Genomic DNA, 144,179 nt, shown 5'->3' with positions numbered 1-144,179 from the left:
GCCATGGGAAGTACTGATTTGGTTCTGTTGAGGTAACTCCTTCCAAAAATTGTCAGAGAGTAAAAAAATATTTGTTATTTTTTGGTGCTTGATGGAGAACAGGCCACTTGTTGAGTGCAGCTGGGGCAGCTGGGTTGGCCAAAAGACAAGGAGGGCTGATTTGTGGGGATTTATTGCCTTCAGGGAGAAAAAGAGTAACCCAGGTTTTCACCTTCTCATAGGCTTCAAGATGAACCAAAGCTATGACTTCTTTATCTTCAGATCATGCTTTTTCTGCAGTTTGAGACACACAGGATACAACAAAGTAAACTACAACGCACAATTCTAGCTTAAATTAAAAAAAAATAAAAGTAGAAAAAAGTCGTTTCATTGCAGGTTATCACCTAACACATGCTGAATTCTAGAGCTGGGGAATTCAACAGTCACATCAAAATCATATTTTCATAATCCTGGATTTAATGTTGTCCTTAAAATACTCTCTGTGAGCCAGTAGAGTATTGCTATCCCAAGTCGGGTGTGGGTTTATTTTGTTTTGTTTTTTAGTTTTGTTGTTTGCTTTTTTTTCAAATACAGAAACAATCTGCATGACTTGCAGCTTTATTAACTCTGGGCATTCTCAGTAGTCTCTTCTGGATATAGTGCTTGGGAAATGCAAAGTTATTTCCTGTCCCCTACTCACCCCTGGTCAGTCAGAACTGGAGGAGATAAGTCACCTTATAACTGCAAGGTGAATCTGGAACTGAAAACTGTTCTCCCTCACTTTTATTTAGCCTGCTGGCTGTTTTACTACTACCCACAGTGAACTGGTCTCCTTACAACATGCTCTTAAAAATTAACCAAGTTATCAATGATATCAACACTATGTGGACACACAAATTATTTGATTTTAAGCAACTTCTAGCATTTGGTTCATTGCTAACATTGATGACATTTGATAGTGAGATGGTCTGCTTCAACAAACCCATGAAAGGATATATTCCTTACTTTCTCCCTGTGCATGAGATAAAGTTATAATGTTCTGCCATGCTGTGAAGCTGGGGATTGTCCAACAGTGGAGGTCCTTAAGAAAAGGCTGAAGAAAGATTTGCTAGGAATTATACGGAGACAGAAAGACTCAGACTTACAGGAACATTTTGGATTTGATTTTGCTGGCTCTGGCCTATGAGATCAGTGTCATATAAACTGTAATTTCTTCCTTCTTTAACAGTTGTAATAATAATTAGAACAAAATCTAATTCACAAGCTGGAGTTTAAAGGAATTAGCTAATATTGTATGATTTAACAACAGTAACCAAGGTCACTGCATGACTAAATATTCGGCAATCAGTGATTAGCTTTTGTTGGTTGATCTTTTAAAGGACCTGATTGGAGATGACCTCTTCCTTTCAGATTAAATCTCTGTTCAAGCTGAGTTATTATTGATCAAGAAGCTGACCTTACTGCCCCAGCACTGGCATTCCACATTACTGATCTCTTTGCATATGGTGTGCACGTAGTTGCTGGAAAACTTCAAAGAGATTCTATCAGGTTGATCATTGCTTGGTTAATTAAGAAGGTGCCATATTTTGGTATTCCAGACAACAGAACTGGTTGTTCTCTGCATTCTTAGAGAAATCACTCCTAGCATTCAATTAAAAAAAATGAGGCAAAGAAAAAAGATCCATAAAGCTTGCATTCTACAGGATAAATCTTGTCCTGACAAGGGGAAAAAAAGACTTTTTTTCTCACTTATAAGTGGAGGACTGTTGTACCAAAAAAAGAGGAATTTTTCCCTGTCTGTGTCCTGCACAGTGGGCTTAAGACACAGAGTAGGAGAAGGTGCTCTGCAAAGCATCAAACACAAGAATGACACAGTGGAGGCTTTCAGCAATCTCAGAGCCCCAAATGCTTCTCTCCAGACAGTTCATATGATGAAGTGATAATAGGCAAGAATTTTTCATAAGGACATAAGGTTATATATCCGTCTCACATCTACTAATTATCTATCAGTTATACTCCTTTTTGGCTGCATGTTGCTGTAAAAGCAGTTAATATCAGTCTCCACCTTTACCCAAGAAAATGTTGTTTTAATTCTTTTTCTCAAAGTTAAACAAGCAATTCTTTCTTGGAGAAAACATCTGGTCATGCACCAGGAATATAGTCCTGAGATTGTATTATCTTCAGAAGAATGTGGTCTTGTCTTCATGTCAGATGTCATATGCTCAGGAACAAAATCTTGTCTTGGTCTAGTTTTGAGTGGTAGGAAATTCTTTTTGCAAAAGCCAGCAAGGTTATTAGTCAGGGTTTAAGGAACACTTGGGCAGTGGGGCCTTGCTTGGGGGTGGAAAACAACCAAAAGCTCCCCCACACCAAAAACATAGGACCATACAAAATCTCAACCAATTCTACAGATGCAGGCAGCTTCATGAAGAAATAACTAAACCCACACAGAAGCCCATTTAGTCTGAGAAATTTCACAAATCATGTATGAAGAGACTCCCAGATACTCTCTGCTGATAGGTAGAGAATTGTTAAGAGACCCCTCTGTAAGTTGTGCCTTCTGCAGTGCATGTTCCTTCTGGAAATGTGGGAAAATATCTGCAGAGCACCCCCTCTGTGTGCCTTCTGTGCACAGAAGACTTGGCTGTGCCCCTCCCAACTCTTGTCCTGAACCAGCACTGCTTCCCTGGGTCTCAGCTAGACAAAATAAGGAGGAGCACACCATGGCACAGGGTGTTTTTCCTCTGGACAATTCCAGACATGGTGATGATGTAATTAACTTTTGCCTCCCCATCATTAAGTTGCAATAATTCCTAAATCAAAGTATGCACCCCATTACGAATGAAGATGGAAACTGTGAAAGGAAGTTGCTGCTTTCCTGACCAAAGCAGCATGGTTTGCAAGCGAATGCACTCCATGCTGTGTCATCCTTGGAAGGAAATGATCATGAAAAATAATACAAACACTTGAGCATAGTCCAGGGAGGTATTCATCTGAATTCTATCACCACACAATAGGCTGTGTGTTTACATCTGTCTGTAAAAATATTTACTGTTGTTAAACAAAGGCTGAGTTTAAAAGCACAATAAACAAAGTTCTTCATTCAACAGACGGCTCTGAAAATCAAGACCTTAATTCTCCAGCACTTTTAATCCAGCACTCATCTAGTTACCTAGATGACACACTTATGCATTGGCCCTAATTGCAAATGACTCTACTAATAAATATTGTTTACCACTAGACTCTCCCTGTGCCTTAAAACAAATTAAAATTTTCTTTAATCAAAATTTGGAATCCCTCTACAATCTGCTGCTGCATTTGCTCTCATAAAATAAGGTAGGCTTAAATCAAATGGAAACAAATTTCCAAGTAAGTATCAATTTCAAATTCTTAATTAAATTTTCAAATGCATAATTTTACAAATAATATTTGAATTTGGTCTCAGGTGTAGACAATCACTCTACAGAAGCACTAGAAGGAATAAAAGTTGACTCCTCAACTTATAAGTTTGTTTTGTATTAAAAGAGTCACTGTAGGTAAATTCTTATAATTACAGAAATTTAGGTTTGAGAGGTTTTTTGTTCTGAAGTCCATTTTTAATTGCTAGAAAGAAAAGAGTAACATTTTTGGGAGTAACAGAAGTGTTTGATGTAACTCTAATATTTATAGATTGCTGTGTTTAAAAAATTTAGCAAATTCTCAAGAGAGGCATTGTTCAAAAAAAAAAAGCCATAGAACAAATGTTAAAATTAAATATTCACATAATCTTTGTTTTGTGGAACACAAACCAGAAACCCCTTCACTGAAATCTTTGATAAATGCAGACTTTTTCTTCAGTGAGAAAAACGTTTTGGCTTAAAAATATTATCTGAATCTTCAATTCTATATATACCATATCTGTCCTCTCTGCATAGCTGAGCACACAACAGAAGGGTAGAAATCTATATACTGTGCATAAAGTGGCTTTATCAGGTCTGCTCAGACACAGGAGGACCATGGGGAAGATGTTACAGAGGATTCCTATTGCTTGTTTTCTTTCAAATCCTGTGTTTGCAGTGGGGACTGGCTGCTGCCTCCTGCTCGTCCTGAAGCCACCAGACCTGGTGACACAGTGCATGAACCCTACAGCTCACAAGGGTCCCATGAGAGCTGGCACCTCAACTGCATGTCTCCTATCACTTTCATGTAGCACCACTGGAAGCCAGGAAAGACAGGGAATGGTTTTCACTCACAGCCAAAACCCGGAGAGCAGCTATTCAGAGCTAGCTTCACCTCAGAATAAGTCTGCCTCAAGCCTGCCTCCCTCCCATATGTCACTTTGTGGAGGCAAAAGTATATGGCAAACAGCAGGAAAGTCTTATTAAAAGACTATGTGTTCACATAGGAAGTCAAATCAGTTCTTCCCACCCCTCTCCCCCTCCCAAAAAAATCAGGACATAAAACTGTTGGTCAACTTGTTGTTGAACATTACTTTAACACCTAAGACATAGCTCTGGTTGGTAACTCCTGTCAGATACACATTTTTTTGAACAGCAAAAATCTGCTTAAAAGTAATAAAGTTGGCTTGGAGAGAAGTACTGATTTAAGTATTTGATTCCTGTAGGAACAACCTGGGTTTAATCTACCAATGCTATGGTATAGATATTTTAATGACTTTACTTAGATATCATAAGACAGAACATATTATTTTTAAAGTTATACTTCTGTGGGAAGTGCAAGATGTCTAACAGAAAAGAAAACAAGTACACAACATTCCCTTGAATAATTTTCAACCCTGTGAAGCAGAAATCTTTCTCCAAATTCAATGTCATAATCAGACTGCAGAGGACACTTAGTGAATTATCTCCAGACCAAGAAGCAAAGGTCTGCCCAAAGGAAGGGGTTAAATGTGAGAAGTCTGATGAGACAGATGCTGCTCTGAATAAGTCACTGAATAAATATGAGGCAAGCTGTAGCTTTTTATTGACCTCCTAAGGGGTAGGGATTGGGAAAGAAAACAACAGGAAGAAATTCAAACAAAATTAACTCCTATAAAATAGAAAAATTATTCAGAAGGTGTGGAAGAATGCTAATGCTTACAAATGCGTTCACCTTTCCATGTGCCTTTGAACAAGTAAGGAAAGGTAATGCACCACACAGACAAGTATCTGGAGCCTGCCTCTCTGAACAGCCCCTGTCTGCTTATCCCATTCTAGCTGGAATCAATTCTCATGATCTTCTTGTCTGCAGTAAAGCTCCAATACCAAAAGCACCAAATGACCTAAAAGACACAGTAGTCACACCTTTCGTATGACCTTGGGAATGACACAGAGTCCTGAAGACCTTCCAAAGACACAGACAACCCTAGAAAAAAAGGAGGAAAGCAACCCAAATGGTAAATTAGGAAAGTTCTGTAGATCAGAGCACTGGGAAATTCATCTGACTTTCTGTAATAACAAGACAAAAAAAACCATAAGGGCTCAGCCCTCCTGAGCTCTGGGGAATCAGCCCTATTTCAGTGAGATGTTCTAATTCCAGCTTTGAGACCCCTCTTGAGAGTCGTCCATGGCAGCTCAAGTTTTTAAGCTTGGACACCCTCAGCGGTTGTGTAAAAGGACGTTTTCAGTCCCATCTGGATTAAATGGCAGCTCAGGGCACCAAGCACTTAATATATAGGACCAGAGTTAGGTATTCACCTGCTGAGCAACAACACAACGGCTTTTGTGGCAAAGACAGCTGGTCAGAGGAAAGCATCCCACTTGATGGGACATGAGTCCTGATGGAACCTGAATCATGGAGCCAGCTGAGGCACATACAATGTGGGGTCAGGCACACAAGTGCCTGTAGGGACAGACAACATGGGGGGAAAGGGAACAAAAACTGATTTACAGCCACCTTCTCTGAAGTTGTATAACAAGCTCCACAACCATCTTCTCTGAAGGCATGGGTGGAGAAATTGGCTTTCACTGCCAGCTTAAGAGCTTCACAAAGATACCTGTAAGTGCTCTAGTTAACTCACAGCCATTCCAGTATTAATACCCCATGGGATATGAAGAAGACCAGGCTTACCTTCACTTCCCCTGTCATGTTTTCTTTCCTTACTCAAACATGCATTCACTACGGGAGGAGAGGCAGAGAAACCACAGGTGAACTGAAGACTGACTTATTTTCTTGGGGAGCTAGAAATTCATCACAGCCTGTCAGTAAAGGTGTTTTCTAGTCACATTATCTTCAGCTTTTTATATCATCCAAGACCCTATCAGCATCTTTAAGGGTGTTTTGTCTTCTCTCTTCTTTCATTTTACCTCAGCTTTTCTTTTGGTTCTGGAAGAAAGTGATGCTTCCATTGGTTTATGATAGAAAAAAAAAGATTTAACTCCTTTCTTTATGAATTCCTTTATCAATTCCCATTTAAATAAGCTAAGCAAGGCAGCAAAGTGGCCAAGTGTTGTTTAAGGTCAAGTGTGTTGTATGAGCAAGGAGTACAGGTAGGAAAGACCTATGTAAGAGGGTTTATAAAAACTAGGTTCCTCTACCAGAATAGAATCCCAGAAATAGACAGGCTTCTAGCAAAACAAGCAAATACAGAGAGGGGAAAGAGTGTGGGATAGCATAAAGATCATAGAACCATGGAATAACAGAATATTGTGGGTCTGAAGGGGCCTTTAATGATCACCTAGTCTGACTCCCACTTTGAGGTGCAGGGACATCTTCAACTAGATCAGGTTAGGCAGAACCCTGTCCAAAATGACCTTGAATGTTTTCAGGGAGGGACATCCACTTCTCTGGGAAACCTGTTCCAGCCCCATTGTAAAAAATTTCTTCCTCATATCTAATCTAAAGCAAACTCTCTTTGAAAGGTTTAAAACCATCACCTGTTGTCCTATCACAACAGCTAACACGTTTGCCCTCATCCTTCTTATAAGTCTTTTTTTGTACCTGAAATAATGTCTCCCTGGAGCCACCTCTTCTCCAGGCTAAACTCTCAGCCTTTGCTTATAGGAGAGATGCTCCGACTGTGTGACCAGCTCCATGCTCTCCTCTGGATAGGAGAGATGCTCCAGCTGTGTGTCTAGCTCCATGCTCTCCTCTGGATAGGAGAGATGCTCCAGCTGTGTGACCAGCTCCACTCTCTCCTCTGGATAGGAGAGATGCTCCAGCTGTGTGTCCAGCTCCATGCTCTCCTCTGGATAGGAGAGATGCTCCAGCTGTGTGACCAGCTCCATGCTCTCCTCTGGATAGGAGAGATGCTCCAGCTGTGTGACCAGCTCCATGCTCTCCTCTGGACCTGCTCCAGCAGCTCCATGTCACTCCTGTGCTGGGACCCCAGAGCCGGATGCTCCAGGTGAGGTCTCACCAGCGGGGAGCAGAGGGGCAGAATCTCCTCCCTGGCCCTGCTGGACGCGCTATTTTTGATGCAGCCCAGGGTACAATTGGCTTTCTGGGCCGTGAGCGCACACTGCTGGCTCATGGGCAGCTTTCCATCCACCAGCAGCACCCTCTCGGTCCTTCCCGGCAGGCCCGCGCTCGGTCCCGCTCTCGATCCCTTTACCCCGAGCCTGTGTTGGTACCGGGGGCTCTCCCGAGCCCCTGAAGGGCAGCACCTTGGCGGCTGCACGCCCTGGCTGCGGCCGGAGCCCAGCACCATTCCCAGCCCCATTCCCATTCCCAGCCCCATTCCCATTCCCATTCCCATTCCCATTCCCAGCCCGGGCCGGAGCCGCGCCCTGAGGGCCCCCGGAGCCCGCGGACAGCGCCCCCTGCCGGCCGCAACCTGAGCATGAAATTGAAATGAAATGAAATGAAATGAAATGAAATGAAATGAAATGAAATGAAATGAAATGAAATGAAATGAAATGAAATGAAATGAAATGAAATGAAATGAATACACAAAGAATAACACGCACGCACACACAGAGTGACCCTGGGCGCTTTGCTTTTATGCCAGACGCTACTCAATTTTCGCAGCTTTCAACTGCTAAATGCCTGCTGCATGCCGCTCCCGTTAGACTGATAACACCAGTGCCTTTCCCAAAGAGTGAGACTTAAATAAAATTAGGAGGGATTTCATTGTGTTCCGTTTTCTCTCTTTTTTTTCCTCTTTTTTTTTTTGTTTGTTTGTTTGTTTTTTTGTTTTGTTGGGGTTTTTTTGTGAAACTTCCCTGCTGTGCATGCATGTATATATCTATTTAAGTCCTTGACAAATTTGGACTCCACTGGAGCAGCAAGAAAGCTAAAGTCAAATTAATCAGAATAGATTACCTAGATGAGACAGTCATTGCTGCCGAGCAAACCTTTAGGGAGAAAATTTGTCCTTGAAAAATATTTTATGGAGCTGCTGCACTAAGAAAGAGGCTAAATCTATGAATAAAACAGCCACAGAGAGCTCCAGGGTCCCCATTGGCTCAGTCTTTTAAGCAGAGAGAGGCAAGGGCGAAAAGGGAGAAAGAAAGAAGCTGATAGGGAGAATTCCATTATATACAGCAACTCAAAACACCTCTAAACCCAGCAAAATCTAGAAGTCTGTCCCACCAAGTACAAGAATCAGAAACAATGCTTTGCCCCAAGGCATCCCTTGAGCTAGTCAAAGCATTTAGATCCCTTAGGAAGGTACCAAGGAAGAGGGAGGGAACTTTCTTCCCAATCATACTCTGAAACACTGGTTTATCTTGGGGCTCTGCCTCTATTCCGTAGCCAGAAATAGCAGTAGAGGTCAGAAGCCAGCCTGGGGACACTCACTCCTCCCATTCTGACTGCAACTTTTGCTCAAAGTAAGTTCAGGAGGACTCTTGTGCTATGCTTAATTCACATCAGATTCAGCTCACCAGCATTAAAGGCAGCACAAGGGACCATGATGAAGTTAGACCACGATATCAAGAATCCCGCATCTATCCTTGAGAGGATATCAAGAATCCCCCTGTAAAGTGTGCAAACAATTTTTTTCCCATTTACTTTTAACATTTCTAGAAAGCCTAAGTCATGCAATGCTTCATGCACCTGCAAATTTGACAGGCAGGAATGATTTGTCTGGACAAACATGGAGTTCAGTAAATGAAGAACAAGACACTTGGCCACACCAAAGATCCAGCTGGCTCACTAACTTGTCTCCAGCTGACCAGTGGCAAAGTCAAGGGAAGAGGACAAAAACACTAAAAGTTTGAAGTGACAACCCTTCAGACTGCACCCTCACACTCAATTTTTTGTAGCTCAGGGACCTCATGAAATGAATGAAACACACTCATGTATGGAGACACTTATTTTGTTTTCTTACTCCCATGTGCTTGCACATTTACTTTAAGCACACATAGGAATTTTCATTTTATGCAACACCCTATTGCAAAGTGTTCCATTATATTATTCTCTATTTTTCTGTATACCTGTTACAATTTTATAGACATCTATCTCCTCCCTTGTCTCCCTTTCCATAATGAAGTCTTCTCCTTTTAACTTTACTCATTTTCAAGCATCTAACCAAGTAACTGAAACAATACCACACAACTTAGTAACTTAAACTCACAGCTCTACTAAAAAAATATTTATTTAAAGTCAGGACTGGGGGAAAAAGTGCTTTTCAGATCTTTCTAAAGTGAAATAAGTGGTTTAAGTAAAACAGCGCTGAATAACAATCGGTTACAGGCATTTATTTTTCTTTGAGCAAATTAGTCACAAGAACTAAACACCTTATTACAAAGAGTACCATAGTACTGGTCATAGTAGTAACATATAAAATACTAGGAAAAAAAAAAGAAGGCACTTTATGATTGGAGGAAGGTTTGGTAACTTGTCATTTAAGCAGCCAGTTTCCTCTCAGACTGTTATTACAACATTTAGCACTCTAACAGTAACAGTGACAGCTTTATCAGGGGCATTTGTCAGCCCTTCTCTCATGTAAAACAAATTATGTCCTCAGGGGAATATTATTTTTGTATCATCACCATGGGTTTTAATGACTCGATAGTTCTCAGCAGAGTGCCATGACCAAGGTGGCAGCAATGAATCAGCCCTGATGGGGTGGCCCATCCCAGTACACCACTGGGAGTAGAGGGTGAGTATCACCAGCTTGTGCTAAGCTAGTCAGGCACTGTCACAGGTGTCCTTGAGGACTCAGAGATGGCTGAGATGTTAAAAAAGAGCTGTACTACTACTGGTTTCACTGAATGCTGTAGGGCACAAGCCTCCCTCTGATCCAAGCCATACACTAAACTCTGCCTGCCTCCTAATAGGAATTGTATGTCCAGTGATTAGGACAATGGCAAACTTAATGGCATACTTGGTAGGCCATACTAATCTCTAAATTCATTTCTTCTATGACTCAGTGAAAATAACACACACAAAAAAGAAAAAAAAAAAAGTTACCCTCATGCTCACCTTGAAAAGCACTGGGACAAGCTGACATCACAGAAAACCTTTCTGTCATTGTATCCTTTGCTCTTCACTGCTTTATCACTTCCAAAGGACAGTAACTTCTTTTTCAGTAACTGAAGTGATTAATTTAGTAATGAGAACCATGCACATTTTTATCTGATTAAGTCAAACCCACTTAATTGAATTTTTTCCGTTTATTGTATATCCTCTGGTAGATAACACTTTCATCTCAGTACCTACATCATTGCTCTCCAAGTAAGCAGAATGTGTATGAATATAAAAGTTTGGTTGTGCGGGGTTTTGGAGAAGGCACTGTTTAACCAAAAAAACTCCATGCTAATATTGTCAGACTGAAGCAGAGAGAGGTTCAGCTGATATTGAGACCATATATATTACCAAACATAGTTTGCTAGGAAGCTTCTAACCCAAATACATACACTGACTGAGGACAGTGTGAACAGTGAAATATATGGATATGTTCACCCTGAGCCAAAACAATAATGTCTTGTACTGTCGGAGGTATCATCCTACAGCAGCAGCAGCAGAACAAAGCCCTGATGACCAGTGATCATGAAATTTCATCACAATTCTTTCTGTGGGGATAATGTCCTCTCAAAGTGTATTCAAGACAAATTTTCTCCTTGCAATTTAACTCTGTTTTCCCTTTGTCTAGCAGCACTGTGTAGTGAGAAACAGCACTTTCCCAATGCTTTCCTTTATGGGCTGTGTAGCAGTGCTGGACTTTATGCTGCCCCTCAGCTATCCCCCAGGCTGCAGGACTTCAAGGAGGATTTTCAACTGTTATTTCAGTGAAGTTATTCCCACATATAGTTTATAAAGCACTGTGAGGTCCTAAGGGATGAAAGGTGCTATATAAATGCAAATTGTTGCTGTTGTTATGCATGAACCACAGCCAGGTTTTAAACTAGACTGACTACAAAAAATGTCATTTATTCTGACCTTTCCTGATGAGAACTACTGCGAATAGAAAATCTCTAAACTCTTTGGACATAAAGACAAACTCCAGTTTAAATTCTCTGGGAGGCAACAGCAATACTCAAAGTGATCAAATGAGTTAAGGGAATAAAAAAAAATGCTCCCAGACTTAAGCAATACTGATAAGAAACCAGCCTTCAGGCCAAGGAATTTGGGCTCTAATTTTGACCCTGTACTAGACTCTAGGGCAACTGGGAGGAAATATGTTCACTGTTCTGTGCTTCTGTTCCTAATTCTCCTCCTCCCTCACTCACCATCTGTTTTGTCTATCCATATGGTACATGTCTATCTACATTGCAAATTATCTCTAAGCTCACTGTGTGTACAGTGCTTATCCAAAACCTCCTCCTCACAATTTCCAAGTGAACAAAGCCAGCTAAGTAATTGCAACCCTGTTAGGTGTCCAGGCAAATGCAAGTAATTGCATGGTACTAATGGGAAAAGTGGAAAGAGGGGCCAAGGCCCTCCAACGTACCAGCTTCTTCCTCATAAGTAAATATTTAGATGTTTTACAGCAATATTTTGAGAAGCGTGAGCTAGCTCAGAGTTAATTAGCTGGGGCAGAGCATTGTATTAATACAGTTATAGTGCCTCAGGTATAAGCTAGATTGTGCAGAACCAGACTGGGAATCACAGCATGGCTGCGCTGGGCTTTGAAGAGATATTTTCAGTACTCAATGAGATTAAAAAAAAAAAAACAAAACAAAAAATATTATACAGAACAAAGGAACTGAGGAAGAAGTTCAAGATCTTCTTTCACTAATGATCTTGAGAGGATCTTCCATCAATACTAAAAGTTGACAGCCTTTAACGTGTCCTCTCCACTAGATATTTACTGTTCTCCTACTCTATTATCCAGACACACATGGAATAGCCTGTTGATCCATCTGCTGATGGAGGAAGTTGAATATGGTTGTCAAGAGACACCAGAGTAATTGCATCACACCTGGTTGGCAACTATTGCTTGACCTCTCTCTCTGATCTCCTGATAGAAGTCACCTCTTTAGCCAGATGTGATAGCTGTAAAAAACAGGGCAAAGTGCTGACAGTCACAGCTGGTAAGAGGAGCAGAGATGTATTTCATGTAGTTTTACCACTGAAAGTACATTTTCCTCTATTAAGATACTACTATGGTTTTTTGTTGACATTTCATTTCAAAATACAGTGATGACTGAGCAGTTAATGCCGGGACTTAAGACAATGGATTTTCACCCATTTTTTTAAAATATGGGAAGGTGCAAAACCTTTACATTTTCTAAGGGCTAGCTTCAGCCCAACCTAATTTCATGGGGAGTTACACACACCATTGTAAAACTCAGCATGACTACATCAAAGCAGTTGTTGGTTCATTTTGGTCTAGAATAAGAATAGAGTTCCTATTCAACCAAACAGCCTATCTCACTGCATTGATTCAGCCTTTTCTGGATAACCTGTCCACAAGAAATTATGAGGTGTGAAATTAATCTTGGGAAGACTCTAGAAACTTGTCACTCCATACTGGGCATAAATCCCTCTCATTCACAGATCTGCTCTTGATATTGACACAAACTGTCTCTTAGTGTCCCAGACTTGCACAAAAATAGCAAGGAGACCAAATGTATTGCAATCTTGTAAAACACCCACTTTAAAATTAGGCTTGGGGTTTGTTTGGGGGGATTTTGCTTGTTTGCTTGTTTCTTCCACTAACAAAATAATTCACATCTCTGGGCAGTTTGTAAGTGCTACCTCAAGTACAGTGGTGAGTACTGTTTGACTAAAGAATTATCTACAATCACAGACCGCTGTGTAGTATTTCCAGTTTTCACTGGAAGCTCAGAGGGATTAAGAAAAATACTATGAGAACATGCACATTATTTTAATCAGAAACCATATCTTTCTGCAAAGTAACATAGTAAAGATACTAATTCTGCTCTCCAATCCTAAAGATAGCCAACTACTCAGTCTAAAATGGAAAGCAATTGGGCTCCAGAACCTATCTCTATAAACCACATCCACCTTTATATGATTACAAGTTAAATGAAAACCTCATGTAATTAAAAGGAAAAAAAAGGTTTGAATCAGAAAAGTTAGAGGTAAGATAAGCAAAACAGAGAATTTTGAGGAAACTTGCATTTCAGCCTGTCAGCCCATCTGTAGGCCCTTAGTTTTCAAAGTGAAGAATTAGTCTTGACTTCCTGTGTGTTACACTAAAGGTGTACTGCAGCTTATCGCCATCAGGATTCTGAGGACATAAGCACAGTTTATATTGCCTTGAGTGTGATGTGCAGAAGCCATTGTCAGAAGTAAACCAATGAATACCTCATGTTTCCCCTTCTACTTCCATAAGAGTATTCTTTTTCTTTAGGTTTATATTAGAAAAAGAAGTGTTCATCTAGTCTAGGACAAAACTGCTTTTTGTATTATTCTACAGAACATGTATTCTTCATTTCCTTTACTGTCATGATACAGAAGACAAATGCATAAATTATTTGATGCATAAATATATAAACAATGCTTCCATGTGCTGACTGCATACACCAAAATCTAGAGTTTAGCAAAACTTTCCCAACAGTTGTTAATTTAAAACAGAGTCACTGTTTTTGAGTCTCCAGTTCTGAATTCTAAAGCCTAAGAAAAAGGAGGGTATTTCTATACCTACTTGTTGCATCAAATTTTATTAATCTAAATTTTGCTACTTTTTTTCCTTTTAATTGGTTTGGTGGTCCAGGATCAAATGTAATTCTGTTGTATTGTTAGAGATAATCCCAGGAACCAAAAGAAGGATTTACCTCTTCAGGGCAAAGAGCCAACTGCATACAAGTGACCAGCTACTAAAATTCAGCTAGTGCTTGGATACTGGGTAAGAATGACTCCTATGCCTGTGCCTTCAAGCTCCTGCTTTCTTTATTCACTCTCCTATATCTTCCTCATCTTTCACACGTAACTGCTTAATTATTCTCACATACGCAGAAGAACTTTCTCCCATTCTTATATGCATGAAGCTTACCATGTGTCCCTTAAGCCAATGCCTGTCCTTTCAGCAAAGACAGATCCAGAAACCATACTGCATGGATAATGGTTACTGTAGCATGTACGGGACCCAAACAGAATCAGGAGCATACTGTGCTAGATCTTCCCCAAACAGCAGAAGATGGCCTCAGGTTTGAATTACATTAAGGGGAGACCAAACACCATGTCTTTAGACTTCTGAACACGAAGGAATAAAAATGACTTGCTGACAAATTAAGGACTAAGGTACAGAATCAAGGATAAAAACAGGTCTACAGAACCCTAATCCTAATGCTTAAGGATGACCTATTTTCCACAGTGGAAAGGCTCATGACAAATAGGATTTGTACTTCTGTTATATAGGGTACAGACTGTGCTCTTAGCCCTCCAGTGATATGCTGCTTCACAATTCAGAAGGTGGGCAGGTTGAAAATATGTAATTTCTTCTTTATGAGGAGCATTCTGACATCCTATGAAAATATCCTTCAATCCATGCTATAAAGGTCATGGGAACATATGCTGCAGAAATATGTAGTTATTTAACATCTGAAACAACTAAGAAATGTGTTGGCATTTTCCTTCAACTGAGTATCTTTCCCTTTTTCACTCATGGTTAGTGAACAGTTTTGGGAGCTGAAGAAACTGATTGCATGAGCACTATGTAATTTCTTAAACTAACTAGCTAACTATTTGTAAAAGCCTGGTTTATGACATAATGTAAATTACTTACATTTTACTCCCCTTTCTCTAAATAACCTTTATATTGCCATCCCCTTTACCATCCCATAATCTCTTCTAATAAAATGCCTTTACAGAGAATGAAGATTTTGCAGCTCAGAACCCTGGATCTTTTTGCTCCAGTTCTGAGAAGACTTGTCATCTCTTTAAAATTGCTAGCAACAGCATCCATTCATGTGTTAAGAGAAAAATAACAGGTTTTTTTTCCTCTCTAGATATCATACTTTACAAGTTACTCCATACATCAGGTTGTGGAAATGCGTTGGTGTCCTTAAAAGATTTATGTGTTTGTGGCAAGAAGTGTAAAAAATAAGTATTTGTATATTTTATTATTCTTGCTGCATAATCCTAACTGAAAGATGCTGGCTGTTAACCATGGTCTGTAACACTCTCTATGACTGATACACCCCAGTATGGTAAGGATTGATTGCAGATATTTAACTGCATGACCTAAGGACTTGCCTTACATGCTTTATTTAGGATATGGAACACATGGAGCCACAGCTGGGGCTGCTGAAGCACCACAGTACATTATGTTGTTTGACCTATAAAAGAATCCTTGTGCAGAGGAAGCAGGGAAGAGCAAAAAGAGATAAGCGAATGCTGGCTGAAAAAATATAATATTCAAGAGGTAAGGAACACAAAAAAGAAAGGAGCTGCAATGAAGAATCAAGCTTCAACATCTAGTATATGATATGGGTAAGGATGTTGATGTCAGTCAGCAGCTCCAGCCCAAATGAAGGAGGTAGCAGTGTTTGTATTCTCAAAATCTTCTCCTTCCCCCAAGAATTTTGGTTGGGTTTTTTGAGCCAGAAGTCAAAGTTCTTTTATAGTACACAGTTTGTATTTCATAGCTGAAAAAGTCCTGCTTCCTAACTTGGACTGCTCTTGGCTACATCACCCCCTAAGTACTTGTACATTTTATCTTTAAGCATGATGAGCCCACCTATGCCATACTAGTAATAAGCTTTGGGATGGCAGCATAATTCATACACCTTATTTTACTGATTTTGGCAAATCTGGCTTCCTATTCTTTTTTTTATATGAGTCCTTAGCAGGCAGAAGAAATAGTCAGAGGAAGAGTTGAGTTCTACATGTGCTCCTTGTCATCACTTTATATCTGCTACAGAATTACCCAGAATAGTTTAAGTGCCACATAACAGCCTTATTGTCACAGACCTCCTTCCCTCCCATTAAATCTTACATATAAATCTACATAGATATTTCATGGCACAAAGGCATTACTATCTAGAAAGCATCCCAGAAATCAATTTAATTTCATTCATGTTCATAAACACCAGAGAGAAGCAGGTGGCTTTGTTTTAAATCACTGTTTCTGTTTGCACTCAGCTAACAAAAAAAATATATCTTTCAAAAATTCATTTTACGTAGTATTAAAATTATTCATAAATTAAAATTATGAAGACTGTTTTCATGTGAAGAGGAGTGCAAGTGTATATGGTCTAATACACAGTAACCTTTTCTACTGCTTATTTGAAAGTCAACAAATCTGTCTACAAATCTATCAAAACCCAAGTTTATGGAGGAAGCTGTGTGTCTGGGCCAAATTTCAGAGCAAATTAGGGCAGACATGCAGGATGCACTGAAGAATGAATCTGCACTGCACAGCAAGAGCAGCCATGGAAAGCTCTTTTCCAGAATATCTAAATGGAAACTTCCTTGTAGACATGCACCTTCGCCATAGTCCAGCTTCCCCAAAGTCAACAATAAAACCTTCTAAGAGTTGTTTAGCCAATAAATATTTTTCAGATAATAAAAATCTTACTTTCTTTTACTTGCATGTTATAACTATGACTTTGCCTTAATTTTATATAATCTCCTTGTTATAGACCCTAAAGTCTAGGACACAATTTTTCTCCCACAGGGCTAAAACTGCACCTGACAAGACCTCAATCTGATCCTGTAAACTACAACTACAGCACTGTGCAAGATCAAGTGCTGTCACTTGCTTACCATCCTTATCTCCTTACAGAGATGAAACTGGTCCAAATGTTTACACAGAGAATCACAGTGTAAGGCACAAACACTCTGTCATGCATCTTATCCAAGTGCTGGAGGCTTTCCTGCTGATGGGAACAGTAGGGATAAGAAATGGGAAATTAAGGCAGCTGCACAGTTCTGTTGCTTTCCTATGACTTTTCACATGGGAATGAGCTGGAGACAATTTATGGGGCAGCATTAGAAATGCAGGAATTGTTACCTTCAGAGCAAGAAAGTCTGATTTCAGGTGTACAGAGCAAGAAATGTAAGTGAAAATCCCCTTACTTGCCTCCTGATGAAGACTGCTCCTGATCATCACTGAGAGAGCTTGTCAGTATAAATTTATAAAAACCTGTGTAACTATTTAGAAGTTAATATTCTCAGGTCACCTTTAGTGAGGGGAAAAGGAGAACCAAACAAAACCTAGGCTGCCTAACTTGGTTTTAAGACACAGTTTCTTTTGTTACATTTAAACAGAAAAGGTGCAAATTTCATCCTCTTTTCACAAGTGTCTTGCTTGACATTTTATATCACTCATGTCAGTCACACTGTATTTTCTAATGCAAAGTGACATGGGCAGCACTAAGTCAGAGTCACCTGTCACACTGTTGTGTCTGCAAGAATTTCTATGAGCTAGAATTTGCTTAAATTCAGAAGTGGAGTAAGGGTGCCTTACAATGGACTTTTCCTTTCCTTTCCAGAAAGCAGATGATAGATATAGTGGAGAACCAGTTTCTGATTCCCTGAAGTTTTATTCCCTGGTATAGGAAATGAATTATTCCTATAAATGGCAAAGGGTATACTGACTCTTCCCTCCATTTAATAGTTTTGGTTTTAGTGAGCATCCTAATCATTAATAATCTACTCTATTAAGATTAAACTAAAGTATGCCAGATGTTAAAACAAAATATTAAAAAGCCAACAGCTGAAATAGGACTGGAGCAGTATAAATTATCCTTCTAGTACCTAAGAAAGGTCATAGAGAGGATGTAAGCACTGTCTCCCAAAGTAAGGAAAGCGATAGGCCAAAAGCAACATGCAGAATCTGAAATATTACATTAAATTTATTTACTGTGAGAACAGTTAAACATTGGAAGAGGTTTCCAGAGAAGTGGTGGGATGTCCTTTGCTGGAGATAATTAAGACTTGCCTGGACAGGGCAAGTTTAACAGGGCCCTGTTTAACCCAGTCCAGTGACCTGCTTTCAGCTGGAGCTTGTACAGATGACCTCCAGAGAGCCTTTCCAACCTAAAGGCTTTCCGTCATTCCAAGATTCTAAACAATTATTTGGGGGAGAAAATGTTTAAAAACAAATTTAAAAAAAAAAAATCACTGTTTACTATCTTCATGTGTTATTTTTTCAAATATATTATAGCAATGTATACTTTAAAATTAAAAATGAAGCTCAAAAGTCACAGTTTGTTGTGAGCTGAGGCAAAAACTATCATTCACTAATTGTCTGTATGGCACTTACACATTGCTGTTCAAATGTGTGCAGCTATGGGCACCGTAACTAAACATTTTGTAAATCCTCCAAATTACTTAATGCACTTGGTGAGAGCACAACTATTTTTGCCCAAATACCTTGCACATTAGCCCTTAACCTTATCTACATACAAAACCTAGTAATGAACCAAAGCCCAAAGGACTACTTAGAAACATAGCAAAGAGAAAGAGATCGAAGTCTGTATTTAATTCTTCTGGCCTTTCCTGATGCTTTCTGAAAAAGCCAAAACACTTGGTCTTTAGTTGTAGATCCACATAACAAGAAGCTTAAAAATATTTCTTTGTCATAAAAATTAATCAATTAATTAGTAGAAACCAGGGACATCAGATGAGATTGCAGCAATAAAACTCCTTAAGATTTTCTGGAAAAGAAATTTTATAGAATGGGACCAGTTTACTGACAAGGCTGTCAGCAAACTTGACTGGTTTGTATACCTAAATAACTGGATTTTTTAGTAACTAATTTATTTCCCCAAAGTGCTTTTTCAGTTGATCTGACATTATTGATGGAAATGCTTAGAAACTGGCAAATGCTTCCATTTAAGTTAAAAAAATATATTTAAATAGAAAATATATCTATCCATTTCTATCCCCTTCCTCTTGCCTTTTTACTTTCTGAGAGATGCTGTAATTCAGTTTTCTGAATAACTATTTCTTGAGAGATGAAATGAAATTCTCTTTTTCCAGCTGCCCAAATCATTTCAGGTATATTAATCAAGACACTCGTATTTACCACTGGAGCGCCCTAATTACCAGAACATTAGAACAGTCTTTCCCAGGATATCCATTCTCTCCTGTTGTGTTACACTTAATATTACTTGAAATCTTATGCAAATGGGACAGCAATTCTCCTCTCTTCACTGAAATATTATACTTCCCATCATCCCCACCCTGCCTGATACTTCTAGTTCTCCATTATTTATGTCCCAAAGAAGTTTAAGACTCAATCCCAAGTGACACACATAACCAGTTCTTTCTTTCTCTCTTTTGTGAATCTTTAATTTATTTCTGTGCGTATTTCAACAAAAGTAAGACCATCTAAATGCAGAGCAGAAGATTAAGAAAAGCGCCATAAGATAATTTTATTCCTAAACAGACCAGTTCAAGATCTGCATATTTTTGTGTTGACCAAATTTACATCAAATGATCTACTGTGATTTTAACATTGTTTCTGGTGGAAACCTGGTATTTGCTAGTTCCTAACCTGTAAGAAAGACCACAGGCAGACTGTGGATAAATGCCAAATTGTGTTCCCTCTGGATCAAAGTCCCACATGGCTGTTTAGAAGTTCAAGGGCCTTTCTTAAGGAAACACCAGATCAGACAACCATATCTATTTGGTTTCAGGTTTTAGGAAAACTCTTTGTTTCACTAAAACAAAAGTAAAAATTTGAAAAAGTCAAGGGCATTCCTTGCTGGAATGGCACACATATCTGCACCAGACCTGCAAGATAGAATAATCTCAGGTATAAAGAAGGAGGGTTTTTTGAGTAATCAGTAGTTCCTAAAAGGCAAAATTGGTTTACTTCAACAATCTTGGTTCAAACAATTTCTTACAAGATGTTTAATTTTAAAGGTATTGAAGAAGTTACGATCATAGGATCCAAGCCTGCTAATGAAATCTAGCAGGATTTCTGTAGGTTGTCCAGGAGAATTTTTCATCATTTTCTTAAACATTTATTTTTCTTTCAGGAAAAAAATAATATAGCACTTTTGCTTGTTGAAGTTTTTCAGGTAGGACGGATATATCTTTCATTCCTTTAATATTCTTTCAGGTTCCTCTTGATTATTGTTACCCATCTCTATTCAATAGAGTCTCATTACTGAATGGTTTTATCTTTTTTTTTTATCATAGATTTTTGTGGTTATATTGAAGATAATTCTCTGAACAAAAAAATATTTCTGTAAGCAAACATTACTACACCAGTTAAAGTTAGGGGGGAATTGGTGGGGATTTTTTTGGGGTGAGGTGATTCAGCCATAAGTCTCAAGAAATAAGTAAGAATCCCATTCAGTATGTTCGATTAGTCATTGGTGATTTCCCTGACCATAAGTTTTTCTTTGAACAACTGAACTACAAAATTAACAGGCTGAATAACCATGCTGTTGTTAATTAATGTGTTACATTTGTTAAACATATTGTTACAAATGGGTATAAATACAGCAATTCAAGTGTTCAAGGAGCATTAAAAGAAAGGAAATTTGAATTAGTTCCAGAAGTCACAGGAGAAAAAACATACCTATTTCCATATCGAGATCACATTATCCTTTCTATAAGATGAATAGACACATAACATAATTTAAAGAACAGCTGAGATTTAAGGACACCACAGTAAATGTCTTCAATAGTCTTGCAAAGAAGATATTATGAGGAAGGAGGCAGGTGCACCCTCAGCAAGTTTCTAGATTACAGCAAGTTGAGTGGGGCAGCTGGAACAGCTGAAGCCATCCAGAGGGGCTTAGACAAGATCAAGAAGTGGACCCATGGGAATCTCCTGAGGTTTAACATGACCAAATGCAAGTGATGTGCCTGGGTCAGAATAACTCATGGTATCAACACAGGCTGGGAGATGAACAGATCAAAAGCAGCCCTGGAGAGAAGGACTTGAGGATGCTGGTGGGCTGGACATGACCCAGCCAAGGGGACTCACAGCCCAGAAAGCCAAACTTGTCCTGGGATGCCTCAAAAGGAGTGTGGCCAGCAGGGCAAGGGAGGAATTCTGCCCCTCTGCTCTGCTCTGGTGAGACCCCACCTGCAGTGCTGCATCCAACTCTGGTGTCCCCAGCACAGGAAGTACAGGAACCTGTTGGAGCAAGTCCAGAAGAGGGCCACCAAAAATTATTAGAGGGCTGGAGACCCTCTTCTACAAGGGAACTCTGACAGAATTGGGATTGTTCAGCCTGGAGGAGAGAAGGTTCCAGGGAGGCCTGATTGCAGCCTTCCAATACCTAAAGGAAGCCACAAGAAATATGGAGAAGAACTCTTTACAAGGAACCTGTAGTGACAGGAAAATAGGGAATGGTTTCAAACTGAAATTGAAGAGGTTTAGATTTGATATTTGGAAGAAATTCTTTACCATGAGAGTGGTGAGGCACTGGAATAGGTTGTCCAGAGAAGCTCTGGATGCATGATGCCTGGAAGTGTTCAAGGACAGTCCTGTTTAAAGACAGTGCTTCAAACCACTGGAAACTCAGGAAAGTTGTAAACCAGACTCTGTGGCAGTATAACAGATTTCTCATGATAGAAATACCAAATACCATGGTTTGCTTTAACCTTGCACAATACAAACACATTATAGGTCCTTCCACAAAGATCACTGTGGTTGGTTAGTGCAATGGCCTTTAAATTTTATTCAGATAAAGCTAAGCCAGAATAGCACCTGAGCTCTCCAAACCTTTAAATTCTCCACTGGAATTATGGTTGTCTGTCACTCAGCAAAAGCATTTGCATTAATCAATCCTAGGCACCACTTTTAATCAATGGATATCACAGACTTTCTGTGAGTCAATGGAGACAGAAAGCTCTGACAAGGAAAGAAACCCACAACATCCAAAATGAACTCACAATTTCAATTGCCCTTTTGTACAATGCTGTGATCACCCCTTTTTCCAGATGCAGAGAGCACACAGGAAGAGCAGTGTGGTATCTGTCCTGGATGCCAATCTCTGGCAGAGGCAGTGGCTTCCCATCCCAGTCCCAAGTCATGCCTTACTAGTCCAGCAGATCCAGACTTGCTTCAATTTATCATAGAGTCATTTTGGCCTCTGCTGCATGCCCTTAGCTTCTTATTGCTGTCAGAAAGATGTGCAGAACTTTTTATATCCCTGAAAGATATAAGAATGTCATTAAAATGAACATAACAGTAGTAGAATAGCAGAAGGGGGGAAAGAGCTCTTACTGTTTAATCAGCCCACTTAACAGTTTGGATTTGTTTTATTATTCTAATTTTACGAACATTTACCCTAACTTTCGTCTTGTTCAGATTCCTCCTCAAGGAGGAATGACTGTTTGCTTAATACTTGAGGGATTAAGCCAGGGAAATTTAAACAATTTACCACAGGTCCTTAAAAGGTTTCTTTTCAGTTTTACTAGTGGCTTACTCACTTGATAGATCAGCCCACTTCTAAAGTTTGCCTCTGGTCCTGACACATTACTGCAGTGGGCAAGTGGATTTATCCAAAAGAGATCTAATGGAATTCAAGTCTCAGGCTGCAGTGTTTGTAGGCTCAAGCTTGAAGGTATGCTACACTCAGTTGTGATTTTCAGGTTGTGAAAGATCCTCCATTACAGAGGACAAGAGTGGAACATTTGAAATACGTGAGAATGAAATTGTAAATTGAGGCTGTGCAAACTGAAGAGAAGTAAGTTCGGGCATCCTTCTTTAAAGTTCCCCTGATCTGCTGGAGAGTTTGAGCTGGAGCAAAAGGGTGATGGAGCAGAATGTAGAAGGCTGTAACACACAGCCACTTGGGCCAAACTGCAAATATATTGAAAATATAAACTGCAAATATATTGCAAATATATTGATACCCATGAAGTGGAAGCAAAAAATAATACTGATAAAATAGTGTCTTTGTGCATACTGTGCTTTGATAGAGGTAGCAAAGAGGTATAAATTAGCTGAGAACATGAAATTCTGCATGATCACATACAACTCACTTACCAGCGCTTGGCTGTCTGAAGGTAAATGGAACTCAATCAGGTTTTCTCCTGCCCTGCATTCTCCCAAGCTGTCAGTCATATAAACAGACAGAATGCAAATGTGTTAAGCTGACGTGAACTGAAATGAAAAAAAGCCAATAATGACACCAGAATATTTTGAACAAAACCTCAAACTTGCATTCATTTGATTTTTTTCATTCTCCTGCATTTAAAAATTATGTTTTGCTTCATGTTATGGGAAATGTAATAAAAGCAGTTAACAACATGATGTTAAGCTTCATTTGTGAACTGTTTGAGAAAAATCGGAATCTGCCCAGCCCATTAGTGAAGTGAAAATTGTACAGGCAGAATTCCAGCACTTCTGAATAATTGAATCTAGATTTGCTCATTAGAATAACCTTCAGGGAACTATAATGCAGATCCATGACATCAGCAGCTTTAATAGGAACAAAAATGTGAAATTGTCCAGAAGAGCACCATAAGGCTGATCAGGGGGCTGGAGCAACTGTCCTGTAAAGACAGATGGAGAGAATTTGAGTTGTTCAGCCTGCAGAAGAAACTACTCCTGGGAGACCTTAGAGCACCTCCCAAATGCCTAAGGGGGGCTTACAAAAGAACTGGGGAGGGACCTTTTACAAGGACATGCAGTGACAGGACAAGGGATGATGGCTTCAAACTGAAAGTGGGTGGGTTTAGATTAGATACTAGGAAAAAATTCTTCACTGTGAGGGTGATGAGGCACTGGAACAAGCTGCTCAGAGAAGTTGTGGACTCATGATACCTGGAAGTGTTTCAGGAAAGTTGAATGGGGCTTTGAGCAATGTGTTCTAGTGGAAGGTGTCCCTGCCCATATGGCAGGGAGGGTTGGAACTCAATGATCTTTAAGCTATCTCCAACCCAAACCACTCTAGGATTCTATGGTGACAGATACTCTCAAAATTTTTCAATGGTTAATTTTGTTTTGCCTTCACACAAGTATACACTCTTCATACTCCTTTAAACAGAAAGTTATTAACTTTGTCTCATGCCACATGTCAGCCAGAGAAAGTGACAAATACAAATATATATACAAAAATGGTTTTTCAGGCATGAGTGCAGAAGCTGGGGTGCAAGACTCCTCTGCCATCTCCCATTACAACGTTCTCAAGAGGTAACAACCATGACAGTGTCTCAGTCTCAGTTATCTGTACCTACTATCAGTCACACTTCCCCACAGATCTCTCCTCTGCCTGAGACTATCTTCACTTTTTGACCAATCCTATGGCCTATCAGAAATCTCTATTTTCTAGGCCTGTGTATCTGCAACAGACTTCTAATATCTTGTTCTCAACTTCCAAGTCTCACCTACTTCAGCTGATTATAAAAATTTGGCACTAAATTGGATGGAAAAAAGTTTCCAAGTAGAAGTATATGGATCTCTTACTGTATTACACATTATCCTAATGACCGTATATCTTAATCCTCCTCTATCTTGACTTCTTCCTGGCTGAAATCAGACCTCTTTGAAAGGGATACTAACATTTCCTTTAATGTGGGAGCAGGATGGCAGGGAAAGAGCAAAACTGATATCACATCTCCTAAACCCTCTCTTGCTTTTCTAGTCCATCAGTCAGGAGGAAAGAAACATGAGAGAAATGGTTGTGGGAATACTTTCTGTGGATAGCTGAAGCTGACCTGGGAAAAAGACAAAATACCATCCTACTTTTGTAAGCAACTGACACTACATTTACAGAGAAATCAGGTATTTTACTAAATTTGGTGGTCCATGCAATATTCCCCAATGACAAAACTGAGTTTCTATACTTTGGAAATGACAGGGCAATGAAAATACAAACAGTTTTTACTGGTTATGGCTTTCTATATTTATAGCTTCATGTCCCTTTTGGGAAATGCCATCCCAAAATTAAACTTAATTTTAGTCTCCAAAATTAGGCAAGTCCTATGACTCAGTGGAGGAGAGAATGTTACACATGCATGCTCCTAAATGGAGTGGGCAGTTTAGTCTATTAGAATTCATTAGAGACTGAGTCATAATTGTGAAACTGAATTTACTTAGGACAATAACCTTCAAGGGAAAATAAGTATGACAGTGAGCCAGTTGTCATTTCAACAAGAAGTCAGGCGGCCTCCAAGCTTCCTTAAGTGTGGTAATCCCTTCAAGTTCCTGCCTTGCAGGATTTAGGCTGCCTCCTCTACTTTCATATATAAGAACTTTACCACATATGACACCTGCAAAAAATGTCACATGAAACTGGCATTTGGCTGCCTGGAGTGTTTAGTCTGTGTAACATCATTATCAAGACACTAAGAATTCATTCCCAGTCTAGTTAAGGAGTAAAATTAGAAAGGGACCACATACAAAAATAACATGAATAAGTGGAAACAGCTGAAATAATTCCCTCTGCACACAGCAAATGAAGTCTAATAATAATTTATTAAAACAAAATCTTAAATGTCAGCTGAAGATCCAAGGTTAAAATTAAATATTGGGAGTAGTATTCCAAGAATGAGAAGGCTTGAGTACATTACACTTGATCACAGAATATTGACTGCTGCTGACTTAAAAATCAGCGCTTAAAGAATCAACTCATTGTCTGTCAACAGCTTCTCAGTTTGGCAGGAGAGAGCTGCACCCCATTATATGAGGGTATATTTCAGTACTTAATTCTCCCAGGCTGAGCACAGCAGATTCTTCAGAGTCAGATTCTTTCTCCATTCTGACTTTGGAAAATACTTGGGGAAAGGATAACTTTAACAGTAGAGAATTTTGACCTATTTGTCCTGTTATGGTGTCATAGATGCAGCACTGGCAAAGACAGGTTAGCTCAGTTACAAACTTTCACAGTGATTGCAGAACAGCAAGCACTCGATTTTCATTCATTCCTGGTTGAGTGGCTGCACAGTGTGTGATATTCATGTACACTCAGGTGGTTCCAAATTTAATTTTGTCCCTAAAGTACATCATTAACAATTAATACTGGTGCTTCACAATTCATTTAAGCATAGAGCAGTCTTCTGTTTTTCACAGTGGCAGTTGCGTTCCAACTCAATTGGGACCCTCCCTAAATCTATCCTCTAATAGCTTGCTTAATTTTATTTTTGTATTCCACAGTCCTTGATAACAGCAAGCTAATTTCTGAAACTCCGTTTGATGAAAATGTGCTGATGGAACTCATATTTCACTTCATTGACTGTAATGAGCTATTTCATCAAACTGTCCATGTGACACTATTATAGAGAAAATGATAAATTTACTAATTTATTCACTAGAAATTTCATTGGAAATTTAAAAAGGAAAAGAAAAGAGCCATGAAGTGAGTTACATTAGACTTCCACCAAATGATATGTCAGGGTCTACATGAAACAAAAGCACTGACTACTGCTACACTTAATGAGGTGTAAACATTAAGTATGTGTTGATTAATCAGTAGGTTGCTTGAAATTAAGACTAAAATCCCACACCACGATACAGGTTTTCTCTTGCAAATATGTACAAGCTTTACCTTTTCATCACATGAGGTGCTGCTACCATTAGAAATCAGTTTCATTCACACACCTCCTCTCTGCCTTGTGAGACCTCTTACACATGTTAGGCACATGGATTTCGATGAATTCAGCAGCTGACAACCAAGATGTAATAGCAAAGTAGTAATTCCTCCAAAGATAATTTTTACAAAGATTATTTGCATTTACTTATTTTAAAGAGGAGGGACTTGCAACTGCAATGTTGTGTGGGATGAAACACTATTTTGGAAGAACATTAGGAAGTATGTAATTATATGAGACGATTCATCTCATGCTAATATTAGGCCTGGAAATAGAGACAAGTATCACATGGTTTGCCTGGCTTATTTTAATTAGATGTCTTCCACCTGCTATTACAGTTATGATCCACATCTTTGATTGCTCTGCCACAGACCATCCAGAAACATAGGAACTAGCCTGGAGAGCATGCCACTGGAAAACCACAAAACCAACTAGGACAAATACTCATAATTCTCCCTGCATCCCATTTTGTACCTATTCAGCGGCTTTCTTCATCTGTACTCAAACCTGCAGCACACTCCTCCTGCAATACTAACTTCCTGCACTTGTTTATTGCAGAAAGGGATTTTGTAGGAGGCTAAAAAATAATTTTAAAATGCACACAATTTTAATTACCTTCAAGAAATTATAAAAGCAATAACAAGGTTAAAATAAAATATTATTTCATTAATGGTCAAATAATTATTTCAGAAACTGCTTTCTTTTCTAGTCTAAGCTATTCTTTGCTTGAGTCTTTGTCTGGAACACTAAAATCCAACACTAAAATAGTTGCATAAAAAGCCCAAGCAACTATTTGCAAGACATATCTTGTGTTCACTTAAAGATATGCCATTCAACATAAATAGAAAACTACCATGAGGACACAGCAAGAGGGCTTGTCTTTTCCCTCAGAACCTGAACACCTTAAGAGAGCCCACTCCCTACTCAAAGCTGAAGATAGCCACCTGAAGACAGTGACTGAGGTGCAATAAACTTGCTGCTGCACATGGGATATCTTCTTAGGGTACATTACGGGGGGAAACTGCTCAATTCACTGCTTTAAATCAAACAATGAAAAAAAAAAACAAAAAAAACCAGTGATTTAATAACTACGTGATTAGCTGGCATTTGTTAAACCATATATTCAGGATCAGTATCGCAACACATAAACCACAATATTAGAATGAAATGTTAACTAATACCCATAAATTTCTAAGCACACTATAACTAATCCCAGCAGTTACAGCATCCCCTACATTCACAGTTACACGCACACCACTCTCTCACAGGACTTGAGGGCAATAAGCCCTCACCATTCTCATCTGGGAGTTCAGTTTCTCCTACTTGCACCCCCATCTTGATGGAAATGTGGATCCTCTTACTTTGTTTGTATCCATGCTGCCCTCTACAATTCCTATGTGGCTAAGAAATCACACCACTAGTTAACACACACAGATCCTTATTTTTTTCCTCCTTGTCCTGTGACCGCAGTGGTTGAATCATTTGGATGTGAAGGATGATCTGTTAGGTCTAGACAGAATTGTCATGCCAGGGGATGACTTTTGGAAGTATCAAGATAGGTTTTGACTGCTTTCTTCCCGCTTCCCTCCCCCATCCTGTCACAAATTTACATAGTGCATTCATACTTCAAACTGACTCATTCATTTATTATAAAAAAATATTGGTTAGATGGAGGGCCATATGAGTACCCCACTGAGGTTATACCAACTGGCCCAATAGGGAAAGCAGCCAGTGAAGAAGCTCTTCTGGAGAAGAATTTATCAGTTTCAAGATATTTCTACCCTCATCCGTTTGAATAGCAACTGGTCAGTAGGCACTCACACTCCGTCAGGGCAACATTTTGGGGCAAACTCACCACAGGGTTAGCAGACCTAGAACACAGTGCATTATCTTGCTACCAGACTCCTGCTGGATTGCACTCTCCCTGCTTGGATCAGGCACTGAGGAAGCGCCATTTAACCACCTGCTCTGGCTGCAGCTTTAATCAGTCCTCAAATTGGCACAACATTTAGACATATGAGTGATCAGCACCTTGTTCTGCTAAGGTATCCAGTCCTTAGGAACGTAGAAGGTATTACAGAAGGTATTTTAGAAGTACAAACTTGGCTTTGAAACTAGGTAAACATTGAGGAATGAAAGCTGGTCCTTTTTTATAACAGCAAGTTCACCACTATATAATTAAGATATATAATTATATAAGTCCTGAGTGCATCAAGTAGCAAGAGTCATCCTAAGAGATTTGTGTGTAATGGGCCATTTAGTCCCTAGATCCCTATCCTGGATTTTGAAAACAGTGAGAAGAGCCAAGAAAGACTGATATTTTTTTGCTATTCTTAATACATACCACGTAACTATCTTCATGCATGGTCATCAGTAACCACAATGCTGACAATACTTGTTCAATATCTGAGGATAAAAGTTCTCTTTCAGCAGGCTTTTCATAAAGCATAATTAGATGAATTAAACTATCCCTGCTCAATCTGCAGTCTCCAGAATGCCACTGTATGGTTAATTTATTTGTCTTTGTTCCAGCCGTATTGTGCTGGTTTTTGTATTCCATGGATTGATGTAGCAACCATCTACAAACATGAATACAGTCCTGTCATAATAGGAAAAACATGCAAACAAACAAACAACAGTTTCCTTCGCCATGTAATGGAACACCTTTAGCTCAGGCCAGACAGTTTATATGCAGAGCATGGAGGTAACTAGGAGAAGCAAGTGGCATTTGAAAATCATTTTTGTTCTCTATGCTATATCAGGGAAGCAGAAGACACAAAATAAAAGAGACATTAAAGATATTTTGGTCCTCTTCACCAAAGAACTGAGGCTGTTACTATTGGGGTTTAGGCTGCTGCTTTAAGGGGTTTTCCTAGTGGAGTAACAGTCTGTTAACAGTAAACAGAATGGGAACACAGCAGAAATTTCATAAGCCTCCCAGATCAATGCAATCAATATTAAATACTTAATCCAGTCTATTAAAATGGATAGCAATGCAAGTCTTCAAGGGAAACAAGAACAAAATTAATTTAACAGAAAAGACTTATAAAAATAGTTTTCAGAAGCTCATGCTGTAATCAGAGTAACCAAGCATCAAAGACTACAGATTAGATAAGTCTTTCCCCTTTACCGGTCTCCTTACAAATGTTCCAATTCATATTCAGCTTTACATCAAGACAGGTAGCACTTACCTATATGAATATGAAATAACCCATTTGCAACACTCTTGCACTATGCTCTGCCCACAATGCCTCAAGCATCAACCATATACATCATCTCAATGCTTCTAATTTATGTCGTGTTTCTTAACAGCAGTGAGGAGAGTGATCCTAGAATCACTTTGCAGAGCAATAGACTACTAATATGAGTAAAAACTGATCAAAAACTCACATTAAAAAGTCAATTACCCAGCTTCAATCAAGCATCTAAAACATACATTCTTTTAATGGTGGTAAATGTAAGAGGCTTGAAATTGAAGGGCTATTCAAGTAGTTCTATATAAGTAGAGGCATACAGATGTAAAAAAAACTATTAACAAATCTCAGAATGAAAACTACATACAAATTTTGACTTGTCAAGCTGTCAGCAGTAGAACTGAAATAGCCATTTCTTGACTGAAGTGTCCTTATACCATGAATATCATATTCAATAAATACAAAGTAAACTTAGCAAAGGAGAGACCAGTCAGAACAGAATGAGGTTTGACAATCACCAGGGTGACCTTTCAACCACAGAGAAATTGCCAGCATTCAATTCTAACACTGAAATATCTTGTTTCACGACAATTAGAACACAATTTACATAGCACAGAAATTATTTCAAGTTACAAGTCATCATAAAACACATTATTTCTATGAGGTGGTGCATTCTACCAACACTAAGGTCTGTCTATATTTTGGAGCATGCAATTCAGCTGAAATTTCAAATTTAAGGTCCAGTTACTGGCATGGTGCCAAAACACTCTTGGTCAGCAGCTGTGGGACTAAATCATGCCTTTGCACTGATTTGATTGCACTCTTCTTTTGAGTTGGCACAAACCATTTGTTGGGCAGTTCAGACAAAGCTGGGAAGCCTAACCAAACAAGCTTTTTCATCAGCTCAGAAGAAACTCTTGTTGACATGGCTGTCCATGTGGCAGTATAATTTGTTTCTGTCCTGTTTGCACAGACAAGATCAAAACACTGGTCACAGTACGTGAAAGCCAACTACAACTTTCATGTTTTATATCAGTAGGGAAAAATATGAACAAAAGAAAGTTTTAAGAATGCTCAAAAAAATGCCAGGTTTTCTTTCAGAAGACAGAAATAAATTTTTAAGCACTGTTTTGGACATCTAATCTGAGTCATTAAACGCTTGGACAACTTTGAGGGCTCAGAAAGAATAAAAATTAATGGCATTTAATAAAAGCACAATATCTTTGGCAATTTCTATCTTGCTAACTTTAAAACACTAGCTCCAAACTGGATTCAGGGGATACTTTATTGGTACAGAAGGCAATTTCTTGCACTCTGTCACTGTTTGGTGATGGATGCTTAACAACCTGGCTGATAAAGTGTATTAATGAGGCACTAAAATGTTTTAAGGCATAAAGTAGGTATTAAAATTTCTTTGATACATTGTATGCATTTAAAGGCAACTCATTTAGAAGTTGCAGGTCTTTTTGATGAGCATATAAAAAGGTTTGTTATCCAGAGATTTTTCTCATTATTGGCTTTCAGACTTCATTTACCCTTGATTCACTTATTAATTCCAGCAGGTTTCACTGTTCTCAGACAAAGAAAAAACACCATTTCATATACTTTGGCACAGTTATGGTGGATTAGAAAAGAAAAAGACAGGAAACAGAAGAATCCCTAACCCCAAAATGAAAATAAACTTCACCTATATTGCTCATTTCTCCTCTAATTTATCTATCCTATAACAATAATATAGCTAAGGGCTGAATTCAGAAGGCTTCAGAAGAGAGACACACTACTCTTTTCAGGGGCAAGGTGAACTGGCCCTAACTATTCCAGGCATAACTATGTTTCACTAGCTAGTAAAGAGTTTCAATGAACCTGTTCATGAATTGAAATTCAGGGAGATGATTTGCAGTGCAAACCAGCAAGAGTTTTGCTTTATTTCCTGTACAAACAAGTAGAAGGTATGAAACTGAATTAACTGCTTTTCAGGAAGAAAGGAAAGAACTAAGCAAGGCTCTGAATAGTTATCAGCTAGGGAAAAGCTGTAGGGAATAGCAAGCAAGACAATTGTCTGAATTACAGTTGGTTGCCTTACCTACTCTTAGAGAAACATGACAAAAATTTAGGGAGGTTTTTTGGGCTCTATCCTTATAGTTTAGATGCTTAAACTCACAAACAGCACCATAAACTTTTTTTTTAGATCTAAGGAGATCCACTTCAAGGCACCAACTGTAGGTTTTTTTTCTCTACTATCATAAGCACTCTTTTCTAAAACCAGCTTGTAACAATAGTTAAAAGCCTTTGTAAAGTCTAAGCCTATTTTTCCTTATGGTCAGGTTTTACTTATTTCCCTTTATACAAAGGCCACCACTTACCATTCTTTTCATTTTGGTTTTTTTTTTTTTTCTTTTTCCTATCCCCTCTGTGGTGTATCTGAACTCAGAAGCTTTGTTTCCACCTCCTGTTTGTTTTACTAAACAAGAACACCAGGTTCTCCAAAATCATTACCTTGGCAAGAGCTGCACATGAACATGTAAGTGCATCAAGGTGGTTTCACAGCTGAAGCAAATAGCCCTGATGAGAAACACCTCTTAGCCCAGGGATTCAGTTTACACACTCATGTTCCCCCAGACAGGCTAATATAATTGGACACTGCTTTTGGTCAGGGCCACTCTTGGTGATGGATCATTTGTTCTGGATGTTTCCGGGATCTGCCAGCAAGTCCCTACTTTTCTTTTGTATGATATAATTTCCATAGAGCTTGGCAAAAGTCTCATTTGGCTAACCAATCCATCAGGAAAAGCAACACATCTCTGTGAAACTGTACAAAGCACAGAACAGGAACAGATACTAAGCACAGATAAGCCAAGACACCTTTTACCACTTGAGGTACTGAAGATTGAACTGGTCACAGCTTCAAGGTAGAGTTGCACCACTGAGTTCTGTCCAGAAATGAAATTCCCAAGGTTTTACTTGCTTTAGTTTTACTAGTTATAATTTTCTGTTTGTAGTTTGCTAGAAGTTTGGACAAAAGGCAAAAGAGAATATGAGCAGTGGTTCATTTTTCATAATTGTTATTTTTTAAGGGATTGACAGAGACTTTGTTCCCCCAATTACAATTGCTGCTTTGAGAAGACAGTCAAATAATGATCCCCATATCCATGGCATAAATCTTTTTTTGTTAGGCTATGTTTTACCATTAGCATTTGGCCTTCCTATGCAATTACAGTTCATCAAGCACAAAAAGTATTTGTCAGTCTATTAATTTTCTGCTGGAATCCTCCATTATTGCTCACTTGAGTGTGCAGCTCAAGCTTCTTCAGGATCCATCTGGTAGTGACCCCGGTCATTAAAGAGGAATTCCATCCACTGCTCAGCCCTCCCCTGCATCAGTGGCTCCTAACTTTCTCATGCAAATTCTGTCAAGCCAAAAATGTCTGTGCCTGTTCTCAGTCCAATGATGAATTATTTTGGATAGCATGAGTAAAATCAATTCAGTCACTTGAGTTAAGCCAGCATGAAAAATAAGCTGAGCTTTCACCATATGTGCTGATTGAAATTTTCAAGCATGGAAATCTTAAAAATGGCTAATTCTCCACACGTCATTCCATGTTGTTTTATAAATCCTCACAGAGGAAGGGAAAATTATTCATGACTAATGAAAAATGGTTCAGAAATTGTAAACTTATGAGCATTTAAAGTCATACACTTGTTTAAATCTTCCCTGAAATAAGCGATGTGTTAATGCTGCTCACCTTCAAAGCTAATCAATTAACAATAATGCTTTCAAGTCTCCATTACATATACAATAAGTGTGACTGTATAACATTTTTAAGTATTCTTTTCTTTAAAAAAAACACCATAAATAACAGTCACATGACATTCATGTATCAAGATCTAGGATTCTCATATATTCCCAGAAATACGCAATTCCTCCAGTATCAACTCTGTCACATTCAAAACACTCAGTACTTACAGTGATGGTTCTGCACTGCGTGAATCTTGCTAACCTGGTTTTTTTCTGTTATTTAAACTGTTGTCCTTCATACAATATACAGAAAGAATACAGTGGCTAAAACAACAAAATCATGCTAGTGGTCATGTATCAGGGGTTGGGATAGGGATAGCTCCAGGCTGTAGGGACTGAGGAAGAATGGGATGTGCAGTTAACACAACCACATTACCTACAAGTCGAGGTAGACCCAGCTTGTGAGTCACTGCTTATAGAGAAAAGGAAAAGAAGATTTGAGCTTTTGGACCACACCCCACTAAATTGGCATTTGGTCATACAACACAGGAGCCAAAATTTCCTTGGGACTCCATAGACTCAAATGGAGGGAGACAAATCCCACTTTAAGAGCTTTCAGCTTTGAAGATAATTGAGGGCAAGGGAAAGTGAGATATTATCTCAGTGTATCATTAACAGCTTTGACAGTAACTGTCATCTTGGATTTATTTTATTTGATGGCCATGGAGCTAAAGTCCAGAATTATGGCAGATATAGGGTTAAAACAGTCAAAGAAGTATGAAAGAAGAAAGTAGGGTAAAAATAGTGAATGAAGTAAATGAAAAGAGCTATAGAGCAGAGCATATGAGAAGATTAAACGACCTACAATCCTTTAAGGAAATACCACTACCTAAAATATACATCAGTGAAGACTATTGAGCTACAGACTATTTTTCTCTCCCAATTTCCTAACTGATCTCTCTGTCAAAGTTTGATCCACCTAGAATTAAAGGGATAAAAGAGTGCATAAAAATGAAATAAGGATTTCAGAATCAGGCCTCTAGTATTTTCACCTGACCCATTTTTCACATCATCACTAACAAGCTACAGCTTTATATTAGAAAGGTAAAGCATCTGTATAATCATAGTGAATAGCATTCTCATTAGGAGTAACTAATGTTCTTACAATTGTTTGAAACATTTTATTTGCTATAGGAGCAAGGTCAAAGTCTTGCAGAAGTAAATTAATTGCAGAAGTGTTTGTGCTAGTTGAGAACACCTGAGACCCAATTCCTGAGACCCAATGGTCAATGTCACTAACCTAACCTGGGAAGCAATGATATGAAAGTAATGATATTGTCAGGTAAATAATCTTGCTGTTTTTAAATATGAGAATTTTTTAAAAAAACACCTCCCCACCCTACAATAATATTTTAGCATAACTAATGAATTTAAAATAACTATAAAGCTGTAAAATCAGCATCACGGGATCTTCCATGGTGCCTTTTCACCTACATTTATCCCTCTATATTTTATTTTAGTGGAGTTGCATGTGTTCAACTGCACCAAATATACAAGTGTATGCTGTTCCATGTTCACATTGCAGGCAGCATTCATACAGGTTTGTTTACAGGTCTGCTCGATCTGATCAGAGCACAGGCTCTCTCCTCAGACACTGTCCAAATGCTTTTGAAAAGATCCATGTAATAGTTGATCTCAGTCTAAATTGAGTCTGTGCACTGCAGAGCTAATATCTTGATGCTAGTCAATAATCAAATGTTCTCAGTGAGAAAATGCCTTCTGCCTCAGGCTATGCTGCAGATTAAAGTCAGATCTAGTGTTAGGTTTTTTGCGTATTATATATTTGCATTGCGTTTTTAAACTCTTCTTTAAAGTTTTAAACACTAATATAAACACATAATCAAGGGATTCATATATTTTAACAATTTTGATTATCTCTTAATATTTCATAATTGTGAAGTCCTTGTGTAACCACAAAAACCTGTGGAAAACAATTTAAAAAAAAATCTTTCATTTTGTAAATAGTGTGAACAGATGCCAGTAACAGTGGATCCTTCTACCTCTAACAGAGGAGACATTATTGGACAGATGATCCATCCATATGAGAAACTAGGAGTAGACACCTGATATGTATCTGCCCCATGCTAAGACAGCAGGGATTCTCTGATTTGCACAGGATTTTGAACCAATCTGCAGCAGCTGCATCTTTTCAGTGTAAGTGCTTTTGTTATGGCTCTTCCATCAGTAATTGCTTAGTGGCTAGTATGTTTAAACAGCGTGGAAAGGAGTAGAACTCATTTTTCTTTTACCTCAAGGGTTTAAAACTTATTTTGACAGGAAACTTAATCACTTGACTACAAGTTAAGGGGGCAGGAGATGCTCTGCACTCTTCTTGGTGTGGTTATGCCACCGCATAGCCAAGAGAAAAAAGATTCCACGAAAGGCAATGTTTCAGCAAGACTAGCTGAGGGTTAGCTACTCAGTTCCCATACTGGGAATAAAGTAACTTTTTTTTTTAATCAACTGTACTTCCCTATTGTGACTTTTACAGGTTGGCAGCCAGCAGACTTCCAGAATGGGCAAAAGGACTTAGTCATCATGTGGGCATGTTGCACATATGCCTGATAACCTGGTGTATCAAACCTCCTGGAATAGGACAGGACCATTATAGCTGAAATGCAGTTCATGGATATAAATCAGGATTTTAATTTGTGGATCTTTAAATATTGGGTGAATATCTAGATCTTCACTCAAGACAAGGACAGGCTGAGGCATCTTTTGCAAGTGCACCAATGAAAATAAAATACATAGGGCCCTAAAGACCCTCAGTTAAACAAACACTGTTGCCATCTATTATCCTTTCAGTTAATACATTCTCTAACTCCAACAACTACAACTCAGTGCCAAATACATGAAGCTGTGCTGCCATCTGAAAAACATACAAGTATATCCTAAGAATAGAGCATATACTGTGCACTACCTTATATTTAGTAAATAACTTCTGTTTAACATTAAACCTCCTTGTACTTCTCATGCAGTTGCCTAGCTGCAAATGCAATGTCAGGTATTTTTATCTTGTGCAAGACTATGCTTCCACAGGCAATTATAATCTAATTAAAGTCATTAATGTTTATACCCTAGGGAAACATTCAGTTATTTGTAGGTGTCTGAGTTTTTCCCGTCTTCCGATCCTTGTTGTAATTTATGCTTTGTTGAGCACTTCTAAATATCCACAAGTTACTTCACTTGCCGCCTTAAAGCTGTGCCACCCTGTAGCCTATGGCACTCTTTTCAGTGCTTTTATTTAAAATTATACTGAATAAAAATGGGCAATATATCTATTAAAGTTTCAGAACTGGAGCAGCTTTTGAAGCTAGGGTTTGTTTTTTTCCTTTTACCAAAAGATGTTCAAGTTTTTCATACTATAAATCATGTCTTAATCAGAGTTCAGAACTGTCTGTGCCTTTCAAATGCAAGCAGATAGCTAGGAGTATCTGAAAGAATACACCAGTGATTTCAGAACCTAGAGCACTATCATAATCCTCTATAAAAACTATTTTGGAGCTAGTAAGTGTCAGTGAGGTAAAGATTTTAAGATTGGGTTAGAAGATTTCTTATTATTTATCAATTATATAATAAATCTTTTCACCACTAAATAAGTAATATTTTGTAAAGTGCTAGAGTTTTATTTTCAGAGTTCTGCTGGGACTTGATCCATAGACACTAAAGCCAATCCAAAAGATCCTACTGATTTAAGTAAGTTCTGGAGCTAACTTCAATGTCTCTCAGTGTCAGTACACAGGCCACAAGGCAAAAGAAGAAATGGTGGTATCATTTTCACAGGGTGTCTCTAATACCTTCTCAGGTTTCCAGGTTAGGGCTTTTTCTGCTTGGAACTGGAAATGTTTGGGTGCAAGGTGAAACAGCCAGCCAAAGAGAACATGATTTCATTTCAAGCAATCCAACTCAGTTACTGCAGAGGGTGTGGGAAGTGATCTGTCTGTATCACTGCTGTATCACAGCCCAAGGGATGATCACTGCCGACGGCCTGTGACAAGCAAAACTTTTTCACAGCTGTGCCTACTAGTCTATCACCAAAAAATGTTCCCCATCACTTCAGAGAAAAAAAGGAATTTTAACTGCAGCTGTGAAAAAAAGTATTTTCTCATGTATTTCCACATTTCAAACATTTTTCACTCCATGTGAGTACGAAACTAAAGCTTCTTGAAGGTTTTCACCAAGAGAAAGCATGCTCTTTCCCAGACACTTCCAGATCAGGTTCAACATGTTGTACAACCTGGTCTAAACAAGGGGTGCAAGTTTAAGCCCTTTTCTAACACAGCATGAGCACCAGGTTGTCTGGGGGTGGAACTGTTGCATATATGTTATCTGTAAACACTCAAACATTTTACTGCAGCCAGGACTTGATCCCAGTAGAGTTTGTGAACTTGATCATTCTAGTTTGGGACAACTGCTTGTCCATCTTTATCCCTTTGCAGCACAGGGTCAAGATAGCTATCCCAAACCAAGCTAAATATACTTCAGTTTGACAAGCAGTCACTTAATGACAAAAGTAATTTCAGTAAAATATTTGTTCCCAACCAGTGGCAGTAATGGTCCTTTTGGAACACATTCTAAATAGCAATCAGCATAGGCAGCCTGACCTTGTCTGAAATCTGTTCAGAAGACATTTTATTAATGAGACTAGAAAGCTAGAATAGAGTCTGATGTGCCCTGTATTTTCCACAGGCTGGGGTGCTTTTTAGCTAGAGTGCCCTTTATTAGGGATCTGCTGGCTATAAAGTACAGTCCCATGGTCAAGGCAGTATGGGTCATTAATGTGGAGTCAGCAGGATTTAAGCACATATTGTTACATACAAGTTGCTCTAAATATGGATTATTAAATCATTGAGCCTTAGGAATTATTCTTAATATCTGCACTGTTAAGAAATGCAGGCATTCTGTCTCAATAACATAAGCATAACTTTATTTACAATGTTTCTAAGTTGACTTAAGAACTTGTATAGAAATAGACTTCTTTCTACAAACTGGTGCATCCACAATCCTAGGGAAAAAAGTAAAAACTAAAATATTTTTCACTATTTTCAAACTAGAAAGATGTCAAGTAGTTCTGAACATCTGAGTTGCTTGTATTACTCAGGAGAAGTATTCATCAATCTTTAGGCATGTAAACTCCATATATCTTAGGTTCCTTTAGCATACCTTGTTTAACGTGTATATGAGGACATCATAAGTTTAAACATTATGCTGAGAAGGTTTAATTATCTACTACTTGAATCACATATCTCCAGCCCACACTTTATTGTCCAAGCTATTAACAGAAAGTTTGGTATATGACTACAGGTTAAAATGGATTTATTTGATTAATGTGTGTGTACAAGTGTGGGTTCTCTTGTGAACTATTCAAGTGTTGAGTTTAATTGAGCTACAGCTGGTGCTGACTCTTTTCAGAGAGTAGGGATTTACTGACTGATTGACTGTCTCTCCCTTTTAACCTGGATGAAGATGCATTCAGGAAGAAGTGAAATTTCCTGATGATACAAAACCACAGGGAGAATAAAAAAAGAAAATAAAAGAGCAGTAAACTGAATGAAAATAAGAGCACATAAAATCAAGTAGTTTATATAAAAGGAACGAAAGTAGATATGCCAGTTAGAATATGCATGAAATCAGGGATTTTGTTTGTAAATCTCCAATTCAACTGGGGAGGAAGGAAGAGAGGAAAAAAAATAGATAAGAGCTCCTATTCCAATGACAATGCAAATGTCCTTTGGAGAGGCAGAATAAATTAAATTAATGAACTTTTAAAACCCTTCAGCTGAGAACCTCTCTCCCTTGTTGGCAGAGCTAGATACAGCTGTTCAAATGATATCATGGAAGGAAAGCAGAAAATCAGAAAGAAATTTCAAAATTTTTCTTCCTTGCTCAAGGATGTCAAACATCCTGCATGACTTATAATAAGTACTTCTTATCCTAAGAAAAGGCAGTGAAGCCAAATGCAAATTGCCAGGGTGTAACCAAAAGTATAAGAGAGAAATAGAGCTATCCAGTTAGAAACAAAACAGAAACAAATAAAATCTCCTAAACCTCCAAAGACTTCATCATCTGGAAAAGCACTGCAAAATTTAACATTTGTCATCATTTTGCCTGAATAGAAGTTTTGGACAATGACCCAGAAAGATACACAAGGGGCTTTTTCCAGCTATTCCGGACGTGTAAAACCAACACTCCACATTTATCCTGCCCCGTTCCATTTTCCAACATTAACGGAGCACATCCTACCCTTCTGTAGGTGGGAAAGTCACTTCTGTATTTCAAGTTTTTCTTATGTTTGACCTTTCCTCTTTTTCACCAGTATTTGCTGGACTTTCCATAAAATGTGATCTGTTCTTTACACGAAGGTTTAATACACCTTTTATTTCCCCTCCTCCCTTGCAGGGGAGAAATACAGTAATTTTTAATTCTCCTTAACATATATCTTGTTGCTGCCAACAGTTATAAATTAAGATGTTCTAGAAATGTGGTTTGTTTTCATAATGCATATTTTTATTCTCTGAGAAAGAACATGTTATATGCAAAAATAATTGAGGAAATCTAATTAGTTAGAAAATCTTAGTGATTGTGAATAATGTCCCTAGTATGATTTTGTATGTACAGTCTAGGAAGATGTAACCTCAGATTTTCAAGAAGTTTTTAGCTTTTTTATACTAGGACAGGAGAAGTTATAAGAACACTCAGTGCCAGGTTTGCCAGTATCTCGAAGGCTTGAAAATCTCAACTGTCATCTGACTCGACAGGTCACAGAAGCAGATGTACTGCTAAAAACACACACGGGAGATGGGAGCGAAGACATCCAATGTGTGGGACTGTGATGCCATGATGTCACTGAGAATTTTGTCTTTTAACTTGGATTTCAGAGCATGAACCCCTCTAGCTGGCCAATCTTAAGCTCCTCTCCCCAGTGTTATGGCTTCTCTCCTGTTCTATAACTCTGGTTGCTGGATATATCTGTCAACAGATGGCTGATGGGAAGAACTGGCTCTTTTTGGCACAGGGGGTCACCAACCAGGAAAGAGGCATGTGCTCAATATATTATGCAATAAAATATGAAGCTTGAGCTCAAATGACAGAGTCTATTCCTGGTAAATGAGATCTGACAAGTCTAAAGAATATATGGAAAGTGTAAGATTTTATTCACACGGTAGTCAGAACAACTCAAAAATACCGATCCTTATCCATCTCAGAGGAATTCAATGCACACAAACACAAAAAAATAGAATAAACAAAAAAATAAACAAAAAAAACCACCCACAAAACCACAAGAAAATACACACACTCCCTGTAGTAGCCTCTGATCGCTGAGTATCACAATGGCAGAGAGAGCCCCTAAATTCCCCAAGATCTTTGTTACAGTGCGCACAGTACATACAGTGCAGAATAAGAATGAATAGGTGCTTCTACTGTTGACACTTCTTAAAATAGTGTCCCATTCATATGGATAGAAAAGAAACAAATTGTGAGGAAAAGTCACTGAGAGTTTTTCATACTTAGCGGATTATAGAGGAGGTGCTTACAGTGTGGTACCCCCTCCTTTTTCCCTCCAGATGTAATCCATTCTCTACACAATAAAAAATATAGGTGTCTTTCCAGATTTATGAAGAATCTTTAGAAGAGAGATACAAGTATGGCATAAATTTAAAATATTTGTGGGAAAATAATGTAAAAACATATATAAACATTAATACACTGAATTTTTTTAAATTGCACCAAGATTGATGGCTATGGCTTCATCCTTGCAGGTTTGCATATACATTGTCAAATGTACCAACATGGTATTCCTATCTTATTCCAGCAAAAGGAGATAGCCTTTGCTTTGGCCAGCAAGTCTGATACATCTTCTGTGCTAGAGTAATTAAAAGCAAAGCCGTAAAGCTTCTAATTCCTAAAAGGATGTATTAAAATCCCATATTTTTTTATAATCTTCCTCCAAAGTACTCTTTATAAATCCTCTCTTTGATAGCTTTTCTGCAAATTATTTGTAAAGCACATTCACTTGCAGAGTAATCTGGCTCCACCAAGTGACGATTGCTGTGATTGCTAGTCTACACCTGGACATAAGAAAACTCACAAATATGAACCTAATTTTGAAATATGAGATTTTGCTGGATAGCTTTGAACTTCACTATATCAGACACTTAAATAGATTACCTTGTAGTGTGGATGGTAAGTGAAAAATACCAAAGCAATGCAATGAACTTAATTGTCCCACTGGATGATGATGAAATTTTGTCTTACAGAAGTACCCATTGGATTAATATTAGTAACTCCACTAATAACACCTGTGAGAATATTTGTAGGAGGGAGGCAGGAGAATAAATTATTTTCCTGAAATTTATTCCACACCTTCAACAGAGAGAGAGAGAGAGAGAGAGAAAGTCTGCTGGAATATCAAGAATGTGCATGAATGAACTTGCTACTCAGTCCTTAATGCAAGGTCTAAGAGAACATGCTCTGGACAGCTAAAAACAAAGTGTATGAAAATCACAAGTGTAAAGAAGATCATTATTAAATGTATTCTGCAAAACTATTTTTGAACAATGGCACATTTTTAAAGGGAAGTTATTAAAGTCCTTGAGGTGGCCAGAGAAATACCATGAAAAGTCTGACAGTGAAACTGGTAATGCTTTGGATGCTGCCTGCATTGACTTTGTGAACCCACCCAAAGACCTGGGCTTGGATTTTGCAAGCTCACGGGGGCAAGAAAATGTAGCTCTGCTGAAATTTGAAACTAACATGTAGCAGTTGGTAAGTTTTAAATATCACTGTTGATGAATTATAAATTTTACCATAAACAGCAGGATTTTCATTATCATCATTGTTGCTTGTTGTTACTTTTGGTGAGGAAGACTACGGAAAGGCTGAGCAAACAGCCTTTTGTTACCTCAGAATTTTACCTTGATTAAATCTTAACAGAAAAACAGAAGACTACAAGGGGTCTGCAGCTATTGGAAAGAATCATAAACCAATGCCCATGGATATGCACATATGTGCACATATATGGGACATACAAACTATCAGAAATTAATTTAGTATATTAATATCTTTGGATTATCATCCTCGCTGCCATTGTCCCTAGCTATACAATAATGCAGTGTTTGTCTTAATTTGTGTGTTCTCAGTTACGTGTTCTGTTCCTTTAAAAAGACTGGTTAAAGAGGAAGCCCGCTCCACATAACAGGAGATAACTCAGCATGCTCAAGGGAGAGAAAGCCATAGGGGAACACAAAAACGAATAGACAGGACATTCACAAGAAAGACTGGCCTGGCTCTAGAAAGACAGGAAAGAACTTGCAAACAAGACTACACAGAAATTGTGGGTACCCAGCAGCTCAAACCTAGGGTCTGTTTGCAGGCATAGTGGACAAGAAGAGAACAATGCATTAATCTTCTTTTTTTGTGGTGTCACCTCAAGTTGCCTCAAGTTTTCTTTATATAAAAAAGTAGAAATGCACCTATTAATTTAAATGAAGTTTAGCTTTTTTAGCCTAGAATTTTTTTTTTTTATCTTCTGGGGGAGTTCATTATAAGATAAAAGCCTGAGCTGTTTCACATCAAAGCAGTATTCCACTCTGCATCTTGTCACAGGAGGGAACAAACAACTTTGCAGACCAATAGGAGCTCCTAGTGTCCCAGATCCTGGTGTTATTCTGAGAAAGGGTAGGGGGGTGTAAATAAAATAGCAAGGAAAATCACCCCTGGATCTGAACTGACTGCTTTTGAACACATTGAGATGTTTCAAAAAGCCAGATTTTTGTTTAGATTCCTTGTTAGTCAGACACTGCACCTAAGGGGGCAGGGGGTAATAACACATACTCTCCATGCTGAAGATCAGGGCAAATAAAAATCTTGGGGAATTTTTTTCCAGATTTTCACCAAGATTTTGTCCTTAGCATTCTAGGACTTTAGTCCTTTGAAACTGCTGACTTTTTATGACTTACAGACTTCAGTATCAATTAGTGAGACGTGCAATCCTTGGAAACCTGAACAATTACTATTATTGTCTCTAACAAAAACTAATAACACCAAATTCCACTGGCTCAGAAGAAGACACCCACTCCAGGGTTAAAAATCACAGTTATCCCAAACTGCAAACTGACTGTCCAGCAAACAACAGCTTGATCAGGAAGTAGAGAGCAACAAGCTGGCAGGATACAATACAAATTAAATGAAGAAAGTGTCGATCTTAGTAAAATCTGCACTGAAGGCTGCACTGAAGAAAATAAATACTTCGTTGAAATATCTGGTAATTCTGCATTTAAATTGTACTCCGGTGTAAGATTTCAAGATTAAAAAAAAAGCCAAAGCGAGTTTTCATGAAGCAGCAGATAAACTACAATAAGCCAGTACTAAGGCAGACACATGAAAACATTATTTTTAGGAAAAGAATTATGGCAACTCCAGGCTCCCTCATTCCTTGCTCACTAGTAAGTACTCCAATTGACTACAGAAGAGCATGTACTAAGACCTAAACCACTTTACTATCAAATAATGCACAGTCTGACAAATTATATAAAAACAACAGCATTTAAATGGGTTTGCAGCTCGGTAATATGTGGTTATTCAGCCTACACGCGATCAGATAAAATATGGCGTGCATTGAGCTCCTGATTTATGCACAGCAGTATCTTCCTCCTACTTCTAGAACTTCTGTGTTCCTAGACCTATTTTAAAAAGAGGAAGAACAGAGCCTAGGTTTAGCCATCATTTCTTAGCTGGCCTAAGCTGACCAGGAGTATCTGTATGTGTGTGTGCATTTCCTTTGCTGTCTGGGGCAGCAGCCAGGGTATCTGATGCAGGTGTAACAGTACCTCTCAGAATTAAACTAGGAAAGCCAGAAATAAGTAGCTTTATCTCAATGTATATAACAGCAACCCAAAGACTCTTCTGCAACAGTCTACATCTACTTTCCAACACAAAAATGGTAGGAGAGATGTGTAGGAAGGCGAGTGCATGCTGAGTAGGCTCCATGTCTGCCATTTCATTTTCTCTATATCATCTGTACAGGAAACTGTCATTTGAGCAATTCTGTTCAGATTTGTGCTTACTTCTTGGCAAACACTTACTTCAGTCTAATTTATCTCATGAGTTTTCTATAAAACTTCTTTTTAAAAACCAAAAAACCAAAGCATTTTGAAGGTTTTCTATTAGGTCTCCTCCCAGTCTTTTATTTTAGAAATTGTTGGCTTAACTACAGTGAAAAACTGTCTGCAAATATACTGATTACATTAAAATTTGTGGCATAATAGTTTAATTACTTTTTTCCAGCAATATTCCAGCATTTTACAATTATTTTATCATGATGAATGCTGTGCTCTGTTTCTATTGATTTAAATAGTTCAGATTGAAGGAAATTTGGTCACAGTATCTAATTTTTTTAATGTTCTTAAATGTTTAAATATCTGAATTACAAAACTAAAAGAACCATGGAACATTCATTAAAACATAATCTTTTCCAACATAATGGTTTTTTGCTTCCTCTTTCTTAGTACAATCTCTAGTTCTTACCATACCTATTGTATCTGCCTATAAATATAAAACAACAATATCGTATCTTTTTATTCTGATTTCTCCAATAACACTGTGAGAAAATATTCTGAAAACCAGATGAAATTGTGGGAATGAAAATCTGTAACATTGGACACTATGGTTGCAAAGCACAGTAATAGAATGATAAAAGGTACCGAGATACAGAGGAACACAAAAAGGGAGAAGTGCAAAGATAACAGACCTTGCAGAATTCTGCCTCTGTTCCACTTTTCTGTCAGTCAAAAATATTGTCATGTTTGAAGTTCACATCTGCAGCAGTTCAGCTGTCTTTCCATATCTCTTTACCATTGTCATGACACTTAGAGCTTTTGCTGGTGACAGATCTGTTTCAACTGTTCAAGTAAACATCAGGATGTTAGTGGCAAGCTAAGCTACAGAAACAAAACATCCTCAAACCTTAGAAGACATTTTATTGTCAAAGGTTATAATGTCATTTTGGCAATACAGTTATGATTTCACTTGATCCTCATGAGTATTCGTCATTCAAACCCCTTATTTCTTCCAAAGAAACTGCAGCCTCAGTGTGAGCAGATCTGAGTTATCAAAAGAAACACCAAATTATGGTTGCAGGGTATTGCTTTATTCTGGAACTGACCAGTTTTCGTTGGGTATTTTTTTTTGCCTGTCTTAGTTTGAAAGACAGGTATCTGCTAGGGAGGGCAGAGCCTCCCTTTGGAGGCTCCCTCTGGAATGGAGAATTTGAATCCCCTCCCTCCAAATTATTATAATTTAGAAAATTAAAGGGGCTTTCAGGAAGAAGTCTGGGATTAGGAATAACAGTTCTTTACTAATACATATAGCAAGACAAACAACAACAATAATAATTACAGCATTAAAAGTACACAGAACTAGGGACCTTGAGGGGCTTTGTTTTACAAAACCTGGGGCAGTCTGATTCCGGTGCACCGAGATCCGAGAGCACCAAGCTGGAGCGGTGGAAAATCCTGGGCTGGTGGTAGCAGTCGAGATGAAGCAGTCTAGTTGAAGCAGTGATCTCATTGAGAAGGTCTAGTAGCCTTTGTCCTCTGCAGAAGATCTAATGGGTAAGGGCCCAAATCCCACATTATATCCAGGTGATAATCCTTGGCTCCTCCCTCTGGGCGGAGCATATCACGATGGGATGCAGTAGGTCCTTAATTGCCCCTTAACAGAGATATCTCCTGGCCGGAGTTATCTATGAGTCATGGCAAGGCATTGATGGGCCCATTAACAGTTCATGAAGGTGGTGATAGAATAGATTTTGGGCACCTCCTGGATTGTAACCTAGGACATGCCTTTGTTTTCTGTCTGGTATTACCCACAAAGTGTTTAAGTAATAAAACAATCCTGCTTATTTTAATATGAGCAACATACCTAGAACAGAACCAAATGGAGTATTATGGGGTAATGGTGTTTTCTTCTTTGTCTATCTTTGGCTATTATAGTTACATAATTTATTAAAACCTATCTTCCCCTGTCTACCTTGTCTTGTTCTCTGTGGTGTGGACTAAAGTCAGTAAAAAGTGTTTGCGCAGCATCTCTTGTGAGAGAACAAAGTATCAATCTGTATCTCTGTCTCCTACATATGAACAATTATTAGCTCTTTGAAAGTCATTCACCCATGACCCAAACCTCTGAGAGCTGACTGCAGCAATACAACCCCTGCAGGAAGGAAAATTGCTTTTCCACACTTCATAAAAATCCTCCTTAGCTGAATATTCTGATCTAGAGGAAGTGCTGTCAAGACACTTTTTTCCCTACTCAGTACCAGTGTGCCCCAGCCAATGTGCATGCCAAATGCTGCTGTTAATTTCTTCCGTCCTCTGTCTTTCAATGTTTTGTCAGTGGCTTTAGAAGCCAGTAAGGATTGTACAAATTACTACAAGGCCTCAAATAAATACTTGTATGTAATGTGTACATACAAGAGTAGTTGTGCTTAAAGAGAAAGGTCAGCTTCAACCCCAGGTTTACCCATATAAACCAAGACTGTCTCCACTGACACCACAGCACCTAGAGAGAGAAGGCATGTAAGAGACGGAAGCTGGTAGCACTCTGTTCCATCACGATCCAGGATTTCTGCACTTATTATCATATGATTAATATTCACCTCTCAGATTATGGCAGGTGTATTAGCATTAAGAAAAGCTACACTAAATATATTCTTGTATCCATGAATGAGTTTTGTTCCATTATGCCTGACACTATCATCATCATCATCATCATCACCTTTATCATCAAGATCCACTATGCAGGTAATTTTTGCCTTTGTCTATTTATGCTACAGTTCTACCAGTGGCGTATTCTACTAGTGACCTATTTATTAATATGGAAAAACTGGGTAATAACTGGTGGAAAGCGACATATTTGTACAAACAGTAGAAAGAAAATAAATAGTTTTGTCAGTAAATGTTCCATTCAATGGCTATTTAAAAAAAAACCTCCCCCCCGCCCCAAGAAAAATCAAACAAACAAAAAAAACCTTCAAAGTTTACAAAGAAAATATTCACTTCCTGGTAACCCAGAACCAGTACTAAGCTTCACTGCAGTGATGTGAGGCAGAGGTTAGGAGGAGACTTAGGGGTAGAAAATTTGAAGGGGAGGAGGCTGCTTATGACTGCATGCCGTATAATTGCTGTGTACTGGAGAAAGTCAGGGCTCTGGTCTGCTGAGAGGTGGTACAATGAGAAATTAAAATATGTACTCAATGGAAATGCTGAGAAAATGTTAAATGTTTAACATACACTTTTGACGCATTATTCCTCTTTGCTCATTAGACCATGTAGTTTCAAGATTTCAAATTGTCACTTACATTGATGCATACTGCTATGGATTAAGACACTCTTTTGGGATTCTGGATTTTCCCTGTGTACTGGTTTGAAAAGCAAAACCAGTGAGACTTCAAGTCAGTAATACAATTTTTAATACAGAAGAGAACAAAAAGGAAAAACAAAACACATGCAATAATAAAAATAAAACCACTGACAGAGTCAGAATACAACCTGATACTCTGTCAGTCAGGGTGCTGGTGCAGTTTTCCTCCAAAGGGTCCAGCAATGATGTGGATAAAAGCCTGGTTCTTCCTCTGGAATCCAGTGGAAAAAGGCTTCCTTTGCCGTTCTAAACCTCAGTTTTTATCTAGGTAGGAAAGGCTTGGCTCGTCCCCCTGGCTGGACCATCTCCCAATGGGATGATGTAATCTTCTCAGTTATACAGTAGGACTCAATGGCCCATTAACAGAAGATACTTCCCACAGAGATAAGGATGATCACCCTTCTCAGATGGTAATAGAATATGTATGTTGTATTGTAAACCAGGACACCCTGGCACTGAAAGATTTAGGGGCAACTCAGACATGTATAATTCAGAGTGCCTAAGTGGAAGTCACAAATGTATCTGACCTGTGTTAATAATCACTGCATATATTCTTGTCTCTGGGATATCTCTCACAAAAAGATCAAGATAATCTTACTAATCTTTCACATCCTTACTTACACTAAACTGATTAATAATTGAAAACATTTTAGAATTAATTAGAATGCAAAGATTTGTATCTATATATATGCATTTAGAACAATTAAGAATACATATTTATATCAAAAAGACACTGATACAACTAATGTAGGGATGCTGATTTATAGCAAATTAATTTTAGTTTAATGAAGCCCATATTGCCTCACGCAATTAACTCAGGCTTCTTTTCCTCTTACATTCATGGTTTTGCTTGTAAGTAGAACAAAGTTATTTCTGCAAAAGAAAAATATTAGCATTGTAATTAGAAAGTGGTTATTGATAACTTAGAATAGAGAATGTAATACTATTAACATATTCCAAACCAGAAATGATCTGAACTTTAGCAATTTATGGCTATAATTTGATAAATCTTTCTGAAATGTGAAAGAAACACAACATAGCAACATACATAAAAATAATGGCACCCAAAAAAATGCTCGTATTTCTTTTTAACCTTGCTGAAAGAAAAATATCAATTATCTGGTTGTCAAAATCTTTTCAGGTCATTATTTCAGCCAAATTTGCTCAAGTTAGTACATCTTTTTTGCTCAAATATGTCTGTGCCAGCTTTCTCAAAAAATGTTTGCTGCTTTTCTGCTTTCAGGGAAGAAGAGGGTGCATCAACATCTTGCAGTCCCCACAGTTCTCACACATTAAATATTCTTAGACTCCTGTCATGATACTTCCAAGATGATGATAGCTACAAACATCCTACTCCAAGCAGATCAGAGCTTAACAGTTTGAAGGCAGCTCACAAATGAGCCATCCAATGGCCAAGCAGAAAAGCACTGCAAGGCAGCATCAGTGTGTATGTCACAGCAAATGAGATCAGAGCTGACTCAGCCAGACACAAGTGATCTTCCCAAACCACAAAGGCAATGGAAAGCAAGACAGTCTCTCCCCCTCTGCTAAATGAAATACTGATGGTCAGAGCCACTTCTAAGGATGTCCTCTAATAGAGAAAACTTTGCAGTATTAATTAATTTGGTACTACACATGACAGTATATTGTATACTCTTTTGCTCTTGTCCTCACAGCATGCACTGCATTCCAGTGTCCTGGTTTACAATACAACATACATATTCTATTACCATCTGAGAAGGGTGATCATCCTTATCTCTGTGGGAAATGTCTTCTGTTGATGGGCCATAACTGATAAGGGTGATCATCCTTATCTCTGTGGGAAGTATCTTCTATTAATGGGCCATTGAGTCCTACTGTATAACTGAGAAGATTACATCATCCCATTGGGAGATGCTCCAGCCTGGAGGACGAGCCAAGCCTTTCCTACCTAGATAAAAACTGAGGTTTAGAACGCCAAAGGCAGCCTTTTTCCACTGGATTCCAGAAGAAGAACCAGGCTTTTATCCACATCATCACTGGACCCTTTGGAAGAAAACTGCACCAGCACCCTGACTGACAGAGTATCAGGTTGTATTCTGACTCTGTCAGTGGTTTTATTTTTATTATTGCATGTATTTTGGTTTTTTCTTTTTTTTTCCTCTTCTGTATTAAAAATTGTATTACTGACTTGAAGTCTCACTGGTTTTGCTTTTCAAACCACTACATCCAGACATTGTGATTTCCAGCTCTGTACTTCTTTGTGGTAGAGGTAGTAAAATATGAGTCATAGCCACCACCCTAACTGAGCTACTCTGATGATATCTTGGTTTGAAAGAGGGTGTCTGCTAAGGAAGGCAGGAGCATCTCTTGAAATGGAAAATTAAACCCCCTTCCTCCAAATTATTATAATTTTGAAATTAAGGACCTCTCAGGTAAAGATATGTAATAGGAATAACAGTTCTTTACTAGTAAAATTAAAATAAAAACACAGTAATACAAAAACCAAAACACTGACAGAGTCAGAATACAACCTGACACTCCGTCTGTCAGAGTGTTGGCAGCAGTCTGATTAAACTGAGGCTGTAATCCTCCTGGAGTGACACGTGTGGTTCAGTTGAAGCAGTGATCCTGTAGAAGGGTGTAGTTTCCCTCTGAAGGTTCAGTGGTGATGAATGTTATAAATGAGAAACAAAAAGTCTCAATATTTAGCAAAATATAGATTGCATTATTTTATATAGACGGAGCAAGCAGCACTGGGGAACATGAGTGGTCACCGCCCACTCCACGCTCCGTCAAAACTTGGTTTGCAGCCTCTTCTTATAGTATGGTCTCTCGTTGTAATTTTTAATTTTGCCAGGTAAGCAGTGGCGGTCGAATAAACATCCACAAAGTCTTTGGGCGATAGTCAGTCTCAGAGATAACCAGCAAAAGTTGGGAAGTCTGGTCTTTGTAGATAGGCAGCAATGATCAAATGAAGGCAGGAAGTCTGATTTTGCAAAATCTATCAGACTATCGTAAAGTCTGATTTTGCAGACTGGTAGTAAATACAACTTATTTAGTATAACAGGGGGATTTAAAGCAGAATTATTTAATCATACATTTTCCTCTATCTAATGTCCATGCTCCACTTCAGACCTTAGTATTCTGCTTTATACAAACCCCAATACTTTTATGATTAACGAATCTTTTATCAATTATCATATTGTCCTAGTTTGAAAGACAGGTATTTGTTAAGAAAGGCAGAAGCCTTCCTTTGAAAAGTGTGATCCCTCCTCCCTACAAATTATTATAATTTTGGAATTAAGGGAGCTCTCAGGCAAAGATATGGGCATAGGAATAACAGTTCTTTACTAGTATAACTAACAAGACAAACAAGAACAACAACAGCTATGAAATTAGCCACAAACAGAACAGTAACTCAGTCCCAGTGTTTTTTGGCTGCAGGCACCTTTTCCCTGAGCTGCAGTTCCCGGTGCTGGGGGCGGGCAGGTCCCGCAGAGCTGTCCCAGGGGGAGAGAGAGATGGAGAGAGCCCTCCGCTCACGGTGTGGGTCCCAGTGCTCAGCAGAGTGCTGGATGGTGGCAGGTTACAGCGAGAAGGCAGCAGGGCAGGGTCCAACAGCAGTGAGGATGGCTCCTGGCACTGGGATGGCAGGGATGGAGCTGAGGCAGCGTTCGTCCTTCTCGTCCGAACTCCGCAGGGGAAAGTGGGGCCGAGCCAGAGCCTTCTGTATGCTCTTCTGGATGTTTGGATATCGAGGGGTTTCCCTCTTCCCTCCCCTTTTCCCCCTGCCACGTGGGCCTAATCAACCAGTATCTTAGCATGACAATGGGGAAAATTCCACAGAGAGAAAAGGGAAAAAACCAACCCCCAACACACATGAAGATGGGCCAGGTCCTCCTCTAGGAATCCAGTGGAAAAAGGCTGACTGTGGTGCTCCAAATCTCAGATTATACCCAGGTAGGAAATGCTTGGCTCCTCCCCCTGGGTAGGACATCTCAGAATGGGATGACGTAATTTTAACAGTCATGCAGTGGGACTCAATGGCCCATTAACAGAAGATACCTTCCTGGAGGGAGTATGGGTGTGGAAAAAGATAACGATCATTGCCCCGCCTGGTTTCAACAGATGGTGAAAGAATACATACTTTTGGTTACATCCTGCATTGCAACCCAACACAGATGGTCAGCACCAGACAGTACAAACATCACCACTGTGGTTTTCTAATGTAGAGTTGGGTGTGGAGCGGTGAAAAGATAGGTGGGGTATTGAGGTTGGGTATCTGGAGGTTATCAAGATGCCTGCATCAACAACAGCTTGTCATCGGCCACCACATCATGGCTGCTCTTCTCTGCCCTACTGTAATCACCAAAAAGGAGTGAAAAAGTAGATACAGCAAGTCTAAACATCTGTTCTTATAGAGTCATACACTTCATCTTGTTATGGAAACCAGCGGAAGTTATAAAAATATCTTCCATCAAGTACTGGATTATCAATGCCTCTCAGAAGCATTCACTCAAAAAGTTAAAATACCATTTCTTTGAAGACATTGGTGTTGGTAGCATTTAAAATTTCAGAGGATATTTCATACCTGATTGTTTGCTCAGTTGGAAAAAACAACTTTCCAACTTTGAGCCCTAACAGAATGTACTGGACACCACTGTGTAACATCACACTCAGGCAGCTCTGATAAGAAGTATCCAAAATGCTCCCAGAAACACTGCTCTGATTCCTCTAATTTGCTGTCATTACATGAAGCAACCCTTGCCTTGTAATGCAAGACAATAAATCTAAGATGAGAGCAAATCTTTCCACACTGCAATTCCAGTCGCAGCAGCAGCTGTTTTGCCACATGAGCACACCTGCTAGAAATAAACTAATAATCCACAGCAACTCTGGCATCAATGACAGCATCAATCTTTATAGAGGAAAACGTGAAATTGCTTACAGCAAAGATTCAGTTGGGCTAGAAAAATTCACTACTTGGAATCCTCTGCTACAAATAAATAAAATTATAGAGAAGGTGTAACCTGCAAATAATTTAATAGAAACACAACTGTCTACAGATAAGACTAATGCACAAAGGAGCACACCTCAGTAACAGCGAAAATGTGATTATCAGGATATAGAAATTCAAATACAGGAAATCAAAGATAATCGGCAGAAAGATTCCAAAGTGTTTCTGAAAGAGCTGTAACAAAACTGATGGAAACAATAGAATGGAAAAAGGCGGAGAGAATTTTTAATCTTGATATAAGTATACTCAGGACAAAAAAAATAATTAACAGTAGCACTTAGTACTTAGTTACATAGTAATGAGGAAAGCATTGCTTTTTTTAATCAAAACAGGGCTCACTTAATCACAGTCGGTGTATTTGTGTCAAGCTAATAAATGACCAATGAATAACAGACCTTACCAGCATTTCTAGGAATTATCAGTTACTACTTGGCCAAATGCAAAACACCTGCTGCCTTTAAGCAAGACAATCTGTAGGGAAAGGTAATGCTTTGGGTTAGAATAGCTGTGCTATTCTGAAGAAAAAAAAAAAAAAAGCTGAAAAACAACCCTCCAAGCCCCCAGAAGCTGAGTTCAACAAGATAGTTTCATCTATATTTAGAGACAGAGAGATTTGCAAGGCTCCATGTGACACTGTTTGCTGTGGCTGAGTGGAGGAGTGTGCCCAATTATTGCCTTTAAAACAGTAAGAGGTTTGAGAGAAGGGGATGCAAAATTAATCATACCAGAAAAATCAGCATTTCTACAGACTATGTAATTTTTAATGTCCAGTATGCCCCTATTTTTCTTCTGGTTTGGGGGTGCAAGGGGGGGGGGGGGGAAGGGAAATTGGGGTGAGTTTCAGGTTTTTTTGGTTGCCTTCCCACAAGTCTGTGATTTTGTTTTGGGAGAGTTGTTTGGGGCCGGAAGGATGGGTTGGTAGATGTTACTTAGGCTCATCAAGAAGACAAGAAAAAAGCAAAAATAATGTAATGAGAAACTAAGATTGCAGGTTGCTGTGGTTTTGTGTGTTGCTAGTAAGTGGGTCTAATGTGTCTAGATAGCTCTTAATTTTTCATGCTGAATTCTAAAGAAAATATGGGGTTTTCTTCATTATCTCATATCTTCAAAGGGATTGTCACACTTCATCAAAGGCTGGGTTTGCAGGGCAACTTCTCTGCTAACAGGAATGCAACATCAACTTGAATGGTATCTTTTGATGAAGTAGGAGAGTTAGCCAAATATTCGTTTATACTACTTTAAAAACTACACAGCCAAGGCATTCAAGGCTGAATTGGAAAAACAAAAATTACATTACCTTGCAAGGAGCAGGAAAGGACAAAAGGTTTCTGTCATGATGCGTGAGAATTTTTTAAGTTTGTGTCCTGGTTTACAATACAAGATATATATTCTATTACCATCTGAGAAGGGTGATCATCCTTATCTCTGTGGGAAGTATCTTCTGTTAATGGGCCATTGAGTCCTACTGTATAACTGAGAAGATTACATCATCCCATTGGGAGATGCTCCAGCCAGGGGGACGAGCCAAGCCTTTCCTACCTAGATAAAAACTGAGGTTTAGAACGCCAAAGGCAGCCTTTTTCCACTGGATTCCAGAGGAAGAACCAGGCTTTTTTTCCACATCATTGCTTGACTCTTTGGAGGAAAATTGCACCAACACCCTGACTGACAGAGTATCAGGTTGTATTCTGACTCTGTCAGTGGTTATATTTTTTATTATTGCATGTGTTTTGTTTTTCCTTTTTGTTCTCTTCTGTATTAAAAATTGTATTACTGACTTGAAGTCTCACTGGTTTTGCTTTTCAAACCAGTATAGTTTGAAATCAGATTGCCCAACACATCCAAGCTGTAATGAATAAAATCAACTGGGAATAGTTGTAAGGGAAAAAAAAAAAAGTGTAGCCACTATGAAAAGCTGATTTAACTGACTCGAGAATACCATTTATTCCATTAGTAAGACATTGTTTAGCCGATTTTTTTTCTTCCTGAAATAGATAAACCTCGGGCTGTGGTATGTGTCTGGTTGGGTATTATGTGTAGCGTTGTTGGAGTGTTGCATTGTTGGAGTGTTGCTTTGTTACTTACCATTTGTTTTAGGCTGTTCTTGTTGAACCTGTACTCCCCAGTTTCAGCCTCTCGGACTCTGAGTTGTACCCTCCCCCGCAATTCCTGTATCCTCAGTTTGCCCCTTACCTTCTGTCAAGTAAGGCCTCCACTGCTTCCCACTTGCCCATCAAACCACTGGCATATCCCGATAATAAACAAATTGAGAGACTCCCTTAATGCTTTGCTCTAAGGTGGAAGTTTGATTAACATCAAAAACTCCTAAAAGCGACGAGCCGGCATGAGAACTAAATCTACAAGGGACACCATTCGGTGTGCAGATCACCAGGCTACACGTGGATAGTTTCCATCTTCCCACAATCACCTCATCACCACCTAGAAAGCACCATGACAGGATGACTCCCCCTAGACGATGAAATCCAAAGCAAGTTCCTGGGAATCCCCACGACGATGGGACCACCCGAATCTATGGCGGGAGAAGCAGTTTCGACTTGCACCTCCTCTTCAATGGTATCTAGTGGGAGCAGCAGTGGGGTGTGCAACCCCTCGAGTTCCCCCACCCATAGCTGTCCTAATAAAGTCATTTGAAAAAAGGAGATTTGTCTCCTGCCCCTGTTCATAACATTCCCATTTCTCTCAGGGGTTAATTAAGCACGCTGCGGTCAAGATAGTTAAAAGCACATAGACGTAAGCTCCCTGACGCTTGTCAGGAAAGTCCACAAGCGCCAGAGAGGTTATATCCAAAAAAGGGAGACAAACGAGTCCTGCAGCTTTATTCCAATAAAGGGAGAGAGTCCCCTGGGGCACATGCTCGCTGCGTTTTCCCTCTGGAGGTTCAGGAGGGTGCTCTCCTTTTATCCTGAACTCCCGCCCCCATAATGCCCTCGTCCTTTCCTCATTTCCCGAGGCACCAGGCCGAACCACCTACCACATACTCCCCTCTAAAACCTACTACTTTACTTTAGAAACTCAGGCTGTGCAGACCCTTGTCTGACAAACCCAAGCTGTCTGGGCTCTGCAGCAAAGCTGCTGCCCGAAGTTAGCAGAGACATCGAAACCCATTTCAGGGACATTAACAGCCACACCTTCACCCAACAAACTGTTTGTAAAGACATTAGCTTTTCTCTCACGCTCGTCCTACACTACAGGGCCTCGCCGTAGGCAACTCTCACAGCGCAACCACAGTATGAGAGCCTCATCCTACTACTGCTGCAGGAAGCGGCCACAGGGCACAAAGCACCCTGGGCGGAGCATTTCCCTCTCCCGGCCCATCCTCTGACCCGCACTCCTTCACTCCACCCCGCCCCGCCGCTGCCCCGCGGCCGCTGAGGCGCTGCCGGAGGTGGGCGGGGCGGGGCCAGGCGCGCGTGCGAGCGGCGCTCGCGGCGTGACGTAAGCTCTGGGCGCACCAATGGGAGGCGGCGGCGGCGGCGTTTGAACGGCGCGTGGCGGGGGCCGGCGTGGGTGGTGCCGCCTCGCGGGGGCTCCTGCGCTTTCCTGGCGCAGACGGGCCCAGCCGGGGAGACGAGGAGCACCGAGCTGCGGGAAAGAAGGAAAGGCCTTGCGGTCCTCCCGTCTCCGCCGGGGGCTCGGGTCGGCCGGGCCGGTCGAGGAGAGGTTCCTGGCTCTGCACTCGCCCTTCGGAGGAGGTATGGCCGGCCGGTGCGGGGTGCTGGGATGCTGTGCCCGGAGAGCTAGAGGAGCGGGGGGCCGGCTGCCGGCGCCTCGGCTGACCCCAGCCAAGCTCTCGGTGTTTGAAGCCCGGCCCGGGCCTGCCGCCGGGCACCGGGCGTTTTGTGGTGCGGCCGGGACAGCGGCCAGGCTGCCGCAGCTGCGGTGAGAATGGCCACAGCTGCCCGTCTTCTGCTCCGTGTGAGCCTCCCCTGGAAACCGCCCCGACCTTTGCTCGCCTATGCCTTTTGTTTTTGACGTTGGGGGAGAGTGGTGCAACCCAAGCTTCATGGATTCTTTCACCCTTTCTACTTTTAAAGGTAGAAGATGGCGGAATCCTCGAGGAAGTCCTTCAAAGATAGTCTGAGTGATATAAAACAACGTATGAGAGAGAAAAGAACTCAGAAACGGTCAAAGCTGTGTAAAACTACCCAGTTCTCCACCGTAAAGGCCAAAACAGCGAGTAATATGTTTAAATATATTGGGGTTTTAAATTTGTTTTCTTTTTAGTCCCATATGAAACACTCACTGTTTTCTTGCAGCCAAAATCTCCAACAAAATGAAGATCATTCAAGCAAACAACAGAGATCTGGCTCTGTCCTTGCAAGAACAAAAGCTCAAACTGAGGGAAGCTGAAGCTACCATTCTTCAGCTGAGGAAAGATTATCATATTTTGAAGATTCAGATGTTTGACTTGCAAAGAAATCATAGGTTCCAGCAAGAACAAGGACATGTGGAGGTATTTTTAATAATAACTATATGAGCTGGTGAAACTGAACATCAGAATTTGTACCAATCCATTGATAAATACCTTTAAGATCTTAAGTGTTTTAAAAAAACAATAACTCAGTATGTTATGCTGGTTTGGATACCTTGACACCTGAATGAATTAATGAACTTTTTTTTTCCTGCTACTTTCTCATTTACTTAAAATGAGAGAGTAAACAAAATCTTAATTTAAAAGAATTAAAGTCTGTCTCCTGTGAATTTTATAGGGGGTTTATCACATGTGAAGGTACCTGACAGATGTCTTCAGATCTTAGTTCTCTCATTATGCTGATAAGTTTGCAGTTGATACTAGAGTATGATAATAAGTGTTGCTGTCCTTACTTTGTCCATTAGAATCGACTGTCAGCATTGAACGAGATTATTTCTAAAGTTTCTCAGAATTTACTGGATTCAGTCACTCTCCTTGGCCCAGCAAAGAATTTGTGTTCCATAGACATGGTAAGTGTCTTTTCCTCTTGAGGAACAGGACTTTAGTTACTGGTTGCCTTTACTCTTTCCACCAGAGATGCACATAGATTTTTAGATCTGAGCCCTAGTTCAGAGGAAGGAGAGGTCCCACAGCTCCCAGTACTCCAGGCGTGCATACTGTGGGTGTGTGTCAGTAGGTTGTAAGTGGGACTGAGGCTCTGCTAGGCGGTGCTTGCGGAACCCTGATTTTTCTGGGGTTTTGTGCACAGTTCCTTCCCCTGTCTGCTTGCTGTAAGATTGGGCTGGTGATGAATGTGCTGATGTGCAGAGGCTGAGAAGGTGGCTGGCTAGCACCCACAGCACTTGGTGTTAGCCAGACAGAGAGAGTCAAGGGCCTCTTTGGTCCTTCCTTGAGTTAACTTAGCTGTTGTCTAAAATTTGTGGATGGTACAAGCTTGTTTCAGCCATTTAATCACAGCAAGATTTGTTTTGTTGACAGAATGAAAGAGTGTTTCCTTCAGATCCTGGAAACAATTGTGGTGTCACAGGACCAATGCATCCAGTGTAAGTATCATTGATTAATGCCTGTTTATGTTTGGAAACTGTTACAGGAAGTTTAATTTTCTGACTAGAAAAAGGGAAGAAACCCAGTGTAATGAAACTGTTCCTTGTAATAAACTTTATTGCTGTTCAGTCAATTGTACCTTTGCTGTTTTCTCTAGAGTACCTCTAAAGTGTGTTCTTGAAGATGGTCATGTACTTCCAAGTGGGACAGAAGCTGGTGGTGACAGAAATTCTTTGTCAAGCATCTGTGTGGAATCTCACAGTGATACTTCCTTCACCAAAATAATTCCAAGCGAAGGTAACTAAGAGTATCAGACATTGCTCTCATTGAGTTAGGATAACAATGTATGAATACAGGTTTAAAAAATTTCTGCTTTTGAAGGAACTGACAAGTAATTTTCTGTTTATTGTCATAAAGGGAAAATACCAATGCTGTCCACTGATAAAAAGCTTGAATGAAGATGGCCAGCAAAATGGGGAGGAATTTGAAATTGCTTTATCTTCTTTATACCTGCAATCCAGTTTCACTATCTACCAAACGGCTTAGCCAAGTAAAATTACCTTTAGACAGTTATTAGCACTTATGCAATCAATAAAAACTTGTTACCAAAGCAAAATACTCAGGAAAATAAATGACCTGTAAATAACCTTTCCGAAAGGAGCAGTTTTAGAGGAAAATACTAATGTTATATTACCTAACTGCTTTCTACATGCAAGCTATATTAAACAGAGCTTATCTTAATTGCCAAATCCTAATTTATAAAAAATCTGTGGAGAAAACCCACATAGTCTGAATTTTTTATAGGTTCAGAATTTTTGCACAAAAACTTAACCTGGTTTTTCTGTTTGGGTCTAATATGATATTTTCCCTTCAATTACAAGGACAGCCATCTGATTTTCATCTGAACAACAATGAGCCAGCACTGGAAAACATTTCTTTGAGCATGAAGTTTGCATTTGGTAGCATGTTACCAAAAAGTATATCCACCAGACGTCACTTATCAAAGATGAGGAACCTTGATGAAATTTCTGCTGATGTCTTGGACCATTTAGAAGCACCGGATTCAGTAAAAGAACTTGCTGAACAGAATGAAGTTAGTCTTGAGGCAAGTCTAGAGAAGTGTGCTATGGAAAATATAAATGCAGTTGTTCCTCACTTGAATGAAAGCAAGGTCAATTCAGAGCTGGTGTTGAGGCAGAAAAATTCTGAAACTGCACAGTTCAAATTAAAATGTAATTCTGACCTTAAACAACCAGAGTGTAAAAGCAGAAAAAACCCTCAACGAAGGAAAGAAAAGTGCCAGAAAGGAAAACTGGAACAGCCACTTACTTCCCAAAAAAGACCAGGAAAACTAGGTAAAGAGACTTGCAAAGCAAAGCTGAGTTTCTTGGGTGACATCAGTGATGCTTATGACTTTCATTTGGAAGAGAGTGTCCATCTTACACCTTTTCGTCAAAACAAGGTGAACAACAGTGATGCGGAAGTGGAGGATGAAGAAGACTCAGCTGAAACCAATACCATTGAGTCAAGCAGTACTGCAGGTGACTCAGACGACAGCCTCTATGAGCCTTACAGGAGTAAATCAAAGAAAAGGCGGAGTTCAGTGGACGAGAACCCTACATCACCAATCCATCCAAGGCCAAGGTCTAAAAGATGTTTGGCACAGCGTGAGCAGAAGCTCTGTCATGAAGAAGAGACTGAAAACAACAAATCAAGTGATAAGTCTATTAGTAAGTGCAGAAAGTGTTCTGTAATTGGCTTTGTTTCGTTGAAGGATAATAACATTGTTTAGGAGGTGTAGGCTTTTTTATTTTAGGTTTGTTTTTTTTTTTAATAGCAACTGAAAGAGTAATGTTTTAAGAATGGCTAAAATTTTCTTTTAGGCTTGCTTACCTGAATGAACTGAACTGTACTTATTTCTTCACAGGGCAGCCTTCGGAGCCATCTCGTGGGCATCTCTGTGATGTTACCAATACAGCTGCAGTGTTCCCGAGCACCAGGGATGTAGAAATTGTCTCTGAAGGTGAAGGACCTCAGTCTCCAAAACGCAAGCCACGAAGGTGTACTTTTACTGTGAATTACAAAGAACCACGTATTACAGGGTGGGTGTCTTTACTTTCCAGTTTGATATAAAGTTCATGATATTCCATCCAATAGAGGATTTGAAAGGCTTATTTAGATCTTGAAAACAAGACCTTAACAAAAAAGCTCATTCAAAGAAGTCTGGAGTTAATAATAGAGCCTAGTTTGTGTGAAATGGAACTTACTAGCTAAAAGTTATTAAGTGACACAGGGAACAGAACTCAGTTTTGCCTTTTTTTCTTTTCAAACAGGAAACTCAGGAGAGGAGATCCATTTACAGATACACAGTTCCTGTGTTCTCCAATTTTCAAGCTGAAAAAAGACATTAAACGACGTTCCCATAAGAGAGATTCTATGAAAAAACACAATGAGAAATTGGTTAGTTGTTTTTGAGATTTTCAGCAAAACCACGCTTCTGCCAGGAAGAAAATAATTTCCTGGATGACATATTTTGTTGCAAAGTATGTTATATAAATATGTAAATAGTTGTGTGTCTAGCATTAAGGATATCAGCTTAAGGGGGCTTGGATCTATTCTAGTGACTTATTTTTACTGGTATGGACTGATTACTTTTATAACTGAAGTGATTCTATTCAAGCTCCTTTTGAGTGGATCTGAGAGTATATGAGCACTCTGATGGGCAAGATGGCAAATGTCCTCATATGGGTGAACTTCAGGCACTTAAAATGTTTCGGGCAGGAAGTATTTTAGTAACAGTGTTTGTACAGATCTTGTTTGTGAGTGGTTGTAGTTTCATGTTGAATCTTACAATAAACATCTTAGTGTTTGGAAACAGCTCTGAGGGAGTTGATGTTCTTTTGGCAGTTTCCATAGTTATTCCAAGGGCACTAATGTCAGCAGTGAGCATTACAGGCTTGTGTTCCCATCTTATCCTGCACTGAGTGCAAGTTAGAATCAACCAGACAGTTCTTGTGAAGGTGGTGAAGGAGGCTCCACTTAAAATAATTTTGTCCCTGCTTTGCCCAGTGCCTTTCCTAGAGGTGCCACATCTGAGCTTGTGCTATTTGGTGCCACACTAGGCTGCATGAGAACAACCCTGTTATCAACTGTCCACCACTCAAGCTATTTTTACTTTGCTTGAGCCACACTTAAGTATTCATGGGTTTGTGAATACCCAAACTAAAGCTACAACCCTTCCAAACATCTAATGGGAAAACACGAAAACCACATGTTCTTCCTTTGTTTTGTAAGAGTGCCTGTCCCACTTCAGTAGGTGCAAGATCTCTCTTTCTGTAATAAAATTGTTAATTACTATTTTGCTTGTAACTTCTTCCATGGCTCTCTACAATAATACAAGCTGCAGCTACTGAGTGTTTGAAGAGAGTTTTTCACAACACACTTTGGATGTTTGAATGGAAACTTAACTTTATCCTTGTATCCTAAACTTCTAGCCAGAAGGTCTCACCATTCTAGTACCTAAGCAGAGTGGTTGAAGTGTAGTGGTTAGAACCTGGTGCTAATACAACCGTGGCACAGTATCAGCCTCTATCAGCCATTCATGTAAGAGATGCACTTAATGATGCTTGAGCGTATTCTGTGAACCTCATGTGCTCTTTCATGAAACAAATCTGCAACAGCTGTTTTATCAGGGAGAGGAAAAAAAAAGGGGTCATTGCAGAGGTGTAGGGCTGGGTGTTTTTTTTTCTTACTGGATTGAGCAAGCTTGAAATATCAAAGTGATGGAAATGTGCAAGGAAGAAATCAGTCCTTCCTGCTCTCAGCTGCTTTTGTTAGAAGTGTTCAGTAAAACAGCTCTTAGCTACTGTTGCTACCCTCAGAACAGAACAGTTTTGCAGGACCAAATCTGAGTGGATGGGGGACAAAATCTCTTCCTACTCTTAATTATCAGTCACATACTGGACAAGTGCAGGCTTTGTTGATGTGACCATGTGGTAATGGTGCAAACTGAACCTGGACTGTAGTTTGCTGCCACATCTATATATTGTGAGCAAAGGACAGTTGAAGGCAAATACTGACAAATAGCATAAGCATGCTTTGAAGTAAAAAAAAATCAAAACTTTGGAACAGCTAAGTCAACAGCCCTGTATTTCAGTTACCATAAGGCTGGGAATGCTACTTGGACTGATCTCAGCTCAGCCCATCGTACACTTGGTGAACTCAGAGGCCCTTTCACATATTTTCTATCCTACCTGGAAGAGGCACTGACAGCACTCCTGTGTTGTGAAATTGCTTCAGTATGTATGCTTGTATCACAAGTACCAAGTAATGAAAACAAGAGACCAAAGACGTAGGGTTTTGTACATATATAATTTAAAACTATTCTGTACCAGTACAATATATTAATTTGACAAATGTAAAGTTCATCAGCTGTTAAAGCATTTGCAAAACCACATATCCTACCATAACTTTATTGCACAGTATCTATGAAAATATTAATTCTTAAATTAGAAAACACGTTTCAATATAGAAGAGACAATCTGATTGAAAGACGATAAGAAAATCTACTCTGAAATAACAAAAATTCACAGGTTACCAAGCTTAACAGGTGCATTTGTAGGCCCAATCTATAAAACAGGTTTATAGCATCCTGTTCTGGCTATTAAAGAAAAATTACTCACTGTACCTTTGTTATAGATCCCAGTGTAGGTCAGACTAAATTAATACAAAACACGATGGCAAGTCCAGCATTAACATTTTGAATACCTTGGGTACCACATTTACTACTTCTAGATAGTTCCTGACATCTCCTAGCTGAATTGATCTGTGGTCTAACATTATACAGGCATTTTTCAGGAACAGATTCTTTGACACAGCACAGAATTGGCTTTCTCAGTCTCATAACTTGAATATTACCAATGTAATGTCTGTAAATATAAAATACCAAGAATGAAAGTTTAATCTGTTTTTCACAAAAGCAGTTATAATTCACAAACTCTAATTAGAAAATGTCAAGGGACAGCTTTTTGGCCTGTACTGATCTCCATTAAGGATATAGATGTACCTCTTAAATGTAGTGTAAGCAGCAAAATGTATATATATTATATGTATATATGAGTGTGTGTTCTTTTTGAAGATATAGTAAGAGCTGTAAAGTGTTAGTATGTTCCTGGGTCTAAATAATCACAGTTAATATGCATTTACAATAAACCTTGGTAGAAAATCCAGTTTACCACAGAGCCAGGTATCTAAGCTTGAAGCTGTCCTATGTTATCTTCCTTTGCATACAATGATATTATTTCTGCTGAACAATCTAAAGAATTTAGCAGTGAGGAGAAGTAAATAGGGTGGATCATGAAGTGCGTAAGACCTTAACTCTACTAAGCCAATTAAAATTGTCTAGTAGATGCGAAGTAGTCTCTAAAGTTATTTTGGGTACTTATGTCCTGCATAAGCCAAGTCACTATGACATTACGCATCTAGCCAGATTTTTTTTTTCTTTTTAAAGAGTGGTCATGAGATTAGAATTCGCAGGTAAAATATTTATCAAAACTGAAAATGAATAGAAAAACTTGCATCTATCAAACATCACAGGCAGTCCTTTCTCAGAACTGACTGCTCTTCTCTCACAGCTTCTCAACCAGCTGAGTGTTTCTTTTAAAAAATAATATCTTATAAAAAGATTCTACAAAGAAACAAGTGTTTCAGACCCCTCCCCCCACCTGTTGTTTTCCCTTACAATTTTTTTTTTACTGGAAAAAATAATAAAACTTTATCAAATACGTACTGCATTAGGTAAGCTATAACATTAGGTAAGCTATAACATCTGTTGTCTGGGAATTTTCTTCATTTTCCCAAACATGTGCAATTTTCCCCATGTTTGTGGGGTTTCTGAGGCTGTAGCTGATAAACTTATTAGGAACGTAAGGTAATCGGCACACAAAAGAAATATTCCGTAATTAAATACACTATAAAGCATTTTAATAAAATAATTTTTGTAACTTCAGTATAATACACGTTTGAGAAACTAAAAGGGTTTTTAAAAGTGCTAAGTATTAAACAGAAGTTTCTTGAAAGTCCCACAACTCAGATATAGAACGGCTTTACCTGTCCATAACATAGGCACACTATTTGGTTGTAAAAAAAACAGTGTCACTTGTCAATTAATCCAGCTTCTTTAATTTTTGTGTAGAAGAATTTCTCCAGTATATTGGCACATTTGTAGTATTCACTCTCGGGGGGGTTGTACTCTCTGCAGTTTGTAAAGACTCGCTGCAAGTCTGCCATGAATAATTTCTTAGACACGTAGTACCTGTTCTTGAGTCGCTCACTCATTGTTTTGAGATCTGCACAGAAGAAAAATAGATTAACAGCGTTGGATTCAAATATGTTTTGTGTGCAATATCCCTTCAGACTGATTTGCCATTTAACATGAACTGGCAAAGCTAGGATTTGGAATGGAAATTGCCTTCATCTAAGGCATGGTCCATGTTTTAGCTTCAAAAGTAACTGAGCTGCTGGAACTAAGCATATTTCACTGTAAGGATGAATTTATGTAGCCTTTATTTTTAATTATTTAAAATATTAAAGCTTTTTTTTTTTTCCCTCATACTTAGAGCTCTGAGTGTTCTGTGGGTCGTAGATATCCCTAATGCTCTTCTGAGTGTCCTGAGACAACCTGTTCTCAGCTCTGCTAGAAGAGGCCTTAGGGGTATATGGGCAAAGAATTCAAACATCATAAAATATGTATGTTAACCTAAAGTCCTTCCTGCTGTGCAAACACAGCAAAGAAGATACATTGGTGTACACTACAAGCAGGATTTGCAGCTTTGAGAAATAAGATTAAATTTGTTCTCTGCTCTACATATATTTTTATTACCTCTTCAGAGTTTATAGTTGTATATCCTTTTTAAGAATCATGTGAGAGCTGATATCCCCTGCTTTCAGAGCATCATGCAAAACATTTACTTACAGAACCTTAGGAAGTGGTCTCCCTTATACTAAAATCATAAGTCATCCATAAATTCATAAATCATCTCAGTGTTCTCCACATAGCTGCTTTCCCAGTAATTCTCATCAGGCATTTAAAAATTCTGTCTACATTACAAGTGCTCTAGGAGTGAGTACAGGAATAGAAGAAGTGGGAGGTGTGCTGGATGCCTTGGCTTTTCTCACCTCAGATGCTCTAACAACTATTTTTTTTAGCAAAGTTTGAGCCAGGCATCAGCAGCACCTTTATGAAACTAACAGAAATAGCTGAAATAAAGATGACTTAATGTCAATGAGTATTGCAAGGACAACATTTGCATTGGAGACCAAAGACCTCCAATGCAAAGGAATTAAAACTTTTTAACTTCAGATTTTAAAATATGGTTGTATTTTTGTTTTGGTAATGCTTTGAGGGGTTTTAAGGGGTGAGTTTGGGTTTTTTTAAGGGAGATTTGAATTTATTAAAAGAAAAGAAACCCTGTCAAATTGACAAAATGGAATTATTTAAGAAAAGTTTGATGGTTGCTCTCAAATACTTTTTCCAGTGGTACAGAACTTGCCACTCCCCAGTTTTGCACAATATTTTGCAAAAGTAAAGGCTCATTCAGCTCCCCTTAAGTGTGAAATTCAGGTGCCTATACCTAAACTAGATATCCATAAACTACTTATAGCACCCACCTGAGAAGGCTCTTCAGCTCACTCTAAAGTAAATGTTGCCTGCCTAGAGAGTTAAGCTGTTCTCTAAGTACAGTGAAAGTTTGGATCCATCTGTCACAGCTATACAGCTTTTGAATGGCACATGAAAAGGGAAAAAAACCCCAAAGGGTATTGCTTGATAGAGCACCTGAAGAACACTTGAAATGGATAAAAAAGCATTTATACATGAGAACTGACCTTAGAAGGTAGTAAAAAAAAATGTACAGCCATACCTCTCAAAAACTGTACAATTTAGTCTGTACACAAACATAAAGGCAAGTGTTATATCTTGTCTGAACAACTTTTTACAGTATCAGCTTGCTGGCAGGGAGAACAGAAAGAAATCTGAAGTTAATCACAAATCAAGGCACATGCTGGGTTCCTTAACTGAAAAAAACAAAGCAAAACTAAACCAAAGACCTCAGCTTAATCCTCAAAGTAAACTGCTGCTCTTACCTCTGAACAAAGAAAGGACAGACAACATTCCTACTTTGAGTTTGCCAACTCAGGTAAGTTACTTATAACCACTGTTCAGATTAAACAGATTTCTGAGCTAGATCTGCTCAGAAAATCAGATAGAGAAAAAACTCTGCCACAGAAGGGGTTTCACATTCTTTTTCTTCATGGGTAGAAAATAAATTTGTGTTGGGGATACAGGAAGCCAGTGATTAATTTATAAAGTATATGTACATCTGCTATTTGGGAATGATAAATTGAATATAAAAAAATAATTAAACTAAATGAATATACGTGGGCTTGGAACCTATGCAAAGCAACATGAACATATATTTTTATTCTCTGAGAAACTGATGGCTAGTAGCCTGCCATGAACCTGTATTTAATTCTCTAACGATATTAAAGAGTTCAGAAACTGTAATCAGAATGATAGAGGTGAGTATTGCATAAATGAGGAAGGAGTGCCAGAAGTCAATTTTAAATCTGGTGCAGTTCAAATCAAATATCCATTTAGAGTATCGCTGAATTATCACTGAAATTCTATGTCCCAGAAGTCAAAAGCTGGGTCATAAGAGAAGCAGTCAAAATAAAAACATAATTAGCAGTTGTGTACTTCCCCTTGCAAGCAATCCTACATAAACAATAGCTGTGTTATTTATGAGTATAAATAAATAAATAAATAAAGGTAACACCTCAGATAATTGTGGCAGATCTAAAAGACAAAGATAAAAGTTAGCTTACAATCAGTTGCATGAAGCATTTTCCTAAACTTAAATTGGAGCAAAGTGTTAAGACTTAGAAAACACTCTGACCTTTGAAAATGTTTTCTCTATGTTATCTAGAAATCTTAAATCTGTATTTCAAAGCAACTCAAATGCTCAAGTGTTCCTGAAAGTTCGCCTTCAGGTTTTTTGACATATGAGTAGGACCTGCAATGACCAGTTACCACACGCAAGAACATATCCCTACAGCTCACCTACACCAGCTCAGTCCTGAAAGCTTCTAGCTGACTGCACCATTTAAGAGCTTGTTAGGGCTCTCTAGGGCACACTAAGATTTCAGAATCGTACACCATACATGTTTCACAAAGGTCAGAGAGCACTCATCAATTTCAAATGACAGCATCACACTCTTGACACTTCAGAGCTGCAAGGTATTCAGCTGCAAGTAACATATATCCTTTACCATAAAACAATGAGATTAAAATTTATCTGCTATGTCTGCAGCTATAATGATTTTTAAACTCTACTTAAAAAATGTTAATGGCATTACCCATGGGAAACCTTATAACTTCATAATATCCAGGAGCTTCTGTTCTCTTCACGGGTTCCATGAAGGGCCAAGCGCTTTGATGGCTCTTTGGTAAAGAAAAAAGTAAGGTATCTAATATGGAAACTAGATATTGGAAATAATTTTAAAATCTTTACAGACAGTAATCTAGAACTAGCACTCACCTTCACTTGCTGCAGGATGGTTTTTAATGTGCTGTAAAGTTGATCTGGATCCTTGGCCTCCTTACTTGAAGGAAAATATGAATACAAAAAGATTAGTCTAAGTCCCTTATCTTCGTTCCTACAGTTTACATCTAACCTAAACAAAGTTTCAAGCATTTCTTGGAAGAAATAAAACTTAAAACAAGCAAACAAACCCAAACAAAAATCCTTAAAAAGAACCCCACTACCCAAACCACACTTGCCCACAATAAAAAATAAAATAGAAAAATACCACCAATGAGCCACTTACGAACTCATCTCTTGCAGATTATTTGATTACCAGTGGATGGAAGGAAATACCAAGTGATATTTTTTAAAGACTTTTCTCAAAGAAGTATCCCAACTGCTTTGACATTTTACTTTGTGTAGCACTTACCCTCTTTCTTTTCCACTTGGTTTCCAGCCAGTCTCTCCTGTACACCAACAACATGAGATATTATATGGGAACTACAGTAGGTCAAAACATTAACTGAGTTATTGCAACTCAGATAAGAAAAGCCATTTCAGCACTACTGCAGTAAAATGTGTTTGTTTTAATAAAAGCTATTCCTTATAAATAACATAGCCATCTACCCACAGCTCCATTCAATTTCCTACATGCCCCTTCCTCCAAACTGCTGAAAAGATTCTAAAACATTTCTATGTGAAACACATTTCAATAATTCAATACGTATTTTACTGCAACCCACCCCTGTAAAGAATAATAATGACAAAGTTATCCAATTTGATTCCCCAGGGACAAAGAATAAATTGCAGAAAAGCATAGCTGAAAAAAGTTCCCCAAAATATGATACTTAATTTTTTTAAATTCTGTTTTGTCCTGTAAGTTCATGCCTAGCACATTGTTGTTCAGGAGTGCAGTGCATCAAAATGGTGCCAGAGGGAAACTGTTGTCTACACTGTGATACCAATCAAAGAGGGATCACATATAAGTAAAATTATACACAGGTACATAAAAGAGGATCAGCCTATGATGCCTCAGGGAAATCTCAGAGACAGCAGTTGTAATGGAAACACAACAATCTTCACAGAAATCAAATCAGCAGACGAAAACAATTACATTCTAATCAGAAAGAACTGTGTGACTACATTAGTATTTTTAGTCTCAGACCTCTCTTGGGCTATTCTGCTTCTGTTCTACATTAAGAGAGATTGATACATACTAATTCCAGGAATGCTTTCTATAGGAATCTGTCGTACTCCATCTTTGAAGCAAGAAAGGCCAGGATAAACTTTCCGTATTTGAGCTTGCTTCCTTTCTATGAGCTTTTTAATGATCTGTAATAAAGCAGCAGAGAAAACAAAAAATAATTTATTTGGTCTAAAGTAACCCGTAAGATTAATGCAAAACTCTGATGAACAGAAACACTCTCATTTCCCAACTTTGCAGTCCTTTCCCACAAAGCTGGTAATGGGGCTGAGTTATCTGACCAGACACTGATTCTGCAAATGAAGCTATTTAAGTCTCTCAGCTATTTTGGCACAAATCTAGGAGAAAAGGAGTCATTGCTTGCTCTATTGATCACAAACTGCACAGCTCTTGGGAAGACAGGAGCAGAGGCAGAGAAGGAATTTTTCTGGAAGAAAGTTTGAGAACTGGCTATAAAATTTTAATAGCTGGAGATTCTGAAATGCTTCAGCACAGCTGGTCAAAAATTTCAAGGTACATATTGAATGCATGTATTTTGATGTACATATATGTTCATATTCCAAAATTTTATAAATAACCCAATCACTTCAAAGTCTCCATATATCTATCTGTAGGAGTTGCTTATGTATCAATCAAAGATAACTCATGAAAGATTTTTCTCTGAAGAATGTCAGAATGATGCCACTCTTCAGAATCAAAATTCTACTCTCTTTGCAAATGCTAGGGAAAGGCTATTCCCACTCCTGGGTACACTCTGTTTTACTCCGCAATTTTACTACCTCAAATTCTAAGCAATTTGCTTTGGTGCTCTTGATACCCACTTAGATGCTTATCTAAGCTTTGTGTGTCCTGGCTATGTGACTTTCAAAACTTCATAACTTGGAGTAAACAAATGCACAGCCATGCAGACCACCAGTTTGATAGAATATTTTCTTTGGAAATAATAAAAACGGACATATTTTTATTTTTAAGGATCTTCACTCCCTCATACATAGTATTTCTTCTCAAAGAAGAGAAAAATATAAAACCAGACTTTCAAAAGAGATTAGAAATATTAAAAGGAATACAATATACAACAGCACCATGGCCATATTCCAGCACAATACGAAGATAATTTCAAACTAATTATTAAATCCAATTTAATCCTTCTTATAATTTAGGAACTAGTGGCTCTTCCTGATTAAAGCAAGCTGTTCAATCAGTACCAGTGATTACTCACAAGTCGGGAGGTCACAAAGCTTTGCATAGAAGGACTTGTTATATTTTTCAGAATGACTGTAAACAAGTTACTGATACAGTGTCAGGTGATATGGTCTTAGCAGCCACAGGTATATACTCCAGTTCTTTAAATAAAAGCTTCGATCCCATGAAAAATTTCACTTCTAAAAAGGACAGATCCTGAAAACCTGATGTCTAGTACTGGCTAATACCAGCATTTCAAGAAAATCAGTACATAATACGAACTGCCAACATTAAAAATTCTTTTTATGTACAGGTAGGACTTTCACTGCCTTTGATATGCACAGACAAGCAAACACTTTTCATGAAGCCACAGACTGTGAGGGCTATTTCCAAATTTCCTTGCAACAAGGAGAATAAAAGACCCGATCAGTGTTTTTAGTGTTCGGCAGGCAATCCTAAGATGCAGTTCCAAAGCTGTATGTAATTATTCTCAGAGAAGATCAACCGCACAGATCAGATCAGTGCATAACAGCAGCTTTCTTCCTAATAATTTTAGACATGAGATGCCTGGGGGACCAAGGTACTTTATCTACAAGAGGAGTGTCTCCAAGTTCTTTAAAATAATGTGGACATCCCAAATAAGAGAGTGAAGAAAGCTAATAAAGCAATCCTTGAGGCTAAATTTTGAAAACTAACAAGTTTTCAGAAGTGGAATTTTATGTTGATGGTTTGGGCCCAGAACTATACTACTGCAATTAGGCCTGCCTGAGATGTAACAGGCTACAGGAGACACATCCACTCTCCACACTGACAACATCCCATCCCTAAGGGGCAGTAGAATCTGAAGAGTAATGCAGCCAAGCAGAAATGAAAGGGGAAAAACTTATGGTCCCTGTTTTATGGACATACAAAAACTTTCCCAATAAGTAAAGTTAAGAAACCTTGTAAATTAAATGTAAAACCATCAGATAGTGTCTTTCCTTCTCCAAGCACGGGTCAAATCATTCTATTAGAAGAAAAATTATTGTTCCATAAAGAAGCTTTTTAACAAAATAAAAGGTCAGGTTTGAACAATCTTGAAAGAACAAATTATAATTTGTATTTCTTTAAAAACCAAGGAAGGTATTTAAACACAAATGGAAACATCATAATTATTTTGCTAATAAACTGCCTAATTATATAGAATATTATTAAGAACCAAGTAAAGAAGATCCCACATAAAATCCAAAGAAGGACAGACTGGAAATTAAGACAGCCCATGTTTAATTTATATAGGTAGAAAATGGAAGAAAAAAAGTATTCCTCTTTTTTCAAGTAAAACAGGCCATGCAATACAAACACTCCATTTAAATGTCACTCTAATGAACACTACTGGTATGGGAGGGAAGGAAATGACAAAGCCAGAAAAAAAAAAAAAAATCAATCTCACAAGATTTTGCTTAGTTAACCACCACAAAATTGAACTGTGAATTACTCCTCAAAATACCAGTACTTTAACAGTCTTGCTCTTTTTAAGTCACAGAGTTAGAATTTGATGCTTCAACTACTAAATTTTGGCACTGGGACTTGAATGAAGGGATTATTCTAACTAATAAAAATATGCACTCAGATTTAAGCACCAAAGCAAAGAAGAGAGATAACCTGGCACCCACTGAACTCTTTCTAAACATCTGAATAGAGGGTAACATTAAACATTTCATTTCAATCCTTACCTCTTTTTGCTTTTTGATGATGACAGAAAATTCTGTGTAGGGGATCCTTGGATTTAATTCACATCCCATTAATGTGGCACCCTCATAGTCCTTGATGTAGCCAACATATTTTGCTTTTGGTACTTTAATATCTTTGGAGAAACCCTGACAAAGAAAAAAAACACTTTTATTGTCATAATGCCATTTTCCTTTTACATTTGTTTTAACTGGAATGAATGAGGATTTAGAACCAAATTAATCATAAAGTTAAAATACAAAAAATAAAACAGTGAGTTACAGACCATGGTTCAGTGTTGATAAACCTTCTCATGGGAGGCACTTGATAAAAGAACAGTTAATTGCTAAGAAGGGTGATAGGGGAGATTGTATTAATTTTGAATGTGTGAAGATTAAATTATACCAGTTTTTTTATACAGAACCATAGAACAGGTTGGAAGGAACTTGAGGAGGTCATCTAGCCCCATATCAACTCAGAACACATCTCATCATATCTGGCTGATCAAGGCCATGACCAGTCTTGAAGAGTGTAAAAGGACAGAGATTCCACCACCTCTCTAGGCAACATCTTTCAGTATTTCACCACCCTCAGGACAGGAAAGGAAAAAGACAATTTCCTTCTACCTAGCTGCAATTTCCCACTATACAAGTCATCTTCACTGCCTGATGCTGTGCACCTCTGAGAAAAATCTGACTCCATTTTGCTGACCAGATAGTTGACACCTGTTTATCAAATCTATTTAACAGAAAAGACATTGCCATCTTTCCTGAATTTGAACTTCATGCTTCAAATCAGGAGGAGCTGTAAGTGAAGGTCAGGTATGTTTTATTCCGTCACAGGTATGCCTAGTCCTTCTCTATACTTCTTATAGAATCAGTGAAAGAACTGACATTTTACTGGTTTTTAGACTAGACAAATTATAGACTATACCATATATTTATATTCAGATGATTCTATCAAAGTAAAATGTATTAGAAGCCAAAAACATTACATGAGATGAACACAGAACACATTTTATAGATCAAAAATACACATGTAAAATTGCACTACGCATTTTGTCCAATTGCTTTGTCATGCCTAGTTATTTAGTTCATCACTGCTAGATATAAACCTCTTGTAAAAGTAATTTCTTGCATTAAACTTACTTGTTTTTTGAAGTATCCGATAGCATATTCATCTGCATACGTGAGAAAGTTGAGAATGTTGTGTTTGATGTGGTACTCCTTCAGATGGTTCATGAGGTGAGTCCCATAACCCTGTGTGAGACATATGATGAAAAAGCCATGACAAAGCCTCTGGGGACTGCACACATTGGACCTGTGCACCTGTGGATCCAGGGGTATTACACACAGTTTTTCAAAATGCAGTCTTCCCTCTAGATCCTGTTTTGAAGATTTTCTCTTAATTAACTTGGTGTTCCAACTCAAGAGCAAATTCTTCTGAGCCTTGTAGGGGCATCTTTGTGACGCAGCACAGAAGTTGTAATTCAAGGTGCCTAACTTTTTTTTTAGTCCTCTTTTAAATTGGATATCAACCATTAAAAACACATACTTCACCAATAACAAAACTGCACATACTGTAAAAATAGAACATCTTATTTGAGCCATATAATTACAGAACTACAAACCACTAGCAATACTGAAATTATTCCAGTGTTTTGTGCACCTGTAGCAAAACAGTCTTTGTCTCAAAGGATTTATTATCTAAACTTATCACGAAGTACAAAAAGGAACAGTGAACAATTACCATAGTAAGGAGCAGAAAATTATTGAGATAACAATCAAATAAATAGCTATGCCTTCTGACTGCACACAGGCATAATTTCCATTTAAATTTAGCCCCAAAGTGAACAAAAAGTTGCATTTATTCACATTGCCGAGTAAGCCATAGTCATCCCCTTCTGCTGTGATATGAAGAAATGTAAAGTAGATAGGAAAGCCCATAATAATGTTTTGTTCCTGCACATGTTCCAATTTTCTCATCATGCAGACTAACAGGAGACACTTAGAGAAACATACATGGATTCCTTTTGGGTACTCTGTTCTTGAAAACTGGGAAAATTTTTACTTGTGTGAAAAAGCCAGAAAAAAATAAATTGGTTAATACAAATTTCTGATTTAATTTACAATTTAAACAGCCCAAAATATGGCAATTGTCAAATAAGAAATCAAGCCACATACAGTAAACCTTACAATTACTTTGTAACAGGGGAACAAACTACCTAAAAACCATTTCAATTTGTATGGGAAAATAAATCCAGCTTCAAACTGAATTAAAATAGAAATTTATTTTTCCTAAGACTTGGCAGGTCACCCATGTGTGAATTTTTTTTTTCCTCAGTTAGCTGTTGACAGGGTCAGCTTACTCAGAGAGAAAGGTGGGAAGGCAAATTTTCAGAAACACTCAACTGGTACAGCAAAGCACCCAAAGGAAAAAACCATAAATAGTGTGTAATTCAGCTCTGGGGGAAGTCTGATGGGTCCAAATTATCTGCTCTATTATTTTGAAAGATTATGCCTAAAAAAATCACAACACAGCTATGGCAGTCTCACCTGTGTAGTGCAGTTAAGCACATCTTAGGCATATTCTGTTAGGGTTTGCGTTTGCTAAAACACAACTGAGTGCTGACAGATCACTGCTTAATGTAGGTAAACACTCCTCTCTAACACCAGAGTTGAATAAAATTAAATATAACCTGACTATATTAACAGCTGTTACAGACTTTCAATTCCACTGTGTTACTCTTTTGCACTAGGATGCACAATTCTTTTTATGTTAATAGCTCTACTCTCTGAATTAACCCACATCTCATCTCCTGCTGCTTGAACTGAAAATTATGAAGCTACAGCACCATCTAAAGGCAAAACACTGAACCAAATGGTCAAAGTTAGATTTAACTGTAGTAGCTGGAAAAGTTGGAAGAATCTCATGTATTCATAGCACTCTGTATTCTTTCAACTCAGATGCTAATTCTCAAAAATTCTGAGAAAATGTTCTGACATTAACTCAAAAAAGAGTTTACAGAATAGACCCTGTGCTTATTTTGAAATGTAAAACTATACCTAATTTTTTACTACATCTCCTTTAGATTGAAGTCATGTAATGTCACCAAGTGATTGAAGACAAATTACTGCCCGACACAAGCAATACACATTTCAGTCAACCACAAGATGTTACACTACACAGAGACACAACTACTGGGGACAGAGGCATGAAAAGACCACAAATGGCAGATTACTGGCCACTATTGCTCTGTTGAAAAAAAAAAAATTAATTACAGGTAATCCTACTATTTTGACAATTATTCTAAATTTTCACATTTTAGTTTGATTTTTGTGTATTATATTCAGAAACACTGCATCTTTCAAAATCTATTTCTGTCTGGAAACTCAGAAGTATATTCAACATGACTAAAAATATTAGCAGCACGTGCAGTAGGTGAATGGGATTCAAATCCATTTAATAAACACTTGTAATACAGAATTCTTTTTACCTTGACTTGCTCATTGGAAGTCACAGCACAGAAAACAATCTCTGTAAATCCTTGGGAGGGGAACATCCGGAAGCAGATACCACCAATAACACGACCATCTTTTATTAACGCAAGGGTTTTATGTTTCCTGAGCAGACAAAAATAACAATTGCTTCAATTCATGTACATAGCACATAAAGTGCCATTAACCTTCCTTTTTTCAGAAACTTGATTCACTTCTTTCCATGATGATAATGCAATTTTGTATACTCCCCCTAAGTTAGCCACTTGTATCTACAGAGGAGTTGTTACTTTAATATCATGCTCTCAATATACCATAAAGGTCATCATCTTGAAGCAAGCTCCTGGTCTTGCCAAGTACTCTGAGATACTCAGGTAATGCCCAATAAATAAAAGTTGCATTGCTTTCATTTAATCTATTGCTGATGAGTTACACAATTGCACAGTTCTCAGGATGATTTTATCCTGAGTAAATTAGAAATTAATGGAGTTATGGGAGGGCAAGTCCTTTCAAAGAGATTCCTGTTTCCTTGCATGCACTCTCCATAGTTAAGCTATCAGTGTCAAGTGCAGCTGATAAAGTAAGAGAGGATATTTCTCATTACTAATCACCCACTCCTCTGGGAATCAAGACCAGAATAAATATCCATTTATGTTGCACTTATAGTGACTGCCAGGAAAGATGTAACAAGGTGCAATCTCAACTCTTATGTCAAGGATAAAGAATTTTAGTATAATACTCAATGTGTGAAAACAGTGCACCTTTCTTTAGATTATTCAATACACAATATCATATAAAACATATAAATTATACAGTTAATATACAAATTTTGTATTTCGGGGAGAAAAGTTGGTGCCAAAAGTGAGCCCCCACCAAAAAGCCCAAAGAGTAGTTATATTGTATGTGCCACCATTGAAGAAGATTTTATACATATTATATATTCTTTTCATGCACTTATTTTAGTGCTTTTTACTTGTGGAATGACTGCAGCAATAGTTTGAGCTTCTGTGGTGGTTTCACCCTGGCTGGATGCCAGGTGCCCACCAAAGCTGCTCTATCACTGCTTAGCTGGACAGGGGAGACAAAATGTAAAGAAAGGCTCATGAGATAAGAGCAGAGAGAGATAATTCAACAATTACCACCACAGACCAAACACACTTGACTTGGAGAAATTAGTTGAATTTATTAGCAGTCAAAACCAGAGCAGAATGACGGAAAGTAAAACAAATCCTAAAACTACCTCTTCCCTCCTCCTTCCTGATTCTCTCCCTTCTCTCCCAAGCAACACAGGGGGATGGGGAATGGGGTTATGGTCAGTTCATCACATGTTGCCTATGTCACAGTTTCCTCCTTGGGCAGAAGAGTTCTTCCCCTGCTCCAGTGTGGGTCCCTCCATGGGCTACAGCCCTTCAGGAACTGCAGTAGCACAGGTCCCTTTCCATAGGGACACAGGTCCTGCCAGCAAAGCTGCTCTACCAGGTAGTGTGGGCAACTCTCTTCACAGGAGAGGCCACAGGATCTGCCAGGAGCCTGCCACAGGGTGGGCTTCTCTCAGGGCCACAGCCTTCCTTCAGGCATCCTCCTGCTCTGGCATGGGGCTCCTTCATCGGCTGCGGAGGGACACGAGCCTCCCCTTGGTGTCCACCATGGAAGGTTAAACTGCTGGAGCAGCTCATGAAGAACTGCAGCCTATGGGAAGGACCAATGTTGGAGAAGTTCATGGAGAGCTGTCTGTAGTGGGAGGGACCCCATAGTGGAGCAGGGAGAGAGTGTGTGAAGTCCTTCCCCAAGAAGGAAGAAGCAGAATACACCACATGGGAACTGACCGTGGCCTCCATTCCCCATCCCCCAGCATTGCTTGGTAGAGAAGAGAAGATAGAGAACCATGAATGAAGCTAAGCTTAGGAAGAAGGGAGAACATGGGGCAAAGGTATTTTAAGATGTAGTTTTTATTTTCTCATTATCCTCCTCTGATCTGATTTGTAAAAAAATAAACTAATTTCTCTGAGTCTATTTCACCTGTGATAGTTACCGGTGAGTGATCACCCCCTGTCCTTCTATCCAAGAACTTTGTACTTTCTCTCCCCTGTCCAGCTGAGGAGGGGAGCAATAGAGCAGGTTTGGTGGCAATCTGGCATTCAGCTGATGTCAACCCACCACAGTCCCTTTTTCCCAAGAAGCCACTTATTATTAATACAGCCACCAAGATGGCATTTGGGTACAACGCAGTCAGACTGGCCAGGAGTTATGAGGGCTTGAAAAGATGGCAAAAGCATAGCACGGGCAGAGCTGCTCTCCACCCCAGCTCTGCTGTGAACAGCAGCAGACTCCCTCTGCCTCACATGCCAGCCCCCTCTCCAGGGATACCCACGGATCAAACACCAAGCGGGTGATGTATTCCTTCGGCATTCGAGGCAGCTGATGGGAGAACACATTCTGCAAACCAACCAGCCACATCATGATCTTCTTGTTGGGCTTCTGGTTCAGGGAGTTGCCAACCACATGGAATTCAATCACCCCCCTGCGCTCCTCCAGCCTCGCTGCCTCGTCCCGGGCTGAGTGTGCCGAGAGGAAGTTGGTCTGTACCACGCAAAAGAGGAACAAAATCACCATTTTGGGATCTCACATCCTCTGACAGAACAGCCTTAATGAACAGATAAAACCCACTCTCTTTTTCCAACAGAACTGCCAATGACTGCCTTTGTAATGTACCTTTGCAGAAGGGACATCATCAAATAATAAGCCAGAAGCAAGTCTACACTACAGTCTACAAAAGCCTATCTGAATTTATAGTGATACAGATTAGATAATAGCAACAACAATGGTTATGACCCAAAAAGTTCCAAAACCTCTTCAAAAATAGCACTCATCCAGCTGAAGCCTATGCCACTACATCTTCATATTTTCTTTAGTCTTAGCCAGCTTGGGCATGGCTTGTGGATTCGCCTACACAAACTGCAAATCATGTATTTTAATGGTGCTGCAGGAAAAGTAATATTTTTTTTTTCATTTTATTAGTGCTTTCCACTATCTCTGCTACTATGTAAGAGCCTAAAAAAAGATCTAAATTCCTACAGAATTTGCTGTTAACGTATCTGCATCTATATATCTAAATGCAGATTAAATTAACACTGAAAATTTATTTAACTTTTTTTTTCCAAGATCATTTTACAATTCCAAAACATCTCTGTATGCACATACTGTTTATTTTTTTGAGCAAAGTTTGGCTGCTGGGTTTCTAGTCACTGCCAGTCCAAACAGCCAGGCTGGCACAGCATTTGTAATATGCAGAGCCATCAGTCACAGTACAGAGTTTGAATAAGAAATGTAGGTGGTTCCAAATCTTCAGCAGCTTCTAGCTAGATCTTGGCAAATGAGCTGCTGGCAAAACACAGCCTGGCAGAGAGAACAGAAGGAGGAAAAGCCAGCCAAGGGGAAAAAAAGTGCAATTCTGTACATGGCACAATTCTGCAATTCTGTTTGTTTTTCTCTTCCAGCCGAAAAAAAGAGCAACTGGGGAAGACAGAGCAAATAACTGTTTAGATCAGTTTCTGCACTAGAGAGGGCTTTTAACTTCAGATCTTTCATTCTGTTGCAATTCTTGAACCCTATTTAACCTCATCTTATGAGCTGTATCCATGATTAGCAATAAAAAAGCATACTCTGGAATCATTCTGTAACAAAAGCACCTTGCAGGATAACCTGAGATCTACGTTTTTACTATCAATACTTTACAAGTCTCTTAGCTAACTGTACACAATACATTAAAAAAATTATAGAGCTATTCTTCATGTTAATGATGTATTTCACCAGTATTCCTTGTTCACATAATCATACTCTTTCCAAGTCTTTTTTTCTTGACAGTACTCTTAGCTTACCACATTCTAGCCATGTGGAATATTTACTAAAAACAGACCATTTACAAAAAGAGCATTTGCAACACGAAGTCTGTATCTCACCTCTGGCCCAAGCATTGCTGCAGGATCTGTAATTGTTGACATTACTTCGTTGATTAACTCAATAGGGATATCTCCTACAACCCTTGGTCTTTTAGAATCCTCCACAGAATAGGGTTCATTATTTTTTCTCTTTTCCCCTATGAAACAAAACTCAGACAAATTAGAAATAACCAAACTGTCACAGACTAGCACTATGAAGTCTAGCACTCGTGTCCTATCCTGTAGCTTATATGACAAGTTTGAGGTTGGGTTTTTTGGGTTTTTTGTTTGTTTGTTTTTACCCCCATAGACAAAGAGAAATCTGAAAAATATTTATCACTTCTCAACTTTTGCTGTGCACTGGGATATTAGCACAAAGCAGGAAAAATAAACCTCTTCTTCCACTACACCTCTGTGAATTCACAGTTAAACTATTTGCTTTTCTTTTTGCTTCAAAATCCTCTGCACGGAACCTCCGTGCAGCTGTTTTGGAAGGTCAGTGCTCAATACACAAATTGCAGTGCCTATTTCTTGGATAATATGAAATCCCCCTTTTAGGATTCACTGGAACTAAGCATCCATCATATATTACTTTCGTCTCTTCTATAAACCAAGCAGCACATACAGTCTGATGTGTCACACATATTTGAAAACCCATATAAAATTTCCATATCAAAATATACCGAGTTAATTATTAACTGCCCTACTGACTGCAGAGCCACATGTATTATATAGCAAAAGACACTAGTTAAATTCATAGAACAGTCCACCAAGGACTAGCAGAGGTACAGTAACAGAGATCCTGCTGCTAGAACAGGATTATCCCATTCATCATCCTACTCATTCCCACTTCTGAGGGACAAGTTGAGCAATGACCTTAAGGAAAACTGCAGTTTAGGAGCCACCCTAAGTTTCTCTGTAATGAACACTGAGGCTAAAAATTCACTTTGGCTTTGGTTTTTCTCTTTCCCTGAGGACTCACTTTACATAAGGTTGGGATCATCTCTCTGACCTAGCAACCTCTCTTGACAAGCTCATTAATTCTGAGGTGTTTGAAAAAGGATTTATTAGGAGAAGTTATGCATCCATCAACTTTTTTTCTTACAAGGTTTTGGGGTTTTTTTGACCTAACTTAATTCAGGTTTTAAATTTAACCTAGTTGGTATGTCTGTGTTTTTCTCTAATGCTCAAATGTATGCATTTTCAGTACCTTGAAAGATTAAAAGTCCAATTGTCATGGTCCCTTTTACTCTGACATTATTTAAATGAAAGCCCTCCTCATGGCTTATAGTAGATGTACTCCAAGGAAAGTATTTTTCAAAAACCTTTGACACCAGCAGACCTTTCTCCATTTTAATTTAATTTAAACAAACAAATTGGTTTTTCTGCAAATACAGTTGCCATTTCTGCTAGTTAAACATTACCATAGCAGAGAAAAAGGTATGTTTGTGCAAATCTTTCAGTAAAAACACCTCAAGGTTGCTAATATAGGGTGAAGGCAAGGTTACCATATACCGCAACTACTAATAATATCAACAGAAATCAAAAGGCAAGGATCCTTCTCCATTACCTAAGTTTGGGTCAAGGGCAGAAGAAACCTTACAAGCTGGACTCATATTCCCACTGTTGGATTGCTCCAGAGATGAAGGACTTGCACTGTATGCAATGGATCTTGCAACAGGAGGTGGACTGATAACTGCAATGACATAAAAAACAAACACAAAAAAATCGTGTCATGGAACCCATTCTGGAGCTGATGGAAAGACTGTCACAAAAATGGACACCTACCACCTAAAAATTAACACTGAACACTGCAACAGAGCAATGCCACCAGTTCACAAGTAGAGACATTAAATATTTATCTCAGTGTATTTTTCCAAACTAAATTCTACATAAGGAAGGACTTCTGGATAACAGGGATTGCAAACATCAGGCTTTGTTAGTTTGCAGTGCTGAGCAGAAGCTAAGAAAACAAACTTCCTTCACATACCTGCCAAGCCTGCTGGCATTTAGCTTCATGAAAAGGTTTTTTGTAGGGCTCCACTGAAAAGCAAAATCTCATCATTCAGCTTCATCTGTCCAATTTACAGTGCTCCAAGACTGGTTGGACAAATCAAACTCAATAAAGGGAGAAGTTGTTTCACTAATTTAGAGAATTAAACTATTATTTTAAAAGGTCACGGACTAACATCTCTCTCTCTAATATATATATTTTAAAAGCCCCACATTAGTCCTAAATGATGCAGTTTTCATTTGTGTTACCCATTACTAAATGCAAATTACCTGTCTGGATTCCCAGCTGGCCAGTTCGGGAACTAGACACCATGAAATCCTGATCCCAAATGGGAGAATTCTGGCTGTACACTTCTTCTTCCAGCATAGACAGAAACCTAGGCACAAAAGCAGGCAAAATATCAACTAATAGGATCCTTCCAAACAGGTTCTTTTTCAAAATAAGCATTAAATTAAAAACATTTACTAAGTCAGTAAGAAAATGCTGTTGGTCAATGCTATTAAACAAAACCCCACATATGCAGAAATCAAAAGCCAGAGTGGACAATTCAGTGGAGTGCTTTCACTTTACCTCTGACTACAAGCAATAGTTATCTAATTTGCAAGTACAGAAAAAGACAGTTACAAACTACTGTTACAGAACAAAACTTGACTAATGAGAAAGCTATGACTTGATTTATGTTATACAATAATAGCAAAATATGTCTGTTTTTATAAACCAGTATTTTGCAGTTGCATTTGCTTTCTGCCTTTTACAAAACCCCAGTGTGTCTAACAATGGTCTTAGGAAGATATTTTCATTCTTTTAAGTGTCCTACTGTAACATTTCATTGCATGCTTGTGGTTGCATAACATTATTTTTAACCTTACTTTAGTAGAGTTACAGAAACAGCATGATTTTAAAGCTCTCTTGGCATTATTATATTCCACAGATCAGACTCTCCAGCAGGCTCACCGTCTTAGGGCTAATACACCAATTCCCTCCCAGCAGCAAGACAGCTTCTTATCCTAAGTTGCACAAAAGGGTTTTTCAGACCAGAAGTTGACATGGCACATTTCTACTCTCTGGAGTCATTTATATGTATAGAAACTGTTCAGCTGAAACCAACAGGACTGTTGAGTAAAAATTCCTTGAACAGGATAGGGATTATCAGGATCAAGTCAGACTCTTAGTACTGTTTTTATAGGACAGCCATACCTAAGCAATGTGCCGTGTTTGCTGCTGTCTGTACAGCTGATAATGGCTGAAAAGTTTTTAACAGTGACCTGACCATCTGTGACAGAGCAGAAGGACAAATCCAACTTTAGCCAAAGCTCAATTTTCAGGCAGCACAGAGGCTCTGCCTTCAACCCTATTAGCAACTGCTTCCTAGGTAAGCCCAGACACAACTTTTGGGTGCTCCCTTTGCCCAAAAGGAGAGTCCAGGGCAGAGGGGAGCCCTGTGCCAATGCCAGGCTCCATGCTCTGAGACACAGGTCCTCTGCGGGGTTCACTCAGAACAATGCCAGAGAAAAGACAAATGCTTCAGGTTAAGTGCAGCCCATGAGAGATTTAAAACGTTATTCATACTTCCCACAGATCATCTGCAAACAGTACTGGTCTTTCCCACCCCCCATCACAATATCAAAAGGAATTGCAGTGAATAATAATGCTTTTCAAATTACTGCAAAAGGCTTAAAAAGGCAGTCAAAACAGGGGCATATGCACACCTACTTCCACCACAAATCTGCTCCTTGCATCAATGGGGTGTTAAGTCCTTTTTTAGGGCCAGATCATGATCCTGTTCCCAGACAGACACTCCATAACAGTCCACCCCAAAGATGGTGTAAACTTTTCAAAGTGGTAAAATAAACTATTAATAATAGTAGGAGCAACAAATCCTGGCTCTACTCAACTTAGAAAAGTTCATGTTGTTTTTCATTTCCCTGAGCTCTAACCCATCTTCTGACTCAGTACAGTAGCTTGCACAGACAGCATCAGTGCCACCACGTCTTCTGTAGGTTCAGTTCACTTGTTGTTAGGAGGGACAGGCTTTTAAAGTATGACTTCGAGAAGCAAGCTACCTCTGTAAAATAAGGATATTTTAAAAGTGATGCACTATTTTAACAGGAATTCATTACAATGAATTATCCTGTCAGCATCACTACCCCTCTTTACCACCAGTAAAACGTTTGAAATTAAGGATTGTCAAAGTTCAGCATGTTTCAATATCCCTATAGGTAATTATTGGTATTTTATTTTGAGAGATTATCATCAACATTCTAGTACTGGAAAAAATACTCAGTATGAAATTTATGAGTTTAGGATTCAATGATTCAGTTCTATACTGAGTCCTCTACAATAAACCCATCTCTTCTAGCGATGGGGTGATTACTTTGTTCACTATTACAATGTTGAATTAAACCAAAATTCTTATAAAATCTGTACAACGCCCTACAACGCCCCCCCTTTTTTTAATGCTCCATCACCAAAGCAGATGTGAGCATGTTTTTGGAGATCTGGATCTACATTGTTTTCAAGGACTACAGAAAAATAAAGTAATTGACCTACAATACCTGCTAATAGACAAAAAGAACAATCCCCCAGCAATATGAATAATCCTTTTCATAAAGTAAACCCTAGGACAAAACAAATCAAGCAGTTGTGTACATAAAATATACTAATCTAAGTTATGGCAGTAGAGAAAGCTGCAGTATCTAGTTGCTACTGAATAAAAAGATAAATTATTTTAAACTGCAGGTAATTTCTCCCTTTCCACACAAAAGTTTCTGGTTAACTTTGAATGCAGACATGCTGTGACCCCTTACTTTGGAAAATGAGTGAGGATTAGTGTTCGTTTTTCTTGAGGAAGCTTGTCTTTTTCTTGCCTGGCCTGCTCCAGCAGTTGTCGTCTCATTACAGTAAAAACAGAGCGAAGCAATGTCCTACCAAAAACCTGGGTGGTTTCATACCGAGGTAGACTGTCACAAAACTGAGGGACATTGCAATAACAAAGCCACCTGTAAAGAGGAAAAAAGGCAAGTAATTATCAACATCTAACATATGACTTAATGCAATAAAACCACTACCCACATCATTTATAATGCAGCTGAGAGCTATATGACCATATAAATCAGTTCCACTGCAAGGCTGGACAGAGTTAAGCAGCATTTATATTGCCCAGTTTTTTTCCAGAAATGACAACCAAGTACTTTTAAGTTTCCATATATTCTTTTTCTCTGCAGTCTAGCTTACACAAAGCGCTCTGGTTCCAGACATAGATTGCAGAAAATTAATGGGTATGTTAGGGATTCTTGCCATAGCTCATTCATTCAGCCTCACATTTAGATCTCCTGACTCCAAAGGCCCTCAGCATAGCCTGTTTTACCCGCTAAACATCTACCTTTCACAGGGACCAAATGGGTGACACTTTTAACTAGCTCCATCCCAATCCAACTGGATTCCCACCCTGGTCTTCCACCAGTTGGCTTCTTCCCATTATACTATGACTTGTTACTGTTTCATTACCAGTATCTCCATCCATAATAAACTTTGCAGTAAGGAAAACTACAGCATGTCATGTTCCTTTTCCAGGAAAACAGATGATGGTGCTGAAGAGATAACTCTGGAGTACACTGCCTATGTAGATCACAATATTTGTTAATGTCATAAAGAAGATTTTGATATCTGTGTGTAAGTGATTGGTCTTTGGTATCTGGAGTTTAAGCAGGATCAGACCACAACCATCATGACAGCTCCAGCAATGAAAAGAAAATATTAGGAATTAGATGCAAACATACTGTGCTGGATCCTGCACACAATTCCTCATCCAGACCCAAAGTACAGCCTGTCTCGAAATGCTCTCCCAAACTCTTGTGCCTTAATCTTTGCAAACATGAGTTGCAAAAGAGTTGCGAGATAGAGCTGTTCACAGACATCTACTCCCTGTTCTTAGCTGATAAAGCACATCTCTCAAAACACAAGAATGGATGTGAAATTCTGATACAGTTTCATTCAAATCCTCAGGTTCTCAAATGAAATTGGTGACTGCAAAATTCAGGTGTGTCCATGGTGCACAGCAGCACCCTGAGCAATGCCTCAGACAACACAGAGGAGAGAAGATCACAATGACAAGTGAGATCTGATGGGAAGAGCACTTTGGGTCTGGGGGGGGGAACCTTAGGGACTGTGGGCAGGATTGTTCAAGAAAACACAAGTGACAAAATAATTAACAACAAAAAGCCACCAACCAGAACCAATTAGCTATCAACTAATAATTAGATTTAACTCCTATCACCCCTGTCTGACACCAGTTATGACAAACAAATGGAGGTCAAACACCCACCAAACACGGTTTTAGGAGCACCGTGGATTATAAGTGTCCTTTATTTGAGGTGGCAGGACATCTGAGTCAGACACAGCACAGTCTGTCCTGTCACTAGCCAGAGTCTCAACTCAGACCAGCTTTGCTGCTGTTCTTCATGGAGAGGAGGTGTGAGAGGAAAGGCCTCCAGGAAAGCAGCCCAGAAGGTGGTGCTCAGCCTCAGCTAGCAGAGATGTCTGGGGTGTTCCTGAGAACAGCATGCTGACAGAGGTTAACTACCCTGAACTGCTCTCACTGTGCCCACTGAAAAAGGCACTGCACTATTCTTGTGAGAAAAAGAAAATAAATAAAGGCATGTCTTTTTATCCTACCTCTTCATCCTCCAGCGTCTAAATTATTCCTCTGAATTTTAACAATGCGTTAAATGGTCATAACAAGAACTATAATTTTAAGGAACCCAGTAATATCTGTTCCCAATTTAGCATTCAAGCACTTGCAAAATGAGTTTGACTTTTCAACTCCTCTGTAACTTGGTTTTAAACACTGACGCTTTACAATGTTAAATGTTATCTTCTCTCTTTTTCTTTTTTTTAAGTTGAACAATAAATAGGGACCTTACATGAGGCTTATATCTTAAGAAGGCCGAGAGCACTTCACAAACACATACCTTGCAAAGGCATTGTTAGATACAAGTGTTCCAGTCTCTACTTCCCATTCTTGGCTAATAAAGCACATTTCTCAAGACCCAAGGATGCATGTGAAACTGATATAGTCTCACTAAAATCCTTAGGTCTTCATGTTAAACCCACGGCTGCAAGAATTCACAAGGTCACTAAGAATTCACTCAGGCATAAAGATACTGGTGTACTCCTGAAGTTTGTACATGCCCTATTTATAAGTAAGACTCCTAACCAGCAAAAGCAGCATTACCTGGTATAATTCACTTTATACCCTGCAATATCATCATTGGGTGATCTTAGTCTTCGCTGAGAAGGTGTCTCCAGGTGCCAGTAGTTAATGCGGTTCAGAAACATTTTGGCCAGTTCCACTATTGTTTGCCTTTCTTTAGAGGGTAAGTGGCTAAATTTGTACTGCACGAAGTTATTCACACCCTTAAAAAGTAAGAAAATTCTGTTTAATAATTTAGCCATAATTTTTATAGGAGCATCCTCAAACATTCCTCACTTTGTTTATCATGAACTTGCATTGTGTGGGAAAGAAAAGAAATATCAGAGACCATGAACTCCTTGCTCAGCTACTCATGCAGATGCCACAGGCTGGTACCTGTGTAGACAGCAGGAGGTACATACAGGTGTTTTTAACCTCCTCTCAGCAGCTGATGTAAAGGGAAAGAAGAAAAAAATCCTTTTTTCCTTCCTTCTCAAAGTCAGCAAACAGAGAAAGTACTGGTAGGGTTTCATCTGTATATAAATCAACTATCACCCTCAAAACTCTCCAGCTACTTTTCAATAATAGATTAGGGCTTATGGACTTCTACTTAAGTTTATGTCTACAAATCATTATTTCATCAAGAAGTCTTAATACTTGACAATCATGTCTCCTCAATGCACTTTGGATACTGTCAAGTTTGAAGAAAAATCTACTGAACATGATTAAAATGGGTGACTAAAAGTGCTGCGACACATATATTTTATAAATGCATTGTAATACTGGTGCTTAGCAAATCATGTTGTTTGATTGGGTGGCTGTGCTGCTAAAAACAGAAATTAAAATACTGGTCTTTCTTAAAGGGAAAATTATTTCAAAATACACTGTAAAAATAATAACCCTTTAATCTCTATGCTTTATTTTCTTAAGCAACTTGAATATGATGAAGAATTTGACAAAAAATTGAATTGTACAAAACCTTTTTAAGAGTGTATTTTAAGGATTGGGAGCCTAGGGGGATTACATACACATTTTTCGTTTATACCCATACTAAAGGAGAACCTAAAGTGAAGACTTCTCAGAAATTTAGCAATAAAGTGGTTTGATCTTCCTAAATGATAAGAAGTGAGAGTTGCAAAGAAATGATTACTACACATAACAGCCTTCACATTTAAATTACCCCGTTTAACAATAGAACAACCATTCATCCAGGGATGGGAAAACATTGAGCTCCTGTTTCAGTGAGGTATGTGAGCCTCTGCATAGTCTCACTGGAGTTCATGGACCCACTTGTCTGCCAGAAGTGCATTCTTAGGAGTTTGCTTGACCAAAAATTTGTCATATGTTCTTTATCTACTGAGAGTCACAAAAGCCCCAGTTATTCTTCGGTTTCAGCTTTGTTTTTTTCTTGTGTACCCTTTGAAAGAGAAGGCTATGATCTCACTGAATTGGACTGTAACGTTTTTCTTGATATACAGAAGGCAAGTGTCATTTTAATATTGGATTTCAAAACTTCAACAGCATTTTTCATCACTTGAAATAAAGGAAGATTAGAACTGCCCACATAAAAGTAGCATTACAAGTTAATTCTCTAAACCCATAAAAAAGTTTCATTAAAGCATAAGACCAATGATGAGAAGTCAAATAATGTAACTATTGTACAAACACTAAAAGGAGAACCAAAGCAATCTCCTATAGCCCCTTATTTTGTCCTAACAGAACACAGAAACATCTGCAAAGTGCCCACAAAAATGCCCTGTTTTCAAATCCAGTGCTTGCATTTAGAAAAACAAACCACAACAAAACCCAAAACAAAGCCTTCAAAGCCCCACCAAAATAACATTTTAAAATACATAAATAAACAACAACAACAAAAAACCCCTACCACACACCAACAAAACCCACATTTTGACTCTTTACCTGTTCAATGCTAGGCTTCTCGAATGGGGGACTTTCCAAAGATCCTTCTACTACAGGTTTTCCCATCTGTAAAATGCATTTTCTCAAAAGCTGTTAAAAAGACATAATTTTTTAAAACTTAGTATAGTTTCATACACAGAGTCAACAGAAGTCACAAGGGCACAATACCCTGTGAGCAGTGTTGTAATTTTGGCTACATATCTGCTTGCCTGATCATCTGAATTTGTAATTACTAAACTTCACTGTGGAACCATCTTCTCTGAAATGAATACAAGAGGCTCCCCTGAAGAGATGTAGGCAGCTTAGTACTTATGTCAGTGAGGAAGGTTGCAGTTTATACATGGGGGTCAGGGTCAGTTCCTCAATCACCTGATGACTTTAGGAATAAGAAAGAGTACATTGCAAGCACCAGAATGTCCAGCCCACAGTTACTCAGTAGAGCATCATCCTAGGGAAGAGCTGTCTCAGCAGATAAAGTCAATCCACACCTGAGTGGCAATGAAATTGGCTTATGTGTGAGAAAGTGAAAAATATGAGATGATTCTCCACAAGTTCAGCTTACTTTGAACAGGTAGAAATAAACTTGCTTGGTGTCTGCATCTTCTTCTTTGTGGACACAGGTGAACAGATATTCCACGTCCAATACAATCCCCAGGAGCCTGTTCATTTCTTCTTCAGACACATTCTCCAGGTGAGAAACATGAGCAGCTAAACAAAATAAAAACCCAAACTTGTAAAAGGCTACTGAGACAAACCATAGCACAGCTATAATCCAGGAGATCTCCAGCTGAGCCTTAACTGTAGAGGCACTCACTGATCCTGCAAGAACCTACCTAAACAGAACACTTGTTATCAGAGGTAGCTGAAACCTGTGTCACATCGGAGCACTTTGTAAAGGTTGACCAGGGGTGGTAACTTCCACAGCTGAGGAATGGCAGCTGGTTGGAATCACATCATCTGCTAACACTTAAGCAGACTATACAAGTCCTGCTTGTATTAATATATTGCACTATATAACTAACTACATACATTTTTGTCCTAAAGCTATGTCTTTGAGACAAGGTTTCTTGACTTAAGAAAATAAATCTGTAATTTCCATAAATTATGTCATCCAGATGTGAGCAGCACCTTATTTTGCGAAGAGTGAAACAAACCCAGTTCCAAAAAACGCCTTTTTATTTTAAGATGAGCATTATTGGCTAAGTCCCTTGCTTTCATGTAAGATCAAACTGTGCCTTGTGCACACTGTATTAACAGAGATTTTGCAGACATGCTCTTCTGTTCAGAAGCTTATGCATGCCGCAGTTTCCAAGTGACAAACTCCCTTTTATCATCTCCAAAGGTAAATACAGTTCCACATCTGTAATTTTCAAAAGCCTAAGGCTTTTCTCCCTGTAAAGGGAGACACTCATTTCAAGCTGGTCTGAAAAACTGGCTCCGGGAAGAAGGAAGGCAGTGTAAAACAAAAAGTCAACTTCCAGAAAGAAGATATTTGCATTACAAAAAGCAATAATCTTAGCTGACTCCAGGCCAATGTAGATGGTATGCATATCCTTTCCTCTGAAAGGACAAGAAAATATCCTTTCAAAGAAAAATAGTTTTAAATTCGGGCATAATAGCTTTTAATATTTTAATAAATTTTATCTGTATTTACTTCTTAAGATAAACATATTTTTCCAACGGAAATCTGACTCCTTATTTGGGGAGTTAGCGAGGAAAAATAACACTTGACTTGAAAACTATCACATTTATTGGCCATTCAGCAAAGCTGGTTTGTTTTGAGAAGTTCAGTATAATACCAAAACATTTAAATGCAATACCTTTATTCGGCTTCAAGTAAAAAGTACACTGTAATGCAGAACTTTAAAAATATGTCAGCAACTGTTTCCACTTAAATGAAAATTTATAATATAGTGTCACATGGCCATCATGAGCTTCCTTTGAGGATAAATATTCAGTATTTTGGGCAGAATAAAATTATTTCACTTCTGTCCTTAAGAGAGGTATGAAGGGTAAATATTCCCAGCAGTTTGTCCGGATCATTTCCAAGGAATAAATATCCTCCTGGAGGAGCTTTGCACTAGAAACTGATAACATACCAAAGAAACCTTGCCTTCAACAAATGAATAAAACATCAGCCTAAGAAGCCATTTCTATGCAGTTTCCATAACAATACTGAATCTTGACTACTTAGTGGTATTTAAACATTTTATTAAACTAGAGAATTATTACCCGTACTGTGAATCTAAAATTTAAGTGTATTACCAGCATGTATTTACCAAAGAGACACCAGTGTTTACACACCAGGCCAACAAATTTATCTTTCTTCAGATGCCCACAGCTCATTTCCAAATTCTGTGGCCATTGGTAACTGTTTCATTAAAACTAAAGCTTTAGTACACTGACATCAAACACTGCATCCCTCTTGACTAGAGTTATAAGTCCCAGCCACAAGTACTGCCTAAAGAGTACATCCTTCTCAAAACACTAAAACCAAGAAATACCCAAATATGCTGTGTGAAGGTGCATAGCAGGAACTGGAGACAGTGATGTGGAAAAAAAAAAAAAAGAAGAGACTGAATGTGTATACATTGTATGAGCACATTAATTAACTAATTTTAAAAGTGATTCAAGACTGGCAATGCTTACCAATTAAGAAATGCACACTGCAACACAGGAGAAACAATCAAATAGAAAAGAGGAATCTCTGACTATGCAACACCTGGTCTTGTGGCTGGTGGACAGTGAATTGTCCAGCATCTAATCCAGTCACAGTGTTAGAAAAGATATCACCCAAATAAAAGAAATATTCATTAAAACTACCACATTGCACCAAACTGTGGAGCTGAGCACCAAAAGGATGAATATAAGTTGTAGATAAGTAGACAATAATACACACAATCAAAGAGATTTATGCACCAAAAGCTGCACTGACTTGAAGAACAAACCACACCCTTAAAATGAGAAATCTCAAGCAAGATAGTATGTAGGATTACCTCTGGATGAAAAAAGAAATTCTAGAAAAGGAAAAAAAAAAAAAAAAACAAAACCATTTTACATCAGGTACAACTTCAACGAGCACAGGAATTTCTACATTGCTACTTCAATGGCTTTCTGAGAAGAAAATGGAGCACAGCTAATGTGATGCCACACACCTTGTGGTAAATCTGGTTTTAAAGGTATTCAGCAGAAGCACACTAATTTAGAAGAGATGAATAGGAAAATTTTCTTGGAAAACACAGCTGAAAGACATATTTTTCCAGTAGTATGAGGAAGCACATGGTAACTCATTTCAGTTATTTTAAATGAAACATCCTCCTCATTACCTGCAGTCAGAAGTAGCTTTTGCTAAAAAGAGCAATAAATAAACATACAGTTTCTTCATAGAATACTTTTGTTGGTTTTACAGTACTGGTTTTTCCTGGTTCCCTAGCTAAAGGATGTTTTAATATTTTTAATAGACCAAAACCAGACACAGCTGAGTTTTTCTACAAAATACAAAGCATCCACAAATTCTGCTGAAGAACAGGGAACTGACAGGCACATCATGCACGTTAAAAAAAAAAAAAAAGAAAAGAAAAGTCTCTTTCTTCAAAGGCCAGGATTGAAAGGGATAAGTAACACAAGCCACCCTAATTGCAAAAACAGAAGCAGCACAGAGAAGCTGTGTGATGAAAAGTTGAAACTAACTTGGCTAAAGTGACTGAATTTTCTGTGATATTATGCCTTTGTTAATCTTCAACAAACACAGAGATTTGGAATATCAGGAAAAAATTCTGATGAAAAGCCTAGAAATAAATTACATGTAATAAGAGCATACAAAAGACAAGAGCAGAAATAGAAATAAATTCCATGCAAAAAAAAAAAAAGAAAAAAAAATATTCCATTCAAGCACAAGATTTTTTTTTCCAAAGTAAAATAATAAATGATCTATTGTGAAGGTTTTAAATTTCCCTTTTTTTTCTTTTAATGTCATTATCCTAAGTTTTGGGCAGCAACAGAAATTAAATAGTAACTGCTTCTTATCAGCTAGTTCTGAATTTTATTTTAGATTAATTTTTATTCAGTATTTGCTAAGAAGGACATGGATCTATGATGGGGCAAGTCGAGAGGAGGGCAGTGAAGGTGATCTGAGGGCTGGAGCATCTCTCCTATGAAGTCAGGCTGAGAGTGTGGGGCTGTTCAGACTTGAGGAGGCTCCAGGGAGATCTTAGAGCAGCCTTCCATGGACCCAAAGGTGGCCACAAGAAAGCCAAAGGGGGAATTTTTTCAAGATAGCTTTACATTGGTTTAGATTAGATATCAGGTCTTTTTACAATGAGGGTAGTAGAACACTGGAACAAGTTGCCCAGAGAGGTGATGGGTGCCCCATCCCTGGAAATATTAGAGTTCAAGCTGGTTGGGGCTCAGAGCAACACAACCTAACAGAAAGTATCCTTTTCAACTCAAACTGTTGATGTCCCTTCCAACTCAAACTATTCTGTGATTCCAATATATACACAAACAGCCATCAGCTTGTGTTCTGGATAAGTATAAATTCTTAAAATAATAATACAGTGATTTAGCACTGTTTTTCAGGCTATGTGAGTAGCAAATTGTTATTTATTCTAAGTCCGAAAAACAAAACCAAAAACCACAACAGTATTTAACAGTGGATTTAGAGCAGTTGCTTCCAAGACATGAAAGCTGTCTTCACAATAACTTAGACCACGTTAAGATGTACAACCCTAAGTTTAATTTTCTGTGACTCAGAAAGACACAGTTCTTTTTGTAGGTATGAGTACCTGCTTTAGTGATGTTCAAGCATATTTTATACTTTGTTCTACAGTAAGGAAACATAATATAGCCTACAGGAGAGAGTCATTTGCCTTGTAACGAAGGCAGCTGGCAGATAAAGCTATGCAAGGTTAAAGCATACATAACACTAAGTATTAAAATTGCACCCTAATGGCGCTTTTGCATTTTAACAACTTTGAATGTCGGTGTAGTTAGAAGCTGCACCTTAGCTGAATTTCCTTTAAAATAATTTCAGGATATTTCCATATTAAACATATTTGAATGTAAGATTTACAACTAATCGTAGCTCCCATTTCTAGGCCTTGGCATGGCATCCTCCTGACTTGCAGTTTTGGGGCGCGGGTGGCTGGGGTGCAGGAGGAGGGGAGGAGGAGGAGGAGGAGGAGGAGGAGGAGGAGGAGGAGAGGAGGAGGAGGAAGAGAGGAGGAGAGTGCTCACCCAGGGGGTGGCTGCAGCTGCGGCAGGGCTCGGCCAGGCTGACCGCTGCCTGCTGCAGCTCAGCCCTCGGCGGCGTGGGAGGCGGGTTCGGGTTCTTCCAGCCATTGCATTTACAGGACTCCTCGGCCTGAAATCAAAGCAGAGGGATATTGATCAATGCCAGAAAAACACAGGAAGCTTTCTTCTGTTTTTTTTTTCCCTTTTATTTTTTTCCCCTGGTGATTATCAGAAATAGAATAGTATCCCAAACAGAGAGATTAAATTAGTTTGGTAAGCCAAATAACTAACAAACTCTGGCTAGTGCCTTTACAGAAAGCCCTCACTCTACTGAGAAAAGTATTTGAATATTTACTAGTAAATCAACATTTACAGATCCTGCCACCCAGAGTGATTTAATTATTTAAACATAAAAAGGTTATCTAATAGGCGACACATTTGTCACTGCCTCATCAGCAACCCTGGAACCAAGGAATCACACAGCTGAAACCAAGCCCATGACAACCCAGGCAGGGCTAACTAATGCTGAAATGACTAAACAACAAATGCACTATTGGAGAAGGCTGTTTAAGGCAAGGAACCCTTGGCCACAAAAGCAACAGATGCCAAAGACAGTGACACTTCCACTGCAACCTGCTGCTTTCTCTAGAAAGTTTATTTACACTCACTGAGTGTGAAACAACCACAAAGAGAAAGCAGCTAAAAGGGGAGATCATGAAGGGAGAGGCTGTGACTTCAGTAATTATATCTCAAATAATTCAGAAGTTCAAAGTAGCGATTCCAAAAGAGCAGCTTTACAGGAGGAGATTTTCTTCTGCCTATTCAAAAGATCTTCGTTACTCTAACCTCATTCCTACTCCTATTTGAAGATCTAATTGGAAAGAAAGCCTGCTTTTCTACTCTTCAGAGATATCTGTACACTGAGTTGCAAAAAGATACTCATGAAATTGCACTGCCAAGACCTCAGTGAGGAAAGTATGCCAATTGCTGTATAATATTTATGGCTGAAACAATCTTAGAAGGAAAAATTGTGATGGTAATATATGCAGCACTAATGTATCATTTTTCAAAACTGAACCTGCATACATTTAGTGTGATCTATTTCAGGAACCTATTTCATTATCCTTTTAAGTTTCCAAATCCCATCCTACCTAAGGAAAAAGAACCCAGCAGAAGCAGAAAGGATCACAGTTTGACAGCTCCTAACACCAACAGCTTTGGAAATGGCTGGTAAATTGTTCTTTTAAACTCATTTCAATATTCAGTAACCCGAGAACGAAGAAAACTGCTGCCTGCAGTTTGTTGAGCACCACATGATGTTTTTACCATCCCTGAGGCTTAAGCATTTATCCAGCTATGCTCCTGGCCCCGGGTGCCACGGTCTCTGCCTGGCTGGGGCGGTCTGGCAGGCACCAAGGGCTGGCAGTAGCATTTTCTGTAGGTTCTGGGGTGACTCAGAAATCCACCTGCAAGCACCCAGCAAAACCATTTCTACAAATTCCCTTGAAAAAGGGGCAACCTGCGTGGCTTGAACCTCCTGGCTCTCCGAACTCACTGAGTGGGTGCAGACCGCCTGCCAACCTGTGCATTTATAAAGTGAAATCAGAGAGGCTTCAGGATGAAATGAGGGGGAAATTGAAACAAATTTTTTCCTAAGTCTCATAAAATGCAAACCGAAAAGATTTATGGTGAAGTTTATGTTCTTCTTCCATCGTGTTTTCTGTGATATGACTGGCATAGAACTGAAGGCAGCCCAGTGTAATTTTAAGGCAGAAGCCATCTCTTCCAATTTCACAGGCATTGGGCCAGTTGTGTTTGTCATCCTGCAGGCCCTCAAAGCTAAATGGACTTGAGAAATCAGCAATTGAGGGATACCTGCAAACCACAGACTGCCCCAGTGCACAGACTCTGCACATCTGGGCGATGACACAAAACCCCTTATTTTCAATTAGCTTCCCAATGCAAAACAGATGCAAATAAACTCTACACATTTGTCTTGTAAGAAAGACAAGAAAGACAAAGACAAGAAAGACAAAGAATGTTGCCATGAAAGTTTTTGGATTTAATACTAAGATAAAGAATTTGTCAACAGCCAAAAAAAAAAAAAAAAGTTGGAAAATGAGATTATTGACAAAGAAAATGCAAGAATGCAAGAGACAATTGTGAAGGAGTTGTCAAATGGAAAAGGATTGAATATAATTTTAGGGAAGTAAGATTTGACCCTTCCCATGCAGCTGCCTTGACAAATGTTCAGTGTTGTAAATTACTGATACATCCCCATGCTTATTATTTATTGCCTTAAATCATGCCACAATAAAAAAGCATACCCAGAACTCCCTCCTAAAAATAGGCACAAGCTTTTGGAGATTGTTTTTCTCTGAGTGGAAGCAGTATATCACAGAAGCTCACCAAACAATGTTTACTATCAAGCCAAAAACCTATAAACAGTGAGTAACTACTCAAACTTTAGTGTCTCAGCATAATTAACAGCAAAGATGCAAACAGATGTACGAATTGTGATAACAGCTCAGTTAAAGTGACAAATATCAACCCACCCACAGAAGAATAAAACCAGCATGTTCAATGGCAAATTTTTTTCTGGTTTTGTTGGTGTTTCCTCACCAGATCTTTTTGCAACAGCTGTTAAATGGTAACGTTCGAATTATTCCAGAGACCTGAACCAACCAACCATTAGGGTGGGTTTTCATGTTAATCTCTATAAAACACCAGAATCAGCATAAATGTTGTTAACCAAGGCAAAACAGAACCTAAAAAGGTCCTCTTTAAAACTTAGCTTCCATTGTAGATGTTGACAGTGCAAGTATTTTGCAGTGAATATGCAATGTGCATTCCTCAGTGGCTTAAATTGCTGAGTTGTTTTAAATCTTCCACAGCATTTTGCTCATTCAATCATTTATTTTACTATCTTCAGCTTTTTCCTTTCTTCCTTTTTCTTTTTAATGCCACTCATCTGCTTTTCATTAGAAAATAAAGTATGACTTCACCTCTACAAAAACTTAATTTGAGATCAAAGCAGTTTCAAGGGAAGGAAAGAAAAGTATTTGAACTGGCACATTCAGTCCTTGAAGCCTTATTTTCTGGGACATCTGCAGAGCTTTGATAAATCCACTGTAGAACGATGGGGACTTCTGCCCTAATGAGGCCTGCAAAATAATGACTGTCAGCTTTGCAGGCCCAGGGATGATGTACACCTCACTTCAATTGGTGTTTTTTAATAAAACTGGATTAGTGGATTAAAATAAAACACAACAACTACATGCTGTTGCCTGCCCCCTCCCTGCAAACAAACAAACAAAAAAAAACAAAAACAAAGTAAAAAAAAAGGAAAGGAAAAAAGGCAGAAATTGTGTACATTTTGCACTGCACGACAATTTCAATTTTCCTTTTAACTCAAATCAAACTAAAGTTATAGTTTCCTTTAGAATACTGAATACACTGATAGGTCAGATATGGACAGTGAAAAAATATGGCACATTTTAACACAAATATTCAATATTTTATTTTAAAAGGAAGCACTGGAAAGTTAAAGTACTGCACACATCTCAGCCCCTTTTAGGTGAGTTTCAGCTGTTCAAATAATAAAAAAATAAAAATAAATTAAGAATGTTACAATAACCTATGCTCTAAAATATCTCTCCCCCTTTTGGATAGTGAAATAAGCCTAAGAATGTGTGAACTTCAAGCTAACTTAATTATAAGACAAAATACCCAAACAGTTCTAAATTTGAGTTTCAAATAGCTGTTGTTTGGGATTTTTCTTTCCAGCTTAAAATCATACAGGTTACCCTGTTTAGTAACTGAGATGCAAAGCAGGCTCAATAGATTATACACAGAACATTACAGATCTCTATTTCCAGCAAGTATAATTACTCTACAAAATATCTTCTTCCTCCCAATGCAAAAGCTGTGTAAAATACCCTATAAGCTTTTTCCTACCGACCGCAAGCTCAAAATGATGACTTTATATCAAAGAGTATCACATAAATGAAAATAAATACATTGATAAATTTAAATAATATATTTTTTTCTACTCATACATCCAGTACCCAAGAACCAGACAGCTGGACACTACTCAAAGAGCTACTCACATATATATCAGGAAATTAGTTGACCCTTTTATCTTTAACAATACAAAATAAACAGTTTAATGGCATCTCAAAGGGCATGTTCTTTATTTATTGATTGATCCAATTATTTTATTCCATGTACTTTCCAGTTTCACTTACAGAAGAGAAGCAGGCTACCATATAAAGCTTTTATTAATAATAAGCACCCAGCTCCTACCTTGTAAAGTTAATGGTAGATTTCCTATGTAAAGGAAGATGCTTTAATTGGGCCTGTAAGACATTATAAAACAGACTCCCCCCACAATGAAAGTGATAAGAAAGCTTTAGATGTCTTCTTTGTCTCCTATACACTTCTGCAGAAAACAATCTTAATACATTTCAAGTTGAGCTTCAAGGAGCCGTACTCCCACTCTACAGAGCCCAGCAGTAAAATGGCCAAATTAGCCTCATCTTCATCTGCCTTATCAAAACCAGGAAATAAATATTTTATTATGGAAAAGGTGGTACAAGTTGACCTTATGAACTCTTTTTGGTTTTTTTCTGTGTGGGAAAACCAGAGGTCATTCTAGAATGAGAAGTGGGAAGAAGTGCTTCAAGAAAGGATCAGCAGCTGGTCTGGAGCCTGGGGCTGGGATTTTACTTCCACATTTGCCCATTGCTCACCTGATGCAGAGCCTTGGCCAAGTCATTTCATCACAACCCTTCTCACTCTGTCTCCTTTGCTTACCTAAAGCAAAAATATTTTCTTCAATAAGGTATTATTCCTTGTGCAAGTGCTTTAGGCTACGGGGTTCTAACTGTATCTGTAAAGACCCAGGCATTACTGTAATATATATATAATGAAAAATAAACAAGTTCACAAGAAACTTAGTGTACTAAAATAATACATATTTCATCTTATTTACAAAAAAAAAAAAAAAAAAGCTCCAGTGATACTGGCGAGTTGTATTTTCACATACTGTAAACCAATACAGGAAAAAAAATGCAGAGGAGGCTTCCTCCTGCATCTTCATTACATTTATTTATGTAAGTCACATAGTGCTGCTTTTATATAAAGTGCTGCAAGTTCGCATGCCTAATGCTCAATTTCACAGTGGACAAGACCAAAACGATGTATGCAGCCATTCATACACGCAGAGATACAGCAAGTGCCAAATACAAAACCCCTCACAGCACACAGAAGTACTGTGTACCTCCAAAAGTCATGAAAACTGTACCAACTCCTATTCTATATCTTGTTTAGAATGTCACCCTCCTCCTTCAGACTTAGGCTTTTAAGAAAGTTTTTTACTCAGAAGAACCTGTTGTTCAGTGCCTTCCACCCAGACTTTTCTCACAGAGGAACAAGTCAAGTGGAGCAGCTCAGCAGCTACAACTCCCCTGTATCCAGTTCTTTTACCAGGAAAAAACCCAAACCCCACATTTGTCTACTCTCAGCTCCCTAAACTTCAGGCTCATTCTGCTCAGGATACGTGCACACCAAACATGTATTTACCAGCAGTTTTTGTTCATGTTTCCCGTGATGAGAAGGAATGGGTTGTAAAGAAGGACCAGGAGGTCCTTCCTGGGGATCAGGCACCCTGCCCCAGAGCAGTGCCTTTTACTGTCCTCTGCCCAGCATCACTGCTGTCACCAGTGAGACTCACCCTCTTCACGGTCACCGACCTCTCCACCTTCTTGTGCTGTGACTCTTTATCCCCAGCAGACAGATGCTCCCTGGCTGTTACCCCAAACATCTCTGAGGTTAAGCTCCTACTAAATTCTGCATGCTGAAGTTTGCAATGAAACTTATGCAAGAGAAGGCGACTGACGTTAAGGATGCCATTACATATTTTAGCACTCCAACTTGTACAGCTCTGTGTAGATTTACATAAGATACATGTATAGTCACTACTTGAATGAAAACAGATGTCCCCTTTGGAGATGGTGTGAGTGTTTGCCTTCTCTCACTGTTTTGCACTCACACACACAAATGCAAAACCAGTGGAAGAGAAGTTGCAACCCAAAGTAAGAAAAAGTTCAAAAGTTACATACTGTGCTGCTACAGTTGGCAAACCAGGTTCTCCAGGCTACAGTTTCCAGCAAACCACTAAATGTTACAAGCCAAGAAGTGTCCTTCTGGAGCACCTGCCAGGCATTCAGGAGGAAAAATAAAACATTATTCTACCCTGTGCCATCTTTCCCACCTTATCCCACAGGAGAAGGTTACAAGGAGCTTCCAGTCTGCTTATTTGCTTGTTATGAGATCTGAAAGCAAGCTGGCTGCCACGGAACTACTGTAGAGAAGTCAAACAGCAATTTTGATCTGAACACAGTGCAGCATTTAGTGCTGGAACTGTGCCTACATCCTGGCAGGAGGCAGACTCCCTGGCCATGGGTCCTGCTCCATTCACTACTGCAGTACCAATGGGATATACATCCAAGACTTGTCACAGACAAGGGCCAGCTAGGATACCCAGCAGAGCACTGACAATAGGAGCTGTTCCTGCTCTGTACCCCATCACCAGAGTCCTGCAAGGGGGCAAGAGGAGCTGCCAGCAGGCCACAGCATGCCCTTCTCCCCTCCCAAATGGTGCTCGTCTCCCTTACAACAAAGCACCTTCAAAACAGAGGCTGGTGAGCCCCCCAGAAAGCAAAGGGTTTCAGAGGAGACAAGGCTTCTCTATAGCATAGCAACTTCTACAGGACAGAGTTCTACATGAGAAGGTTTTCACCCTCAAAAACATCATCTGGAGGGGAAAAAAAGCACCAACCAGGGAAGAAAAAAAACAATTCAAACACACACACACTTCCCTAGCAGCCCATGAAAAATTTACCCACTTCACAACCAGCTCCATTTATTAGCGAGTCTTGGTAACATTAAAATATGGGGGGCAAAGGGGAATGGGAAAGTTCCAAACCATACCACTCTGCCCACAGTTAGTGCTACAAGTACACCAGCTGCCCTCTAACCTTACTGGCACCAGCGTAATCTCGCACTGTCCCATGCATGCACCAAAGCTGAAGTGCAAGGCTGAATGCCCGCACATGTGGAAACAGCTAAAACATTGCAATGTCTGGCTTCCGTAATTTGCCCTCCCCTGGCAGCATTGTGCCATGCCTTCAGCACACAGCTAAATCTCTTCACACCACCAGGCGGGACGACAGAGCCACACAAAGATGCTTCGTCTCGTTTGTTAGCCTGGCCTTTCACTTAACATCTGCTGAAGTAGAACAGAGAAAATACGATGCGCGTTTTTCACAAACAGCTACTCTCAAAGCTGAAAGCATTACTAGAAGATGTGACATCAGCGCTGCTAATCTGCCAACACATCAGCCCCGCTGTGCATCCAGAAATTGCCCTGACAGCAGCAGCGCAGCCAGCGGCCCGTGCTCTGAGCACAGGCGACAATGCCCGCGGCCAGAGCTCTGAAGGCGGGAGCGACAGGTCTGACCGAGCTCACTCCCTTTACATCAAACAGGCGAGTCCTGCTTCTCCCATCAAGAAGACAATCGCAGGTGGACAGAAAGTGCTCGGGATGGGAAACCAGGAGCAGCACTCCTGAATGCGAGCGCCGGGCAGACACGGAGCACAGAGAGCCCCGCTGGGGAAGGGTACAGGTGGACAGGGGACCCCGCGGTCCGCTCGGGCACCACGGACCGGACATCGGCCCGGGGCTACGTGATCGCCGGGGACACAACTTTCCCAAGGGCGGAGGCCGCACCCCTTCGTTCCTATGCCAGAGCTGCTGGCGACGGTGGCAGCTCCAGCTCGGAGCAGCGGCTTCAGCGGTGTCAACAGCTCCGCGTTGCGAGGCCGCCGCCACGGCCGGGCTGGAGACAGCCCCCGTCCGGGCCCGGGGCCGCGACCTCCGGGCGGAGCAGAGGGATGCCCCGCTCCCCGCCCGGGATGTTTACGCGGGTAGCTGTGCAGCGGCGCCGCTAACCCAGCGCTCACCGCCGGCACCGGGAGCCGCCCCTCCCGCGGAGGGACTGGCAGAGCGGCGGAAGCGGCGGCGCCGGGACGGGCAGCTCCCCGGGCGGGAGGCGGCGCTGCCCGCACGGTCCCGTATTCGCTGCGCGCGGGTTTAATTTTTGCGGCCACCGGCCGGAAAGCTCCGGAGGGAGCAGGATGCATCGGCACCGCCGTAGCCACCACTTCCGCGGACAGCTCCGGGCGGCAGCCGGGCCGGGCAAGGCACGGCCCTTCCCCATCGCCTCCCTTCCTCCCTCCCCTCCCGTCAATCCCCACCCTCCGTGGGCGGGGGGGTGCCGCGGCCGCCCGGCCGGGTACCTTGCAGGCGGAGTAGACGCCCAGCTTCTCCAGCTTCTTGGCCCGCGGCGCGGCGCGCAGCTGCGCCTTCTTCCCCGCGGTACGGGCCGAACCGGGCCCCCCGGGGCTCTCGGCTGCGCTGCGGACCGGGCCTCCGGCGGCCACCCCCGCGGCGGCCGGGGAGCCCTGCTGCGGCCCGCCGCCCCCCGCCGCCCCGGCCCCGCCGCCGCCGCCCGGCTCCGCCATGCCCGCGGCGCGGCAGCAGCCGCCCGCCCGTCCGTCCGTCCGTCCGGCCAGCCGGCGCGGTGCGGTGCGCCCGGCCTTAGACCCTCCCCTTCGCCGCTCCTCCGCCGCCGGCTGCTCCCCGGGGGGGCGGGAGGAGGGACCCGCCGCTCCGCGGGCGGCTCCTGCCCCGCCGGCGGGGGTGGGGGGGCCGGCACCCGCCTCCCGCCGCTGCGCACCGCAAGGGCGCGCCCGCCTCCCTGCGCGGGGGCTGCGCGGGGCGGGCGGCGCCCCCGCGGGAAGGGCGGCACCGGCACCGTGCGGAACCGCTATGGAGCCATCCCGGCCTCCGGGAGGCTGCGCGGAAAGTTGCCCTAGAAAGAGGAGACATCGCTGACGGCGTCCAGCGGTCGCGAATCCCGGTGCTGTCGCAGCTGCTGTGGCCCCTCGGTGCGCCGCTACTTTGTTCGGTTAAACCGTCGCCTTCCTTCACTGTGTACTCTGCGGCCACCTCTGAAGGGTTCAGTCTTTTTCCCCAGATGATTTCTAATTGAATGTGAAGTACGGGTCAGTTTAAAATACCGACCAAGTCAAAAACTCTCCTCGGTTCCTCGTTTCATGGTTCTGTGGCTTGGCTTTTGTTGTGTCCAGAAACAAGTGTTGAGAACAGGTCAGTTTATAGCTTAAAGGGGTTACCCCTTAATTGAAAGCTAAATTAAGCAAATGGTCCTCCCTCAGAGAGCGCGCTCCGTGCGCAGCAGCAAGTGCACCGTGTGTCAGGCGGTTCTGCCTCGCTGCACGTATGTAAAACCGTGGTTGAGCCGTGAGAAACCACAAATGGCAATTCCGTACTACGGCACCACGGTTTAAAAGGTTGGGAGTGAGTCTGAGCGTTTGCGTGGGATTTACGGTTCTTTGATGTGTAAAGCTAAACTATCAAAGTAGCAGTGTGAGTTTGGAGGGAAGTCCCAGCGCAGAGAGAGCTCTTGCAGGCACAGGGCCCCGGCACCTTGCATGGGGAAAGCAAAAATAACCCTAGGTTTGTGCGAAGTAATATCTAGGGGGAAGGGTGGGTGACAAAACCCTGCGGGGTCCTTCCCTTCTCAGCTCCTGGGGATATTTTTCCAGCATAGTGTTATACGGCGAGCTGGTGTATTCATGAAATGATAGGAAAATAGAATGGAATAAAATTGATTAAACGGGGGCATCCGTTGTTTTTCACTATTTACTTATTTATTATTTATTTTTTTTTTAATTTTGCTGATGTTTTAAAATCGACAGGGTGTTGATGGGGGAGGGGAGGGGGGGGGGGTGTCAGACCTGCTCCCCAGCCTCCGCCGCGGGCTCGCCGGGGTGCGGGAATGCCGGGGTGCGGGAATGCCGGGGTGCCGGAATACCGGGGTGCGGGAATACCGGGGTGCGGGAATACCGGGGTACCTCCGCGGCGGAGGCTGGGGCTGGCTTCGGGCTTCGCAGCAGCTGTGACAGCGACCCGTAAGATGGCTGCTGCCATCCCCGGCGCTTTAAGACGGACTGGTTAAGGTGGAGGAGCCGCTGCCCTCAGCGGTAGCAGCCTCAAGATTAGCAGTGATACAAACATGATGCAAAAATCCACTTTCTCTGGAGTTTAGGGGAGAATTATCTTCGTCTTTTATTTTTAAATTTTTGTTGTAAGTGTCCGAATCACGTTTTAAAATAGCAAATAGCCGCTGTGTGTTAGCAGCCCCTAAGAAGCTCTTTGCTTGCATTTTTTTTATTGCCTGTCAGGTTTCTGCTTTCGGACTTGAAAATGAAACTGTTCTTGCTTAGTTTCACTTTCAGCTTTCCCACGGCTCCTCCTCGGCAGCAAATGTTACAAGTAAAGAGCACATCTGGAACAACACGCTGGCTGCAATGGACCACTTAATATCCCCACCTGAACATAGAATCCTGGGAGTAGATGTACCTTTACAACCCCCCGTATGTTTTTTTCTTTTTCTTCCAAATCACCAGGTAGATAATGATATTGAAGATATTTAACCCAGCATTAAGTTTGCACGCGTGCATGTAATGAGTTACAGTTTTGATACTAAAAATACATTTACAGCTTTCACACAGGTGAATAACTCTGCCGATGTGCACTGAGGCCACTCGGTGGGCACTTATGTCTGAAGCTGCACAGGTGAATGCTCACAGGATCACAGTTTAGGTGAACAACCTTATTATTTAGGATCCTTAAAAGCGTGAAAACTTATTACTACCATTAAAGTAAAATCAAAGATGGAAGTTGTCAGGAAGCAAATAATTGTACTGCAGTTCCTTCTTGAATCCTCAAGAGCATGGCTGCCTTACAATACAGTGTCTCTCTTTTTCCCATTATACCTTGATGCTCACCAGATAACCAGAAATATAAGTCTACCAGTGGCTACAGATATAGTAACTATAGTAACATTTATAAACACTATTTTCACTACGCTTACAGAACTGCTCCCTGCTAGAAGCAGCTTAAAAATAAACCATTATAACTGCAAACAGGTAAAGGTCTTTCTCTTTTATTTTTTTTTTTTAACATTCAGCCTGACCACTGCTCACATTCTAACTTCGTGAAAATATGTTGTTAAAAACAGAAAGAAAAGTTTTAATTTGTCTTAAACTGATCTAGTGAAAAGTAAAATATTACATTCAAAATTTTAGCAAGACTAAGGAGCAAAAAAACAAAGCCCCTGTGCTTTGACATGCAAGTGGATACATGGCACTGTCAGTTGCATATATCCAAGTTGTTTTCTTCTGTTGGCTGAATTCACAAGTACAGTACATACTAATTTTCTAATTATAATGCATGCATAAATCTGAGCACCATGTAACCCCTCTGTTGCTTGTTCTTCATCATTAAACATGAAGATATTAAATTAGATTCAAACTCACAGTATTGTCTGTAAAACCCTCACCACATTTTTTAGTTTCTGTCCTTTGGGGCACATCAGTGTGTTTGCACAAGTCGAGCTGACTCTGAAACCAGAGTTGAAGGAGCACAGGTGGGAGCAGATGATCTGCCTGTGCTGCTCAGCTCACAAGCTCAGGTGAGTATCCAGGTGACTTCAGAAAGGCTTCTCATCTGCATCAAATTAGGGAAGGCAGGAGCTAGGTTAGACACAAGTGCCAGCTCATGTGGGTTTCAGGGCTCACTCAGGCTGCTGATAGCCCCGAGGAGATGCCTGCTCAGAGCCCATGCTCCCAGAAGATCAGACATTGCTCCTGCATGAATTCACTGTGAACACCTGACAGGCTTAAATGCAAGAGCGTGTGTATTATTCCAGCAAAGGAGGCAGCTGCATTCCTGAGTCACAAAAGAGAAAATCAAAATACAGTTCAGGGTGTGCCAGGCTCCTGGTTATTACCTAGTTGTCATTTAGGGCTTTTGGGGCCTATCTTGCTCCCATGAATTAAAGAATGACTCAGTTAATAGTAGCACAATGCTGAATGCTTCTGCTCCGACAGGGACCACCCAGCCTGCAGCTGAGCTCTGGGAATCTACCCCTAACCCTCATCCCTGTCTCACAGCCCAGTCAGATCTAGCATGCCCAACCCAGCCTTGTCTCCCTCTGTTCAAGTGTGATTTTCTTCCAGTGCTCCCACCTGTTTTTATTCTTGCTGTTCAAGAACTTCTCTGAGTATAAAATCCTATTGCATCCTTTCATTAGTGCATTCCTTGTGGGTGAAGTGGCCTCCCTCTTGGCTGCCATGCATTCAGGGGTGCTATCAATATTTTATGAATCACTGGAAGTGTTAACAATACAAAAGTTTTGCTCATTAGGCTGTCTCTAGCATCTCGTCAGCTTCCCATGGTGCTTACATGTGACTAAGCACACAGATGGCAGACCTTCCCATCAGGTTTTTTGCTCTGGTAGGAAACCTCACACCCCAAGTACCCAGTTTCTAAGGGAAAAAGTGCAGAAAAATAAATGGAGAAAATGTCATTGCAATACCCATGGCTGCTCCAGTTACACAAATTTCTTCTTAGTGATGCACCATTTAGCAGTTTTAATATGCTCCTTAGGCAGAGGATGCTCTTCTTGACTGCAGACAGATTTTTGATTTAACCCAAACCAAGTGAGAAAACTAAAGGCTGGAAGTCACTCCTGCCTTTGCACAATTTGAGCTGTGTGTGTGAAGTCCAGAGGATGTTTGTTGAAGTTATTTAGCCAGCAGTAGTTTTTGCTCAGGCTTACACTGTGTTATTTTGTGGTAGCGAGAGCTCTGGATTTCTTCATGCAAACATAGGATGCACTGTCTATTTTCCCTTTACCTTCTGTTTGACTCCCCACAGTTCTTTTGTTTGTTCCTTTCTCTAACGTATTTTTCTGTTCTTTCTATTCCTTAATTCATGGCAGAGATCACTGCAACCCTCTGGAACTCCACTTGCTGTATATTGACTGCTTGTGCCATGTAGGCTTGGTCATTTGATGCTGGAAGCCTGAAACACCTCTGGAAGACTGACACAGGCACTGCTGGCAGGGATGGGAGAGAAAGGGCCTCCTTTCTCCTACCTTCACACAAGGTGCAGGTGCCAGCCAGCACCCTTGATACAACACTGACTAAGATAATAAAACCCTGAATAGAAAATCCCTATTATTTCTCTAAGATGAAGTTACAGTGGCCTAAAGCACATCTGATTGTGCAAACCCAGTCATGGGCCTTCCACATGTCTGTGTGGGGGACCACCTGGAAATCCTAGATTTTCCAGGAACTAGAGACACAACTGCAGGCACCACTGCTAACCACTTGGCCAAGCAGCAGAAACTGAACAGGCTAAAAACTTACATTTGGACCAACTGCAATAGAGCTGTGTACAGCTGAAAAAAGCAGAGGAACCCCAGGACAGGGACTTGTGGGGTAAGGGAGGCAGGATGTCACCAGGAGTGCAGAAGGCACAGTTACATTATCACCACCCATGTTCTACCTTCTGCCACAGCTTTCTTTGTGGATCCTCAAATCCTCACATTCCTCACCTCTTGTGCCAATGCCAGCAGGCTCACATCCCCACTTGATATTTCACACCTCCGCCCCACGCACACCCTTGGGGGGTAGAAAAGTGCTACTTCTGCCTCACTGAGACCAACCTATCTACAAGGAGGAGCTGCAAAATATCTGGAGTGTAGGAAGAGCTGTTTTTGTCATTGTTTCACTACTCCCATTTCCCAGTTCGGTGCTTCCTCCAAGCTGTGGAGCTACACCTCTGCTCAAGTGGACAGTGTCACAAATTATAACTCTGGCCCAAGAAGACCTAATGACAGGGACTCTTATTTTATACGGTGGTACAAAACCAGAGGGCCTGGAATCCTGGGATTCCAGTTTTGGACTACACTTTAGAAGATAAATAAGGAGACTAATTGTCTTAATTTATTCCATAATTATATTAATTATTAATCACTTCCTTCTTTCTTACCTATTATCAGGTTTACAGGTGGGAGTGTTCCCGAGTCCTGAATGCAGGCTCTGCCCCTGGCATGCTCCCGTGACTCACCAAGCTTGTCTTTATCTCTTTCCACACCTTTCATAACTAGACTTTCTTGAAGCTGTATCATTGCTTCCGGGGATGCAGTAAGTAGGCTATATCTGCACACTTAAATTGACTCTCTTGGGAGAAGATGTCTTGCTCTTTCTGCACCGTTCCCACTGTGGATGGTTTTTAGAGAATAAGAGAGCCAGCTCTGATAAAAAAAAGTATGGAAGATATAGGGCATGGCTCCTGGGTTAGCAAACGAGTTTGTTTTTCCAGCTGAAGACTTTTCCAGAGGTCTTATATGAGCTTAAGTAAGGCTTTGTAAGGGTTTTCACATAAGATATTTGCTCTTTGCTGCTTTGGCCATAGAGGACCACGTGAAGCTGCTAAGGCAGCACCCACCCAGCAGAGGCTGGCTCCAACTGAGCCTGTGCTGCAGGACATGAGCTGCACAGCACAGGCACACTGCACCAGAAAAATGCTCACTGGCCACCCAGGGTGGCTCCTTGGCAGATGCTGGTGGCATCAAGCACCCTGCAGCTCCGGGACACGGACCTGGCCATACCGAGTGTCTCTGTCATGGTTGCTGTATGTGGGTGTGATGCATTCACAGTTTTCCAGGGGAGGTGCTGCTGCCAAACTGTGTGATGGGCAGGGAGGAGGGAGGTCAGCCAGGATGGGAACTGTGCTGAACGTGTGGAGGCAATGAAGCCATGTCCTGGTGTCACAGGCACATGGGAAATAGTGGGGGAGAGGGAAGTGCTGACTGAGGCATGAGCAATAAGTAAATCGGGGAAGCAGGAAAAGACAGGCAAGGAAGTTGGTGCTCATTCAGCAAGAATTTGCAGCAGCAAGGGCTGTTTATATGTATTAGTTGATAATATTTTGATGAGAAACTCAGGAAGGCCATGACCTCCCTTTTACATCACACAGCCCTTCTGTGCCTCTTCCCATCACCCACAGGCAGGCAGGAATCTTTTCAGCACTGGTTTCAGCATCAGTAACACACACCATTTTCTAAGACCACAAGTATGTAGCAAATAATAAAACCCCCAAATCTCACAGAGGAAGGAGTTCAGGCCTGGAGATTGTGCAAGCTAAGTTCTGACTGTGTCAAAGGGAAGTGAGGAAGAGGCACTCTCTGGGTGGAGATAGGAACGACATGTGTCAAAGGGAGATAATTGCATATGGGACTCGTCTGGATACAAATCAGATCCTCAATCCTTGAAGCTCAGGAACATCTTCCATCTCTGGTAATTAAATAAAAGATGATTGTAGTACCAAACTGCAGAAACAGAAAATAATCTTGCCTTACCTTATTAACAGCAAGCAGCTCCAAGTGTCATAGATAGAAAGATTTTCCAGAAATATGAGATTTACTGAGACAGTGGTATTGTCTGCCATAATGAGCCTCACGCTCTGCCTCAGTTCTGTCCCTTTTAGACAGGCCAGTGTATGGCAGACTGAGCACTGGCCAGGAGGCTCTTTGTTATGACATATACAGTAAATAAGAATTTTTTTTCCCTTGAAAACATGTACAATCTCAAACTGTGGTTCACTCCCCATTCTTCTACATCTAATTTCTTTTTATTTGCTTCTATTTTCATCTCAGAACATTAAACTGTATTGGGTTTTGGCTCCCTAAATAGGCACAGGGTGTGAGCTAGAAAGCTGAATTTTATCACTGTGAGGCTGGGAGTGCTTTAGCAGTCGTGTATTGTGTTGTCAGTATCTCACTGTTATCTTTTAACCTGACAGTAAAAAAACTCCCAGTCTCTATTTGTTCCTGATGAGAGAGAAGCAAGGAAAGAAGGAAACACAGACTAATCTTTTTACTTCATAAGATATCAGCAAAGCAAATGTTTTTTTTTTTTACAAGGTTTTTAGCTATTAACATAAGTAATTTATCCATACCATAAAAATTAGCATCAGACCTGCCCTTTTAATAAGAAAAGTTATTGCCACTAAAGAGTTGTAGCCTATCTCGCTACATGAATTATTATGTATATTATCCTGGTTATTTACACACTGTAATTAACTGGGACTGTTTTGGTGCTTTGAAAATGTGATTTGTTATCACCCACAGCCACTTATGGAGATACAAACCCATGTAAAATGTACGTGAGTGTTAAGAACTCAATTTGCTGAGATCAAACTAACATTTTGGTGAAATTTTCAATTTCCTGTCTCTAATCCATGGGGCTTTTATATACACTAAATATAAAATGGGTTCATATTTAAAAAACTGACAAAAAATAGCTTACCAGGTGTTCTGTATACATTAGTCCTATTTTTTCTCAGGCCTGAACGCACCACCATAATGACAGCAGTGAAAAATCTTTTACCATCTCCCAGTCTCAAATTCAAATTATGCAGAATAAAGGAAAAGGGATCTGCAGAAGCAGTTTTATCCATGTATCTTCTTACCTTGCCCTGCAGAAGTGGTGCAGCATTTTCAGAGGAGGCTGATGTTCACCTCTTGTAGAGACAGACTTTCCTATAAACTGGTCCTACAGCAGATTGAGAGAGTTGTAGCCAGCTGCAAGCCACCTCTGCAAGGATAAGCTGTACTGCACTGTCATAAGGGGGTTTTAAGTGGCCCTGCTTAATATCATCACCTTTTACAGAAGATATGTTGTAATTGATCTACCTCAGCTGATCAGAGGCACTTGATTCATTAAGATGTATTGGGATTAATTTGAGCTGGAGAACGTTAGGGCTTTGACTTTAAATGAAATTTTATCTAACAACTGTTGTGACAGAAAAGAGGCACACATTGAAACACAAACTGTAGAAATCCTTATAGTGCACAGGTGATGGAGAGAAGTAGTGAGACAAAAAATTATAATTCCTAGCTGAAATCCTGGAAAACAGGTGGAAATTAGTTTATTCAGATGTGGTGGTATGGAATGCAAAGAGAACCCCAGTAAAGAAATGACATTGAAGTAGGATGAAATTCCCAAAGGCTGCTCATGTAATGTGGCTGTGGGGTATTACTGCTGCTAAACTACCTCCCTTTGCCCTGCTGATGAATTATCAGTAGTTAACAAGTAACTGAAACAGAAATCTTGTAACAGAGAATACAATAGCATATGCATTTTTGTCTTATTTTTATCACCTATACTCTGTATTATTTATATTTAGCATAAATGCTAAATACTAAAAAAACCATAATCAACTTGAACATAAACACTGTTTTCATACTTAGTAGACACATGAAGTATAGGCTAGCAAGCTTAGCTGCTCACATGATGTCAGGATTTTGTGTTATGGTGTCTGTGCATGTAGTCACGTGTTGGTTTAGGGGGAGAGAATGTTATGCAGGATGCAGTTCATGCTGAAATTTTCCGAGCCTGAAGCAGAATCACTTGGAAAAAAAATTTTAGGTAAAATGGCTTAGCTGTTTCTGAGAATAGGATTTGGAAACTATGCTGTTTTGAATGCATTAAGCCAAAAGCACAATTTTTTTCTAGAGAAGCTCCAAGATGGTCAAGTTTTACACTACCATTTGGCAGTTTGGCTGAAATGGAATGAGCAGCGCATCTTTTGTCGTTCTTGTCAATTTTCCCAAATCAGAGCAAGTTACAGTATTTCGAAAGCAGCATCAGTTTGCCCATGCCAGGTAGAGACGTGCCAATGTACTGGTACTGAATTCAGACAAGTCCCTCTGTGCCACCAGGGCTCTGTCAGAAAGCACCTTGCCTGGAGGTGCTACAGCTCTGACTCTTGGCTTTGCAACACCAGGTGCCAGACCTGGGAACACATGGGGGATGTAGAGCGAGGTGAGAGAGACTGAGCTCATGGGGGAGACCAGAGCAAGGAGCTGGAGTGGAAAAACTGGAGGTACATGGGGACAAGGGGGAGATACGAGCTCTGGCTGGAGGATGTGCAGAGACACTGGTGCTGACTAGTCAGGCCCTTGCAGTACCTAAACTCTACCCTGCTAAATTCTCTGAGACACACAGGCAGATTAATTATTCACTTGAATTCCTTGCGGATAATCCCACTCCCACACCATATTGTGATCTTGCCAATATCAACAATCCTGGCACTTCTAAGAAAGGAAATAATTCTTTAATAAAACTCTTACTGATTTGCTAATATAAAAATTCCACATGGCAGAGAGACATGGAAGACAGGTTTATTGTGCTGGACAACCATGAAAGTAGGTCAGATACATGCTTTCTGGAGACTCTTGATGGCTGTCACGGTGTGAAAGCTACAGAAACAATTGTAGCAAAGCTTCCACTTTTATTTCTTGAACAGTTTTCTCACACAGATTCCTCCTACAAAAATAAAAACAATGAAGAGCAAATTCTAGAATTTTTTTGCCACAGTAATCAAGGCAGATTACAGGGCAAAAGAGAAAAATCAGGCAATGAAGAGAGTAACAAGACCAGTCTTGTCATTAAAGTGTACCATGAAAGTGTATGCCAAGTCCTTTTGAAGAATGCAGATTTTTACAGCTGGGAAGGAATGAGGTTTCCAAAGTTCACTGCAGCAGCTGTTCAGTGGTAAAAATAATTCCTAGTGAAGAGATGGACAGCATTGGGGAAGTAAGAAAACATCCTGAAAACAACACACATAGTCCATTAGCCAGGACATCTAAAGGTGTTGCTGGGCTACTGCATGTTGCTACTATAGGTAAGTATATTGCACACCAAGATTTTTTTTCCCCTTCATCCAATTAAGAAAAAACAAAACAACAACAAAGAAAAACAACCAAAAAACCAACCAAACAAAACGAAACAAAACACCCAAGCATAAAATAATTAGAGATTTGTTGGCAGTCGGTATCTGGAGATAAAAAGCAGCAATTCCTTTAGCTTGACAACATGAAGGAGACATAATAAATTCCCTCACAACTGATACTGCTATCAGCCAATAGGATTCAGCTTATTAGATAAGTAGCCTGAAATTTGAATTAAAGCATTTAATTTCCTTTACTAATATAGGAATTAGGAAGCATTCCATAATATACAAGGGACCTCTGTAAGAATAATAGGATTTTTTTTTCAAATCAAGAGGTTTAAGGTGTCATCACTTTAAGACAGGCTTCTGATTTTTGATCTGATAAAGTCTTTGTATCAATGAAACATGCTTAAGATACTATTTTAATTCATTTGCTTCACTGGACTAACTGCCACCACATTTTGCTACCAGCAAACTGAAAACATGATTTGAGGGAATAATCTCAATTATTATTTTCTGAAATAGGAATCAGTTGTATTTTACTATCATGAAAGAACTATTCAGACCTGTTTCCTTATGAAGTAAAACCTTGCTTCAGTATAGTACAGAATCAATTATTTATTACAATCAGAAACAATGATACATTCCTAACACTTTAGCACCCACTCCTGCTACAAGAGATACTAGAAAAAGCTCTTGCAGACTAACAGAACAACTCTAGTCATTGTATCTTTCCACCTGGTGATTTTTTGTTACCAGTCAAACCCTCTGGTGTACATAAAACAGCTGTGAGATTACAAGCATAATACTTGCTTTCCCACAAAGGAGTGCACAAGCAGTTATATGAAAAAAAGCTAGTGGGTGAAGAGCTCCAGATGGATGGATTTGTGTCTACTGTTACATTCTCTTCTGGACTCTGCTTGAAGCACATGCCCAGCACTACACCACTTTCACATTATCACTCTCCCTGGCATCAGTAAGCAGTGGGCTGACACTGCAGCTGACAGCACAGGCATTCTTTCTTCCTGTGATGCATGCATTCGCACAACTTTTATTTCTCCATATGAAATTTGACCAAAGTTAATGGAGAGGGTCAAAGATCAGCAGAAAAAAGGAGAATCATCTGGGAGGTTTCATTTTTGTCAGGACAAAAAAAAAAAAAAATCAAGTTCCACATTTGAAAAAAAACCCAAACAATTCCAGATATAAAAGAAGTATTTCCCTTAACAATAATTAACAATAATTTGCCAGCCTGAGAAACACCGTAAACCAATTTTATCATGCACTGACACTGAACTAGGACTAGGTAACTGTGGTATATCCCACCACTCCGTTCTTCAGTGCTTCCTGTTACAGCTGTACTTCACCTCAAATAAGCTTCCTGCAGCCATGTGACCTTCACTGGTAAAGGTATCAAAACAGGTAGTTTAGCATTAGCCCAGCTATTCTTTCAGGAAATGCAGTCACACCTTTACTGGAATACAGCACTAACTCACAAAAAAGGCTGCAATGTTTTCAGATCCATTTGTTTCCACCTTACTGGGACAGAAACCCATTTTATTCCAAAGAGATTGATGAAGGTAAGAACTGAGGTTAGGTGAATTCTCTACCTAATTGCTTCAGGGTCTTGTTACCTGCCTCCATCCATTCCTTACAGAGCGGGTTTCATACTGGCTGCAATTAAGGATACCATAAATTCAAACTCTGCCAATAAGTTAATGTTTGAAGTTCATCAGACATATTTTAAACCTTTTATGACCAAAATCCACATTTCTGATCCACTGCTAAATACACATTTATTTAATCTAAGACAATTTTCCACCAAATGTACCACATCAAAGGAAAAAATTCATGCAACAAGAACCTTCATTTTTCCCCAAGGAGTGAGTTCTTACAGAAGTACAGACATGTTCCTTGAGCTCCAGATAAGCAACTAAAGAGGACGGTCAAATACGAGGAGCAGGAGACGGTGACACAGGCCACCTTCTTCATTTAATCCTATTATTGATAGGGAAAAAGAATCAACAAAACTTAGCTGACCTGTCTCTCCTTTGCAGATGAGAGACTTGCATCCAAAAGGGACTAGATTTTACTCTTTCTTGCAGTCAAGTTGTTCCACATGGGTTACATTATGCCCTTTGTTAGGCTTACAGTTGGTGGTCTTGCTCCAAGGGTTCAAAGGATATTTTACACATTCTTCTAGCTCTCCATGGAAATCAGAGGAAGGAGGGGGAAGCAAGCACAAAGAAACATCCAGAGCACAACTTAAGGCATCTACAATTTATAATTTTAATTAAAAAGGTGCATCCTTCAGTTTGGTATTTTGAACAATTTTTTGATTTAAAGCAGAAGAAATCTGCCTTCAGAGAGTACACTTAGCTGTCTCCTACAGTCAGTGATGCCAGTACTGCCCAAGAAACACAACTACTGTGTAAGCAATGCCTACTCATACACCCCTTTTCAGAGGTCTGTGCCCCAGTCTAGTCAGACAATCTTAAAAACACAATATAACTAAACACACTGCAGCCAACTTCATGTCTAGAAAGGCACCACACCCCAAGCAAGTTCCTTCTGCCTGGCATTGCTTTTGCCCTTATGCCAACACATCGGAGCAGACCAAACATCTCCCCTTACACAAGAAATGGTCTCCCAGGCAGCCACAGAGGATGTCAAACAATACAGCACTTCAGAGCTCTTTCCTTCATGCTCTGTCTTCAAATCTGACATGACTGGTCCCCTGCAGTGTTGCAATTTCTAACGTTCAATTCTGAGATTTCAGAAATGCTGAGGGACAGGGAAAGTACCTCATACTACTAAAGCAAAGAAATTAGTCCTCAACTTCCCACAGTGACTAAGAATTCTTGCTCCCTTGGGTGCCTTAACCAAGTAAGAGACTTAAGGCAACATGTAAGTAAACAGTAAATCCTACATCATGTCCAAAATATTTTCAAGTACTAGAAATTGTAGGCTGCTAGAAACAGTCTGAGCTGAAATTTCTTGTTGAGTTTATTCGGACACTTGAAAGCACCCATTCTCATAGGAGGAAAAGAAAAAGTATTTGAGAAAAGTAGAGCAAGTTGCACCTTGACTGGCTTTTAAACAAGAGTGCATATTTTTGCATTAGACTGCACTTTAAGCTGAATGAAATGTCACCTGAGACTCCTCATAAGAGTTCATTTGCAGTCAGGAGATTAAGACTCCAGAACAGTCTTCTAAGAATGGAAGGGGAAAAACCACAGAAAACCTCGCTGTAAAACCAGAAATGGATTTAATGATGGACATATTGTTGCCTGTGAAGTAGATTATTAACAATTATCTCAGTTTTTTTTTCCCCAGTCCTTAAAAAAAGCCTAATATTGTAATAGCAGTATCTTTAAAAAAACCCAGTATGCTATAAATATTAACTTCAAATGATATACGGGCAGTCTTACTTAAAAATATACGGGCAGTCTTAACTTAAAAATGGAGTCATGTGTCACAAGAACACAGCACTTCTAATGTAAGCGAAAACACTTCAGAATGTTGGAAACATCAGCACTAACAAACCAGATTAGTAGAGGGATACCTGAGAACTACAAGGGCTCTTGGACATCACAGAGCTCCAGTAAAAAGAACATCTGTTATACCTGTACCTCATATTATTGCATCTGTCTCTATCAGTGTTACTTGTCAGTTTCTTATTTTGGCTTCTAATGGGCTTTGAGGGGTTTTGGATTACCTGAAGTACTTGCACTAACTCTCTTAACATTCACTCATTATTTGAGAATGCATGAACACTGTTCAACAAAACAGGACTTCATGTGTCACTATCTAGTATCTCTCACTGGAGACAACTGACTCAAACACTATTAATCACCTGCAAGATAGAATACAGCTATTTTATTCCAATAAAGTACATACTTCAAAATATACCAAAAGAATCAACCTAGTCCAGAACTGTCCCTTTTCAGTAACAAGGAAGCATATTCAAAGAACAGAAATACACTACTCCAATTCTAGCACACAAGGTGACTCTGAAGAACTCTGTTTGAGGACAGAAAGTTTTATCCAAGTTTTCACCCACAGTGAGACTTCAGAACAAGAAGAAACCAACACTCTGTGCAGCAGGTCCAAGTGACAGCTGTAACAGCTGCAAGACAATGTGCTGGCATCACGGTCTAAAGCCCTGAAAATGCCCCCAGAATAAACAAAACCACACTACCTAATTCTGACTCAAATACATAGCTAGTAGAAAAAATGGACTCAAATTTTGTGGCAAACTGCAGGTGATGCTGGTCAAGAACTGCTAGAGACTGTATCACCACTGGGTTCTAAACCACCATCACAGTTTGAAAAAGACACAAAAATATACCTGATCAATTAAAAATCACAAGCTGCAGAAGAGACACAGACAGCTCAGAGACACTGCAATGCAACAAGTCACCTTGTAAACAACTGGCAAAGACTGTATTAGTTGCAGGTTCAAGAGACAATATTACTATTTTGATCGTACTTCTAAATGGATGTGATAAGATATCCAATTACCTCAACATTTAAAGACTTATCATAGGATAACTGGAATGCCACAGTATATATAGGACAAGCTTATATTTAGCTGTGCCATGAATTTATTGTAAGCATCTTAAATGCTGACCCATACAGTGAATCAGACATCTTGTCTGGAACTGTACAAATGCAGTAAAACCGTCTGAAACTGTCAATAAGAAGCAGTAATCAAAAAATTTTTAAACCACTTTATTCAAACCTGAGCACCTCAATATAAAACTAAACACTGGTGAACTGTCATTTTTCTTGCTAAACCCAGATTACTGCAAATTTAAAATCTGCACAAGTAAGTTTCTATCAGTTCAACATTTAAATAGACTAATTCATCTCTTCTGACACACTCTGTAGATTTCATATAATGAAAATAACTAAAAGAATTAGTGCAATATACTGGACTGATCAAAATAAAATGTACTTTGGAAAACAAAGTTGCGAAGTTCATTACTGACAGACAGCAGTACTTATGTTACAGATACAGGAGCATCATTTATTACTGTTCTAGCCATAAAGGAAGAACTCAGAACCCCCTTTGATCAGAGAGGAAAAAAGTTAGCTTTAAGTAACTGTACATTCTGTATACCTTTAAGCAACTCTTAAATATTACAGAAAGTATTAAACAAATGTAGACTACAATGCAGAGTACCTATTTACAGTACATTAATATCCAAATTTAAAATTAAGTTGGATGTACATAATCATTAGTGCACTATGTTTTTTTCCTTAGGGGAAAAACAAACTGTAATGGCCAGCAATGATCAGAAACAAGAAAGAAGTCACAGACACCGAGTTTGTTGTGGTTTTACTTGAAGAGCTCTTACAGTTTGTAGAGGACAAAAAAACCCATATCCTAAGTTGTAGAGTTGAATTTACTGGTCTGTACCCTCTGGACAGATTAGAAATGAAGTTAGACTTGATTCATCACTAATTCATTAAGATAACTAACTGGGTTGATATAATTTACATACAGTGTACCAACTAAAACTCCACTTTCTGGCAAGCATAGTATTCTTAAAATTGTTAATGCAAGTATTATTTGGAATAAAATTATTAACCTATGGAATGTATAACTAAACAGTGGATACCTGCAGAAACAACTGGTTGCATCAATACTGCAAATAAGTTTAAGCAATTTTTAGACCCTGTTTCTAAGGAGGTTTTAAAGCACAATTGAAAATTATGAAAAGACCCAATTCTATTTATTATAACAGTGATCAGTATTGAGGCTACAGAAACTGGCCAATTAGGTCCACAGAAAGTAGTTCTTCTACACCCCTAATATTAACAACTGATTTTTTAAAACCTTTCAACTGAAGGAAGTTTATTCCGCTTCCATCTCTCCTCTACTGCTGAAACATTACAGCCAGTGGTGGATACATGCATGTTAAAATTTTAGGTCAAAAGAAAACTCTGTATCATGAACTTGAGTATTATCATAAGTCTCTTCGCTGTTTGGAAGCTGTACTGGACCAGGTTAAGCACTCCAATTCCATGGTTATTAACAGTTAGGAAGCAGAAGAATATTCAGAACAGTTTAAAGCAATTGATCTTTTAGTTACTACAACATTGACTCTTGGGTGGTTGTGTGGGTTCAGTAAGGTCTACTCCTCTTCCTCTGGCAGAGCTGGCTCCTGCATTCTGTGGTTCATTCTTGGGCAATTTTTTTGCTGTAAAGTGAACAGGAAGTAAGAGTTAAACCTGAGATTTTACTAAGATTAAATTACCTGAGTAAAGAGAACAACACATTATAGGCATATCAGAATACTCATTGTATAATCTGACTTGATTCAATGCACCGGTAATGAAAGAAGTGAAGACCCTTAACTTCTTAATGATTAGCTACTTTATCTATGATTTCCAGGAGTGAAATACATTGGTAACTTGAGCAGTAAAATGTATCCGCACAGGTGTGCTGTGCCAGTAAATGACAGCTCTTGTGGGAATCCACCCACCCAGAACAGGCTTTAAGATCAGGATGTTAGTGCAAAAAGATACAGAAACATTGAAAAGGCACAAAACACAGACAGAAGTGGGTCAAACAGTTCCCAGATATCCAGCCAGACTAAGTGTTTGCAGACAACATATAAAATTGCCCTCAGCACCAGATCAACCCACTCCTATTTTTTTCAAGCTGTCTCTTCTCTCCAGTTCTTATGAGCCAATTGACTGGTAATTTCTTTGCTGTCCTTGTAGCTCCAAGATTCCTCCTCCATCTTAACATAAAAAATAAGGGTGAAAGCTGTCACCCTTCTGAGCAGTAGCTTCTCCCACATTTCTCTCCATCAGAATTCTACACAAAAGGACTTCCATGTGCCTCTCTTACTAGGGTCCAACAACCACCCTTGTTCTACAGCTTGGCTGAATGGTCCCCAAAGTAATTATTTCTGTCAGTTTTTTAAAGAACTCTTTCTAAAACGAATGAAACCCAGAAAAAAAAAAAAGGCAGAGCAGACATCAAAATGTTGCAGTGCCAGATAACCTTGGGTGCTAGGCAAAAGAATGGGCTACAGGGATCCTCTGAGGTCCCCTCCAACCAGGGCTGTTCTACAGTTCTGTGATAAAACCCAAGAATCCACATGGTACTAACCTGCTGAGTGAGTACAAAGGTACAATGCAGCAATAGAAAAATGTCTTCAGAGCAACGTTTTTGATTCTAGAACTGTGTCTAAAACTGAATTAACATTGGGTTTTTTAACTGGAAGTTCTGAATGAGTGCAGAAGCAGTCAAGTTACAGGCAGATGCAGCTTGCAACCAACAATTCTTTCAACATTCTCCTTTTTCATTTTCTCTCAGCTTTAAGATCGTTATTTACACATGGTCTTGAGGATTGCATCCACATTTTTCAGGCCATTCCAAATTACATGCAGTATTTATAACCTCATCAGAATTTCCATTCAGATTCTATTGCTGCACAGATCTTGTTCTGATGCACTGACAAAGCTGAATTTCACTCCACTGATGTAAAATACTCACATGGCCAAAAACATTGCAAACAAAACACACAGCTACTAACTGGGCATTTTCCTCCTGAAATTTACTTTGTAGGCTTCATTAAAATATAGGGGCGAGAATTATTGTTGATACATCAAATGTAAAAAAACCCCCAGATTATGGGGATTTTTTTTTTTAAACAGGAAGGAAACTGCACCATTAAACACAATAATTTTGAAATTTCACCAGAACAGTACAATTGAGCATTTCCGTATCATTAAATGCAGGCCTATGTTGAACATTTATGAGAAAAATATACTTTCCTGTCATACAGTTAAGTGTTTGTGTCTATCCCCTTCTTCAAGTATTTATAGTTAATATGAAGCAAGTACTTGTTAAATAGTGTTGTTATACTGATAATTTAACTTGCAATGCTAGAAGTTTGAAGGACACCACAAATTACCTCCTGTTCCCCTGACTTGGAAAGCAGAAGATTAAGACCTCTTTACAAACATTTAATTTTAACATCAATGATCATTTTTCACAAAAAGTGGTTTAGAGAGGTGCAATAGAAAAAATAGATTGAATGATGTTATTTGATGCTATACATTATTATTACCCACTAGCAAAGCATCTGTTATAATTAAGGTTACTACTAAATAGATTAGTGGCCAGCCTAAAAATGAATTATTTGTCCTCCACTTTCAGTAGTTTATTAACAATTAAATACAATTTTGGGTATCAATGGAACACACAACAATTCTTGGTTTATATTTACTACTACATTTAAGCATCTTTACAGAAATACCTAAGATTACATAAATTAAAAAAATATGAGTAGATTTACTTTTCTCATGCAGGGTCCTTCACTTATAACTTGGACAATGAATTTAAGCACAGATTGCCATCTTTGGCATAGCTTTTGGATTTTTAGATAGCTGTTTAAACAAAACTAAACAATGAAAAGGCCAAGGGACACTTCAATACCAGGAACAATTTACACAGAAGACAGATATTAGGTTATGAAGACTGTCATGGTCTGAATCTCAGGAAAATCATTCCCTTCAAAGTTCTCAGTTTGTTCATAAACTCACCAATTGCCATGAATATTTCATTTACGTTCATAGATGTTTTGGCAGACGTCTCCATGAACAATAGGCTGTTGTCATCTGCATAAGCCTGTGCTTCCTGGAAGTTAAAATAAGAACACATTACTTCATTAAAGGACCCTCATACAATCATTACACACTGTACACATTACTTCATTAAAAAACCCTCATACAATCATTACACACTGTACTTCTAATTGCTACAAAGGAACTATCTCTACAGCATTTTGAAAAATAGACATTTTGTGGAAACACTTATCTGACTATGTTATACACCAGCTATCGAGAAGTTACAATTCCACCAATCAGTTAAACAATTAGAAGTTTTAAACTTAAAGATCCATACTAATCTTAAAAACATCCATGTGGAAAAATCTCAGGCAAAACTAAATAAATGAAAATATTTATGAAAGAGACAACCCAATGCAGAACATAAGCTCTGACAGTAAGAACAAATAAGCTTCAGAAAGTGTCATGAAATGTCAGCAAGTCCATTATTACCCTGGAAAAAGGCAGTCTGTGAACTATCTTCAATCTTTCAACCACTGAGGCAGATGGATCAGTTTTATTACCCTGACACAAATTCAGTGACAGCAAATGAGCAGTATTCAGTACTTTGCCATGTTACCTCCCTTTTCAGTATGAATTTTAATCTGGTGCACTGCTCATAAGAACCTATTTTTGCCACTTCTTATTAGTCAATTCAGCTGAGAATTTCCAGCTTCTCATGATTATGCAACTGCCTTTGCATTCAATAAGAAATCTGCAAAAAAGCTGAACTACAGAACACCTATGATAAGAATAATCAACAGCGCTCTATAATTGACACCCACTAAAATCTTTGTAATTATGTATGTGAAACAACACATTAACAAATACTTAAAAATCTACTAAGTGATTTGCAATGAGAAAGGCTTGTCAAGCCCACATGGAGCTCATAAATCCACAGTAGTAAACCCCCTAACATCTGAAAAACATTAAGACTGTAATAGTTAAAAAAACAGTACACTTTGGTAGTTAAATGTGATTACATTATTGATTGCAGTCATGTATGAAATTTCTGTTAAATACCACAATTTTTCATAAGACACCAAAGCCTCCTGTCAAATCTCACTGAAGTATAAAATTAGAAAACTGGCAGAAAAACACCTAAACCAAGGCTAACCTTACAATTCAACTCTACAGTTACAAAAGGATTCATTACTATATGCAGCTGTATCTCACACAGTGACCCCAGGCACACATTAAAAAGTGTAAATTACTGACTAATAAATACTATCTTAATTCAAATTCAGTCAATCATGAATGGACCAAAAACACGTGCAGTTAGTTTAATTCAGTTTAAATGCTATTTTCTGATGACTTGATTAAACTTTCTAGAAGATAAAATACACCAGTGAGAGCACAGATGTAATCACTAAACCACAAGAAATGCCATGAAAAGCTCAATTACAATTTGAACACTGCTTCAACAGTACAGCCTAAGCAAGTTAGGCACATCAATCAGCTTTGTATCATACGATAATCAAAATTCTGGCTGACAAGCCAGACAGAACAGGTTGCACTAAGTTGCTGCTATCTCATCCACTGAAACTCTGGTTACTGGTAATTTTGGGTAGAAGACAAAGAGGTCACACCAAAGAACACATAGTCAATTAGCCTTGAAGATATGCAGATAAATTAATTATTTCTCAAAGTAAAATTAATTATTCAAAAAAGTCTATTCCTCCCTATTACTTGTACAGAAATAGGTTTTTTGGTAGCACGTATAATTTAATTAGTCTCAGTTGACATTTATACTTAACAGCATGACCTCCATAATAACTAGCTAGGCTATGCATATAAGCTCCCCTTAGGTTTATTTACTATCTATTCAAACAAAATGCAATTTCTATAACAAAAGTTATGTACATACCTGGAAATCCACAGCTCTTTTGTTAGCTAGATCAGCTTTGTTTCCTGCTAAAGCTATTACAATGTTAGGACTTGCTTGTCGCTGAAGTTCTTTGACCCAGTTTTTCGCTCTGGCAAAGGACTCCTGTTAATGATTGCAAAATGATGCAACTGAGTTTTATCATCCTTTTGTACTCACCTTTTATCCCCAGCTCTGTTATCTACACTTCAAGCACGAAATGCCAATGCAAGGCTGCTACCTTAGTCCAAAGGCACATTCCAAATTGCCAGCTGAGCTTTTCAAATGAAACATTCCTACCTTAGCTCTCAACTGCGCTTAGCTGGGATAATGCTGAAGTAGGTAGGTAGGATGATCTTTGTTAAGTGAGAAAACAGAAATTTCAGTTTCTCTGGAAGATTCAAGTAAATTAACAGCTATATTGAAAAGGCCTCAAAATTACTTAATTACTGAGGACTGTTCATTATGGTACATGATTTCTGGGGTTTTTTGAGAGTTTTGGGTTTTAAGTCTCATTTTATCAGAAACAAGTGAAGCTTATCGAAGTTCAAATAAAAAGAAATCTAATAACCTTAGGATTTGGTCTCAATAGCTTGTGCTACCTTTAGAATCCTTAATCAAAATCTGCAAAAATACAATACTAAAATAATGTCTTCTCTATCACAAATAAGAGTGACACCAGCAATGAGAGTAACAGCTCGAACTCCATGAACTGATTTAAGGGTGGGTTAGAAACACTTCTACAAGAGGATTTTTCTCTTTCTTTCTCTCTTTTTAATACAAAAAAAAAAAAAAGACAAAACAAAAAAACCCCAACCCTAGAAACAGTCTCTTAGACAGGAAAGTTTAGAGATACAAATTGACATTGCACAGTGCAGTATGAAATGAGCAATCTGGTCCAGCAGAAGGCAACCCTGCCCATGGCAGGAGTGCTGGACTATACTTTAAAGGCTTCTTCCCATCCAAACCATTCCAGGATTCTACAAAACGATGAATTGATTTACACACGTCAGCGAGAAGTAAAGATCAGTGTAAGACTGCTAACTTACAAATCCCCCTTGCACATCCCCAATCCAATACTTACCTCGTTTGTAATGTCATATACCACGATAGCCGCTTGTGCTCCTCTGTAGTACATGGGTGCTAAACTGTGGTACCGCTCTTGCCCAGCTGTATCCCAAATTTCAAACTTTACCGTTGTATCATCCAGACATACAGTCTGGGTTAGAAAAGCAGCTACAAAAAAGACAGAGGTGCTGAAACCAGAAGTTTGCTTATATCACTATATTCATATATAGTTATGTTCACCGACATGCAAAACAATTCAAACCTACTATTAAAACACAACAATTTGATGCAAGTATTAGCTGATGGTCTGTAACTCTGATCAGCACAGATGAGTTATTTAAACAACCAGACTCTACTCAAGTTAGACATGAAAAAAGCAAAGATTGAAAAGAATTCCCTTTTTACTCAGAATCTGAGTAACCATAAGCCTTCTCTTAGACCTTCTAGATAAAGTTTGTTGAAGCAGGACATGTATTAAAGTAGCAGTGACAGCATCCCATCATGCTATAATCCAACAGTTCAGGTATTTCCACTTCTACGCATTTATATTATTTGAATAGCATCTTAAAACTTTGATTTTCAGCTCCTAACAACTTCACCTTAGCTAACAAGTCTGGAAGAAAGAAGTTCTTATATGTTCTTGTTCTCAAAGCAGCTACATTTTTTACTTTTCAAGTGATCTCAGTAATTAATTTCAGCACAATTTCAACAGCCTCCAGTTTCAGGGAAACTTGCAGTTATTATGCTGAATGCATTATCATAAATAATGGTCTTCCAGTTACAGAAAATACTAAGTAACTCATTCCAAGTCTTTAAACAGCTACTCCTAGTAAAACTTTTCCATTCAGAATAAGGTACAATCAGAAGTATGGAGGTGAGTGCCTAAACAGCATAGAAACCAGTATTAAAAACTAAGGAAAGCACACTACTTAGCTGAAGCAGGAACTCTGATCACTAGGCACACTGTCAGATTGTGGCAAATTTAAATCAAATGTCTGAAGGGACACCAACCCATAACACTTGCATACCTGGGATTTCATCCTTGTCCTCCATACTCTGAGACATCAGAGCCTATGAATCATTCCAAAACTGCTACGAGCTTCAACTCAACTCATTACAGAAACCAAAATGAAGCCAATCTTGCTCTGTAAAGGACATTGTAACTAGCATACAGAAGTGTCCCTGTCTCGGCTGTGAGCAGCAGCTGCATGGGACTTAGTTGCTGGCTGGGGTTAAACCCTGAACAGAAGCTGACTCCTTAAGTGGTCAGGTGCTCCTGCTTCAGGGGTATTAGCATCCATCACAGATGAGCAGGCAGGCTGGAGAGGGTAAAAGCTTTGATGTTCCATTGTTAAATCAACATAAATCCCTCTAAATGCTACATATTCGAACACTGGTAAAACAAGCTCCACTTGGCAGCTACCTAAGCAGCCCAGAACCAAAACAGAGTGGAAAAACACCATGCATCCTGCACTAATTGAAGGGATTCCTCCACAGAACCAGCTCCATATTATATTTCTCCAAGACAGAGACAAGGTGTTAAGAAAGCACATACATTATTCTCTCAACAGAAAAATGCACCTACACTGCATAAATGAAAGCATGTACTTGAACAGAGAATTAAACAAGTGGTTTAATCTATGCAATCCTCTTGTTTTTATCAAAAGTAACATTTCAACCAGTTTAAAATGCCAGTTAAATTCTGCAAAAAAGATAACTTTCTTCAACCTTGCCAAGGCCATGTAAATTGACAATTAATCATCTGTTAATTATCTGAAAGTTTATCATCTTTAACAGCCATACTTTTGTCTTAAGCAACTAATAGGCCTTGCTACACTAGTCTGAAGTGGCAAAACCACACCACCACCACCACCATCCAACATGTCTGCCTTTAACTGCACTCCATTTCAGATGTTTTTATCCAGATTCACAATGCACATAAGCCTCCCTTTGTTAAAAGGCCCTTCTGTATACAAAGAAAATAATGCCTTAGGCAACCACAAGCCACAGAGTTAGACAGCTTTCTCTACACAAAACTTCTCTGAATCCCAACACTGCCCTATGTAATAGCTCTCAGCTGTATTATATAGCATTTCCTTGTTTCTATTTGATACAGAAGAGGCACAAGTTAATACAGATTACACTAAACCTTATATATCTGAACTTGAACTTAGACTCTTGTTTAATCTGTGTTTAGATTTTGAACAGTGTAAGAGGGTTTCGGTTATCCCAAACACTAAAACAATAAAACACTAAATGGAGGTTAAATGAATTTGGGATCACTGAAACAGGACAATGTTTCACCTAAAGGTTTTTTTAAACTAAAAACCTTGTTGATATTGGAAAGTTAATTCACGACACATCTTTGAGAATGTTCTCTGCATTACCACACAGCTGGTTATCAGAGCTTACAGAAACGTTCATACCAACACCTATCCTCAAGCCATGATAAAATGCACAAAGCCAAAAATGTGCATTAGTAAGTAAGATTGCTAAAGTAGAAAATATGTGGTTCTCTATGCTGAGAGACAGAAAAAATAAATACATGTAACAGCTAAAAATAGGGCAAAAGAAGAATGCAATGAAATTCAGCTTGTGTTTATTTTTGTAAGCTTTGCAGAGTTTTTGCATTTCAACAACTGTTGGTGTGTGAAGACAAATACAGACCACTGAAAGGCCTTCACATAAATATTACAATGGAACAGGCTGACTCATGCAAGCTGCAACAGCAGTTACTGGAGAGTATTTATCAATTCATAAAATCCATACTTTGTAAAGTCTGTATGATAGTTTTAGGATACATTTAAGAGGAATACAGCTCAAAGGACAAACAACTCCAAAACACAATATAACTTAAGAAATCTGCCAAGGCGAAGAATGTGATAAAATCTATTGAAATTGATTTTTTTTTAAATTCTGGTACCCAGGACCTATTTTGTTTGAAGCCACAAAATGGAAAAATAGCACAATAAATTCTGTGATTACTAACACAGATATATATCCAGAAATGCAAGTTCTCAAAAAATCAAAATGAAAGTCAGCATGTATAAGTGACAAACACAAGCTTTTTGGAAGGTGCAATGTCCTTTTTTTTTCGTAGAAACTAAGCTCATAGTTCTTACTAAGCAGTTATTTCATGCATACAGCACAACTAAAAGTGCCACAAACCCACTTACAAGCAAAATGTAACATTAAGCCCAGGTTTCAAAACTATGCTGTTAAAGAACACAATTACTACCTCCACTTGAAAAGGATGTTTACATTTAACTCCAAGTTACAGTTCTCAATTACTGACACAGGCCTCAGATTTGATCCTTGCTGTTAGTGACCCACTCTAGAAGTGCCATTAAAGGTTTTCAAGGGCAAGGACAATATAAAAACATAACACAAAACAAATTAACAGGGTAATTTTCTCACCTCCAATCGTACTTTCTTGAAATTCATGAAACTGTCCTTTTACAAAACGAAGCACCAAACTTGATTTGCCAACTGCAGACTCTCCTAAAAGTACTAGTTTGAATTGGCAAATTTTATTTCCAGCATTTGGCCCGTTGGGCCTTGTAGCTCCTCGATTAGCCATGTCCAAATTAGAAAGCAGTCCTTTGTTTCAACAGCTTTTGAAAGCAAGTTCCACTGAGATCTGAATCCTGGTTCTTCTGCCAGTAACAACCTATTTTGTGAAGAGACAGTGGGTGCATTAGATTTATAAACCAAGTAAAGAAGTCTCATTCCTAATGCAATACATTATATATAACCTGACCTAGCATTTACTAAAGTCAACAGTTCAGACTACAGGTACCATCATTGCTAAGTTGCCAACTATAGCCAGAATTTCTGATACATGAACTAAATATCTTCTTCACCTAGTCTTCCCATTAAAGCCTCAAATTAGCACATTAAAATCCAATTATGCTGCTTCTTACAAGACTTCAGTCTCCTGTTATTTCTCAACAAATCAAGACTGACATGTAGCACAACAGATTCAGACTTTCAAATTGTCAGTAAAATAACTAATGACAAGAACCAATAACTCTTCATAATTATGCTACTGCTAACCAATATTCCAACGTCAGCACTATTCAAGGATGCTAAAAAACTGAGCAAATTGGGAAAACTCAAACACCACAGTAACTTCTTTCCAAGTGTAGCTCATCAATTCAGTTCTACCCCACCTATCAAACACAGTTTCCTTAAATAAAAGTACAGATCTTCACCTACAAGCCATTAATACCCTCTCTAAGTAACTGTACTGAGAAGGAAAAGTGAAGCCTTCCATATGAAAACCAGTTGACCAGTAAGAATTCCAGGCCACTTTGTACAAGCTACCAGAGAACTACCATACAACGATAAATTTCTATTTCCAATACTTACATATGTCCTAGATCAGTATTAACAACACAGATTACCAACAAGTATGAACAGTGTATTGCTTAGTCTGCCCACTCTTCCTTCCAGCTGCCTACAAAAACCCCACCCATAGCACTTGTTCATATGGAAAGGGAAGCTTTTAGACTCTGCCAGTATCACTTCTGACCCTAATAATTATGCTTTTACACAAATACACAGTAAATACAATCCAAAAGACCTCTCAAAACTAGCCCATAATTTCATCCTACTCCAGCTGATCATTTATTTGAATTGAACACACTTTGCAGGGATACAGCTTTTCTAACATCCAGGATGCGAGTTAGGTTAAAGTACATACTCCTAATGCAAAAAAAATGGCTTTTAATCATATGTTGCAAAAAAGTAAGCAAACATAATAGGTTCAAACTACGTCCTGTTCTTTATTCCATATGAAAAAGCAACTACATTTTAAACCTAGTCTTTAGCCATCTTCCTATTACAAATCCCTTAGCACACAGACCAGGCACCTGAGCATTCCAGTTTGCTACAGGCCTAGCTCAGATGCTAAGCCTTCCTTCTTCCTAACTCTCCCTTGCCCTCAATCCAAATCCTGAAGAACCTTCTTTCCAGGAAAGTGCTTCAGCCTAGCAGAACTCTACCCTTTAGTAAGATACTCCCTTACAAACTAGTATTTTCAGAATAAATGAGAAAAAAAAAATCATAGCATTATTTACTGAATAATGTAACAGCTGAAAAACAGATATTCCATTTCTCATTGTAAACAGAACACACATCTTAATATTTTCAGCATCTTAGTGACACCTCTATCTGCTCGTGTTCCTCCTTTTCTCATATCTCTCAAAATAATTTGCCACCTTTGAGGTAGGATATAATAATTTTGCATTCTGTCCCGAGTTTATGTTCCATTTGACTATTACATCACACTTGTATCAAAAATATATATTTTTTAAATTTCAGCTGTGCAACATAATCTATCAAGTATCACATTTTAGTTATATATTCTTAGAAACATGTACACGTGTTCCACAGTAAAAGAATGAAGCAAAAAAGCCCCTGCAAGTCCCACCACATTAATTCTATACTAAGATTCCTATTCATTAAACTAATTTTGGTGAAGTATTTCATAATACAGGAATGGATCCAGTTATTTTAAAAATACCAGACCTTTCATCCCTAGACCATAAAACAACAATTTTGCACTACCAGTGTGTTGCTTCTCAGGCAAGACTCTTCCCCCTCCATGCTGTGGAAATATGCTTCAGAAATTGTGGAGTGATTTTGATAAAAACGGATCAGTGACAGCAGTTATCTCTCCCTAACTGTATTACAATAGAGAATGCAGCAAGGCATAACCAAAATGTAGGTGGTTCAGAATACTGTTAGCCATTTGTTTATCTTTTCCCTTGGAAAAGTAATGAAGACAATTAATTTATTTCTGTTTTAAAATGAAAAAAAAACCCACCCATCTGTTTGCTGCAGCATTCCAGTGTATTTGGACAACCACGAAATAATTTAAAACCCTTTCCTCTTAATACATCCCATGTTTTTCCAGACTCTGCAGCATTCATAAAAACATAAGGACAACATTCAATGACTGTGTGACTTAGTACTCCTGTGAGCAAGTGACTTCTAGATGACACACAGTGAGGAAATCAAGCCACTGCACAGGTTACTCCCTATGACTACTTTTTTGCTTGTTGTTTCCCATACTGAGAGCAAAAGGAGCAATAAGAAAAAAAAACATTTAACACACATAGTATTTACCAGTTTCACCTGAGCATTTACAGCTTGTAGTTACTCAGCTTCTTATCACTCACAAAACAGTAATTACTACCCCTTGCAAAACTACTTCAGAACACAAAGCTGACACTAGTTGACAATAAAAATACCTTGTTTGATTTTTACAGATGCCTAAGCTACAGAAGCTGTAGTTATCAGGGAATGTCAAAGTTTACATTCTTACAGCATCCCTCCCCTGAAATAATTCTAGACAGTCAGATACCATGTACAAAAATAACAAGTTCTCAAGCTGATAGCAGGCCACAGTACCTGACAGGAAGGCCATCTAAGAAGCATACTGCAAACTTCATTCATTCAACAGTCACATCAATGCTCCTAATAAAATAATAACGAAACCTACTAGTCATACCACCCACTTTTCAACAGTCCAGGACAAAATAAAATGCAAGAGTGAAAACCTGATAGAGTACACCCAGAAGGTAGTGACATATTAAGAAAAATTACTAATACCTTCTATAAGGGTATATGGAAATCATCTTTCAAAGCTTCAGATGACGCCAAAACGCTGTAGCTGAAGTTCACAACATGGCAGCATACTTACACAATAAGCAAGGGAAGTACCTGCTAGATCTGAACCAAAGCAGTACTGCAGCTTGACACAGCCACTACAGAATGGTTTTGGCCTGCTCTTTTCACATCTGTGAGCTGAGCAAGCACACAGTGCTTCACAAAGGTTTGGAAGTATATTTCAATGCTACAGTCCCCCATGCACACTCCAAGTCTCAGGTCGCATTCATTCTACTATTTCTTAATTCATCAGTAAACTACAGACCTGGAGAACCTGGGAAGAATAGTACACTCAGTACCCTATACATACACTATGAACTCAGCTCTGGGTAAAATCTCCTGGAAAAGAAATCCACTAACATGGCTCCCCTTCTAATTTTGTATGCAATGTAATCAATATGTTTGGCATATAAGAAAGAAAACCTGGGTAAGACATTTTCATTCACCTACACAAAAGCAAGTATACAGCTGCTTGACTTGAAACAAGCTCTTAAACTGATTCATATGGGAGTTATGGAAGTGATCTGCTAATATAAAAATCTGCTAAAGAAAACACCATAAATATTTTTGAGATAGATGGCTTCATATGGATGGGAATGAGGGAGATTTTCTTACTTTTACAGAGTTTAACACAAAAACTCCATTTTGTAGTCTTGGGCAGTACAAATACTTAGGTCATTCTAAGTAGGAAATTTTCACTCTTCTGAATATCATGCCCCCATTACAGAGCAAGTGCAGGCTGAAATGCCAGAACACAAAGCCCAGAGCATATTATTAGCCAAGTACTCCTGGTAATCCCACCAACTAATTTACTGGATGCTGGGTATTCTCCTCACTCCAGAAGAGAAATTCGTATGCTGTTGGACAGTACAAGTTTTATTTATGAAAGAGTCCTAAGTATTTTAACAGATCAAACACAAATCTTATTATGCTTGAGTCTGTGTATAACATACTGATAGCCCCAGCCAATACCCACAAACTCTCAATTTAATGGCATAATTAAGTCATGTAAGCATAAGCACTGGCCTATTTTCAACTACAAGACAGCTAATACAAAAGTATCAAAGTAACACTGATGACAAAAGCCAGCCTACTGAAGAGACAAAGACAGTGAGCACTGTTCCTACAATTAATGTGATTAAGTGCATTATCAAATACAAAGGCAACACAAAAAAAATTACGATAAATTTAAAATTGGAACATTCCACCACTTTTATATCTCATAGCAAAAAACACTGTTTCTTACCAATAAACTTTTGTACACTGCATTAACAGACACAAAGCATAAAACGCTGAGGCTGCAACTATTAGCTGTCTACTTTTAATTTCTTTATACTGGACTTTCTTGAATGTTTTAAAAAGCAGTAACTAAAAAGCCTTATCTATTAGCCACTCCTACTAACCAAATTTTCTGTTACTCCTTCCAGGTTCAGCAGAATTAGTGTGACACCTTACTGCAGTGCTCAAGACAGTGACAGCTAGCAAAATGCTTGTCACATGTAAGCCAGTTTATATCAAAACATAATGAGACTGTAAGTTAAACAAGTGAATCAACACAGTTGCTGAAAAAAAAAAATCATAGCCCTACAATTAAAGGTAATAGCCATCTCATAAGATCATCCGAATGATGAATGGTATCAATTGCTTTCAGATAAACTGGTTCATCATACAGGAAATGTAAATAATGACTATAATACCATTGTCTCTAGCCACCTCACTTCAGCCAGTATCTACCTTTTCCTGACATTTCTCATTATGAAAGAACAATACCTACATGCAACCTGCAGGTAAGCCTGACTGAAAAGTCACTATAAAACTGGGGAAAAAAAATGCCATGATTTTTTCTTTGCCTGAAAGTTATATGAAAGAAACTGATTAATTTCAGATGTTTAATTAGCTATTTAGCCTCTCATTTCCACCCCCAAGCTGTGAAAGCAGTATAAGGTAGGAAAAAAACAAACATTAAAAATGCCGAGAGAATAACCTTTCATGGCCCTGCTTAGAACATTCTGATAGCTCTTATGAAATTCAGCTCTCCCCTAAAACATAAAAAGCTTAGATTTGGTCCTCCACCCTACCCTAGCTTTGTGTCTAGTTCCAATTCAGTGCGATACAGAAGGTATCCAGCACACTAGGCCTGTCTCGATCCCCCCGATGGCGACGCGCTGTCGGAGGCATTTTACTTCCCACCTAGTTCACCGTCCTTTTTCCAGACGCAAGCGAAAGGGAAAGCGAGGGACCCATCACCCAACCTCCCCTTCCATATCTCACAAGCAACTCGAGGGGCACAGCCTTCCCGGCCGGCCCCAGACAGCGATACCTCTCAGCAGGAGCGTCCGCACACAGGGGAGGATCCCCGCTCTCCCGGGCCCAGCCCCTCCAACCCCCGCCACCACCTCCCCTCCCCCGCGGCTCCCTTCCAGGCACAGGAATAAGGGGAAGTAGGAAAACCGGGGGCGCCATTTTGAGCCGGGAAGGGAAGAGCAGCCTCCCCGCATGCCGGGCTGCTCATCTCGGCCACCCGTACCGCGGCACGACGCTCCCGGAACGCCGAGGGAGCGGTCGCCGGCAGGAGCCCAGACAAGACGCGTCTCACCGCCGCCGCCGGGGCCCCCCCGCGCCGCCACCGCCTCCTCACCTGGCCGGGGGGGGAGGGGGCAGAGCCGGGGCGGCGGCGCAGCTATGTCCGTCCGTCCGTCCGTCCGCGCGTCGGTCGGGACTGGCGGGCACGCCGGGGCAGGGTGGGCGGAGGACGGGTAGGAGGGGAGGCGGCTCCTCGGTGGGGGCGAGGGGCGGGGGCGCAGCCGTGCCTCACCCAGCCCCGCCGCCGACTTCCGCCGCCGCCTCTGCCCTGACCAAAACACACACACACAACACGCACTTCCGCCGCCGCCACGTCACGCCCGCACGCGCTGTGCCCTTCCGGTTCGCCCGCGCCAGTCACGTGTCTCCCTTTCTTTCCCACCTTTTCCCCTCCTCCTTTTGTTCCCGCTCCCTCCCTCCTGCCCAGCTGCTCCCACGGCAGCCGAGCCGCACTCGGCAGTGGGGTGTTCCCTGTCTCTCGCTTCTTCCCAGCAGCTGGGGGAAGAGTCCCTGGGAGCGACCCGCGTCTGCCATCTTCCATGTACGGTGTGGGTGGTAAGGCACTGGAATGGGTTGCTCAGAGAGGTTCAGGATGCCCCATCCCTGGCAGTGTTCAAGGCCAGGCTGGGTGGGGCTGTGAGCAACCTCCTGCAGTACGAGGTGTCCCTGCTCAAGGCAGGGGAGTTGGGACTGGGTCATCTTTAAGGTCCCTCCCACCCCAAACTATGCCGCGGTTGTCTGCTAGTCCTCTAGTGACTGCATTGCAGCCTGAGGAGGCCACTGAGGTGCAAGGGGTGGGAGTTAGGTATCACACACACAAAGTCCTGGTTTAATCCTTTAAAAGAACCAGTTTCCAAAGCTATTAGTCAGATGAGTTGAAAGGAGGAACTATATAGGAAAACCTGAATTGCCGTCGGGAATTTGCCTGTTTTAAACACAACAGCCACTGATAAAGCCTTACAGGTTGGCTCATTACTGTCAGAGTGCTGAAAACTGGAGAAATGGGTTGCTAGCTCAGAACAAGTATGCTTCATAGCACAAAGCATGACCTTGTGAGAGAGCAGGATAAAGGCCAGTTGACCACAGGCTGTAAATGTGTTGTAGTGGAAACAGAACAATCATGATAAGTATTTATTCAGTATAGTAGCTTTAACAAGGTCTAAGAGTTGGCATTTGAAAGAAATAATAAACAAACTGGTGAGACATTTAGTAAGTTTATCAATAACGGTATTTAGTAATTGGTACAATTTAACAAAGGTTTTTTAGATACTCCATCACAGGAAATAATCAAATTGATGCTGTATTCTCAAAATATGTTTTAGTTCAACCACTTATATTTAAATGAGGCAAAAATCAAATTACATAAAGCCTGCGGTCAGTGTTATGCTACTTTCCACCTTCCCTAGTACTGCATATCAATACTTGAACATACTGAAGTCCATGTAGTGAAAATAGATTGTTCTTATTCTTTTAATCTTCATGAGTTCTTTCCATACACTTTTCCTTTGGTGCCAGTTTAGTCTCAGAGAAACAACTTCCCCTTTCTGTTTTATTAAGTTGATCACTTACTTAAGTGCTTTGTGAAAGACTAATATATAACTTCAAAAAAAGTAAAATATTCTTTGCATTCACCAGTGATGTAGAATGCCAGACAAGCTCCAGAGAAACATGCCTGAAAGTATACCAAACTTTTTGAGCTGTGAGTTTGCTAAATGTTTGTAAGAGTTGTCCTTTAAATCATGTAAACCTGCCCTAATACGCTGCTTATTTGGCATAACTCTCTGACTGGTCTCAATATGTTCAACTGAATTGCAGGATTTGCTGAGCAAACAGCTGATTCCAGATAACCAAATGTGTTTTACTACATACCTGATAGTCCTGCATTGGAGCACCAGATACCATCCAGTCAACCTGGCAGCTGCTCTCTCTCACTCACTCTCTCACTCACTCACTCACTCACTCACTCACTCACTCACTCACTCACTCACTCACTCACTCACTCACCTCCCTGCAGTAAGACAGAGAACATACGAGGAAGAACAAAAGCAGGAAAACTCTTGGGTTAAGATAAAGACAGTGTAATAGATGGAAGTGGAAAGTGGAAGTGAAAAGGCAGTACAAACGAAATCGCTGGCTACTTCCCATAAACAGACCAGTGTGCAGCCAGTCTCTCAGCAGCAGCCGACTTGGAAGACATCTCCTTTGTCTACCTCCATTTTTTTATTGCTAAGCATAATGCTATGTGAGATGGAATATCCCTTTGATCAGTTTGGGTTTGCTGTCCTGCTGTATTTCACTCCCACATTTCTGGACCATCAGCAGCATTTCTCCCTGGGTGGGGCTGATGACAAAGTGGGGAAAAAGAAAGTCCTCACCCTGTGGAAGCACTGTTCAGCAGTAACTGAAGTATTGCTGTGTTATTGATGGTAGTTTAGCCACAAATCCACAACACAGCACCATTCAGGCTGCTATGAAGAAAATTAACTCCATCTCAGCCAGACACAGTACACACATGAACAATTTTTGTGGAAAAATATTACACTGAATCTTTAGAATTCCTTGAACTATATTCACTTTAGAGATTAAACACATCACAGATGACATTTTGTGTTTCACTTAATCTTATCACATAAAGGAACATACTATTCCATATGTAAGGATCGTTACCTATGCTTCCAATATAAATAAATACTTTGTAAAATTGAATTAATCTTTCAGATTATCAGATGTATCTGAAGTTCAAGGCTAAATTGAATTTTTGATGCATGAATTCTATTCATCAGATGTGTTTGCTGTTAGGAAACCTGTTTTACATGCAGGAGGTTCCTGCTGGCTAACTTACCTCTGACTGCAACACAGAGCTGTAGCATGTCTCTCTTGCTTTGTGAAATGCCCAAACTGTTCACAGCTGGTTGATGCTGACAGAGTGGGACAGCAAACACTAAAGGTTCACTGTGAATGTGTGAAATAGAGGCATGAGAGAATATGCAGTAATCAAATTACCAAGTTCCAGTTACTGTATTTCAGGCTTGGCAGGTCTCTGTGAATTCTAGTGGTGAAGACAAATTTCTTCTGTTGTAGTCTGCACAAAAAGATGTGGAAGGAAAGCTATGAAATCACGTAGATAGCCCCTATCAATGGTCATGATTTTATAATTTATTTCATTGTAGTTCATATATCATATACCAAAAGTGAAACTGTGCTGGGCAATATTAACAAATTTATGTTAGTGGGTCATGGTTTCACCATGGTTTCCATCTATTTTAGTATTTCTCTGAAGTTTTAATATTACGTTCTGCTCAGCCTTTTTGTGTTTAAATCTAATGCTAGATGCGTAATGATTAGTGGAAGTTGACTTTAGAGGATGTGCAGAATCTCTTTATTGTGTTTGAACTTCCCAAGTCTTTTTTGCTAAAACATTCTGGTTTTTTTCTGTCTTCTATCTCTACTTGTGTACACTTTCTCTGTGCCTACATTAGCTTGGTTGTATCATAACATACAGAAAGTGTGCAGCACGTAGAAAATAGTAATTTCCTATCAGTAAATGAATTGAATAAAAAACCTTGAAAGCAACCAGGCAGTAACAGCAAAGTGCATCAGCATGACTGATGTAATTCAGATGTTTCACAATACTTGGAGTGTTTTACAATGAGTTCTCTGGCCTTCAGAAAATCTTAAGGAATCTACAAACTTAGTGCTTTGACTCCAGTTCATGCCAGCACCATAGTCAGAGTGAGAGCTGTGTTGCAGAACATGGGGTGTTTGCACTTCATAAAGAAAGTAAAATGCGGGGGTTTAGACAGTTTCCATTCCTCCGTTTTAGCCTAAACAAGACAGAAAAAGGCATTAGGATGTGGGAATTGGATGTCAGAAACTAGTGAAATGTCAAGTACTGTTGAGGAAAAAACGTGCTGCTGTAGAATGGAAAATTTTGTTCAACTTTTTCCAAACAATCCTACTTTTGACATAGGAGATGACAAATTCATGCTGAAGTTAAGAAAGTTTTGGTCTTTTTCTCCCTAAAATTGAGTTCAATTGGTTTTTGTTAATTCATCATCTTATCTTTCAAATTACAGGTCCAATATTCTTTCTGTGGCCAAAATAACTTTCATTATAAGGAAGAATGGATATGACAATGATTCCAGAATGAGAAGAATTATAGGAAAGAATGTATATTGTCAGTAGGTTTCAAATTGATTTATAGGGGACCCACATTTCTGCAAAAAAAAAAAAAAAAAAGAACCACAGAGAGGCAAAAAAAAGGCCGAGGATTTCTGCTCTACTTTTTTGTGCAATAGGCACTCTTCTTACATGTCCAAGTACTATTTTTATGCTTTTGACACAACCCACTCCATCGGGGCTGAGTGGATGCTTTCAATTAGCAAGTGTGGCCACCTACTGGGGAAAAAACAAGGTAAAAATAAATCAGCAATGCAGAGAATGTATAAAAATGATAACCTGCTTGAACACAGGTAGAGAGCCATCTAGAAATACAACAAACACAAGGATGAAAATTCCATTTTCTGAATTTTATCCTGGGATAAAAAAGGCCCAGTTTCCTGTACCCTATTATTACCATCTAATTTTTACATTACTGTACTTTGCTCTTCCTCTTTATAAATAGTTCTCCATTCTGACAACTTTACTAGATAAAATGACACCTTACAGATGAATGGATCACGAGGGAAGACATAACCAATAATTTTATTTATTAAATTACCAAAAATCATTGCTTTATTTGGCAGGAACACTCTAAACTTCAAGCAACAACAAATATGATTGAAATATGAAAAGCACTGAACACATTAAGACTTTACAAGAGTTTCTTTAGTTCCAAAGTGGGACAGGAATGTTCCACATTAGGGGTGTGGTGCAGCCATGTCCACAGCAGAAAAAAAACCACATAACTTCTTTTGAAAAAGGGTACTAGCATTTACACAGCTAGATCATAGTTGGTGCTATACATGATGCTTCTCGCCTGGAGAAGCAAGATATATTTGTATGTGCTGGAAGTTCATGGATCATGGCACTGACAAGTACTGCTGGTGACTTGGACTGCCGGAGTAGATCATTAGACAGCACGGCTGCCTGAGCCTCTCACCTTCCATTTTAGAAAAGGAATTTAGTTTTGATTTAGCATCATTCATTTAAAGTCCTTACCAAACAAATGTCACACAGAGAAGATGGTGACACCTGGTAATATTTGATTAATTACAATTAAGGTCTGTATATTTATCTAAAATTGGTTTTGCCATTGAAGGACTATGAAGAATGGAGCAGGATGTGATTAAATTGGGATATTTTGCTGGGAAGAAGGGGATAGGTTGCTAAATGTAATCTGAGAATAAAAGTTATTGAGAACTGAAGGTCTGTTAAACAGCGGTGAAACTTGTTCAGTCTTACCCATGCTGCTTTTCTGAAATAATCCACATCTGTTAATAAAAGGCAAATACAGCAGGTAAGATATATGAAGTTTTGACTACTTTAAGACAAACAGTGATAGCACTCACGTGTTTGATACATGGGGTAGTGCTGACGGGCTTCTCTCACCCACCTCCATGCTGTGTGTGGGTGGGAGCTGCAGTTTTCTCTGGAGGAACAGCCCCAGCATACAATATTTTAATACCATGTGACAACATTTGTGAAAGGGGCAGTATTTTCTTTATTGCAGTAATAAAGATTGAAAATTTGATCAAACTTTTGACCATGTTAAGACTCATTTCAACCTCAAGATTCAACCCGCCTGTCTGAAAGCTGGTAGATTTTCAGACATTTAACAATGAGTCTAAGGAATGTGCGAGCTCTGTGGCTGGGCCTTAATTATTTTTCTAGATCATGACATTTACAAAACAGCCCAATGCAATTTATTTTCTGACTTTCGCCGAGGGGGTGTGAGATGCAAAGGGGGTGGCGGGTGCTGAGGGCGGTGGAGGGGGCGCTGTAAGGGGAGAAGTGGGGGACGCTGCTGTGAGGGGATGGCGGAGTGTTGTGAGGGCGGGACGGGGGCCACTGGTGTGAGGGGATGGCGAGCGCTGTGAGGGGCAGGACGAAACGCGCCGGGTGAGGGGCCAGGATGGAGGGCGGTGGGTGCGAAGGAGATGGCGGAGCGCTGTGAGCGGCGGCCGCACCGCCCGCATCGCACGAGCGCTCCCGGCGCCGCCGTTACCGAGAGCAGAGTAAGCGGTGGCCATGGCGGAGCAGCCAGCGCCATGCCCCGAAGTGGCGGCCACCGGCAGGACTGCAGAGCTGCCGACCGTAAGCGCCCTCGCCCCGTCTGTGCCTTTCTGTGCCTTTCTGGGGCGGAGTCTCGCCGAGGAAAGGGGCTGGAAGAAGGGCAGCATGCGGGAGGGGGAGGCGCATCCCTGCGAGTCCCGTCCCTCCCAGAAATGGGTGCGGCTCCTTCCCACTCCCATCAACGCGGGGACAATTGGACAGCTTCCCGCGAGTACTGTCAGATCCCAATTTGACTAGTTGTTTGTATTATCACAATGAGTTTTGTTATGCGTTATTTATTTCTTGATTGCATTGTTTAGGCTGCAAAGTTGCGTCCCGCGGTCAGCACGGTTGCGAGTTGTCTCAAAGAGGTGTTGCCTAGGGTGAGTTGGTTTTGTAGAAGCTCCTGGGTTTTTTTCTACATCCATCCCTTCACTTTTGAAACTACCATTTATTTCAATGTTGGTTTTTGTCACATGGAATTACAGAGAGTAGTTGGCAGGATTGGAAATCACTTCTGGCAGTTAATTTTCATTCTGCATGTTTTACAGTAGTCACCGTGCTTGCTTACTTGGTACTAAATATAGTTGTTTTAGGCAGTTTTTCTCTCTGGTAATGCAATTAGAGTAATTATTGGGAATTATTATTACTTCTGGTGGAGGTGGTTCTTTACAAGGATGCCAGCCAGAATTGTGATTTCCACTGGCCCTTCCCCATGGCCCTAAAGAGCCAGAGGTGACTGAGACACAAATGAGTCCTTTAAATAGGTCTCCCTTTAAATGATAGTTAAAAAAACCCCAACACTGTTTTTTAAATAATTTCCAAAATTATTTTATTGATGGTGTAATTGCTCTGAATCAGGTTAAAGGTTTCTGAAATTTATAAGTGTAACATCTAATTTTCATCAAGAACTTGTGAAGTAGCTGTTACCCAAATTAAAACAAAACAAAACAAAAAACAACAACAACAACAACAAAAAACCCAACAAAACAAATTATGGGAAGCATTGAAACTTAGCAAGGCTGGTTTGATAAAATCTAGTCTGGGTTATATTGACCTTATGTTCACAATATCAGCATCTGCAGGAGCATACGCATGTGCTACAGACCTAAAGCACCCTCATATTTTGTTCTTATATCTGGAATGGCAAAAATGTCTGCAGTACACTTTCTTTTCATTAATGTTTTGTGAATGTCTGGTGTAAACTGTTTTTTGTTTTGCCTTACATGTAGCCTGTTACTCCGACTGTTGTACGAAAGTTTCGAAATACAACAGATCCAGCTCCTGGTGCTAAAATAATATTCTACGGCACAGCAGATGATCCCGATGTTGCAACTGACTTGACACATGGCATAAAGTCAACCTCAAAACTCACTGTAAGAATGTGACTCTTTTGCTCTTGTTTAAGAATGAACCTCTTAAGAGGGTTCTTAATAAAAGGAAGCGATTTCCTCATAGTCAGGGATATAGCTGAGTGATTTGCACAGCAGCATTTCACTGCTGCTGTGAATTGCCTGAGTTCTGGGGTGAAATCATAGGACTTATTTAGCATTATTGAAACTGGAAAATACTTGAAGTTCAGCGACTGTAATCAATGATGTAACTTTTGTAGTGGCTACTGAACTATTACTTTCATTTCAAGGCTTATGTTCATGAATAGTCTGCTTTGCTGCTTGCTTTTTCCAGGTTACAGAGATAAAACCAGTTGAGCTCTTATCAAAAGAGCTGTTATCTGAGAATTTGTTTACAGTTTGGTGTAATTGTTCTGTATACTTTCTTACCTTTGGCTTGAAACTGATTTTTTTAGCTAAAATGTGATAGTTTGGATATGTCAGACTGTTCTGTGTGTGCTCTTTAGATATTATCTTTGTAATTTGTCATAAAACAACTGAAGAGATCACCGGTAGTTTTATCACACACTTAGTGTTCCTATCTCTAAAAATAGCAGTTGTGTTAATAAACTGTATTTTTATGTAGGAAGTAAGTCCTAGTATTAGAGGATGTTGAGTAGGACATTTACTAGGCATATCCAAAATGAAAGACAGCCAGGTTTTTATGCCCCTCCTTAGAATTTTTTTGTTGAATGGATTGGTCTGTACTGGATTTATATCGGATTAGCCTGAACTGTCTGTTGAAGACTTTGCATTATTAATTAGATATTATCTGTGTGAAGGGTTGGAAGCCTAGTCAGTTTACTAAGCATGGGTTTGGATCAATTGTATTTGCTACTACTTTTTTCAGTATTTCTCTATATAATATTCAATGAGAGTCTAATAATAAATCTTCTCCAGAATCACCATTACTTTGATGGATAGCCTTGAAAAATCAAATCACTTTAGCTTTGGTCACATTATAATTTGACTACAGTTTCTAGTACGTGCAATGATGTATTAGAAAGAGTGCAGAAAGAGTGCAGTCAGAAAATGACTGTATTAACAAGTGGATAAAGTAGCATAAAAATAAAAATATCTCATAATAAGTATTTTATTTAGCTGGAAAGTTAGCACAGCATTGGTTATTAGTGGTCTTCTCTCAAGATATTGTTTTGTTTTGCAACTCAGTGGATAAAATTATGTCTGTGTAACCATTGAAGATCTCATTAGAACACTTATGAGCAAACTTTTGTTTGTGTGGGTTATCACAGTGATGTGTGAATGATCAAAGTTTGTTGTTTTGCCTGCCTCTGTGTTGTTTGTGATGTCTTCAGGTAGCTTCATTAATAAGTCCAGTTGGTAAAAGTGAATTTCAAGAAAAGCTGCAAGACATGAAAGAAGCAATTTACTCCAGTAACTGTGAAGCACCTTTGGGTAGATCACATGATCAGTCTTCTAAGTTACCTGTGGGCTTGGATATAATAAATACTACATTTGGAATAAAAGTCTTTAAAGGTAGGAAAATGTGTCATTAAAACATATTTCCTGTAAATACAAGATAATCTGCAGTTTAGTATCTAGCACATGCTCTATGATTCCAACAGCTCCATTTTAAGATAAGAGTTATTACGTAAGAGTTGTTGAAAGGCCTAACATTTTTTCAGTTATGATGAAGAAACAAGCAACTTAGAACATATGGTAATTATCATGGTTTTTGGCTCTCTTCCCTATCTGTATTTATAGAGAACTTTTTACAGAGAACTTTTTAGGTGGCTGTCAACTTACCTTCCTTTTCCCAACAACTCTAATAGGTCTCATGGAAGAAACTTCCTTGACATGTGTCTCTATCCTCCATGGACTGGAGGAAATCACATCTGTGTTACCCATGTGTCTTTCTCTCAAAAGTTCTGTTCATCAGGGTCTCTGTGATTGTCTCCCTAGTCCCATGTTTAATGTTATTAAATTGAATATAGATTGACTAGAAATGTGGTAACAAGTATCATCCTTCTGCAGTTTTAGCAACTTCTCTAACAAGCTATTGTTTACAATTAAGAACCTAACCAAACAAGACATCCACCCCCCTTAGCTCCCCCAACCATACATTCTTTATTTGTTTCCAGATTTAACAGCTGGAGAGGTTGTAAATCCACCAAAAACCTTTGAGGAAGTGGATAAAGAAGCAAGAGAAGGACATGAGTTGTATGTTCTGTCACATGGGGATTATTACACAGGTAAGTTAAAAGGCTGATAAGAAACCATATAAAATGTTCCTCTATGTGTATTCAGTGTATGCTGTGTGCTATTTTTTGAGATGTAAACCATTAATTTTAACCACTGTATTAATACAATCTATTTAAAAAAATGTGAAAAATGCAACTGAGAGAGTATAATCTAAGTTTCCACTTAGACTACATGGTTTCATGTATTCTGTTGGGCTTGTTTTCAATCAGACATAAAAGAATATCCAACTGAAGCAGTTTTTGCTTTTTATTTTACCTTTTATCTTCACTTTTGACAATTAGATTGTTTCTAACTACTCAATAAACAGGGGGAATGCAAGTTATTTATCTTTAATTGAACAGGTTTGTTAGTTATTTGCCTTTGTTTCTTCATTGTTTTGTCTTAAGAATGAAGATACTGGTTATATTTTTCTTCCTGAGGTGTTTTACACAGGTTGAAATGCCTGCTTTTTCTGCAGGGGAACCAGTCAATAGGAAGTATAACTCACATTTCAACAAGTCCTTTGTTTATGGAATGGAAACCCCTCACTATGAAGATGGGCGAAATACAGCCAAGACCTTAAATTGGTTCTTGGATCTGGATTCGTAAGTTGCAATCAGTTAACTAGTTAATTAATGGGATGAATTATCAGGAAGAGTGGGTCTTCATATTTGAAAAAAATTGTG

The 144,179-nt window shown here is 39.4% G+C and overlaps 5 protein-coding genes across 9 annotated transcripts in view; 3 read left to right on the top strand and 2 right to left on the bottom strand.

Moving 5' to 3' along the window:
• Positions 1-56,765: 56,765 nt before the first annotated feature.
• SGO1 (shugoshin 1) lies at positions 56,766-61,746 on the top strand. Its single transcript, XM_062508731.1, has 9 exons — positions 56,766-56,880; positions 57,223-57,365; positions 57,445-57,641; positions 58,025-58,129; positions 58,599-58,663; positions 58,822-58,961; positions 59,546-60,394; positions 60,592-60,766; positions 60,998-61,746. Exons 2-9 carry the CDS (start codon positions 57,230-57,232, stop codon positions 61,137-61,139), a joined length of 1,809 nt encoding a protein of 602 aa, XP_062364715.1. The 5' UTR covers positions 56,766-56,880; positions 57,223-57,229; the 3' UTR covers positions 61,140-61,746.
• On the bottom strand, positions 60,968-102,716 carry KAT2B (lysine acetyltransferase 2B). 2 transcript variants are annotated; one of them, XM_062508718.1, is made up of 19 exons: positions 102,492-102,716; positions 94,134-94,260; positions 89,461-89,606; positions 88,899-88,988; positions 87,021-87,202; positions 84,595-84,786; positions 82,057-82,163; positions 81,344-81,469; positions 79,795-79,931; positions 78,207-78,415; positions 75,835-75,961; positions 73,487-73,597; positions 72,344-72,487; positions 69,463-69,577; positions 68,676-68,712; positions 68,261-68,324; positions 68,079-68,163; positions 64,773-65,011; positions 60,968-61,098 (listed from the first exon to the last, which is right to left on the bottom strand). In XM_062508718.1, exons 1-18 carry the CDS (start codon positions 102,714-102,716, stop codon positions 64,818-64,820), a joined length of 2,418 nt encoding a protein of 805 aa, XP_062364702.1. In that variant the 3' UTR covers positions 60,968-61,098; positions 64,773-64,817. The 2 variants fall into 2 exon arrangements, with proteins under 2 accessions (XP_062364702.1, XP_062364694.1); XM_062508710.1 differs by lacking the exon at positions 60,968-61,098 and having other exon boundaries at positions 63,017-65,011.
• Positions 102,717-104,053: 1,337 nt separating this feature from the next.
• Positions 104,054-116,879, top strand: PP2D1 (protein phosphatase 2C like domain containing 1). The gene is given in 4 exon segments (XM_062502663.1): positions 104,054-104,228; positions 111,989-112,497; positions 112,499-112,626; positions 112,628-116,879. Coding segments are annotated over 4 exon segments (1,050 nt in total). The 3' UTR covers positions 112,866-116,879.
• A 706-nt stretch (positions 116,880-117,585) lies between these two features.
• Positions 117,586-133,902, bottom strand: RAB5A (RAB5A, member RAS oncogene family). 4 transcript variants are annotated; one of them, XM_062508671.1, is made up of 6 exons: positions 133,743-133,902; positions 127,847-128,099; positions 124,446-124,597; positions 123,365-123,487; positions 121,435-121,528; positions 117,586-119,075 (listed from the first exon to the last, which is right to left on the bottom strand). In XM_062508671.1, exons 2-6 carry the CDS (start codon positions 128,007-128,009, stop codon positions 118,960-118,962), a joined length of 648 nt encoding a protein of 215 aa, XP_062364655.1. In that variant the 5' UTR covers positions 128,010-128,099; positions 133,743-133,902; the 3' UTR covers positions 117,586-118,959. The 4 variants fall into 4 exon arrangements, with proteins under 4 accessions (XP_062364655.1, XP_062364665.1, XP_062364673.1 ...); XM_062508681.1 differs by lacking the exon at positions 133,743-133,902 and adding an exon at positions 133,632-133,668; XM_062508689.1 differs by lacking the exon at positions 133,743-133,902 and having other exon boundaries at positions 124,446-124,557; positions 127,849-128,269.
• A 5,974-nt stretch (positions 133,903-139,876) lies between these two features.
• Positions 139,877-144,179, top strand: part of EFHB (EF-hand domain family member B) — a 12,601-nt gene continuing 8,298 nt past the window's right edge. The window contains exons 1-6 of the mRNA XM_062508658.1: positions 139,877-139,942; positions 140,221-140,283; positions 141,133-141,276; positions 142,608-142,788; positions 143,394-143,504; positions 143,972-144,098. Coding sequence (XP_062364642.1) covers positions 139,877-139,942; positions 140,221-140,283; positions 141,133-141,276; positions 142,608-142,788; positions 143,394-143,504; positions 143,972-144,098 — 692 coding nt within the window. The remainder of the gene's footprint in view (positions 139,943-140,220; positions 140,284-141,132; positions 141,277-142,607; positions 142,789-143,393; positions 143,505-143,971; positions 144,099-144,179) is intronic.

Source organism: Cinclus cinclus, chromosome 1 (assembly GCF_963662255.1).
Source record: "Cinclus cinclus chromosome 1, bCinCin1.1, whole genome shotgun sequence".
In the NCBI taxonomy this organism is placed as follows: Eukaryota; Metazoa; Chordata; class Aves; order Passeriformes; family Cinclidae; genus Cinclus; species Cinclus cinclus.
Note: the sequence above shows the minus strand (reverse complement) of the source record. Positions and strands in the feature narration are given on the sequence as shown.

What these genes read in the sequence shown, in the direction of transcription:
- SGO1 (XM_062508731.1), top strand. Translation starts at nt 57,230, where the DNA reads ATGGCGGAATCCTCGAGGAAGTCCTTCAAAGATAGTCTGAGTGATATA. An exon ending in ATTTGTGTTCCATAGACATG is followed by an intron (nt 58,130 to 58,598) that starts GTAAGTGTCTTT and finishes TTTTGTTGACAG; the next exon opens with AATGAAAGAGTGTTTCCTTC. An exon ending in CAAAATAATTCCAAGCGAAG is followed by an intron (nt 58,962 to 59,545) that starts GTAACTAAGAGT and finishes TTCAATTACAAG; the next exon opens with GACAGCCATCTGATTTTCAT.
- KAT2B (XM_062508718.1), bottom strand. Translation starts at nt 102,716, where the DNA reads ATGGCGGAGCCGGGCGGCGGCGGCGGGGCCGGGGCGGCGGGGGGCGGC. An exon ending in TTTATTTCTACCTGTTCAAA is followed by an intron (nt 88,989 to 89,460) that starts GTAAGCTGAACT and finishes TCTTTTTAACAG; the next exon opens with CTTTTGAGAAAATGCATTTT. An exon ending in CTTCCAATGAGCAAGTCAAG is followed by an intron (nt 73,598 to 75,834) that starts GTAAAAAGAATT and finishes TGTCTCACACAG; the next exon opens with GGTTATGGGACTCACCTCAT.
- RAB5A (XM_062508671.1), bottom strand. Translation starts at nt 128,009, where the DNA reads ATGGCTAATCGAGGAGCTACAAGGCCCAACGGGCCAAATGCTGGAAAT. An exon ending in TCAAGAAAGTACGATTGGAG is followed by an intron (nt 124,598 to 127,846) that starts GTGAGAAAATTA and finishes TCTTTTTTGTAG; the next exon opens with CTGCTTTTCTAACCCAGACT. An exon ending in TATATGACATTACAAACGAG is followed by an intron (nt 123,488 to 124,445) that starts GTAAGTATTGGA and finishes AATCATTAACAG; the next exon opens with GAGTCCTTTGCCAGAGCGAA.